At 37.3% G+C, this 144,179-nt stretch overlaps 2 protein-coding genes across 2 annotated transcripts; one reads left to right on the top strand and one right to left on the bottom strand.

The window, feature by feature from the left end:
• Positions 1 to 8,023: 8,023 nt before the first annotated feature.
• Positions 8,024 to 52,813, top strand: LOC145980251 (glycine receptor subunit alpha-2-like). The gene is made up of 8 exons (XM_083113261.1): positions 8,024 to 8,098; positions 8,828 to 8,944; positions 12,998 to 13,098; positions 15,506 to 15,588; positions 18,669 to 18,815; positions 47,791 to 48,050; positions 50,741 to 50,842; positions 52,598 to 52,813. The coding sequence occupies exons 1-8, from the start codon at positions 8,024 to 8,026 to the stop codon at positions 52,811 to 52,813; spliced, it is 1,101 nt and encodes a 366-aa protein (XP_082969387.1).
• Positions 52,814 to 56,207: 3,394 nt separating this feature from the next.
• On the bottom strand, positions 56,208 to 113,818 carry LOC145980252 (glycine receptor subunit alphaZ1-like). Its single transcript, XM_083113262.1, has 10 exons — positions 113,736 to 113,818; positions 103,257 to 103,384; positions 99,564 to 99,631; positions 96,810 to 96,929; positions 89,799 to 89,899; positions 71,126 to 71,208; positions 67,868 to 68,011; positions 65,192 to 65,451; positions 64,223 to 64,321; positions 56,208 to 56,471 (listed from the first exon to the last, which is right to left on the bottom strand). The coding sequence occupies exons 1-10, from the start codon at positions 113,816 to 113,818 to the stop codon at positions 56,208 to 56,210; spliced, it is 1,350 nt and encodes a 449-aa protein (XP_082969388.1).
• Between the last annotated feature and the right edge of the window lie 30,361 nt (positions 113,819 to 144,179).

Below are 144,179 nucleotides of genomic sequence, written 5' to 3' on the forward strand. Positions count from 1 at the left end.
GGTCAAATTAACAGGGACTCGTCCAGTTCTATTAACGCGGGGTCGTCGCGAGGGGCATTCTGAGAAGTTATGTCCCTCCAAATCACACCCACTGCACGTACGTACTTGACCAGAATAAGTTACCCAGTACCTGTCTCCTTGTATGGTAATGTACGAAGGGATTGCTTTCCGCAGGGCCATTTTAAACACAATGCGCCCCGTTCGTGTTCTATAAATATGTTCTTCTGAATACCTCTCTTCCTTTACGTTCAGCACTTCACCGTATTCACTAATTACATTACGAATCGCATCGTGGCTTAATTCGTCTGGCACTACATGCACACTTACAAAAACACTCTGCTGATCTGCCCATTCCACATCTATTTTATGCCGTCCGTCTGCATCATAATAGGGCACTTCGGCTCCATAATCATTTAATAATCGCTCACCCACAACTTTCGTTACAAATTTCACAAATACACAGTTTCGATAGTAATCAATTTCAAAACTTTGAACTTGGTTCGATGTCACACCGTACGTGTTATGAAACCACTTATGTAAATCCAGCGAAGTAGGTCTAGATTTTACACTACGAAAAATAAATTTCAACGTATTTTGTCTCTGTACCGGCATGTTTGTCGTCCTTCTAGTCTTTCTCACTTAGCATGTACGTACTCCAAAACAGAGCTTGCTCAATTCAACTCAAGAGTATTTTGCCTTACCTGCCACACGGAAAACAGCGAACGCGAAAACACGATCTGCACGCGGCCGCGTGTGCAGTTAGACATGGACTCGAACCCAGAACCCCTGGCGTTCTAGCGCGCTTAGCTAACCACTTTTTTTTTAAAAAAAAAAAAAGGAAATACCCCCTACACGGAGGTATCCCCCACCATTCACTCTTTTCCTCACTTTTACACTTTTCAATTCTTACATTTTTCTTTCTTTCTTATCAACTGGACGAACACAAATACCCATGCCTTACCCGGGACTCGAACCCAGAACCCCTGGCGTTGTAGCGCGCTATGCTAACCACTTCGCCACGGAGGTCGACACTCGGCCACAGGGTTGGGCTGAATAAGCTTTGAATACGTACACAATTTAGTGTTAGCTAAACATATGTTGTACATGAAAGTTACACATGTATCTTCGGAATGCATTTATCATTCATTTTCTGCCATTCAAAAATACAGTTTGTGTGCTTGATTTCCATCATTAGCTAATGTGAAATTGACGGTGTTGAAAAAAAATATTTAAAATCGTTTGTGCCTGTAATGCCCGCTTATTTTTATAGACATATGCAGACATTTATATAAATATTGCAAAACGATCACTAACCTGTGTTATAACACGCAAAAGTTCTTCTGTAATTCATCCAAGTTCTGCTCTTATATACACAAATAAATACGCTTTAGAAACGATGTTAAGAGCCACAGATAATAAAATATTTTAATCATAGTTTTGACAGTAACGTCCTGCTTAAGTTTATATCCTTGAAAGAGTTTTGTGCCGATGGGGATCGTTTGGAGGTTTTGAATGTGCAACACTGTATCAAGATTACGCTGTAGAAGAATCCGTTAAAAGTCAATAGTGTTCGTGAGCTTCCTTGCAATCCGAAATCTCCGAGCTGGAGTTTTTTGTTCCTTCGCGACTAGATGAAGACAGAGTTGTAAATATAGTGGCGAGCAATGTAAACCAAGAGCGTGTTAATTTCGTACTGTGCGCAAGAGTGTTATTCTTGGTCACTTGCAGTTACTTGTTTGTGTTATTGTAGGGTGTATGTGTGACGTGTCAGTGAGACGATTGGAATGCCAGCCGCAAGATTCACGTTAGAACAAAGATTTTTTTATGTATGACACGTACCTACGTAAAAACAAACTCGTGTCGAGACGTGTGTAGGTAATTTGTACAGAAATTCCCATGCGTTTCAACTCCACACAGAGATACGGTTAGACATCTTGTCCTTAAATTACGAGAAACTGTATCGTTAAATTTTAAAACACCTAAGCAAAAACGACGGATTCTAACCGAAGCAAAACTCGATGATATTGGTGCAGCGTTAGAACGTTCTCCAAACAAACCTCTACGCCGTGTTTCACAAGAGGTGGGCGTGTCAAAATCATCGGCACATACAGTCACTAAGCTACTAAAATTAAAGCCATACTCTTATAACACAGGTTAGTGCTCGTTTTGCAATATTTATATAAATGTCTGCATATGTCCATAAAAATAAGCGGGCATTTCAGGCCGCAAATGTCGGCATCTCCGTCAGTGCCGCCCGCCACGCTTCTCCCGATCTCTCGGCTGCAGATCGAAATGGACGCACGGTAGTAGTAGTAGTAGTAGTAGTAGTAGTAGTAGTAGTAGTAGTAGTAGTAGTAGTAGTAGTAGTAGTAGTAGTAGTAGTAGTAGTACGTTTATCCTGGTACTTGCTCCCCCAGACAAAGATTCGTGGTTGCACCTCTGGTATTATATTTTTCCGCAAATTTTGTCTGACAAAAATAAATTGAGTCATTAATTCTGCATAAACGGGGGGGGGGTTCTACCTTTTTAGGGGGAGTGCGTCATGGGCCTTTAGGGGGAGTGCGTCATGGGCCTTTAGGGGGATGCGCACCCCTGAGTATCGGTTCTGATATCGGCTCAGCCCTATATATAGATTAACAATAATATTATTATAGTGCTGGTGAAGCAGAGTCAAATACAGGCTGGTACATACATCAAACCACAAGAATAATATCACTCGTGCAGATTAAATGATGCAGTGAGCATAGAAAAACAATCAAATTATACGAAGATAACACACATTAAGACAGGAGTTCATCACTCATTGTATATATAGATAGATAGGGTGTCGCTCTACAATATCAACAAACTTTCACAACGTGTACAGGACCTCGTTTCGAAGTTACGATCCCTCGATAAACGGAATTTTCTACACTGTATGTATGCAACTGTGCTATACAGATTCACAGGGTTGCCACTAATATTTTCTTTTCTGTCTGACAATGAGCCTTAATAAGCAAAACGTTGCTAAGAAAATTAGATCTGTTTGATATCCTCTACACTCTGTGGAAGTATTGGGTCGGTGCATAAGTTCGTAGTGTTTTATAACATACGTTAACAGGAATATAATAGTTCTTTTTATACATAAAATATTTATTGGTTGTGGACAAAATTCATGCACCAGTTAACAATTTATCAATTTGTATTATATACATGTATGCACATAATATTTACTCACAATTATTCCTTTCATAACAAATAATTTCCAAATTTCATTACACTTTTACAGAATTATATTCGACTTATTAAGATATTTTGTAAGAATATAGATTACCGAGGATGAAGGTGAAGTCAGTAAACAAGTTAGTGTCATTGGCGCTTGATGTCCACTCCTGTACAATTCCTGTAAAAATGGTTCTCTGTAAGTTTCATAAAGTTTGCATTGAAATATAATGTGGCTCGGAGTTGCAGTAATATTCATTGCACAAACAAACTGGTGAAGTCATTAAATTCTTCTTGTACAGGTGAGCTACGGCGATAGTGTGATTTAACCTGCAGCGCATTATAGTTGTGAGGGAACTCCGGGAGAGTTGGATCTGTTTAAACCAACATTCCTTTGGAATTCTTTCTTGTATAGAAAAGTAGGCCTTACCGCATTGAGAGCCAGTATTTGTCCACAAGCTCTGCCAGTCAGTAACATGGCAGAGTTCTGGAGGGGGCTGGCTCCCCCAACTCAAAAAGACTAAAAAAATAACACATGATTAAGTTCAGTTACTACATTCTTGTTATTAAGCAAATCTTAACGTTTGGCATGATGGCATGTGCGGTAATTGCGCCGCAATAGCGGGTCTCAGACGATTTGATTGATGTGTAGGGGAGAGCGGGGTCAATTGTAACAATTTTGACAAATGATGCATTTTCTATTAAACTATTTATCTTTGCAGCGTGAAAATCGGCATGGAAACACTACAATATCTTGTTATTGATATTATGGAGTCACAAGCCCGCCATATATAATATGCTAATCATAATTAATGTTTTAAAAATGTGTGACAAATGTTACAATTGACCCTTGCTCGGGGGCAAATGTAACACACTACAGGGGCAAATGTAACATACTAACATTTACCAGAAATACAATTTATTCTTTTCCTGGAAATAACATGTACCCTTACACAATGATTAAGAATTAGCTAACTGTGCTTTTGTTAATAAGTAGGATAATCGAACCATACCAGGTCCCAAACACTGTTTCTAACAAAGATATATCTGATCATTCTGACTGACAGTTATGACAAATGTAAAAGCTGTCTCCTTTGGTGCACTTCTCATGTGACCAGTTGTCACAAGTTAAACACTGCACCCATTGCTCACCAGATGCACTATTGGACCACTTCTCAAGGCAAATTAAACAAAATCGTCGCCTTCAGAGCTGCTTTTCTGACACCTTCTTGCGCTTCTGCTTGCAGAAGCTAAGCACTAACGGCTAAGCACATCGTTACCAAGGTGCCCCTCTCATCTCATGAGAATTAATTCCTCCAAATTGCTTGCTTCCCTTTGGTGCGACTATCTTGTCTGTTTCATCGACATTGCAGATGTCTTGAGGTTCGAATTGATATTGCTCCAAAACCTTCGATAGGTTTTCAAAAAAAAATTTAACATTCTCTTTATTAAAGTTCATAGCACGCGCTAAGGATGTTGACTCTGGTGTCCTTATTGCTAAAGTAGGATTTCTCTTTATAAATGCGGTAAACCAGTCTGCACCAGCCATTTGACGATCTGCCCAGGACTCTGGAAACTTACACTGATTTTGGTTTGCATATTGGTAGGCTAGCTGTCTGACATCTTTTGGGGTGAGTCCATAAAATATATTTGCACATGTCTTTATATACTCAGTTAACTGGGTCTCCATGTAGGCAGAGAACACTTTGTTGTGTGGTTTATAACCCATGACAGGAATCCCTTTTTCTTGTCTCTTCTTAACAAAACGGGTCAATGTCACATGACAAATATTGTTCGCTTTTGCTGCGTGTCGGATTGAAACATTGCTTTCCAAAACTAACTTTGCAGCTTCTTCCATCTTATCTTGTGAAGAGCCTCGTTCGGTAGTTCTTTTTCTGTCTCTCACCATTCTGAAACATACAGAATGTAATAATTCAGGATGATTGAACAATGTTTTACATAAGAAACGCATAAGGGGCAATTGTAACAGTGTTACAACTGTCCCGGTTACATTTGTTACATTTGACCCATCCTGACGCCATATTGTTTGCTGGCTTGCAGCTACTAACCCCGACACCAGAAATTGATCACAACTATCTTAACAAATACATCAAATATTGTGTATTGCGATGATATATACAAACCTTGATCAGACGACATCGCGAAATCACTATTAAACAATAAAAAGGAACCTTATGTTTTTACTTACGTGTTGAAAATTTGAAAAACTCCCAATAATAGCCGGAACAATCGCTACGTAAGCACCACCGCCACATGAGTCACTCCCAACTGACGTCTCCTTTCTACAGGTTTGAATAGTTTTAAAAAATACCTCACGAGAGCAGCACAGTAGCGATTGTTACATTTGCCCCGTGTTACAATTGACCCCGCTCTCCCTTACAGTTTGAAGAAAGAAAAATGTAAAATGAATTTTTGTTCAATCAACAGTTACTGCTGAGGCATCAAAAGAACTTTTCAATTTAATTTTTCTAAAATTTCTGAAGCTTACTTTTGTACTGTAACTTTTTAAAGTGATACGAGTATTGTATGAGTAAAAAAAATAATGAAATGCAATAATCGTACTGTTTTGCTGCTTTTAAAACTGACAACCAATATACTAATTAATATTTGTTTACTTAAGCGAGGAAATTTAACATTTTCAAATCTAAAAGGCTTAAAACGCAGTGTTTATAAGTTTTTCTTTTATTTATTTCCGGGGGAAGGTCTCCGGACTCCTTATAAACTAGAGGATATTCAATACCTGAGGGTTATTGAATGTCCGCTAGTTTATAATATGATATGCTTCTCCCAGAGTCTGCCCCCCTCCCAAAGCAAAAGCTCAAACTACGCCCATGGTCAGTAAATAGTATTTTTTTATTGTGTGATTCCAAAACTACGGCCGTTGGATGAATATAATAGTTAATTAACACAAGTACACAGGTGGTAATATGAAACATTGTTATTGTAGTCTAACAATGTACCGTCACAACAACACTCACTCAGTCAGTATTGCTGTCGCCTTCATTGTGAATGACCGTCTGCCAACGCTGCGGAGGAGTTCGATGCCTTGCTCACCTGTAGAACTGCTGTGTTTTCAGTATATGAATTAGCCCAGTACACAGCACAAATTATTTTTGGGTTGAAGAAATCAGTTAGCCAAGTTTCAAGAGCAACTTCATTAGGATAGACGTCCTACTGCTGCACCTGATCCTCGGTTAAACTCGATGAGCAGAATGTGCCGGAAATGTTCAACTTCGTCTACTTGACACTCCATCTTGTTTCGTCCACAAAATAGACAAAATGTGTTCAGAATTAGAATACAAGTTGTTTTCATGAACACAAAAGTACAAACTAAACAATAACAATGGAATAACTGACAACGAACTCTTGGCAACGCAGTGTTGCCAACGTATAAAAAACGCTACGAACGTATGTACCGACCCAATATGTCAGTGTTGATATTTTGACATACTTAAAATATTCAAAATTTATGCATCCATACTATAAACAAAGAAATTCCGAACTTAATTCAAATCACATATTTATAAATATTCCACAATATTATCTCCACGATTAGTTGTCAGTCACTCACTGTCTGCTGAGGAATTTTAAGGGAAAATAAGGGATTACACAATACAATATAGTTAATATGCACTATTCGTCCAATTATAAAACGAATTCATGAAGTGAAAGTACCGGGTGTCCCAGAAGTCTTTCCCTGATTACAAACTTAATTCATATCCGCTATATGCAAGGTAGAGATGTGTAAGTGGTGCCAAAATGTTGGAAAACTGACCAAGTCTTTTTGTTGCAGGTTTCAGTAATGTGGCTGTAGTGTAGCAGTGTCAGTGCCCAGAAAACCGGAAATGTTCACAAATCAGGAAAAAGCTCAGCATGTCCTCTGGTATCACGAGACCCGGTCACCAATAACAGTGCAGAGGAACTTTCAAATATACAGAATTCTTTCGTCTAAAATATCTGCCATCAATAAGTTGGTATTTAAAAAATGGAATTTATCTTCATTTCCAAATCCTGTCAAGTCCAAGAAACATTGTATGCAAAGATGCCACCCATGTCAAGAGCATTAATTCCTGATTCTTTGGCACTGACACTGCTACACTACAGCCACATTACTGAAACCTGCAACAAATAAACTTGGTTAGTTTTCCAACATTTTGGCACCACTTTCACACATTGCATATAGCGGATATGAATAAAGTTTGTTATCAGGAAAGACTTCTGGGACACCCAGTATTATTTCTTACTAAACAATGTAAATTCACGACAGCGTTAAAATTCAATGAATAATAAACAAGGGAACAGCGACACGTGCATGTGTGATGCATGTGCATGAGTGAGCTTGAGAACGTGTGTCTTATGACAATTTTCAGACGGAAATTTGGGTCAGATTATAAAAATAAAACGTAATATATAGTGATGTATGTAATTCTTACATTTCCACTTCAGGTAAAGCAGTCGTGGTTCATCTGGCAATTTCCATAGGAGCCATACCAGCGGTGCATGAAGACTTAATGGTATGACTTAATATTATACTTAAAATTTCTTAAAGAAGTGGTAAAAGAAAGGCACATATGAAAATTAGTTAGCAGCGACATAGGAGTTACAGAGAGAAAGATTTGGACATTGTTACACTTCAATGAAGACATTTTAATAATAATAATAATAATAATAATGAGTGAACAATTGCTGTTCTTCCAGCTAACATCACCTTTGAATTATTGATGGGGTGAGCATGCTGTATAATACGTCAATATGACAATACATTCTTCAAGATTATTGGGAGACACGTCCCCCGTTAATGATGGTTTTGCAGCTAACCCCTCTTAGGAAGAAGGTTAAATCTGAGTTGACATTTTCAGATAAAGAAATTGACTATGTACTAATGTACTAAAGCTGGGCACATAATAAATATAACATCAAAAAATAGTCATAGTATAAACTATTCGTTCGTTCATGTTCTTGAAGCAATAGGTTCAAAATGTTTAAAAATATCTTTCTTTTAAAAAAAATGTTAAACAAATGCTGTATTTCTTTTAGCTAATACCAACTTTTTAAGGTTATTATGAGCTGAAATTAACTAAGATTCCTTTCGTTTATCGTTAGAAAAGGAAGGGCAGTTGACCGAACCGAATTGCTGATTTAATTGTACAGTGAAATCAAATCAAATCCAGACTTCTGTTCAATAGTCACGCGAAAAATTAATAAAATGGACAATATAGGAATACAGAATAGTGACTTTGCCACTATAAAATCCAAACATTCCTCAATGAGATTTTTTTCCCACAGGACTCTGACCGGCAGAGTTCCTTTGCAAAATGTATTCCGAAATGTCCTTTGTTTAAATGTACTCGCCTGTCAGTATTCACGAACAACTAAAGCACAGTGTGGGATTAAGATTGTGGAACACGCTGTAATCGTATACTGAGTCACGGGCACAGTCCATTTAGTTCAGGGGTGTGATGGGTCTGCTTCGGTAGACGTAGGATTCGTCCACGTGAATTTTCATAGGGAATCATGCAAAATTTAAAATTATTGAGGATTCTTTGGGTTTCTAGCGTGCCCATCATGATTAATTAAATACAATTGTATCTTCCTCATTTTTCAGGATATGGAGGCTGCGTTCATTCTCAAGATAGAGTGGAGAGACCATAGATTGAATGTTGATGGCAACAGTACCGTACGAATTCCTAGGGAAGATTTAGGATATTTCTGGTGTCCTGATGTAAGTTTGAAAGTCACAGTTTTATCATGTTTCGATTTGATAAAGTATTGGATAAGGGAGCAAAGTTTATCTTTTGCGCTGATAGCACGAGCGAAGAAATGGTCAGACTATCTAGTTCACACAACTGCAGGCAGGTGGCGTAAGTTGCTTCACATTGGACTCATAAGCTAGTAGGGCTAAAGCCCCTATCACAAGGAACTAGATTTCTAGTAGGAATGCCCTAGTTGGCGCTGAACTAACTTTCTAGGTAGCAATCATGGCCGGCTGGCTCACTGCTTCGAGGAATAGGACATGTTCTAATTGCTACTTGCTTTCCTCGGCTGGATTCTGTGGAACAGCCAATCAGATCAAAGTTTCGCCATGTGAAGATAATCTGTGAGTGTGCAAGTGAGCGCTTTTGTCTGTGGTTTCCGAGTGTTACTCCAGCAATATATAACGTATACAGCATGAAAGGCGCGTTGAGTGCACGGTGTTTACATTTGAAACAACTAAAATATTCTTCCATACGTGTACAGTAAACGTTGTAAAGTATGTATTTAAGCAGCGCCATTGTTTTGTACCTAATAACTACAACCCGGAAGTTCAGGCATTTATTTTCGTTAAAATAGGCAGGCAAAAAGGCATTTATAAAGTGGAAAATAGGCACTAAAAATGAAAAAAAGGCAAAATAAACCGAAAAAAGGCACATTTGGAAGTCGCTTACTTTTATCTCTAATTTCTGGTAAAATGTTAAAATCTAAATTGGGAAGAGCATTTCAATTTTCTCCGTCTTCATTGCACATAACTACAGGGTGCTTTTTAAAGTTCTCAACATTCATTGATAGTCGTCTGTCAGAGAGAAGGTTTTCATAATAGAAAATGATATTTTTACTTCGACAGAAGTTATTGGAGCATACATAAAACAAGCTACTGTAGCTGGACTCACTTCGGTAACAGCATTTTCACCTTTTAGAATATCACATATTGTTTTCAATTGTTTCAGGTCCTCTCATTTGCACTCACTACCCGTTTGCGCTTTTCCGCAACAGCCGACCCCTTTTCTCCTGGCACTTCCATCATCTGCTGCATAGATTCCTCGAACATTTTCATGGATGCTATAATTGTAATTGTCTCTGACAATGCACCATAATGTGCAAAAATAAATTTGAATAGCACAGGTTTTTTTCTTTCACTTCACGAATTGAAGCCGCTTCATTTTCTGGAAGAGCATCTATCATTTCACTGATTTTTTCAAGGTTGTTAGCATAATATATAGCTGCTGATATCCAGGTTCCCCATCTCGTCAAGACTGGTTGCTGAGGTAAACTAAGCTCAATCGCAACATCCTGAAATTTTCGGGTTCGAAAGGGAGATTTCAGAAATATCTTCTATGTGTTCGAAATCAATCTGTCCACTTCAGCAGTCAATCATGCACAAGAAATGTTAACCGAAAGGCAATATCCTAACTCAGCATGAAATACTTTTTTCTCACACTTTTCTCCTCAGCAATGTTGAAACATGCGTGAGTTCAATATTACTTAAATAAAGCGAAAATTATTCACATAATAAACGGAAGAAAAATAATTGCCAACAACGTTTTTTGGGAGAAAAATAATTTATATACACATTTGTTTTTAAAAAAATGGTCAAATTTCATTGAAAAAGGCAAAAAAAAAGGCATTATAATTAAAAATAGGCAGTGAGGTCCCAAATAGGCAAAATAGGCAAAATGAAAAGGCTTCCAAAACATTCGAAACAACATAAGAAACGTATATCCGGAAAAAAATTATCAATATATGCAGTAGATAAAAAGAGGCATTTTGCCAAACTTCCGGGCTCTACTAATAACGTTTTATACGAAACGTTATTCCTCTCGGTTGAATAGTTATGGGCTTCTAAAAATGTGAAGTGATGCATTGTTTACATCTCACGCAGCCGCCATTACAACTTCCCTCGTATGGGAACAAAAGTCTATCGACAAGTACGCTGATAAGTATCGTGTGAGGCGAAAACTAGCAAATTGGTAGCCAGTCCAGCGCCAACTAGGGCATTCCTACTGGAAATCCAGTTCCTTGTGATGTGGGCTTAAGCCACTGGCATTGCATTTCTTTCAGTATTTTTAAAAAAGAAATGGCTTCTTTCAAGTTAGTCAGAAGATATGGTGAGGTATAAGTGTAGTATTCTCGCGGGTACAGAACAATGAAATATTGTATTCTCTTATAATAGTAATTGGTGAACCAATCAAAAGGGGATTGAGGGGATTACAACTATATTTTAAGATTATTTTTTAAAGTATAGATTATTCTACAGAAGCATATAATTTCATACATAACTATTCTATAACTTAATACTTGTGTGCTGAGAAAAATATTGGAGTTGAAGTGTTGCGATAATAATAATAATAATATATTAGTTCGTAATAATAGTTTATTGTTGATTTTATTTTTATAATAATTATTAGGTAATCAATTTTATATTACCGACTTCACTCCCTACGAAAATTCTTGGCAGCGTCCATGATTCTTCTTCAAGGAGTACAATGCATGTAAAAGGTCATGGGATGCTATGACTGAGCTGAGCAGACGCTCACTTCTAGGGTAATTCTTGTACTGGCACAACACTGATAACATAGCACCAACGAATTGGCAGGTACAGCACCAGTGATAAAAATGGGACGCTTAGATCCTTAAATACTCGCTTCCCTGCCTAACTCTAGTGTGAAGAACTTGTCATTGAAAATTTGCTACAAGGCAGCACACATAACGCCTTGCACGGAAGCGACTATTTAAGGATGTAGATGTTCCATTTTTACGGCACATTGTGTTTCACAGTGCAACATTGTTTTTCTACCATGGATAAAATAGTGAAATATGATGATTGACCCTTCTCAGAAAACTGCAACAAGTATAGAGAGGCGGAAAGGCTGACAACGATCGTCTTTTGTTGAGGAATACTGCCTTACTATTTCTACAAGCATCACACAACGGGACAGGCAACTACCAACTGTCAGCTGTGTAAGGATCGATCGGCTTGGTTTATTTTGCTTTACTTTTCTGCAGTGTTCCCTCCCCCACATTTTTTTATCACCGGTAGAAACAAAATTCCTTCCCTGACAGGAATTTTTTTTACCCCCCCCCCCCCAAATGGAATTGAGTATGGAACAAACAGGACCGAAAACAATTGAGTAAACGGTGAGACAATTTTATCCTGCTTCGCGTCTGAACTTTTCTGTCCATTGTCAAATAAAGTACAAAGTCTACCGACATGGCAAGAAGAGTAGATTTCGTCAGCCTTATTCGTTGGAGGTCCGTAGATCACATTTCTCGCCCCACGCCCTCATTGAGTTGAACGCGCAATAGATATTTGGTGAAGTTTTTTTTATTTATTTATCATTACCTTCCACAGAGCTATATCCTCCAATGACAGAAGGCGTACATAATAATAATAATGAATAGTAATTACAAAATTACAGAATTACAATACACCTATAATTACAATAGATATATAGCCTATGCAATCCAGTCACAAATTGTATTCATTACATAAATATAGACATACAGAACAGTTTATAAATAAAATAAAGAAAAAATAATAATCATATAATCTTGAGTATAAATACAGTTATTATGCATTAACGATCACATATTCGTACTTTCAGAATTGTTTTCTTGTAAGTCAAGAATTGCATTGAAAAAGCTATGGAATGATTATAGCTCTTAAATTTTTGTTTTTTTGGAATTTTAAGGATGAAAATATTTCTACAACGTAAATTATTCTTCCTTATATTAAAGTGAAGTTGTCCAAGAAATAAACTATTATCTAATATGCCGTTTACTGTTTTGTACAGGAACAATTGATCTAACAATTTTCGCCTATTACCAAGTGTTTCAAAATTGAATTCCTGAAGTAAGACCTGGTACTGCGTTGTGATTTGTGGTGGTGTATTATATATTTTTAAAATATAAATATCTTAAAAACCTTTTTTGAAGCGTAAGCGATATTTTTTCCGTACATAAATAAAGGTCTCTTGTACTTGAAATGTTCAATTAAAATTTGGTTGCCTTTCTTTTTCAGCTGTACTTCAAGAATGCCAAAAGCTGGTCTCTGGACGAAAGGTTTCCGATTAAAGGCTATTTTCTCCTTAAACCGTCGAACAGGATCTCAGTAACGGATAGGTAAGAACTCTCAACCCTTTTTGCAAATGACTCAAACACAAGATAACCAGCTTTTTGAAACAACAAAACAGGACGGAAAATAATAGACAAAATTTAATAGAAAAACTGTTTCGTCATATATACTTATGTTGAAAAACTAATAAATACTTGCTTGCTTGATTTGTGTTTTAAGTCCACTTTATCCACAGTAAGCTAATCGCGACTGGACTTACAGTTTAGAGTGGAATCCGAACAACTATGAGCCCCCACCGGGTATCGAGCCTCCGTCCAATCGCTTTGTCCCCTTTTCTACCGTTATGCACGGTCTTGCTCCACAGAATCCCGGCAAGTATGGAGGGCCAACACAATAGTTCACCAATTTCTCGCGGCCTTTATTACACTATTTTGCACTAAATATAATGGTTGAAAATAAGAATACACGTTTTTTTATCAACACTAAAGCGACCGACAAAAAAGTCCTTGGTGGGTCGGATGTTATGCATGGGTTGTAGTTTGAACGGATAAGACAATATCTCGAAACTAAAAATAGTATCGAGACTACTTAATATCTCGGTCTCGTCCAGAGTTGTAATGCCTTTCTGGGTCTCGTATTCTAAATTTATAAACCATTCGCCTCGTTCTCGAGTCTCGAACAGTACCGACCTCCATGGGGGAGTGGTTATCACAGCACGCTACGACGCCGGTAGTTGCAGGTTCGAATCCGGCATGGGCACGGGTGTTCCTCGTGAGTATCCCTTCATCAATTTCAGCGTACCATAACTCATACTTATAGCTGCGATTAGCCAAAACGCTAAATAGCAAAAATCAAATCAAATTGTTAATTCGTAAATTGTTCTACAGGTTTCGACATAACTATCAACGATTTGTTCAAATTGATTTCTCAAAAGCAAAAATATAGTAATATGTGCAGCTTCGTTCCTTTCCATCAACTTATTTTCTTTTTGATAAATTAAAAATATATTGTTAGAACAGCACCCCTCTAAATAAACAAAATAAATTAACTCGTTGTATAAGTTTAAATTAATATAAGAGACAATCAGTCGTAATAATCGTAAGCACCCAAAATTCTAATGTTCAAGTTGTATTATGAAGGAAATACATCTATAACTTTTAGTGTTGGTTTTGTAACGCATAAATTGCTCCGTGCACGTTTCATTGATCATGGCTCAAGTAAGGGGAGGGAAAATTCGTATAAATAAATAAATACTAATTGTGATGCACGTCATTATATCGATAATAGAACTAAACAGCGTGCATTGTTTCAACATATGCCACTAGAATGGCGTAACATTGAGCATTAATCGATGGTATTTCAGACACGAAAGAATTCGTTCCACTCAAGGTGAACTAAGTAAATAGCATTCTCCGCTCACGGATGAAGTGTTCAAACAACACTATATCTCGATCGAGTGTTCCAGTTGACTGAAAAGAGCTTTGCGAACACCCCTTCATCAGCTTAATATAATCCTCATTTTTGGTTAGCCAAAAGTGACACAAAAGGGACTTAGAAACAAATTTATTGTTTTTTCACATCTAGAATGGAAACTAACAACAAATTCCTTTAAACTGTCCCAGGTAGAACGTAAGCTTGCGGCAAGATTACGATAGCTTGCTTATAACTTGCCAACGTAAATTTGATATGGCAAGCTGGATGCAAGTTCGATGTAAGTGGTACTCTGCAAGTGAGCGTTCGAAAGCACTTTTGCTTTGCAGAAAGGCTACTGACGAAAGCTTACATAAGTTACGACAAGCTTGATGCAGGCTTGTCTTTGCAAGTTTCCTACAACTTAGACTTATGGTAACTAGATAGCTGGATGCAAAGTTAGAGCAAGATCACAGCTTGCCATGAAGAGCTTGCCTCAAGTTTCCTCACTTGGCATGGCAAACTTGCTTCTGGCTTGCAGCAAGTTTTCTGTGCTACCTGTGGTAGGTCAAGTCTTGATTAAACTATGAGTATGACTGGACTAAAAATAAACATTGAGTTTTGGTTCTCAAATGCCAAACAGAGTGCAAAAGTCGTCTTATTCATGATTGTAAATGATTTTAAACCGAACAATTTACCTTGCTTTCAGAAATGATTGTAAGGTGAAAAAATGTTGAAGGCATGACTTTTGAAATCAAATCAAGCCTAATACCTTCCTTTCGGTCTAAAGAGAGAAGCGAGTGAGCAAAGTTATAGTTTTAGTTTTCGAAAGAGTAATTTCCTTAATTTACTTACTTTCGGAAAACGAAGTAAATCAAATCGATATCCTTGTTTTCTTTCCAAAAATTAATATTGAATTCACTTGACTTCCCATCTTATGTTGACTAAGAGCTAACACTAAGACTGCACATGCACACATTCTATGATTATGCATCTTTATTTTTTTTTATAACAAAACGTTAATTGCTTGATCTGTTTGAGCAGGTACTTTGTGACTACATTGTGTGATTTTGATCTTCGAAATTACCCATTTGATGTTCAGAGGTGTGTCCTGGAAGTGGAGAGCTGTGAGTATCAATGTTCATTTGTTTATTGCAAATTCTGTTGGAGTGGTGGTTTCAATTTTACTCTGTCCCAAGATAAAATATCAAAATGATCTCAGGAAGAAATCGTAGACCAGTAATTAGAACTAAGTTACTTTGTTCAAGAAATTCTAGCTGTAACTAGCTACTTTAAAAGTGAGTAGCTTTAAATGTAACAGAGTTACTTTCTTGCAATAGAAGTAATGTTATCAACAGTTGCTTTAACAGTTGTTTTGTGCCGCTTAAATGCTATCTTGAAAGCTTGCAACGTGGGGGAAACGTAAATTTGGCAACACTGTTTCCAACTGTGCCGTGTCTAGATGCTAAGATGAAAGTATTTTCGTGTATAAGGAAAGGAAGCTAGACTTCTTTGCATGCAAAATTAAAAACATCCACGCTTTATTGCAAATTGATATTTCTAATTGAGCTTGATGACTTCAATGTTTTGTTCCATTTTATTTTTGTTGTAATAATATTAATATAGCTATGAAGATATCAGTAAGCATCAAAGACATAAGTAACTAAGTATTCATATATTTGTTACATTACAATTAATGATAATTGATTGTGTGCAATTTGTTTGCAATAAAAGATCCAGCAGCAAGTAGACTTATTAGGGGATGATATAAATACAATTAAGAATAATGCTAAAACATTTTTCAAAACTGCTAGAGAGATAGGTTTGGAAGTTAACAAAGAGAAAACTAAATATATGCTTACAGGTCGAAACCAAGTAATATAATAATATAAATATAATTATTGATAACAACTCGTTTGAACCAGTTTCCAAATTCAAATACTTAGGAGTAATACTAACAAATGAAAATGATATTAAGGAGGAACTAAAAAGTAGGCTTAATCCAGGAAATGCATGTTACTTCTCTCTTCATAAACTTTTATCTTCTCGTTTAATATCTAAGAAACTAAAAGTTAAAATATACAAAACAGTAATTTTGCCTGTAGTATTATATGGATGTGAAACTTGGTCCCTTACATTGAAAGAGGAACATAAATTGAGAGTATTTGAAAATAAGATCCTTAGGAAAATCTTTGGACCTAAAAGGGATGAGGAGACAGGTGAGTGGAGAAGGTTACATAATTTAGAACTACATAATTTGTATTCATGTCCAGATATTATTAGAATGATTAAATCAAGAATACTTAGGTGGGCAGGCCATGTGGCACGAATGGGAGAGGAAAGAGGAGTTAACAGGATTCGTGTTGGGAAACCTGATGGTAAGAGACCTGTAGGAAGGCCAAGACGAAGATGGAGGGACAACGTTGAGATGGACCTAAATGAAATCGGTAGGGATGGAAAAGAGTATATAGCTCTTGCTCAAGATAGGGACAGATGGAAGGCCTGTGTTGCTGCAGGCATGCACCTTCGGGTTTAAGAAGCTAGAGAGTGAGTGAGTGAGCAGCAAGTAACTGTGAAAGAAACTTACAATTCCTTTTCAAATACCAGTAACGGTAACTCAATTACTTCTAAAAGTAACTTTCCCAGCACTGCCATAGACACAGTATGGGAGCAACCAATAAATTAACAATTATATTAAGTTTCAGTGTAAAATCTGGGTCAACAAGAATCTAACCCAAAACAGCAGATATACTTGCCAGTGTTATCCTTTGTGAGCTGTGGAGACAACTCTATGTTCACAACTTAGAATCCTTTTCTGATTTATTAATAACATCTAAAACGAATTCAGCTGCCAAAACATTTAATAACTAAATTAACCTTTGATAATCCTAGTTAATAATACTGAAAATACACCTACACTGATTCATATCATATTGCATTTTCTGTATTGCACTGTATTACAGATTATGTAGGGTTATTCAAAAAGAAAGAGCAGATTTCAAATGTTTATTTCTCACGAACTATAAAAGACAGAAACACGAACCATACATCAATGGATAGAGAAAGGTTCAAAGTTTTATAATCCTGCCTATTAGTTTCATTCAATACACATCGAATTGTTGTAGCTATCAATTCAATAACTAGGGGACAGTTAATTCGTGTGTGGCACGAACATGGTGCTCATGTTTCAACTTTCAAATATGAAACTTTAAACCTTTCTATCCATTGATGTATGGCACGTGCTTCTATCTTTTAATTGGAATCTTCAAAACTTTAAAGATTTCCAATCTGACTTTAAGTTTGACATTACACTATGTATAGCTAATATATTTTTGAATTGTATGTTCATATCCAGTGTGGTGACGAAGATTCTTTCTGGGAGGTTAACTTGGCTATGTATTCAGAGCATGGTCTTCAGTTTGGCTTTAAACATTTCATATATTTTTTACAGCTTTTAAACACTCGCACATATAAAGAAAACAGTTTCAAGGGTACTGAAACACTTTTGGACTCTTGAAGGGTGCCAACCCCCAAACCACCCCTTGGGTTGAGCCTGTGTTCATATATGATACATATTTGAACAATATTTCTTCTTATAAACTAGTTTTTCAATATTTATGTACGATTTGTACCTTGTCAATTAGAAAATGGTGTGCAAGAGTTGTGAAATAAGAGTTGAATGTGTTTAGAATTATAGTTTGTGTTGATTTAACTGAAAATTATGTTAAATTTTATTATTATTAATAATAACTTTTTAGCTGTAGTGGAGTTAAATTTAATTTAAAACTCAAATTATGGTTTTACATCCCTTGAAAAGTATTAATATTACAATATTAATAAACAAAAGGTAACAAAATAGCTACATAATCGTATTAAAACATTCAAATGCCTACCAAGGCAAAATTTATTGTAAAAAAATATGCACAAAAAACGTAACGTTTCCAGCCTCTAACAGGGTCTTCTCCAATCAAAGATTCACAATAAAAATCAATTAATAATACTATAAATAATATACAGTATTAATTACATGTATAATAAACTCTCTACATGTACAACTATAAGAAATCGATGATTAATTTTCTGACTTGTCACATTTTTTTTTTTAAATGATAAACCATCACTGTTGCCAATGTCTCACTGATATGAAGAGATATCAATTTAGATTATTAATATGTTTAAATTGTGCCTTCTTTGTGTTCTTCAAAAGTTGGGCATCAAGTCTCATCGCTGGCTTTGGAGTTCGCTGCTGAGGGAGTGAATTTTGATAAATCTCTAGCCCAGCTGCCGCAGTTTCAGATCACCAACATTACTGCTAAAAACTGCTCCGTCTCTTTTACTATGGACACTCTTGAAGGTAAATTTTTCGTTGTATATGCAATTATGTCTTTTGGTTCGTCATGTCTAATGGCCGTGTGCACGAACGAAGATCAAATTTTAAACTCAGATCGGGAAAGGATCACTGGAAAATTCCATTGCACGAAGACGGTTCAACACTTGATCGCGATCTAGGAACATCAAAACGAGTTTATCTTCTGATTGGCCATTCGCGACCGTTTTGGTGTCTGATCCTTGTTCACGATACTGACGCTTCGACTGCAAGCAGTTGTTTTTAATATAAAAAGAGCGGAAAGTGATATCGAGGGCGTGAAAACGTTAGAGATGTTGGATGTACAATGCTGATAATTCGAGAACTATGTAAACTAAAAACTGCTAAAATAATAATAATAATTTGTGGTTCTGTGGTGCAAAGTCGTAATGTTTATAAATACTGTACTTTCTATCCCAGAACACAAAACATGTATAAATGTCATATATTACGTGCAAGGTAAATTATAACACAGCAATGGTACAACACTACATGGTGTTGGAAATATGATTGTATAAATTTACGAAAATACATGTTACTGGCTATTTACACGACACGACAATATAAATATATAAGAATTAAGAAATGAACAAATCAAATACTTACCACAGTACAGTAATAATAGAAATAATAATAATATATCTTTATTTGAGGTTCAGCATACGCTGTTCTCTCAAAATCGAATGCAATTGGTAAGGCATTAAAGTCCCGTAGAAGAAGGTTTCATGCTTTCTCCCTCTCCTTTTGCGTTGTGCCGTCAGTTCTTTTTTAATATTATTATTTTTTTACACTCCACTACATCCTTGTACATATTGACAAGTTTGATTAGTACATCTCTCAAATTCATAGAAGTTTGCAGCCCGAATTATTTTCTTCTCCTACATGTTGATACTTTAACACATCACATTACTCTATGGGATTCTTGGTTGTCATTTGTTTTAGCCAACCAATCAGGTATAGCCTTACAAATTAATCTCGGATCAGTTGAACGGAATCTCCTGAACGTCGTTTTTCGTTGGTGCAATGCAAATCTTTAAACCAAGTTCATTTAGAGTGGATTACAATTGATCTCGTTCATCTGAACTTCGAAATAATCGGCGTTGGTGCAAGCGGCCATAAGTCAGGATTAGGAACTGTGGAGTTAGGCAACTTCAAGGGTGGACGAAATAGGTTCAAGTGGGCTGTGCATCTCTTGTTCTCTGTTCTCTTCCTACTTTGATTTCCCGATCTCTTTTTCTATCTTCATTTGATTTTGTATCTTTTTATACCTATCAGCATTTCTTTCTATCTTTCTCAATCATCATTTCGGCTCTCCAAGTGATGAATTCGGAGCGTGGCCTGTGGGGGAAATTCCCTCAGGAAATATAAAAGAAACTTTTCAAAAACCTGGCAGAGCATTCCATGTTCACTTTGGATTTATTTAATTCACTTTGCTTTAATGCAGAACGTACCTTTTCTGTTTACTTTTCGTAGTAATAAGCGCCTCTTTATAATTAACAGTCAAAATAATGAACGAATTCAAATATCACCCTTTTTGATAAATGCTGACATAGAAACATATAATAAAATTTCATTTCACTGAAACTCAACAATGCACACTTGTAGACAGACATGGTTGGTGTAATGCGACCTTCTATTGTTGCAACGAATCTCAACTTCTTAAAGCTATTTTAACGGTTAGTCAGTCAACAATGTGCTGTGAAAATTGTCAGCTGCTTGCGTAGTGCAGTCTTATCAAAATTTAGACTTTATTTAATTTAATTACATGTTACAGGTAAATATTAGACTTATAATTTGATTATTTTCCTGTAGTTTACGGTTATTACAAGCATAAGAAAACAGTTTTTCGTTGTGACGTTTCAGGAAAACATACGCTGCCTTCATCAGACATTTATTTTCATTTTGACTAAATATACAGTTATAACAATGTTATAACTGTATAACAATGTTATAACCATATATATAACTGTATAACAATGTTATAACCATATATATAACTGTATAACAATGTTATAACCATTGTTATAACTGTATCTTTAGGCAAAATGAAAATAAATGTCGGATGAAGGGAGCGTGTGTTCTCCTGAAACGTCACAACGAAAAACTGTTTTCTTATGCTTGTAATAACCGTAAACTACAGGAAAATAATTCTACAATGCAAGCAATGCGTACATACAAGAAAAACTATTGTAATTTGATGCCTATGATATCCGCCCCCCCATGAAGTTTGACATCCCACAGCCAACCTACGGAAGAAAAGAAAAACATTGCATTTACTTTTTGACTAACCTAATACATACCGGTAATTCTATTCTCGGCTCATGCGCAGATATCTCTAGTTATGCCTTGGCGTAAAGAAAGCCTCGTATTTTCTTTATATACGTGAGAGTTCAGTAACGCACGTAGTTCACAATCTTGCCGTAGATGTCTCTGAAAGTTTCCGTGCCCTAGCGTCCTCTGATGTGATATCTTGGAACTATTTAAAGCTAAGTAAGCATAACTCTACATCTACAGAATAATATTCGTAAGTAAATCGTTACATTACAACTTCATGCTCGTATATTTCCAACACCATACTTTTGCAGAAATTAATATATTATGACGAAATCTAAGCGTGAACTTGTAATAGTTTAATCTATAGGAACGCAACGGACTATTTTTTTCTAGGAGTTCATGACGCATCACAGCTGAAGCACAAGCACATGTAATAAATTCTTACTTAGTAACGAACTGCATTTGTATTTCGAATATTATTATTCCTAAAGTTTACAAAATTATTTTCAATAAATACCGTTTTCTTCAAGTATAGATAAACAATTTGTAATATATTTGAAAGCCGATACTTCCAAAGGTGGCTTTGCTAACCATTTGAATCAAATAAACTTTTTCACAGCACAGAAAATGTTCACTCTAAATAATTGAGCTGTATTAATCACCTCAAAAGCATTTTACTTGCACATTTCTGGAATTTCTGTGTGCGTATTTCGTCATTTTCCTTTCATATTTGAGAACTAAAAATGGTTAAAGTTGTAAGTGCCAAAAGCGAAAGTGTTGGGAAATCGCATCGTTCCGCACATCAGCCCTTAAGAACGTGCGCGCTAGCGACCTGTTTACACACCCTTTGAACTACTTAGAGAGCTACCAGCCACATTTCACGTTTACCACATTATAGAGCATGACACATTTCACAGTTTAACGTTGCAAACGGTGTTAGAATTATTGTGGCACTTACATCGTTTACCATTTTTAATCTTCATTTCTGTTTTTTTTTTAGTTTTGCATGCGAATTTCTGAGATTTTGCGCATATTTTGGCGTTTTGCATGCATATTTCTGGCATTTCGTGCATACTTTGAAGTTTCGTATAGGTATTTGTAGCATCTATGCTTATTCATGTGTTTTGCTTGCATATTTCTGGCATTTTGTATACATTTGATTTGTTTTGATTTCATTTGTCCCATTTGCACTATGAGAATAAGTGATGATATCATGAAATTGATTCCTGGGTTCTGAGACCCTGTGATACACACACTATGGTTACCAGATCGCTACAAGGGAAAAGTAGAACATTATGTCCCAAAATGTAGGACTTTAAGTCAAAATGTAGGACACAAAACATCAACAGTAAATAATACACATTTTCAGAACTTTTAAATTACTTTTTAACATGTTCTCGCAGAACATGTTAAAAAGTAATTTAAAATTTACATTTTTCAGCTCTTAAAAAGTAGGATTTCTTATTGCAAAATTTCCAAACTTGTAATTAATACTCCACGATATACTTCTTACTACTTGCTTTAACGGATATTTCTCAGAGGAGTCAACGTTTATAAGAAAATTCAGGTTTAGTCAAAGTATATTTATGAGAGACTTGACAGTCAAACTCTTTGAAATTAAGCTGAACCCCAGGATCACACTTTTTACAGAGTTTTTGATAAAAGTTATTTCTTTCATCACTCCATTGTACTGATGGTAATGAAAGTACTCTCTCATTGTGACTTGAAATGGCAAACAAATATTCAGCAACTACCGGAACTTGGAATTGTTCCAGAAGCTTTATTTAGCTTTTATTTTCAATAACTGTGTTCTCTGTACACCGTGCTTTACAATCAAGATATCGAATAAGAATGGGAAACACCTAGAAAATCAGCATAAACACAAGGTAAGAAATTCCACTCAAGCGCTGAACTGTGACATCATCGGAATGTAGCCTCAAAACTTTAATTAACTAACTTTCCATTCATTGCTTCCATTTTTGTTCTAGGAGAAACTTTTATTTTATTTTTTGGGCAATGTCTGGATGAAAATGAATTTCACCATTGAGTTTGGTAGTGTATCAGTAGTTGTATTGATACTATTATAAACCCGAGAAATGATGAGCCCCCCTCAGGCAGATTTGGCTACACTTAAAACTAGCTCAAGATGTGCATATGAGCTTATTGCTCAAGTGTGGTACTCTGTCTAATCCAAGATTTTTGTAAAAATGCCCTCGGGAATTTCCCGTGAAATGATGACCCCCCTCAGATTGATTTGCCTACACTTACAAAAGCTACATCTGTGAGATTGTTGTCCATAAGCTTGTCAAAAATATGCCCCTCTTGATATTTTTTTGGCTACACCTAAAACTAGGCCAAAAAGCCACATACACCCACATCCACCCACACCCACACATATTTACTTCCGGTTTAAGTTCAATTGGGCACCAGGCTCAACTCATATATCTAATACTAAGACAATGCAATATGCAGAGGCCTTCTAGAATTGCTCTGTGACTCTCTCATTTCTTACATCATAAATATATGATTTTTCACCTATGAGAATAACACTACATATGGTGTCATCAGGGAGTATATCGTGGAATTCACAGATAATTTTAATGTTTGTCCTGTCATTAACCACAACTTGTTTCCTTTTTGAAGTGTTGATGACAAACATGGGTCTCTGTGCTTTGAATTCATCTGGTGTGTAATACATGTCGGTATTGCCAGTAGTGACCCTTTTGTATGCTGTAAATGAATCATATAATTTAAGGAAATCATCCTTGGACATGTCTAAATTATAATTTTCTCTAGGAAACACCTCATTTCTGCCATTTTTAAGATATATGTTCTTGATGTTGCAGCTATCAAATTTACTTGAATTTTTTTCCTGATTATTGTGTCTTCCAGTCTGAAACAGTACCACCACAAAATCTGGCATGTCATATTGTATACTGGAGAATGAATTTGTAGCATCAAACTCATAATAGGTACCAGTGGCAGGCTTCTGTACACATTGATATGTATAAAATTGTAAAGGCACCTGTGGATTTTTTAGGATATCTGCTTTGTATTTAAGAGCATAACTGGCTTCATATTCAACAACTGGCATTCTTAGCTCCATAGTCTGAATAAGGCACTTGCCCTCATCAGGTAGGGTATTAGGCAGAGCTTCCCCGGTAGAATTTAATGTACTGTACCTCATCAAAGCATTATTATCATTGGCAGCTCTTCTAAATGTGATTCTTAAACCAGCCTTCCACATAATATCTTTGTAATCTGAGAAGAATCCTAGCAACAGGCGCATAGGAAACAGCACTGTGTGGTTCTTAGATAATATCTTATCACCAGCCGCAAATCCACCTATTTTGTTTGATTTGGTTTTTGATTTGGTGTTTTAAGTCCACTTTATGCACAGAAAGGTTAATCGGGACTGGACCTACAGTTTAAAGTGGGATCCGAACCACTATGTGCCTCTCCCGGGTATCGAACCCGGGACCCCTTGAATACAAGGCAACGACGCTACCACTGCGCCATCGGGGAGGCCACCTATTTTGTAGTAAGAAGCCTCGGTTTTGGATAATTTTAGTGTGGCCAAAGCTGTGGAGGTAATACCAGGGTAATCTACTCTGTTTATAACAACACCATGTTTTCTGATCTCAATTTCAGAGAACAGATGTGGCACAAAATTGTCTACCAATCTTATATTTGAATTTGCCGGATAATCTGTACCATCGAGCTTTACAACATTAAATTTGATGTATAGATCTGCTCTGTGGGGGTGTATAAAGTCATCCCCTACATCAAGATCAACCTCAATCTCCGTGTTGGGTTGATTTAAATTTGCAAAGGTCCTCCTGTTTGGGGGGAATGATTGTAGCTCATAACTCTCAATATTTTCCATTTTTTTTGTATGTATTTTTATTTAAATATTAATCTCTATGATAGCAGTTGTTGTGGCTCCAGCAAAATCAACTAATCCTTCTTTTTCATTAGTGACCATCAACTCAATGTAATCTATTCTATTATGGCACACAGGAAAATATAATGTTGGTGATGGAGTGTAGATGGTCGGCTCCATAAATTCAGAGTTAGGTTTGAATGTTGCAATGATGCCAGTTTGTTTGTGAGTGCCTATGCTATTTGATTTGGTGATCATACCCTCGGCCACATTACAGTGAATATTTAGAGTCTCTATGGCTAAGAATTTAGGTATATTAATAGCAGTTTGTAGCAGACACAATCTCTACTCTGTGAGTGACAGAATTTTGAGTTAATACTATACCTCTGGATAACTGAGCATTTAAAGTAGACAGATTATACTGCCCTGGAGTGATGACAATGTTATGATTACCAACTGCAATCTTGTTGTTGTGGTGTGTAATATTGGGGATCAAGTACATGCCATAAAATGCTCTGAGAGCTATTGTTTTGGGATATACTATGTCATCATGTAATCTGAGCTTCAATATTGAATTTTGGCTGGTGAGATGGAATACCCTCATGATGTTTTAAATACCACAGGGCCTTTTGAAAATCTTCAATTGATGGTTTATTTATTTGAGACAGATATCTAAGAACAGATAAACACAGATGTCCACAATTAACATCTTTGAAATTTTGAACACGGGCATTATTGTAATAAAGATTAGTTGATTTTAGATATTTTACTAAATTTTCAGGTGGAATACCTCCAAATGAATCAAACACAAATGCCTCATCTTTTAAATATTTAAGATAACAGATCCAGTGAGTGCCCTGATTTTTGTACTTATCCAAATTAACTATGCCACACTCTTTGTTGAGTGGTTGTTCTGGTAAAGAATCAGACATGTACACACCTCTAAAATTTTTGATGCCCAGTGGCTTGATTAAAGCTTCAATATCTTGGTTTGTAAGCGGCTCTTGTTTTTTTAAAACTTATTCATGGCTCTCTTAACACCTTTGCCTTGTTTCTCCATGGCCAGATTATGGCGCTTCAATTCATGTAATTCTGCCTTATTCTTCTTGGCATCTATTACTGTTTTTGCTATGGCAGCTGATCCCCAGCCAAGCCCCCACAGCACCAAGTGCAGCTAAGATGGCCGGGATAGTAAATATGAAGCCACCTGTATGCAATTTTTTTCTAGATTGCTGTAATTTTTTTAATTGGGGGGTACTAAGTAACAATTTCATACCATGGCCCTTGGCAAGACAAGAATTTTTTTCTTGCGCTGCTTTTTGGTTAAAAGACTATCAATAGTTTTAAGAGATTTAAGACCTGCATAAGGTATCTGATACATAACACCCTTGGCCTTCATCCTAGGTTTATTATATACATATTCACAACCCCCACCCCAGTTTTTGTTTGGTGTTCATAGCTATGGTGGTCCCCAATGCTGCTATTCTCTCACTCAAAGAAGCATCTTTGCTTACAAATCTACCAAATGCAGCCTCTTCTAATTTCTTGTCTGCAACATGTCTCTTGTCAAGATCAGTATGTGTGTTGTATGCTATGTCATGGTCTCTGCAAGCAGCATCTAGGGGATTAACACCAGGGTGCCATCTGTTTAATCTATGGTCCAATTTTGTACCGGGACCACAATACTGATAGCCTGGAATGTGTAGTTCAAATGGCAGCTTGTTTATGATGTCATTAACCATCCCCCGACCCTCAGATATATTCCAAAATTTAGGTGGTAGAGTATTAATAATTTTTATAAGATATCCAATCCCCTTAGTGTCATTCACTATAGAATTAGACAATTTTGTGCTTATCATGTCCATAATTCCAACCTTTTCATTGTAAAAATTGTGGTTGCCAGCATTTTCCTCCCCAGCTATCACCAGCAACCTATCTACAAGTTTCCTGACATCATCAACCCACACAAATTCTTTAGGCAGGGTGTTGTATTGTTTGATTCCACTACCAGTCTTGATCTGTGACCAAATGGGCTTGATTAAGTTGTTCTATTTTGCTCCACTGCTAGACTTGACTCTTTTTTGTGTGGGATCATTGTTCTGGTATAGAGCATCTGATTTTATTAATATTTTTTGTAATGCTCATAATCTTGATCTGTATAGCTGCCAGGCCTTTTCCTAGTCATCAGTTCCCACAATCCAGGTGTGCCAGGATATTTAACAAAACCACCTCTTTCTCCAAGATGAGATTCTGAATATACAATGAGATCATCTCCCATAAATGTTACTCTGAAATTGCCAATTCTATGTATGATGCTACCATCACGCTCTGTGTCAGCATATAAGCCAAAGACCTCATCTTTGTTGTCTTTAGGTGTGCTTAAATATTTCTGAGCAAGGAGACCCAATTCAATAGGATCCTGAGTAGCTTCAATTCTTTGAGGAGCAACAGGACTAGGTGTATGAATACTAGAAAGTGGGGTGATTGGATAATCTAATATGTTCCTTGCAGCTACAGGTACAAGCTCTGTGATCAAATTTTGATTTTGCTCTGTAACAGTTTTGATATTTTTACCTAATTCACTAATAGCATCAATAATAGGTTGTTCTGTTTGCTTGTGTTGTTCATAGATTCCTCGGTTCTCTGATTTCCATCCCTTAAATCTTTTTACAAGATAATTTCTTAATTTAAGATCATCAATAATTGGCCTTTTCATGGTTATTTATATATGTTTCAATGTCTAGAAAATTGTTAATTTTATTTCTGTATTTGCCACTATTGGGTTTCCTTGTATATCAATTGTGACAAACCCATAGCTGTCCTGGTTCCAGCACCTACTGCAAAACTTGGAAAAATCATTGTAGCTCAAGTCCCCACCTACATATTCATCATGTATGTGTTTGAGGTTGGTATGATCTTGATGAAACACACATATAAAATTGCTGTTGTCTCGGATCAGCTGCTTTGGAATTTTAGAAAAAGTCTGTGCCAGGTAGAAGCAATCTATGTTTTTGTGTCGGCCCTGTGTAAAGAAATTTCTAACCTTGTTTTGATTATCCAGTATAATGTCATCAAACACAACAACAGAATTATCGAGACATTCATGAAGTGGCTTAACATCTGATTCAAAAGTGGCAATATCCAGTCCATCATATAGCTTCATCAGCTGCTGATATTTTAATTGTTCCAAGCTCTTAGAGAAGACATACAAGTGCCTGTTTTTCCAGTCTAACCAGTTGGGTGCCAATAAAAAATTATCAATCATTAGTGTAGTTTTACCACAAGCTGATGGCCCAACAATAAGACATCTAATATTATCAGGCAGCAGCATTCCATTTCTCTTATTCTGCTGTTCAGGCTCTGGCAGCCTCTTTATAACATCCCAGGTGCTCATAGTATCACTTTGTTTGCCTCGATCCAGCTGTGTTCTGGGAGTCCTAGCCATTTCACCAGTATCTTGTTGCCTTTTCTGCGGATGATTTTTTCTATGAGATATGTGTCAAGCTGCTTAGTTTTGCTGAGTTCTTCTTCATAAAACCTGCCTTTGAGAATTTCTCCTCGGTGATCTTTTATTATATATGTGTTAAGGGTCCCAGGTTTAATTTGAACCACTGTAAATAATTCAGTGCTCCAGTTTCTGGTAAAGCCTCCTTTGAATAAGTGCTTATATTTGCTGATTCTTACTTGATCACCAACCTTGGATTTGGCTTTTCTTGTTGTTGGCTGGTATCTAGGATAATAAACAGTCCTGATCAATTTTTGCTCATCAGATGAAGTTACCTCAGAGGGTTTCATGTTGATTGTGGAATGGACCGAGTTGTTATATTTATGTAGAAGTTCTGGAAGAATATTAAGCCATTTATATTTACCTTGAAGTGTGAATTCCTTATACATATGATTTTTTAGGGTTTTCTTGAATCTCTCTACAATAGAGGCCTTGAGATCACTGTAACTCGAGTAATGTTGTATTGACTGGCTTTTAATAAATTGTTGGAACACAGAATTATAGAATTCTTTGCCATTATCTGTTTGCAAATAGCGCGGTGATCTTCCACTCTGATTGATAATTGTCCTGAAGGCTTCTGTAACACATTTTCCAGTCTTGGATTTGTGTGGCACAGCCCAGGCAAATTTTGAAAATGTATCTATGACAGTGAGCAGATACTTGTAGCCCTTGTTGATCTTGTCTAAGTTTTTCAGCTGTCCACTTGCCATCTCAACCAAGGCACACTGCCATAAATCATCTATGCCTTTTGTAACCACTGGCAGTCTCTTATAATTATGTCTGGCTTGTCTGTGTAATTCATCAACAATAATTTGTCTAGACATAGTATGTAAACAAGAATATTGCAACTATAGGGTGTTCAGCAGCTGATATTACAGGATTTTCTAAATACAGTTTGTCTCCTATTTGTATATAAAATTCCAGAGAGCCATCATCTTCAGCAAAAGATGTTTCTAATGTATTTGGATCTGTAAAATCCTCTAACTCTACACTGGTGATTTTTGGTTTGTTGTCAGCATTTGTTATTGATAAGGTAGGGTAGTGGTGTGCCTGTGGTTGTAGCCAATATTAGATCTTGATTGATCTCAGTGTGCCCTCAACAAAAAACTGGTAATAAAATTGTGCAGGGGACAGCATATATATTTTGCCACCTGGTGTAAATGGTGAATCATATTCTTTGTTGGGGATACTGTACAATTCAAGAATTACTGTATGTTTAGGATTCTGGATTATGCCAGTTATTTATTTTTCTGCTGTAAGCAATCTACTTGTTACAGATTCAAGGTGCTCATTGATAGTCCTAACAACATCATCATGGCCTGGCTTGATTTTTATGTCCAAAACAAGTTTCTTGTATTGTTGCACAATTTCTTGAAGCTGTGTGGCAAAAACAGACAGAGCATTTGCTTGATTGGATTCCATGGTCCCTAGCTGTTGCTTGATATTAGCTACAATTTGCTGTAAATTTTCAACAACTGCCAATTTTGAATTTTGAGCAGTAAGATCATGGACTTGTCTTTTGATATCCTCAAACAAGGCATGCAATTCATTAATATGTTGATTAGTTGGTAGAGTGGCCACTGTCTGAGTAAGTTGTTTGATCTCTGTCTGGATATTCTTGATATCTTCTGATTTCAATATGCGATTCACAGCTCTCTTAATATTTTTAAGTTCCTGTGATGTAGGCAGATTTGATACAGTATTTTGCAAAGATTCAAGTGTCATTTCACATCATTTAATTCAGAAGCATCAACCACACCACGCATAGCATCTTGGAGCAGGGTTATGTCTGCCTGAGTGGGTGTTGATTGTTGTAAAATTTCAAGCTTTGTTTGGATATCATCGATCAAGTGATGAAAATGAGATAGCTCAGATTCAGTGTTGAGGTTTTCAAGTTTTGTGATCTGTTGCTGGACACTGACAAGGGTGTCTACAATACCAGGCAGGCGGGATTCTAGAGATTCTTGTACACTTGTCAGATCACTTTGTACAGCCGCTATTGTACCCTCAAGATGGGTTATGGTACTTTGAATTTTTCCAAAATCTTCATATGTTTCAAGTTGCAGCTTAATGTTGGCAACACTCCGAGTTATTGCACTCAAAGCATCAGAAGATGGCAAGTTGTTCATAAAATTTTTAAGTGTCTCAATTTTTTCTTTAACCTCGGCTATGGCATTGTTCAGAGGGTCCAGATTAGGTATCTGTAGTGATTGAATCTCTTCCTTTAGAGTGGAAATCACTAGATCAAAATCTTCTTGTGATTTTATGCTTTTGACAATTGTTTGGAGCTGTGCCTGAACATTATTAATCTGCTCTTCCAATTGTTGTTTCAATTGCTCAGAGTTGGTGGCCTGCGTCTTAAATTTGGCTTGAAGAGCTGCTACAGCTTCCTCTAAATTTGAAAATTATCCAATGTGGCCAAGTCAGTATATTTTTGAAGCAGCAATTTGAGTTCTGAATCAATTTTAAGAAGAGGGTCCATTCATTGTGATTGTAAATTTGTAATTTCTAGTTGAAGACTGGCATTGAGTGTGGTTTGTAAAGCTTGCAAATCACTTCTTAATTTTTTGACTCTGACATCAAGCATCAGAATCTCATCAATGTGATCTTCATGTCTTGTATGGCCAAATATATCATTAGGCATTTTGTTTTAATGGTTATTTATTATTGAATATCTAATTCTTAATTCTATAAAAAAAGGTATAAGCTTGTCATAGGATCCCGGGACCTCAATATATAAGCAGTCACCAGCAGAAATAGTATATACAGTGCCAGAAATCATGTTTGAGTGCTTAATTCTATAAATATTTCTCCCCATTGAAATCTTGACATTACCCTCGGGGGTTGTAATAAGTTGTAATTGACCACCTACAGGTAATTGGTAATGATTTAAATTATTGTTAAATATGTACAATGTTTTACCTGTTTCATCATCAACATCTGTAAGTATGCTGTTCAGATGAATAATTAACAAAGCACTTAGTTTAGATATTATATCAGAGAAGGGTGCTGGTGTTGGCAGGTCCATAATAGCCTGTTTTTTGAACCCAAATAAGTTCATAGGCATGTTTATTTATTTCAAATCATGCTCTGTAATTGGGCATTGATTACCATTTTTCAAGTCACAATGACCCCATGGTAGAGTATGTATGCCACATGACAAAATACATCTCTTATCATCATGTGGGTCCAGAGCCACTTTTCTTACATTTGTAGTCAACAAGTGATCCACACTCTGAATTCTGTATTCTGATGTTCTTATTAAACTCTGTGATTTGAGACAATTTTTGTAATCTTCAAATTCAAGCTCTTTGTCAACAGTTACTTTGCCAATGCCCTTGGCTTTTTTTGCAACAGCACCACTACATGTTTCAAAGCTGTTCATCTTGGCCCTTAACCCAGCAAATGCCACAATAACATCACCAAGTGTCTCATCTTTTAACTTGCCAGGCACCTTTTTGTTGTGGGGTTGAATATTCAGATGGGCAGGCAATTCGCTGGTATCAAAATATTCAATGCAGGCTGTGATATATCTTGATAAACATCTTCTGTCTGAATATCAAGGATAAAACTATCTGTGTCCATGTACATCAGTTTTACACAATCACCATAAAAAGGCTTGAGCACATCATAATAGAGCTCCAGCATGTGTAATTTGGCCAATTCCAATATCACAGTCCCTACATAAATAGGCTTATCAAACTTAATCTTTGTTTTTTTCATGTTGAAAAGTGCCATATTTTCATCATAAATTCTTCTATAATTGAAATTAGGCTTTGCAATCAATTTTTTGCTCAGGCTGGGGTCAGTAATTATTTTAACATCAATATGTTTTCTGACATTTTCTATGGTTTTGCCATACACTGAATTGACCATCAATTTAAACAAAGTTGTATCAAATTGGCTCATTGCAGATGTTCGAAGCTCTGTGTTTGTATCAATATATGGTTTCAACCATCTTGAGTGCCTGAACCTTAAGACTTTTCCAACTTTGGTCACTTGAACACCATGATTAATTAGGAACTGGAGGTTTTTGTAATATATGACATAATCCTGTTTTGGCTCTAGAGTCATCATCAATTTCTTCTGTTTAGAGCCAGGTGAGCACTCAACCTCAGGAATTGGGGGCAGATCAGAAAATTTGTTCTGTAAATCATCAGGAATTGTCAGATCAACCTCTAAGAATAGACCATAGTTACTGTCATCAAAATCCTGATGATCTTCAATATTGAAATCTTCAACCCACTCAAGCCCTGCATATGGCAAATTATCCATCATAGCATAACCATACAGGCTGTTGGCATCCACATAAAGTATATAATTTGATGGCAGTGCTGGATCATAATTGTGAATATACTTGTTATTTGCTCTGGCATATCTCTGAGAACATTGCACCATGCCTCCTCTTATACACTGCTCCATAAACAGATACATGTCCTGATCCTGGATCAGATCCAATTGCATTTTAGTGTTTAAAAACATTGCAGACCATGCTAGGCCTGCTGCACTGTAAAAATACATTGGATCCAGCTTATAATTTTGCATGGAAGATTTTCTAAATGCCTGAAGTATATCAGCTAAGAGAGTGACATCAAGTTTTAAATATGCCTTATGATAATCACCAAATGTCTGGCATTTTAAATTGTTCCACATCAACTGGGCATGGTGATAATCATCATCAGTAATTCCAGATGCTCTGAGTTTGCTGTAGAACTCTTGTTGTGGTGGCAGAGAACACTCATCAAATTTAGAAAAATCTGTAACATAGTCATATGGATATACACCCTTCCGCCTAATTAATTTCAGGTCCTGATTTGGAAACAAAGCACATGTGATTTTGAATTGATCATCAGATAATTGACTGGCCAGTGTAGCCAGGCTAGCAGACAGAATTCTGAATTCTGTAGGAATAAAGAAATCTTAAGTGAATAAGAACACCATTAACTTTAATTATCTTGCTAATAGCAATATATTTCTCATTATTTTCTGCTAAAATATTTAAATTCTGCTTGTCAAACCCCTCGTACCTAATCAAATGATGAAAATCATAATTGGATGCACCATGGCAAAATATAGGGACAAATTTTGGTCTCTGGATCTTAATATTACAGCTATTACACAGGGCCATTAAGAATTTACCATCTCTATGAGAATGGTGATGTACCTTGATATTTGTATCTGAAAATTCAGAATCACATACCGGGCATTTTTCTGCATTGTTGAAATCTTCAATCTGATCCTCTGTTAAAGGCAACATAGGTCTTGATTTTAATAAGATATTAGATGCTATGTTATGGCACTCATTTTCTATTCTATGTGCAAATTCTTTGATGGCATCTGCTCCCATGTATAACTATTCTTTATTAACTACACCATCCTGTACAACAACATAATAAAAACTAGAAGGTTCATGTAACTGGTATGATGTAATTGAAGATTCATCAGGATCTGGACTGCAGAATGCAAGAGGTTTGAGGTTTGATTCAAAATCACAGACTATATATGCTGGGTGTTCCAACAAGGCTTCAATTTTTTTGAATTTGGCATTTTCACTTGGATTAGGCATAAGCATATGAACAGGTTTATGGTTGCCACAGTATTTTAAATGTTCAATTAACTTGTTTTTAGCAATTTCTGCATTTTTTTCACGAACCCCATTTACTATTTTTTGACCATCAAATACAGTTAAACATCTTCGGAACAACTAGAATATTGTATTGGATTTGTCTAGTTGTTTTCTGACTAAAGCTTCAAGACTTTGTATCAGAGTGTAATGATATGTGTCATCCCCTTCAATTAAGAGCAGATCAATCGGAACAGCAGAATCATCATCAAGTGTACTGATTCTGAGAGGTGCTATCAAGCAATTGCCACGGCCAGTAGAACAAATAAATACATTAATAGATAATTGTTTACCATTGATATCCCTGGCCTTTTTTTCAAATTTATCAATATTCTGAACTGACATTGGATATTTTAAGCCCTCCATTGCATCATCAAAATCATGTTCATGTTGTTTATAAGTTATTCTCTCAGGAAGCCTTAAAACTGGAAACAAAGCAGCTAAAATACACCACAGAAAGCATTTCTCATCATTATTTTCAATGTTAACCACGGCTCTTTTCTTTTTGATATTGGCAGGTAATGGCAGATATGTAGATCCTTGTAATGGGCTGAATTCAGAAATATTAACGTAGAGCTTGTGTGGAGATCCGCATAGGCTCTATCCTGATTCTTTTGCAGCAAATTCAGAGTGTTTAATATTCAATTGATCTATCAAACTGCTTATTATTTTGTCTGAATTTGTATTTGAATATACAGCTACAGTTTCTGTTATGTGGGGCTGTGTAAATTTGGTGCCATTTGATTTCTTATATTGTGTAAACAATTTGAGGGACAGCTTATAGGAGCCATTTTGTGCATTTAGAATTGCCTGCACATCAGGATTTATACTGTTCAAAAAATTCTTAATGTCACATTTTTGCTCTGATACAAACCGGTAATCCCTAAGTTGGCCATTAAAACTGCTATGGATGGGTTCATAGCGTGGCTGCTTTGCTGCTCTAGCATTAACAGGTGTTTCGTGCTTCCTTTTCAGACCAGATGTAGATGGTTGTGGGGGCAATGTTGATGACTGTGCAGAACAAGTACCCTTATGTTTATATGTGAAATATTCCATGCTATATTTTCTATGGCATTTAGGGCATATTTTAGTGGGAGTTCTGCATTTGTCTGGATCACAATTCCTTTGGTTCCTGGCTGGATATATTCTTTTTGCATTGATTACAATGTTTGTGATTTGGCATTTTTATTATTGGTTTATTATATATATTTCTTGGGATTCAAATCAAAATTCTATGCTTAATAAAAAATATCAGTTGGGTACAGCAGTGTGCTTTGTATATTTAGTGTGTGTGTGTGTGTATGTGTGTATGTGTGTTAATATTTTTGGCTTTGGTATTTATATAAAATTTCTTGGGGTTCAAATCAAAACTCTATACTTAATAAACCTATGACAGGTTGTATAAAGCTGATAGCCTACATGCACAAAGGTAGAATAAGTACAGAAGCAATGCCCTAGCACAAATGCATGTCTACACAGGCATGTCCTAGAAAAACAATGACCTAATACCATGTGTCATGTATAACAAACTGGGGCAGATATAAACCTTTTGTTCAATATGTTTGATATGAATAATAAAAAATTCTATCTATTAAATCAAATAGATTTGTAATTCAATTTATATAAATTTGCAATATTTTTGTGTTTAAAAAAATATGAGGAGCACTGCAACAACACATCTGTACTCTTCAACAGCTCTCACAATACTGGCTGATATGCAATGCAAAATCTCTTTATATAGCCTAAGCACGGACCGCATTGAAAACATCTGAAACAATAAGCCAATCAGAATATAACACATGATCACATTATGTCATAACCAACCAATGAGAAAACAACACATCCCTAATAATTTATTGCATAATATTGGGTAATAATTTGTTGCAAAACATGATGCAATAGAAATAAACCAGAAGGCCACAAGTGGACCGGAAGTGGACCGGAAGTGAACCGGAAGTGGACCGGAAGTGACCCTAAATGGGCCGGAATTGACCGGAAGTGAACCGGAAGGGGACCGGAAGTGACCGGAAATGACCGGAAATGGCCGGAATTGACCGGAATTGACCGGAAGTGGACCGGAAATGGACCGGAAATGGGCCGGAATTGACCGGAAGTGGACCGGAAATGGGCCGGAATTGACCGGAAGTGGACCGGAAGTGGACCGGAAATGGGCCGGAATTGACCGGAAGTGAACCGGAAGTGGACCGGAAGTAAATATGTGTGGGTGTGGGTGGGTGTGGGTGGGTGTGGGTGGGTGTGGGTGGCTCATATGAGCATTTTTGGCTTAGTTTTAAGTGTAGCCAAAAACAATATCAAGAGGGGCATATTTTTAACAAGCTTATGGACAACAATCTCACAGATGTAGCTTTTGTAAGTGTAGGCAAATCAATCTGAGGGGGTCATACTTTCACGGGAAATTCCCGAGGGCATTTTTACAAAAATCTTGGATTAGACAGAGTACCACACTTGAGCAATAAACTCATATGCACAACTTGAGCTAGTTTTAAGTGTAGCCAAATCTGCCTGAGGGGGCTCATACTTTCTCGCCCCAGTAATAGCATCAATTACACTACTTGTATCCCATAGACTGGTAACCTGTGGCGTCGCGTGCGGTTCACATACGACTGTTCACAATAATGTTTTTGTACTGAATGCAGATTTACTCCTCTCCCTTGTTAACTTCATATTCAATTGAAAAAGTGAAATTAACAGTTCAATTTATTTTCAACAATTTTCACCCAAAATCACACTATATTTGAATTAATAAAAGAAGGACCTAGGGGATAGTTTCCCTTTCCCCCTTAAAATCCTCCAGGTTTAGGAAATTCTCGCTAAAGTTTGCAACTATGCAGCACATACCTTTTAGAGTCCCCTAGACATGCCTTGTATATGCTGCACTCTGGTGCCGTCGCTTGCATCAGTGTTCGCACAGCGAAGTGAACATCTTCGGGGTATAGTAGCCAACAGCCCCTTATCTGTCAGCTCTATGCAACACGCACAGCAATTGTGTTCAATGCGCTCCGTGGAACACCGTGGGAGTCAATGTTTCAAATTTCTAGAAAAGTAATCAGACGTGAAAGATGTCTTGTCAGAGTAAATTGTTTGTATATACTCGTATATACACAAAATACTTTTTCGAATAAATATACGTATGTGTGTGTGTGCATTTAATATGTACGTGATTTAAGACATAGTACATGAGTATTCACGTGCTCATGCAAACCGTATCAGGCGACGCCCCTGCTTGTAACTTGCATGATTTCTCCTTGTTTAACTGAAATACATATTTTCCTAATCAATGTAAAGTGACGTTCAAAATGTAGGACATTTATGCTATTTGAAATTCCTCCTGGGTGTCAGAGGCTAAAATGTAGGACAAGTCCTAAAACTACCGGACGTCTAGTAACCTTAACACACACACACACATACACACATGGTATCGTAACATCCCCCATAAAACTGAGAAACTTTATCAGGCATGAAGTTCATAAATCCGATCACCAGCCGTTGCACTCATAGGCATCTAAGGAATGCCATGTCAGAAGTTAACCAACCTTCCTGAATTAGTGGCAGTGCAACAGGTAAATCAGGTGCTGACTCAAAAGGTATTGGAGGATAATGACTCGGCATTATGGAGAAAGACGAGGAAATAAGTATTGAGTGCAACGTGCGGTGAGGGAGGGGTCTTTTGCCATCTGACTGTGGCTTGAAAGCACCAGGAGAGTCTTGGGAGATCAGAGCTATCATCAAAGACAGGTAATTAATTACCTCATCTAACCATGTGTGAGCCAAACTTGAAAGCGTAAAATCCAGATGGTTGTGTTTTGCCATCTCTTGAATGTGTGTTTCACCTCTCGCTCCTTACCCCCGAGCTATCAGATGGAAGCGAGTGGTCTTTGTCATGAGGATGAATGGTGATCGAGCTATGCCACCCATCGGGACAACTAAACGTCCCTGGTTCGATCCCCGTTCATAGAAGAACGTTACGGTATATGACGACTATGCATTGTCACCTTGTGCGAGGGACATTCCGAAAGTAAGTTTCATCATTTTTTTCACAGGGAAGCTGTATTACAAAGTGACAATACACATTGCCATAACAAAAGACAATCTTTCCTGAATTGACGATGGGGGGAGCGACAGCAGAGGAGCGATGGCGCATGCGCAGAGTGCCGAAGAATAGAGATAAGCAGCAGACTGACGTGCCCGAGCTCATTAGAGTGCAAACCAGTATGGCCGAAAGACGTGTAATGGAAACGTGGTCACAAATGGAAGTGTGTGCTGTCGTGTCCTATGAATGGGCACATGGGATTAGTGTTTAAGATATTCATCGATGCCTACAGAGTGTCTATGGAGACGACGTTGAGTGGTTTTGTTCTTGGACGACAATGCAAGACCCCACACAGCAAGGGTCACTGCAGAACAAATTCGTCGTCTGGGATGGGAGAGATTGAATCATCCGGCCTACAGCCCCGATCTTCCGATCTTGCCCCATCAGATTTCCACCTTTTTTCTGCGTTGACGTCATATGACAATAAAAATAATACATTGTCATAACAACATTTCAAAATGGTTAGGCTAAGTAAAGTTCCACATTTGTGCAATATTTATAATAATTTAGTCATAACAGTTATTTTTGACTGGCAATATGAAAAATAAATATCTTCAATCATATGTGTTCTTTCAGACAAGAAAGATATGATAAATTCAAATTTATAATTAAATTTATTGAAATTGTGTACATTTGCATTGGCATCAAGGTTTATATACAAAGGTCAACTCTTTAAAATTGTTCAATGTATAATATGATGTCATACTTGGTATTTTGTATCAACATTCAAAAAATGGTAATTGTAATCACTAGCTAAGTATATTGTGATATACATAGTAAAATAGCTGTAACAGAGCAAATATGTACGTTTACTACACAAACATTCAAGCTGTTAAGCACTTATGGACAAAAATATAAAACAAAAACAATTGAAGATGACACATACTAAAAAATCTGGCTGGAACTAGTTGCTCTAATACTAGTTATCTGTGACTTTAGAGGAATCTCATCAAGGTACCTTTATAAGGTATGCCTTTCCCGAGGTTCCGAGATTTTCTCCCATGATTCTGTGCGCGCTATGACGTCATTAAGCGGACAGAATGGAATTTACTTCGTTATCGTATACGGAAGCTTGAGATAAATGGGTCGATTATTTACTTATACACACTTTTTCTTGAATGCCGGTAGAATGAGAACAAATCAACATGTTTGTGCTCCTGCCACGTGCAATAATAATAGAAGAAAATCGCCTGGAATAAAGTGATCATCGCTTCCCAAAAAGTTGCTGCAGCAGGATTGATTCAATTTGTTCCTCCAAATTTCGGACTTACTCAGTGGTGCAACCACAGGGGAGGGCAGGGGCATTGTCCCCCAACCTTCGACGGAAGTCAATTCTAGGGGGGGGGCAAACATTGATGGCCAAAGGCACCTGCAGGGGGCACAGAGGAGAAATTGCCCCCTTCTATTTCAAATTTTATACAAATAAAAATACATTTCCTAAAATTTTCTTGCTCGCTTTGCTTGCAGTGCCAGCTTTTCTCAGTCTCGTCAAGTTCAGAGACGTAGCTAGGGGGCGTCGGGAGTCGGTCATGGGCGCCAAATAATCTAATTTTTAAAAAATGTGAAAGAGAGAATGCCTTGGCGCCATGTGCTATTATTTGTTCCTTATTAAATCAATATTGTTTTAAATTGCAAAAATTGGATCAAAAAATTTACTTTCTCGCTTCGCTCGCAATATAATTGTTTTTTTTTTAATGTGATGTATTTAAATAATATGTCTTGTATATGTGTAATGAAAAACTTTGAATACGTACATAATTTAGTGTTAGCATCTTGCATATGTATTTTCTTATTTTATGTCGCTCCATGTTGCTTATGTGTAAAACATATGAAAGTTATACATGTTATATGTACCAAAAAAATATCTTCGGCACGCATTTATCATTCATTTTCTGACATTCAAAAATACAGTTTGTGTGCTTGTTTTCAATTATTAGCTAATGTAAAATTTCTGGTGTTGAAAAAATATTTCAAATCGTTTGTTCCAATTAAATGCTTTAGCACAGACATCTACCTACCTTTTGCGTAATTTATGAGGATAATAACGTCTTTGATACTACCACTACTACCACTAGTAATAATAATGACATTATTAATGTTATTATTATTACTATTATTATTATTGGTACGTTTATCCTGGTACTTTCTCCCTCCAGACAAAAATTCGTGGTTGCGCCTCTGTCCTTTTCTTCCACACTCGCCTTCCGTATCATCACGTATGCAACTTTCAAAAACCTTTACACAATCGGAACTCAGTTTCTAAGTATTGCTTCATTGAATATTGAGTGCAAGATAAGATTTATTAGCTTTGAAGTTGAAACATCGTCCGCGACAATAATACTTTGAACATCTCGTAGGTAGCGAACACTAATTAACAATTGCACTATTACTTTACTTTATGTGCGTTTGTTGAGAAATTGTGCTGAAAATATAATGTACGACTTACAGGACAGCCGTTTCTCCCCTGCACATCCTTTCAATCTTCTCGTCAATCAATGAGAAGAGCTGCCATGTAAATAATGACCAAAGAAGCTATTCTATCAGGCCCGTAGCCAGGAAGTTTTTGTAGGGGGGGGCGAAGTCAATCCTAGAGGGGACAATATTTTAATATATTGTGTCGCATTGGCACATGTTATGGTAGAGTACACAGAGGCACTTGCCCCCCTCCCCCAAAAGCTATAAGTAACAGAAAAGGGATGGTATCTTGAAACTGCAACGAACAAAAAAAAAAAAAAAAAAAAAAAACTTCGAGCAACATCAAATAGCAATATTTCGATAATGACCTTTCCAGGTTGCCAAAGAATATAAAGTTTAACATAAATAGGCTAATAGAGACTGTACCTACTTGATATTGTAATTGATTGATTTGGTGTTTAAGGTCCACTTTATGCACACTTAATAAATAAATAAATAAATTTGGACTGGACCTACAGTTTAAAGTGGGATCCGAACCATTATGTGCCTTCACCCTACTTGATATTTACAGGTCGATAATGTTAATTGATGACTAACAACAGCTTTGGGCCTCTCTGCAGAACTGATTAAGGGAGCCCTTTATAAATCATGCTTCATAATGATTCCCTCTAGTTTCCAGTACGCAAGATTTTTTACGCACAAAGGAATCTATCGAGAATCCAACAACACCATTGTGTTGTGTTGTACAAGCAAAATCGGATTAATTACATAATAATGGTTAGGATCTGCACTTTGATGAATTGTGGAAAAAATTGTAATACTTTTTTTGACCTTGCTAAAACATTAAAACATTGGGTCCCTTAGTCCACCACGGACTCTATTTCCTTCAAAGGGGAGACTCTTGTATCACTACATACAATGTTTGCCTACTGGTTACGTTAACCATTTTGCAAAATATTGTGTGAATTGTATTATATTATAGTTGAAATACATGTTTCGACACCTGACAAAAATAGGAATCCCTTGATTGACCAATGACTTCTTGGATTACAGTGTCATCATTAATATTTGATATTAAGTTTCATAGAAAGAAATTGTTTTAATAGGGCGCAAATAATTTTACGGGGGCTCCCAGGGCCGACTCCCGCCGCCCCATATAGCTATGGCTCTGAACTTGGACTATAAGAATAGGAGAAATTGTGAGCGAAGCGAGCAAGATAATTTTACGAAATGTACCTAGTATTACCATAAATACTGTCCCAAAGTTGTAAGTAAATAGACACAAAATGGTGAGAGATATTGTAATATCAGAATAACATGAGGTGCATGGATGCATTATGAACCAAAATCACAAATAATTATTCGAAATGGCCACCTTTAGCACTGACACACTTCTGAAGTCTTCGTGGCCACGCATCAATGGAATTACGCAACACATCGACTGGAAAATGAGCAACTGCCTTCAGAAGAGACCGACCGCTTTAAACTTTCAATATTGGGATGTCTCTTCTTCCAAGCCATCTCCTGAAGCTTGGACCACAATTTGTAGTCCAGAGGGTATAGGTCCGGACTTGCAGAAGGCCAATCTGAAGTAGAAATGAAGTCTGGAACATTTGCTATGAGGGCACGCTCCATTTCTGTGAAAATGGGTAAAAACATCAGCCAAAGTACCAGCAGACAGTGCTTGAGAAACTATGCAAGAATCTTACCGACACCATCTTCCATGGAGAGAATTGGAGCTTCCAGCAGGACTCAGCCCCAGCACACAAAGCACGCACCACCCAGCAGTGGTTGGAGGCGAATGTTCCTGACTTCATTTCCACGTCAGATTGGCCCTCTTCCAGTCCAGACTTAAACCCTTTGGACTACAAATTGTGGTCCAAGCTTCAGGAGATGGCTTGCAAGAAGAGACATCCCAATATTGACAGTTTAAAGCGGTCTGTTCAGAAGGCAGCTGCGGAGTTTCCACTTGATGTGTTGCGTAATTCCATTGATGAGTGGCCATGAATACTTCAGAAGTGTGTCAGTGCTAATGGTGGCCATTTCGAATAATTATTTGTGATTTTGGTTCATAATGCATCCATGCACCTCATGTTATTCTGATATTACAATATCTCTCACCATTTTGTGTCTATTTACTTACAACTTTGGGACAGTATTTATGGTAAGACTAGGTATTTTTATTTGTATAAAATTTTAAATCGAAGGGTGCAATTGCCCCTTTGTGCCCCTTGCAAGTACCCTTGGCCGTCTGGAAGAAAAATGCAAGGAACACGTCCTCCCCGATGGCGCAGTGGTAGCGTCATCGCCTTGAAATCAAGGGGTCCCGGGTTCGATACCCGGTGGAGGCACAAAGTGGTTCGGATCCCACTTTAAACTGTGGGTCCAGTCCCAATTAGCCTTACTGTGCATAAAGTAGACTTAAAAAACCAACTCAAACCAAACCTACCTGTATTATTAGTAAAACACATTTTATGTGTGTGTTGGATATGGTATGAGATTTAATTAGGAAAAGCGATGGATAATGTAATATTTATACAAAGTAAATTAATGTATTATGTCCTTACAACAAATGTAACTATTATAGAATAGGAAGCCAGTGGCGAAATTAGCCGTAAGTTTTTTTTTAATTCCTCGCAGTAGTAAATATTGTTACAAATAAAATCCAAAAAATTAGATCCTCAACTCAGGTGGATAAGAGATCAAATTATAATTCTCAGCTTGCATTTACCTCCGATTATTAGAAGTATCATTCGACCGAAAAGCAATCTCCGACTGTTGGCTGATAAATGCGACGTGCCTAAAATACAGGAAAACGTAACAGCATAATCGTTCCATTATTTTTGTTTTGTATTTGTATTGCTTTTGTTTTATTTCAAGTATAATTTACCCCTTGGCTAATCGCAAAGATGAAAATGAATGGTGAGTAGATGAAATGGATGATCACAAATCCATGTGGATCACAAACAGTACAGAGTACTACACAGATTGTTGGCCAACATGCCAGAACCTAGTAAGCCCGCAAGAATGAAGTTCCTAGGATATATTACCTGAAAGAAATATTGCTATTTGAATGTTTCCCGAAAAGACACCATTTATACAATAACCATCATCTAATTCATTCGCCGGCCCGGTTCAAGTCCCAGCATAGGCATAGGTGTTCTCTGCGAGTCAGGCACGTATCCAGGAATTCCCTTCGTGGGGGGCTGAACACCATATTTTTAAGGTGTATAGATAGAACCTCACAACTGTATGTTTAAGGCCAGTGGTGGCAATTGGGTTCAAAAGGGGAGTGAGGGTGCAAGAAAAGTTTACTTTCTCTTCCCTTGGTATACAAGGGTTAGCATAAAGAGGTCATAGTGTGAAGGCAAAAGAATGGGGAGCAACTATCCCCAAAATCGTCGCCACTGTTCAAGGCTGCCAAATTATTCAGAACGTGAAATCGGAACATTTTTTACCACTCAACTCCTCTGTTTCCATGCATTAACATTGTGTGCCGGAACCATCTCAGTATGTGTGTTTGTCCATTTCTTATCATCAGACATCAAAACATCTATGGCGTCTTCGAGTGTTTTTACGAAGCTGTTACACACGCACGGTATGGACAATCCACTCGACAACGCGAGACTCAAACTGTTGGCTGCGAACTGGACGCAGAAATTTCTCGAATATTTCTCTCTGATTCGAGCCTCAACACCACTACTGTGTCTTGTCCTCCCATGTTTACAGTTCTTATAAAAGCCGAAACCCACCAAATTATTCATATTGAGGCCTAAGCACTCGCAAGTGTTCACAATTTCTGTCACAACTTCCGCAGTCTTGTCATATATTGGCACGAAACAAAGTAAGTCTTCTCGAATACAGTTCGAAACAATTAATTCACAATGAAAACCCTTCCGATCCCAACACATCTAGTGTTTCTTCTCCCAATATGATTAAATGCTTATTCATTTATCTCCAGTGACGTGCCCAGGGGAGGGTTGGTGAGGTCATAACCCAATTTGACAAAGTATTCCTTAAAAACATGAACGTCAAAGAGAGGAAAAGATGGCAAAATGAGGACTGACCACCGAAAATAGTATGCATAACCCTCCTCTTCTAAAATTCTGGGAAAATTTGGTCCGGGCACAACTAACTCATCACTCAAAACTTTGATTTTCAGTTGATCTGTGCAGCTTATTTCTTTTTTAATTAACCGCTCCAATACCCGTTACTGCTTAAATATTCACTTTAGAGAGAGACCTTCGATCTCTTCGCCCCTCGACCCGAACTAGCACTACACTGAGGCTCCGGAAATTCCGCTGTCGTTAATGCCTTCTGCTTTGGACCCGAACTGGAACTAGTAGTAGACTTCGTTACTTTATGGTATTTAGTCCTTTTCATTTTCGAATCACTAGATCTTATAAAGCCACCAATAGACACTGACTGATCACTAATCGACTGTATGAACTATCACACTTATCTTTGAATACTCATTAAGCGATTCTGTTGTACAGATCAACCTGGAAATTGAAGCCGCGTATTTTAACCTCATTATATTCTAGAACGTTCCACAGATAAAACGATTCGTTAATGTTGCCAGTAGTTCGACTCCTTCTCTTATTCAAGAACGTTCCCTCTCGCGCTTTCCAGAGATTAAAAAATTACAATAAATCGTCCTACGTGTGGCGCTACGTTTGCAGCTTCCAAATGCTGACAAGTCTTTGCATAGTGTTGCGACAACACCGAAAGCGCAAGAAAAGTTTTAATGCAATATTATCAACAACAGGGTTATAGAACATTCTCCGTGTTGCCTTGGTAAGTATTTCTCTCCTTATATATTATCGGCACACTATTCAAGAAAACAAAAACCTAATTTTCCCGGACCCTGTGGCTGAGTGGTTAGTACATCGCGCTGCGACCCCAAGGGTCCCGGGTTCGAATCCCGCTCGGCCATGGTTGTGTGTGAATGTCAATTTATCATTTTCATAATTTCATCACTCATTCCCATCTTCGTAAATTAGCTAAGAGAAACAAAACGCGAAGTAAAATGAAATAAATCAAATAAAAAAAACTAATTTTATGTAGTGTAAACTGAAAAAATTAAGGGGGGCTCCAGCCCCCTGATCCCACCTTGGGTGCGCGCTATTAACAATAACAGGGTTATAGAACATTCTGTGTCTTGGCTAGAAAATTATTTATCTGAAATTATCATCACATTATTTAAGAAGCCATGAACCTAATTTTATGTAGCGTAATTTCCTGAAGGGGGTGCTGGAGACCCCTGATTCCCACCTTGGATACGTGCTTGACTCTATAATTATTCCTCTCCTTAAATTATCGTCACATTATTTTATTTCCGACCACAAGAAACCAAATACCTCATTTTATCTATTGTAAACAGAAAACTTTTTGGGGGGTTCGAGCCCCCTAAGCTCCCCCTTGGATACGTGCCTGCTACGAGTGTCCCTTCATCAATTTAAACTAATCATCACTCATCCTGTTCGTCGCGATTAGCCAAAAGTGGAAGAAGACGATAAATAACAAAAACAAATTTATCCTCATCGTGGGGATCAACTGGAGAATGTTAAAAGTAGCGTAAAAATATTAAAGGGAAATTCCAGGACATTCAGTAAAAAGACATATCAGAATATGCCCGGACAAGAACTTTCCTTAGAATGAGACATTTAAAATAAATGCAATAGGTTAGCTGGAAAGAAAAGCCGGCAGTGGACTACAGCCTGCAGGGACAAGATATCACGCAAAAAATAAACTATGCATTGTTTTGGAATAAATGTATTCTTCTATCGCGTATTTGATCTCTTGCTGTCAAATCAAATTAACAGCTTTGGTGTATAATATCAAAAGATGCATGAAAACACAGCGTTTCATGGGCCATCTGCTACATTCTACGCATAGCTTTCAACCGCTCGTGTCCGCTTGGTGACGTCACAAGCTCTAGCCAATAACGTGCAAGTCGCGGAGTGGCCCCCCCTGGAATCTCATAATGGATGGAAGAGAAGTAAAAATGTGGCTATTGGTGAAGGATTGATATTTGTATAAATCTTGACATTTTGAAAGATTATACTTTGCAAGTTAATCTTTAATAGTTTGTTTAAACTATATAGAGACGTTTTGTTCATAACAGAAGCTTGAAAATGCTTTTATAATGGCATAATCTTTAAAAAAGATTTGGAACTTGTGAAAAGTGCCAAGTTTAAAAATTGGAAGCAGGAAATTATTATCTGCTTGCATCTGCATTATCAATATAGTAGATGAATAATGCATTACCTCAAATGAATGAATGAATGGAGAAATAAGACAAAAGTGAGAGAAATATCTTCTGCATTTGGGATGTGAATTAACCATATGTGGAGTTTTAATAATTGAAGAATGGAAGCCATCTTGTAAACCTGGTTGAAGAAATTGACATATTGAGTATACTCAGATGTAGAACTGAGCATGTAAAAATATTAAGAAAAAGACTTACTCTACCTCACAAGGAGATAATATGGAAATGTTTTCTTCATATAAATAACATTTATATGTTATAAATGTTATTTTAAACAAATGCATAATTGATGCTCTTGTAACTTTTGTTATCTCTAGTTTTTTTTATCAATATAATAATTATAAAGGTATTTATTATTGTTTGAACATAAACACTATTCATCAGCATATGTAATTGAAATTTCCTTTTCAATATAGCACCATAGCTACCTATTGTGCTGATACCGAGTTTGAATTATACTGACTAACTTGGTTAAAGTCACCACTATCGAGACGTTACTTCGGAAGCAACGAAGAGGTGCAACAGGCTGTGAAGAACTTCCTTAAATCGCTGGGCACCGATATTTACCAGGAGGGTTTCTTCAAATTGATTTAACGGTACGACAAATGTATCAATGTCTGTGGCGACTATGTGGAAAAATAGCCAAAAGATTGTATTTTGTTTTAACATTTTATTCTTCTATTTGTAATAAAGCTTCCCTGTGAAAAAAAATGACGAAACATACTTTCTGAACGTCCCTCGTAATTACGGGGTCCTGGCACATATCGGTTCATATTCAACTGTAAACTGTAGGTCCAGTCCCTGTTATGCTGTCTGTGCATAAAGGTGGACAAAAATAGAAAAACTGAAACAATTAATGTGACTGGTTCCTTTCCTTACAGGTGTGTGGGACTGTTTGGGCTTCACTGTGACTCTGGAGCGACGCTACGCCTATTACTTGTGGCAGGTCTATTTCCCGTCTGTGATCCTAGTGCTGATCGCCGGCCTCTCCTTCTGGATAGACACGAGTGCGGTTCCCGGGAGAGTCACCCTGGGCATAACCACCCTTCTCACTCTAGCCACCCAGTTCACCAGCATCCAGAAGTCACTGCCTCCCGTGTCCTACCTGAAGGCCATCGATGTTTGGATGTTCTCATGTGTGGTGAGTCATCTAATGTTGTTCAAGCACGATCATTTAGCGTTTAGAAGTTTGAAGGAAAAAAATGGGCTGAAGCTAAAACCTTGTACAGTAAAACCTCATTAATCCGGACTAATGGGGGATAAGTTGGCCGGTTTAACGCAAGTCTGGATTAACTGAAATAACCTAAAAGAACGGTAGAAAGTTATTTATAGCAACAAAACACGTTTAATAGGGTGTATTTAAAGGGCATAGGCCTAAATACACTATATAGTACAGTACAAAGTCTGCGGGAAACAGAATTTCATCAGTGGTTGACTGCCTTTTGTTTGGGAAGTTCTCTTGTTGACTTCTAGCCACATTTAAGACCTTGCATTAACGAGGTTTTACTGTAAATTGATACATATAATTAGAGTGCAATGCTAACACACTGATATTTAACGTAGTTTCCTTGTAATCAAGGGGTCAGTGGTTCGGATCCCACTTTAAGCTGTAGGTCCAGTCCTTATTAGCCTGTATGTGCATAAAGTGGACTTTATATAACAATTCAATCAATCAACTAAGATCAATCAATATTTTGAACAATGTTTAATTGTTACAATTTACAACAATCAGTATCGGTTGAAAGTGGTATCGGCTCAGGCGTAGAAAAAATTCCATTATGTTTACAAAATACATGTCGTTTACAAAATTACACGTAATTGATTGACACACTTCCAAACACCTCAAATTCATTGGCACTCCTAGCGCCCCCTGGATAACCTAGTAGCTACTGACTAACTCTGTTGCTTTGTAATCTATGATAATACATTATTTTGTAAAATAAAATATTGCCTTTCAGCTTCGAACTGCATTAAGATAACAGGAAAATGCCATTTCGTCCCCAACACATTTACATAAATTTATAATTTCATTACATTTATATTCAATATACCTAAATGCGTAACTTGGAATTTATTTTCGTGGAGGGGACAAAGTGATCGATTCCTGTGTACACATAATTTACATATTTGCTAACTGGAATGTTCCAAAACCTGAAAAGTAAGAATATTTGACTCCCAGGAGCGGTCAGTTGCAGGGCCGGATTGGTGAACAATAAACACAACGACGTTATAGTTACGTCACAGCTCAAAGAATAATAGTAACTGTATAATAAGTAACGCTGTGTCTAGGTGTCCGAAATTGGGGCTCCAAATTTCATTATAAGATTTATTTTCAGGTTAATATAGCAAAAGAAAAATGTTCAGCTTTCGGAAAATTCTCGTCTGTTTTCATCTGGGTCTATTTCAGGAATGGGCCTAATGCTGCAGCATCAATAGCACCAACTTTAATCCGGACCTGGTCAGTTGGTAAGTCAAGAGGCTCGGTCGCCCTATCCCCAGTTAAGTTACGCCATGTACTTGCATAACAATTAGTGGCGGCTATTACGGGGAGGGCAGTTGCTGCCCACTATTTACCAACTTTTGTCCCTGCACTGTAACATGTTAATACAAGGCCTTGTCTACCAAGTGGAAGTTAACTTTCCTCCGCCCCCAGTTTTAGCACCCGATCTCCGCTACTGATAGCAATTTATGGAAAACTATAACTAAACACATGGCCGTGAAATTAGGCGGGTGGCAGAAGTTCGCGATGTTGCCACGTCGTAACACAACCCTGCGCATTCGGAGGTTTAAGAGCAGTCCGACGTGTAGACATGGACCCTATTTCTGGGGCCTGTAAGGAACTTTCAATTCACACGATCACCAGCTCTGTATCGAAACGGACTCGAAAGTGTCCCGGAGAAAGGTCGGTCTGATGGTCGAACTAGGCAATGCAGCCCGGTTGACGTTGCCACACAGTGCGCGGGAACCAGCTACTTTGTCCTGCTCTCGCTTTGCTTTTCCCACATGTGGCACCAGCGCAATGGAGTCCATTAGTGGTGACGTCACAATCAGACGACAAGCTGGAACTGAGTCTACACAACGAGAGAACATGTTTTCTCCGTATCCAATTCAATGCTATTTTACTTCAGAAGGGGTAGCTTTAATTATTGTGACAGCAGTTATGAAACAAAATTATGATGCGTATCGTACATCAGTGTAAAGATGAGGTTTCGGAGAATACGACTATATATCACACATACCTTAGAGGAGATAAGGTAAAGAATAACCGGAGTAAGAAAATCATGCATTTTCAAAACATTCCACTTCCGAGCACAGCCGAAGCCGTCCCGAACCTCACCCGATCTCAAGTCGGCCACGCTGCCGCTATGGATGATGGGAAACCAGCAGCCTCAGGCGATTGAACCGACGACGCCCATTGGCTGAGATTTCTTTTGGAGCATTCGCTTCACTCTATTTCCTACTCCATTATTCTTTACATTCTCATCTGTAAGGTGTATGTTTGTATATAGACGTATTCCCCGAAATCTCATCTTTACATTGATATACGATGCACATTACAATTTTGTTTCTTAACTGCTGTTACAATAATTAAAGCTACCCCTTCCGAAGGAAAATAGCATTGAATTGGATACGAAGAAAACACGATCTCTCGTTGTGTAGACTCAGTCCCAGCGCGTCGTCTGCTGTGACGTCACACTATTGGACTCCATTCTGCCCAGGCGTCTATTTTCATGGCCGTGTGTTTAGTTGTTTATGTCGTATTAAATTGTTGAAAAATTACATTATTTCTCTATACTTACGTTTATTACGATAGTAATTAATATATTTCAGGTGTTCGTCTTCTTCAGTCTAGTGGAATTCGTAGTAGCCATGGCTTGGGAAACTGGCAGCTTCCTTAATATTTTTGCTTGTGGATGTCGCCGCAGAACAAAAGTAAGTTCTTATTTCTAAAAATCGAATCACTCCTCTCAGTACTCAAAATGATTAGAAAGAAACAAATACAGTAAACCCTCGTTAACACGAATCCCAAGGGACAGAAAAATCAAGAGTTGGTGTTAAAACAAATCGTGCTAATCGGGGATTTTCAGGGTTTTTTTGCAGATCTATGCCTGTCTGCTTCCTCTTGGCCATGACTCCCGTCTTACTGCTTGCAACTTGATGTTAGAGGGAGATTATTTCCTTAACATCTTTGGCAGTTATGCATTGGAAGCTTCGGAACGAGTCACAACTCTCGAAGCAGCCAATTAACCAAGCGAACCGCTGACGTCATCACAACCCAGAACCTATCGCTAAGACCCTTACTCAGGTTCTATACGCCCACTAGGCTCTCTAGACAGACTCGCGCAGTCCGCTGGAGATGTTCCGAAAGTAATTCGACTCTACTCGTACTGGCTATGTTTTAAAGAATAGAAAAACACATTTGAACACATTGTTGATCTGAATCTGTTTCTTACAATACTGTATAAGTTGATTGTTGACAAGATGATAGAGATTGTTACATATCTAGCAGAAGAACGACAGAGGAACAACAGAAAAAAATTATGAGAAACTTTGAAACTTCGTGTTAAATGAGATCTAATGACGCAACGGACTTAAAAACAGTTCGTAATTCGTGGTAACGGAAATTCACGTTTACCGATGAAACTTTCTATAAGATATAATACATCCCTGCCGGGACCAACATTTTGTTTATGTTAACCGAGTATTCGTCTTAAGCGGGTTTTGTGTTAACGAGAGTTTACTGTACTTTACAACTGTTTACAAACCTTTGGTCATCAAGGTGATCCATATTTTAGACATTCTAAACACAGATATTAAATGCTACTGCGAGGATATGTAGGTTTCATTTAATGTACCATTTGCTTTAATTTACTTTTCTTTTCTGCCACTTTGGTTTATCACGAATAAACGAGAAATAATAAAAATGGTCAATTATTATTATTATTATTATTGCGCCAAACGCAGTTAAGTTGAGATTACAGTACTTCGATATCAAAAACATAATCTGAAATTAGTAAAATAATTTGTTAATTTTTATTGGTGTGACAAATATAAATGTAAAAAAATGATTAGATTTGCTAGCTTGGATTATCAGGGAATTGTGTGCACTGGGGTGCATAATCATTCCTCGGCAAATTGTCCATGACTACTGTCATTATTTTATCACATGCATATTGTTTGTTTTTAATAATTGTATTTATATGTATGATGGTACAGAAGTTGTCAGTAGCGTGTTTGAAGTCTTTTAATTTTTGAAGCTCTCATTGGGTAAAACAAAGAGAAGAAAACATGGAGATGGACAATTTGTTTAGTAATACTTATGCATACCACTGTGCATTCCTCCAATTGTATGGTAATTCTGACACGAATATGTTTGGTCATTACATAATAGTGGCAATTAAAATTCTAGGCAGATTGTTTTAGATAATATTTGTACAGTTATGGACACTTCTGGATTGTAAAGACTCAATTGAACGTTAATGGGATTATTACAACCCAGAAGTGTCCGTGACTGTACATGTTAAGCTTGAAATCGATCTAAAAGTAATGTTCAATAATCATTGTAAAATTTCTGACTTAATTTGAAACTTTACAAAATAGTGAGATTTATGAAGACACTAATTAGCTACCTTAAACTAGCAAAGTATTGTTTTTTATTAAGTATTCATGATGTTGTTTTCATTTTAGATTAAGCAATTTCCCCAAAATTCAAGAACTATTCCAACGTTGGTGATTGGTAGACGCTTGACTGCTGGTCAATTGCAAGGACTACGAATTTTCGATCACGAATGGTCAGAAAACAAAATCAAAAAGAAGGAAAACATGGTGGACAAGCGTTCTCGAGTACTATACCTTGGCGCATTCACCATTTTCAACATTGTTTACTGGGTCGTGTACTTGTAATCAGCGGCGTAGTGTCCACGTAAGGCTTGTAAGTCCACCTTACAAGTTGAAATTTTTGAAGAAAACGTATTTCATTCCCGTATTTATCTCTTCAACACAGATAGCAATATCAGATTGCAAGTAGAACTTTTAACGAAACAATTGAGGACTTGTTTTGATTCGAGTTGTTTCTCTGTAAGGCTTCTTCAGAGGACTTACGTGTAGGTGAATGGAAGAAATGATTTGGACTCGCCCATGGCGGGTGTGTTTGCTTACGTAGTATCTTCTCAACCAATGACAGGGCACCCCGATTCTGGGACGGATGTAAGGCGCATTACGAGTGGGTGCTAACTGGCGAGAATTTCTGTCTCCAGGCAGGCGAAGCTTACGCTGGCATGGTTGCCGCTGCGTATGACTCATATGCTTGCCACGGTCGGAAGAGAACAAAGAAATTCGACTCCCGAGTTGTTTCAACAATGCTTTACGGGAGGTGTAACAAAACGGGTGTCATTTTTAATGTCTAAACTAACTATTAAGTTCACAAACGAGATGGTTTAATGTTGGATATTACCTCCATTAGAAGCAGCGAAGTTAACGATAAAAGAGTAATGTCTGGCAATCCTAGATCTGGCAGCGCCCGCAAAGTTTGGCGCGTGCAAAATATGTACTTAGCTTTATGATTTACAGATATTTTTTTTGAGCTTTTCCTTTCACTAAGTTGTTTGATATGCTTTTCAAAATTTGCGCAAATATCGTAACCATGATAATAAGTATTATTCTCGAATCCATTTACTTGCATTTGCAAATTGTATTCTACGCATTTCCCACAAATGCCTTTTTTAGTGAAAGATAAAGAATGAAAATATGACATGACCTTTCCAGAAGAAGAGTTTGTGTCCTTAACTAAGCTGTACGCAAACTTTTTCAATTGCTACCAGTTGAAAGTTGAGCTACAGGTAATTTAATCTGAAGCCGAATATCGAGTAAAGAGTGTGTTTGAACTTCATGAGTACCTGCGTACTACCCATTTGAATGAAGCTGTTGAACAAGTGTACAAACTAACAGAATTGTTCCTCACTGTTCCTGTCTCAAGCTCGTCGGTGGAAAGTTCGTTTTCTGCACTGAAGAGGATTCATACATTTCAACGCAGCACAAGATTCAGGCAAGGAAATCTGACTTGGGACTGATATCCATTGAAAAGGAGCTGCCAAAGACATTGACCAGAAACTCCCGATTCTACGACGACGTGATTGAGGTGTTCAGACTAAAGGATCGTCGGATCGAGTTATAGTATAAATGAGAATTTTCATTAAGTAATATGCTATTATTGTTAACATAGAGTGTGTGCATTTTGTGTTTGAAATTGAGTGTGCCCATACATGACTTAGATTCAAATAGATTCTATTTAGTTAAAATGTTTTTAGGTTTTCTTTATCCAATATTCAGGTCAGGTTTATCTAAGGAGGCCTTACACCTTTCACAGAATTACGCTACGCCACTGCTTGTAATACAAATCAAATATTTGAAGTGAAATATGAATCAAACTTTATGCGAAGAATCTGAAAATAATCACGAGCGAATCAGAGTTATATTTTATATTGTGTTATATAAAGTTCAAAATTAACATAGGTAAAGTGGGATGCATGAGTATTACCGTGCAAATTGTTCATGACTATTTTTATAATTTTTTCTCTTACATCCTACGTGTTTTTTTAAGAAATGGATTTGTATGTATGCTGGTGCAGAAGTTGTCAACAGCTTGTTTTGAGATTTCTTTTAGTTCTTGAAGCTCTTATTGGGTCAAACAAAGTGCACGAACATAGTGATGGATAATTTGCACGGTAATACTCATGGATCCTACTGTGCACCCTTTACATAACGAGTAATATGATTTCGATCTGGTATTGTTGTTGCTGTGGCCGGAATATTGCAAATTCTATACAAATACAACAAAAATAACAAAATACCAGAAAAATCTGATTTTATTTTCTTCAATATTTTTTTCATTCTTTATTATAACTGGCCCATCTTACGCCGGAATAAAATACTTCCACGCAACAATGGTTATCATTGGAATAAGACATGGAAGTGTTAATCTAATAAATAATGTTTACAGTAACTAAATTTTAACATATGGAATAGTTTTTGTTTGGAAATCATTCAAGTGTTATCAAGAATATAATTTATTGTGAATGTTACGGCGACAATTGGAACTTTTTTAACTACAAATGAATACATATTAGGAAATCACTAGTGTCAATAACATGTCTGAAGGTGTGATTTATGGTGCTTATATTCTCCAAGTTCCGTGTTGCAAATTTTAAGTTGACGTCTACAAAAATAACATAGAGAACAGAAAAAAATCTATAGGTTTTAGATGTAGAAGGCTGTTGTAAACGAAGTTAGTTATCCAGCTCAAAGTGATCTTGTTTAAGAAATATATATATATTTTACTTCTGACGTTATGAAATGAGCAATTGTGAATTCTTTAGAACAAAATATTCACTATGTTCTTAAGAAATCTGAAATATTCGCCTTTATACATTGCGTTTCGTGTTCGCTTAAAACGTGTTTGTGACTACCCAAGAAAGCAACACCCTTCACACTTCTCCTCTGACTCCTTAAAAGAAAACAATTTCTGGATATTTCCCCTCTGCCTCCTCGTGTCCGACGCCCTTAGTTGCGCCATCTTACGTTTCCTCCCTTCAAGGAAGGTACACACACCAGTACACCACATTGAAAATCAGGAACAGTAGGAAGAAGACACACTTGGCAATTTTGTCCACGACATTCTCGTGATTAGTTTGGATTTCCACCGCTGGAAAAGTTGGTGTCTCGACGTGTGTAGCTTGTTCGCTACGTTTACCCAGCGTTCCAACGGCTGACAGTGGACGAATTATCGATGGTCTCCATAATCCTTTACTATCTGCGTCAGGAGTCGGGAACACCCTTCTTACGTTGCGAGGCACCTGCGATAAAGATAAAATATGTGTCATTATTGTTTATATGCATAATCATGGTTTGAATAATCAGGCGTGTTCTATAATTCTGTTGAAACTTTTCAAAAACGTGCATAATCACCTCAAAGATACTTCGTTCATGTCAACCAATTCTCTTTCACTACCAGTGATTGAGCCCGCCTGTATGTATATATATATTTTACTTCTGACGTTATGAAATGAGCAATTGTGAATTCTTTAGAACAAAATATTCACTATGTTCTTAAGAAATCTGAAATATACGCCTTTATACATTGCGTTTCGTGTTCGCTTAAAACGTGTTTGTGACTACCCAAGAAAGCAACACCCTTCACACTTCTCCTCTGACTCCTTAAAAGAAAACAATTTCTGGATATTTCCCCTCTGCCTCCTCGTGTCCGACGCCCTTAGTTGCCTGCATCTTACGTTTCCTCCCTTCAAGGAAGGTACACACACCAGTACACCACATTGAAAATCAGGAACAGTAGGAAGAAGACACACTTGGCAATTTTGTCCACGACATTCTCGTGATTAGTTTGGATTTCCACCGCTGGAAAAGTTGGTGTCTCGACGTGTGTAGCTTGTTCGCTACGTTTACCCAGCGTTCCAACGGCTGACAGTGGACGAATTATCGATGGTCTCCATAATCCTTTACTATCTGCGTCAGGAGTCGGGAACACCCTTCTTACGTTGCGAGGCACCTGCGATAAAGATAAAATATGTGTCATTATTGTTTATATGCATAATCATGGTTTGAATAATCAGGCGTGTTCTATAATTCTGTTGAAACTTTTCAAAAACGTGCATAATCACCTCAAAGATACTTCGTTCATGTCAACCAATTTTCTTTCACTACCAGTGATTGAGCCCGCCTGTATGTATCCACCTTGTGCCTGTGCATGCTGAATCTTGTCTCTCGCGAGAGTTGAGTTTTCATGGTGGTATCGTTTGGATTCTGTGTGAATAGCGTGTTGAATTGTTTGTTTTTCTAGTTTGAGATCTAATTAATTGAATTTTGATTTGAGAATAATAGTTCTAGAGTTACAAGATTAAATCTCTCTATACATTTTACATTTGATATGTGAAAGAGAAAAGCGAAATAAAAACGCTTGTGATTTCCCAAGATGGCTCAGGATGTGAAGATTAATGAAGAAAATTTAAAGCAAGCAATCCAGAGTGATATGAATGTGATTGTACCTGAACAGTTAGCGGAAATGGAAGTTAGTGATAAGACTTCTTTCAAAAGAGGTCGATCTAATGAAGAATGCACGGAACCTGAAGTGGAGAAAAACCCCAAAAATCCGAAAGTAAGTGCAAGTACAAAGGTTGGTGTTGCTAAATATAAAAATGAGGCATATGATATGTCTTTATATTATGAGGGACATCAAGGCCCATATATCGTGTTGGTGGACAGTACATTACCTGGATCACAGAGCCTGAATACGGTAAAATTAGGTTATAATTTGTGTAAGGAGAAGGTTGATGTTGAATTCGTTAAACAAAGTGGTTTGAAACAGGCAAAATTGTCATTTCGCACAGCATATGATGCAAATAAATTTGCTAAAAATGAATTCATCAAGGAAAAATACCATTTAGAAGCCAGAATTCCTAAAGGTCTATTAGTGAGAGAAGGATTAATATATGGTGTACCTACCGACATCCCAGTAGACGAGATAATCGAAGACATTAGAGCTGAAGTTCCAATAATAGATGTAATAAGGATGAAGAAAACTTTTTTCAATGAGGATGGGGAAGTAAGACAAGAACCTACTAAACTCATTAGTGTAACATTCCAATCTCAACAGTTACCAAAGAAGTGAAGTTGTGGAGACAAATATTTGAAGTGAAGCCAAAAGTAAGATCTGTGATTTTATGCAAGAAATGTTTCCGTTTCTCACACTCACAAACACAGTGTAAATCCTCTCCCGTGTGTTATAGATGCGGTCAAGCGGAACATGGAATCTGCAATGCCAGTCCTAAATGTATTAATTGCAAGGGAAACCACTTATCTACCGATAAGTCTTGTGTAAGATGGGAGCAAGAGAGAGAAATACAAAGGCTGATTGCTTATAACAACATCTCCTATCAAGATGCAAAGAAACAAGTACTTTTTGGAATTGATCCACGAAATGAACGGCGAACATATGCGACCTCTGCTAAAGACTTTCCTAAATTGCTGGAGATAAGAAAGGAATCAATAAACAAGGAAAGCCCTTGCACATCAGAAAATTATACTACAAACAGATTTAATTCTGTTACAGATTGGGAAAATAGAAGAAATGACACATATCTAAGTAACCTCTGTTCGAAGAAAGTGCCACCAGAATCTGACCGGTCTTATGAAAGTTTTAAAAAACAACACGGGGAAAATTTTAGACTGCATTCTGCTTCACAATTGAGGAAAACAATTAAACCTGTTTTGATAATGGACAAAAATAAACACAAGGATCCACAAATTGCGTCAACATCATCAGCAGTGGGTAATTCAAGTGAACCTGTGAGCACGACGTGTTCCTCTAAGGAACAGGAGAGAAAATCAGATTCGATTGGACGCAGGACAACAGCAGAGAGTCCTTCTCAGAAAGAATCGCTAGTAAATCTGCTACATCTAATAGCAGAACTAACCACAACAATTTCAGTGAGTGATGATTTATTATATATTAGGAAAATAATATTAAAATGTAACGAAATTTCTGTACAAATTTTAAAACTAATTCAAGACTTACAAGATTTCGGGGACACCCCCTAATTTAAAACAACAATGTGTTGCCAGCAAAGAAAAATCTTGCCATTAATAATACAATGGAATTTAAGATCCTTTTCTGCGAGGAAACTTCAATTAATTAAAATAATAGATGAGTGTCACCCGTTAATTATTTGTGTTAGTGAGGTATGGGGTTTAAAATCAGAAAATATTCATATTGCTCACTATCATACTATATTAAATTATTATAATGTGGGAAATAAGGGTGTGGGAATTTTTGTTCATGAAAGTGTACCATTTCAACAAATTCAGTTTAATTCAACACATGATTTATTTTCCAAATATAATGTAGAAGTGGTCGGTATAAAAATGCAGTTAAACAACTTACTTTATAATATTATTAGTTTGTATATTCCATCTCATTATACTTCTCAACAAATACAGAGCTCTCATCTAAATTCTCTTTTGTCTGGCTTTCAACATCCCTTTATCATAACAGGAGATTTTAATTGTCATAATACATTGTGGGGTGATCATAGAATTGATACTTTGGGAAAGACAGTTGAAGATTGGATGGATTATAATAACTTGACAGTTATAAATGATTGATCTCCAACACATGTACCACCAAATGGAAACAATATGTCCTCAATTGATCTAACTTTAATATCTGATAACCAGTGTTTTGAATTTGTATGGGAAATAGACTTTGATTTACGAACTAGTGATCATTTTCCATGTTTCATCACGCTAACATCATCTCAAAAATTTCCAAAATTAATAAAACAAAAAACAATTCGTAAGTGGAGCGTAAAGAGGGCAGATTGGATGAAATATAATTCAGTTTTAGACTTAAAATTTTCAGCTAAAGAATATCAAAACCAATATACTGTACAATATGAAAAATTTGTGGATATAATAACTCAAGTTATGGATTATGCCTGTCCGCGACTGAAACCGCAATATGATCGAAATTTTCCTAAAATAGATTGGTGGAATGAAGAATGTTTTCAAGCAAAAAGGAAGCGAATACAAGCATTGAAACAATTTGTAAGTGCTCCTTCACCTGCAACTTTGATAAATTTAAAACGAGCTACTGCAAAATCTAGAAAAGTATATATAAAGGCTAAGAGATTTTCATGGCAAAAATATTGCGAAGAAATAAACCCTAAAACAAAATTAGACGTTATATGGCGCAAGAAAAAGCACATGTAAGTCGGACTTTACCTTTGTCCACTGAATGGAAAACTGATTTTATTAATAAAGTAATTCCTACACCCTTTACATCATCCTGCGAACCTCCTAATATATTCTACACGTTCTCATCTACATCAAAATACTCAAAGGGGTTCACATCCTCTATCACTGTAAATGAAATTCATGAAATTCTTCAAGGGTCTAAAGATTCTGATCCTGGCATTGATGGAATTACGTATTCTATGGTACGAAATCTTCCACAGAATGCACTAAGCATTTTATGTAAAATTTACAATCAAATATTCCTATCGGGTAAAATTCCTGTTGCATGGACCTCTCAAATTATTATGCCAATTCTAAAACCAGGAAAAAACCCTTCGTTGGGTCAGTCATATCGCCCAATAGCTCTTAGTTCCGTATTGGCAAAAATTTTTGAGAAGCTTTTATTAAAGAGATTAGAGTGGTTTATGGAAGGTCAAAAGGTATTTTCTCCCAGACAAATGGGATTTCGTAAAGGTTATGGAACCCAGGATGCATTAGTAACATTATCTTCTCATATTTATAGCGTTATTAAAAAAAAAACAATCAGTACTTTCAGCCTTTATTGATATTCAAAGTGCATATGACAACGTAGATATTAATGTTCTATTGAGACAACTACAATTATTAAAAGTGCCTCATTGTATACTCATATTGACATGGAAATTGTTATCTAAAAGACAACTTTATTTTCATTTTGGTTCAGAAATGGTAGGTCCAATATATATTGGACAAGGACTACCACAGGGAAGTCCTCTTAGCTCATTATTATTTAATGTTTATTTATCAGATATTAAAACAATAATAGATTCCCCATTTCAGTTTCTACAATATGCTGATGATGTATGTATATATTTAGACTCAAACAATCACTTGAAAGATTTTTCAATGTTTGAAGATAAATTAATAGAATTTAACCAATGGTTAAAGCAGAAAAAAATATCAATATCTTTAGAAAAGTCCAAAATAGTAGTATTTAAACATAAGGGTCTTCAAAATATTTTCAACATTAAACATAGGAGATTACAAATTCCAATTGTTTCACAAGTAAAATATCTAGGTGTATACTTTGATGCATCATTATCATGGCAGTATCAAATAAATATGATGAAAAATAGATCCGATAAAATATTTCATTTATTTAAAGCTATGGCGAATACCAAATTGGGAGCACATCCTACCAGCATGCTTATGTTTTATAAGAATTATTATCGAGCAGTATTAGATTATGGATTAATGGTCTTGTGTAATCTTCCAGTAACAAAACTTTCTCCAGTAGAAGTCCAGCAACGAAAAATTCTAAAAAGATGTTTGGGATTAATGAACAGTACTCCTAATGTAGTGGTATATATGGAGTCAGTAGAATGTTCGGTTTCTGTGAGGATAAAGTTAATTGCAATAAAAATGTTATTTAAAATACAACATTCACCATGGCATCCATTCAATGATGTTTTATTAAATCTTTTAGAGCTGCATGATTCAGGAATAACCAATGATAAATCAGCTACCCTTTGGGTACAACTATTTAGTAAATATCACCATGAATGTAGTCAAGTACTCATAGCAAGAACATTGCCAGTATACTCGTTAGAATTTCCCACACAAGCAATTCAAAATATATATATCCCGAAATATAATCATTCAGCTGAGTTTAGAGAATCTTGGGAAGACTTTTATCACATATATACAGATGGGTCTAAAACTGAAAGTGGAGTAGGAGCAGCTCTTTATGATACTGAAAGAAATATATCAAAAATGTTTAGGTTACCAGTGGAGGCATCCATATTTACAGCAGAAATATATGCGGTATATCAAGCTTTGATTTATATTGGTACAGTTCCTGAACAGAAATTTCTAATACTGGTTGATTCGCGAAGTGTTTTACAAGCAATACAATCTAATTATAAAAATTTATTTAAAATATCACCATATGTCATCAATTGTATTCGTGCAACTAATAGCTTAATTAGCAATGGAAAGGTAGTTCATTATGTGTGGGTAAAATCACACATTAATATTTACGGAAATGAACAAGCAGACAGATATGCAAAAGAAGCTGCTCAAATGAATGAAACAATCCAGTTACCATTGCATTACACAGATCTTCTTCCGAGGGTTAAGAAGAAAATTTTTGAAGAATGGAACTTATGGTGTAATAATGCATTAAAAAGCGTTGGTGAAAGTTATCGTCCTTATGTTGATTACAATAGAAAAAAACCTTGGTTTTATAATTGTAAAGGATCAAGAAATGCAATTGTTTTAATAAATAGACTAAGAAGTGGTCACGCGAGAACATATCATCATTTATTTAAAATACACATTTTAAAATCTCCGAATTGTGATTGTGGTGATTTAAGGGGTGATGCTCATCATATTATTTTGGAATGTCTAATTCACTCAGAGAGAAGAAAGACTTTATACAAAACATTGTCAAAAATTAATGTTCCTTTCCCTATTAATATGACTTCAATGTTGTATGCTCCAGATATTAGAATTGGATATGTTATACTTGCTTTTTTGAGAAAAGCTGATATAAAATTATAATATACTTCTGTTACTGACTGACTTAATGTAGTTACATAAAATTGTATTTAAGAGCGTTTATGAACTTTGTGTGTAAAATTTATATTAAAAATGTTTATTATGTACTTATAATGTATGCTGGGCATAAACAGCCATCTGTAAAGCTGTAAGTCCAATAAATCTTTGTTGAGTTGAGTTCTTGTCCCTCGCACGGGAGGGGGAGCAACTAGTTTATTCTCAGATAAGTGAAGTGTGTTGAAGCATGTTGTGTTGCAATTTACTGCTTTTGAACTATTTTATTTGTATTGTGGAGTGCATATTAACAAGATTATAAGAAAATATATACTGAAACAGAGTCATATAAAACCAAGAAACGTTCGATTGGAGATGAAACTGTTAATTAAGAGCCAACTGATGGATTTTTGTGAGTTAAGCAAGTAATTAATTGATTATATTCTTTAGACTAAACAGCGTATACCAAGATTCTGCTTAATTAATCGATAACGAGAAACCACTTAACGGTTTTGTTTGTAGAACAAGAAGGTGAAATGTTGATAAGGAAACGTACACAGTTGTGTGTCACGAAGGTCTAGTGAAAAAGTGTTTACAATTCCATCCCCACGAGACACAATATTTCCGCCAAAATTAGATTAGGTACTATTATAGTATAAGGGAAACACCTATAAATCATATTTTTTACATTGCTAACGTACTATTTTGGAATGCGGAACATTCCCTAAGGTGAAATAATGCATTTCTAACTAAGATAATATCTATTTCTTACATTTACGAGTACTTACTGTTACTTGTTATTTCGATTCTGTAACACATAATGGCGGGCGATAGCGTACTGGTTCAGGGTGCGTTGTGCGAGTGTTTTGTCGATTTATGCTGTGTTGCAACCTTGTTCACTGGAAAATACCTACTTTCGTGCCGGGATTTGAAATTATGCTAATACGTCGGAAACCATTGACGTTAGCCTCAAAAACCATTGACGTTAGCCCCACAAACCATTGACGTTAGCCCCAAAAACCATTTTCCGTAAGGTTAGGTTAGGTTAAGTTAGGTTAGGCAAGCATAGTTAAAAGAAATTAAAAAAATTAAAAATACTCGACACGTCATGTTCTAGTGAAAACACGGAGAGATTGAAACACTGACTATGGGGTTGCATCATCTTAACACACGGAACATTGTACTCTCGTGCTGAAAGCAAATGGCGGCAGCAGAAACAGTGTGTCGGACAGAGATTTTCTCAGAAAACGACATGTTTTCGCATTAAAATGGATCAAAACTAAATTCATGAACTTCTACAACGCTACAGAAAATGATTTCCGTAAGTACTTTCTCCTGTAAATTTGAAGAAATCCGTTTCCCTTATACTATAATGTTACCTTAGATTAATTTTCATATTGATACTTCTACAGAATGCATTTACCTTTCAGTTTTTACAAGATTACACAATTGCAAAACTTTTTATGAAGTAAGCAACTTCCCTCCCTGAAATTACAATTGCTCAAGGGCTAACGTGTGTATGTCTGTTTGGAATCCAGTTGCTAAGGGTCCGAGTCTGTAGATGTCGTTCCAGACTTCGGTATGATATTTAAAAATAATTATCTAAAAAAAATTCACTTTATTATTCACTTATTCGGACACTTCAAGCACATATCTATATAGTTTATTTATTGTCAGTATATTTTCTTTATTGTAATTCCAAAGTTATCATATTTCTGTTTGATTGATTTGATTTATTTTACCTCGATTTTCTCCAACTTTTGGCTAATTTCAAAGTTGAGAACGAATTGTGATAAGATGAAATTGATTGATTGCTTATACTAAATATATTTAGAGGTTAGACGAGACCGAAATTAGAACTTAACGTGTGATTATAAATCGAGACGATACTGCTAAGTCTCGTCTTAGTACCACCCCTACTTCCGTATAATTAGTCCTAAATGTAAATGGACATTAGTTCATAAACAATAAATTTACCTTCATCATCGTTTTCGTGGTTAGTTTCTCCACTCTCCCTTGTCTTTTCTCCCAAGTAAGGGCTGAGACGAATTCCACCAAACTTAGGAACACAAATATCTGAAAACAAACATAAAAAATACACATTCTCTAAATGGTACGCCTAAGGATTTAGAAATTGGTTAGATATCCCCACTTAGAGCTCACAGTTCGAAGCATCGGATTTCTGTGAAATTTGGTACAAAGGCTATGCAAACCATAGGGAAGCGAATGCTGACGAAGAACATAGTTCAAATTTTTACCACCAGGTGGAAATGTGGTGCTTAGAATTAAAATGTTCCTACTCAGAACACTCTGAATCCGTTCGAAGCATCGGACTGGGCGAAATTTGGTACAGAGACTATGTAGCCATGGGGAAGCGAATGCTGGCGAAAAATAGTTCAGATTCTCACCACCAGGTGGAAATGTGGCGCTGAATTAACAACAAAAATCGAGCCTGCAAAAGTTTTTTTTTAGTTTATATCACTACAGAAGTGCGCAGATATGCGCCCCGCAAATGTGAATTCCATCTTGGAAGCGTAAGACAACGTGATCAGTGATTCAACAGCATGATGTTGCTAACTGTTTCACCTCATGGTGAAATTTTGAACTTTCTTTTTTTCTTCAGCATTCGCTCTACCCTGGTCCCCACAGCCTCTATACCGAGTTTCACCTAAAAATGTAGTTTCGAATGAGCTTCAGAGGACTCTGAGTAGGGGGTTTAATTCTAAGCGCCACATTTACACCTGGTGGTGAAAATTTGAACTATTTTCCTCGTCAGCATTCGCTTCCCCATGGCCTCTATAGCCTCTATACCAACTTTCAGCGCAATCCGATGCTTTGAAAGGGCTCCAGAGCGCTGTGAGTAGTATGTTGTCCAAGTTCATTAAATTACTCGGCAATGAAAAAGCCTTCGGAACGTAACTGATACATACAATGATAAAGACTCACCACACATGCGAGCATCCATATATCGATAGCCTTGAGGTACGACACAGGCGGCAAAGACTTCTGGATCGCGGAGAACTGCGTGGCTAAGGTGAGGAGGGTGGTTGTGACAAGCGCCACCCTTCCGGGAATAGCATTCACGTCTATCCAGAAGGACAACCAGGAGATGGCGACCAGGATTCCCGAGGGTAAGTACACCTGCCAGATAAAGTAGTGGTAGCGCCTCTGGAACTTCACCACGAACCCCAAACAGCTGTACACACCTGTTGATATAATAATATTATCATTAATTTCCGATTTCTTCAGCTACCCTGGCAACCATGCTTAATTTACATTGACGCTTCAATCCGTAATATGTCTAGATCCATCATACATCGAAACTAGTTTCTAAATCCAAATTGTTCTTGTATGTCCGTATTGCTTGCGTTATAGAAATACTTATCTTGTAGTTTACAATTGTTACAAGCATATAAACACAATTTTTGATGTAACGTTTCGGGAGAATACACGCTCATTTCCTTTGTTAGCACACAGTTATAACAATGGAATAACTAAACTAACTAACTCCCTAGCCTTCTTAAACCCGAAGGTTCATGGCTGCAGCAACACAGGCCTTCCATTTTCCCTATCTTGAGCTAGTTCTATATACTCTTTTCCATCCCTACCGATTTCCCTTAGGTCCATCTCAACGTTGGTCTCAAGGTCCCTCCATCTTCGTCTTGGCCTTCTTACAGGTCTCTTACCATCAGGTTTCCCATCAAGAATCCTGTAAACTCCTCTTTCCTCTCCCATTCGTGCCACATGGCCTGCCCACCTAAGTCTTCTTGATTTAATTATTCTAATAATATCTGGACATGAATACAAATTATGTAGTTCTAAATTATGTAACCTTCTCCACTCACCTGTCTCCTCATCCCTTTTAGGTCCAAAGATTTTCCTAAGGATCTTATTTTCAAATACTCTCAATTTATTTTCCTCTTTCAATGTAAGGGACCAAGTTTCACACCCATATAATACTACAGGCAAAATTACTGTTTTGTATATTTTAACTTTTAGTTTCTTAGGTATTAAACGAGAAGACAAGAGTTTATGAAGAGAGAAGTAACATGCATTTCCTGAATTAAACCTACTTTTTATTTCCTCTTTAATATAATTTTCATTTGTTAATATTTCTCCTAAGTATTTGAATTTGGAAACTGGTTCAAACGAGTTGTTATCAATAATTAGATTTTGATTATTACCTAACACCTGGTTTCGGCCTGTAAGCATATATTTAGTTTTCTCTTTGTTATATAACAATGGAATACATTTAACAAAAAACAAATTAAGTAGTTACGCAATGAATCTTGTCAATAATGTTACATTGTTGGCAGTAGCGGCGATTGGGTTCCAAAACCGGGTGGGGGCAAGATGCCAAAGCTGGGGGGGGGGGGCAAAGACAGTATATTTCCCTATGTGCTATATTTATTTGAGAAATCCTGAATACAGAGAAGAGAAAATAACAAATGAGAAGCACGCACACATACACAAACACACCTATATATATGTAACAATAATAAAACAATAACTAGAGTATAACAAATATTAATTACTCTTCAGCTGCTTGATGCACGCCTTTCTGAAAGCCTGCTTAGTATATGGAAGCCTGGAGGATCATTTTGTGTATTGTACCTTGTTTGTAGCCTTTGGAGAAATGGCTATTGTTCTAAGGATAGCCTTGAGGCTTTTGTGTAAAAGAAGTTGTTGCATTTGCTGTAATTACGTAGGGTCCGCATGTGAAGATGTGGCAAGAGTTTGTTACTGAAAAGTTGTCCATTCATGATTGTGAAAAGAAATGTTAGTTCTGAAACTTGACGGCGAAGGGAAAGATCGTGAATTTGAAGAGTGGATAGAATTTCGTGTTTGGAAAAGTTTGCAAGGGCTGGACATCTATGTTCGACTATTCTGATGAAAAATCTACCACTTTGTTTGTTCTCTTTATGTTGATATCACAGGCCTTTGACCAAATACAGGAACCATATTCACGAATGGATACAACGCACATTGTAAAGTAGGTTTTGAGGGCAGAAACATATGTGATATCTGTAAATCTGTAAATTAGGCCAAGGGTTTTCATGGCTCCAGAAGTTATGTAATCTATATGGTGGCTGAAAGTGAGTTTGCTGTCGAAAATGACTCCAAGATCTTTGTGCTGTTGTACGAACGGGATAATTTTGTTGCATAATCTATAGGATGGTGCTGTAAAATTGGATTTGAGGGTAAACCTCATGCGGGGCAAAAGTGGCGAAAGTGGGGGAGGGCAACTGCCCCCTAATCGCCGCCACTGAGCTGGAATATAACAACTTTACTGTCAAACAAGGAATATGTTATTATTATTATTATTTTAAATGAATATGTTATAAACTTTTAATTATGGATCCCAAATATTATCAGGCAATTAAAAAAACTCCATTCTACAATACTCTTGGCAAGATTAATTGTTTAAATGCTTATTTTTGTTTTTGTTAAATGTATTCCATTGTTATAACTTTAACAATAATCAAACTAAAAAATAATTGATGAAGGGAGCGTGTGTTCCTCTGAAACGTTACATTAAAAATTGTGTTCATATGCTTGTAGTTGACGTAAACTACAGGACAAATAATTCGTAATTGGAAACCACCTCATACTTTGCCTTACCCCTTGCTTCGCCAAAATACACTTCTATGCTGCAGTTGATACCTGACACCGACTTCCTTACAAACTGTGGCATAGGTGGCATTGAATTGTCCATCTGCACATCCGAATCGAATTCCAGCTTTACATCTTCAATTGAATGGGAGTCTGAAAGAAGTTAGAGAAAAAAAATCAAGTCTTGTCAGAATTTTGCGATTTCTGTAACACAATAAAATCCTTCTTTGAACATATGTCTGTAAGTTTTTTTTTGGATCACGGATTGAAAAACTGGCGGACTGTGGTAGTAATGAAATCCAATGACGTTAAAGTCAGATTATTTTCATTACAACTCCAGCTGACCGCGCGAGTCCAGTTAGCGAGCCTACCAACAGTCCAGAGCGCGAGCAACAGGTATAGCGATAGGCGCTGGGTAGAATTGACGCCAGCGGCTCGTTTGTTCATTGGCTGCTCCGGGATTTATGACTCTCTCCAAAACTGCCAATGCAAAACAGCCAGAGATATTACTAAAGTAATCTCACTCTACCAGAGAAATTTGTTCAAGTGGGTTCGCAGGTGAACGAAATATTTCCAGGTTTTAAGGTCTCGATTTTTACTACACTTTCGTTTATCGTTCTGTTCTTGCTCTCACGTTTTCTATCTTTCTTCTCCTCTGTTTCTTTTTCCTCATTTTCTTTATCTACCTCCTTCTTTTGTTATCTTCCTTCATTTTCTCTTCCTCTTTCTCGTTTTCCTCCACTTCCTTTGTTACTTTATTTCTTCTCCCTCAGTGTGTTTCAATCTTCCTGTCTCTTTCTCCATTCTTTCTAACTTTTCCTCTCATTCAACAACTTTCTTTTTTCTCTCTCTCTTTCGTCTCTCTGCCACTACACCTTTCTATTCTTCTTTGTTCTTTTATTTCACTTTCATTCGTTCTCTACTCTCTCTTTCTTTCTTTGTATCTTTCTTGATTTTCTCTCCCCCTTTCTCGTCTTGTATCTCTCATTTTCCTCCTCTTTCTCTGCTCCTTTATTTCTTTTCCCTTCGTTTGTTTTCATCTTTTTGTTTCTTTCTCCATTCCCTTCCTTCTTCCCAACTTTCCCCCTCATTTTCTCTCTTAACTCCTTTCTCTTTTCTCTCTTTCGTCTCTCTATTATTGCACCTAACTTTTCTTCCTCTTTCTTTGTTCTTTAATTTCTTTCTCATTCTCTCTTTATTTATTCATTCATTCTCATAGATTAGTGCTCAGCGGGCAACTGGATGTTCTGTTAAGTCGTTCCAAATGCTCGTCGAAGATCGGAAAGATATGTATGTAACATATTCGTGACAAAACAGTGAATTTGTGCATCCATCAACTGTGTTTATGTAAATATTAGCCAGAAATTACATAGCTCACATATGAAGCAGTCCAGATAGTAAGTACGATAGACCGAAGTGCATGTCACTTCAGTCAACGTTGACTTAGTTCCCGCACTTTGTCGAACCTACGCGAGACACCGATGTTTAACATGATCCTTCGTAAATAGTATGCCATTTTGTTTAGTAAATACATACAGGGTGAAAATATCATGCCAAAGTGTAGTGAACGTCATGCGTCACTTCAAAATGGATACCTTGTAAAATGTTTAAATATACAATTTTAAGAAACTTACAAATGAAATATTAAATTTCAGACCTAAATTTAAAGCTTTTTGAGTTCGAAATATAATTCGTGCTCTGCGGTAAAATATCGAGTAACAACTAGAAAAATACAACTGTGTGAAAGCAGGCAAAATGCACATGTCTTGGGTATGAGAACAACTCTAGTGGTTCGGATTTTAAATTACCTTGTAGATCCAGTCATACATTAAAATCTTGATTGGCGTTGCACGAAAATTACTCATGTAAGATCTTTGGGTGGGCTAAAACTCGATGGTGACGTAAGAATACACCATTTAGAACTCACCGAAAGATGGCAGCAAAATCGATAAAGCATGTATTCGGTACCAATATTTCAGAATTAAATGAAATTGTTAACTGTAGACTGAAAGTAATGATTACAGACAAATTGCTTAACGAAACAGCAAGGAAGTTAAATATGACTGTGGCAGATTCACATTTAGACACTTTTGCGAAAAATCCGGTTGAATGGACGAAACCTCTTGAGAAGTGTTCTTAAAGCTACACTGGATTTGTCACGTACACAAACTCTATTGTTGTTGTTTGAGGTAGAGGATCATAGATGGCAGCATGCAAAAGAAACGACGCATATATTTGATGATCCATAAAGCAGTTTTAGAAAGTGGGCCAGAGATAGCAGCACTCAAGAAGACGTTTGGCGTTGTGAAAGGAGAAGGAACAAAGAGATGATGTGGTGAAATAATGATTGTAGATATTAATACTAATTATAATGAAAGAAATAAATGAACTTAGTACAATAACATTATATAAATAAGGTGGAAAGGGTAATAATAAATAGTCAGTAATAGAATAAGTGATCATTATACAAAAGTAAAGAAGTCGAATTGTAATTACGATTCTGAGTCTATTTCGGTTCCCCCGAACTGAGAGTTTCGTGCGGCTTTTGGGTTGTTTTTCCCAGGTGTAGCGCCATTGCACGGTAGGCACCCAAGCACTTTTGGTAGGCGCATCTATTGCAGCTCCAAGTTAAGGTTAGGGCCGCCCAGGCGACGATCCTTAAGTAACCCCTTTCTCTTTGTTTGTCTGGGAGATCGATTTTCTTAATATTTCCGTCAATTTGGATAAGATCGACAAAGAAGCCCAAAGAAGAAAAAATGCACAATATGTAATAATTACAAGAAGAAGAAGCATTAGTAATTACAAGAAGAAGAATTAGTAATTACAAGAAGAAGAAGCCTTAGTAATTACAAGAAGATGAAGCCTTAAGAAGAAGATGTCTTATTAATTACAAGAAGAAGAAGGCTTAGCAATTATAAGAAGAAGAAGCCTCAGCGATTACAAGAAGAAGAAGCCCAAATAAGAAGATTGGCTACAATTAATAAGAAATAAAAAGAGAAGAAAAATATTGCATGAAAAGATTTCCAAAATTATCTAATATTTGTACATGATTATTCAAGAATATATTACGAATTGTACCCTCCGTAGTGGGTTAAATCTTTGTTTCTTTCCATATATTCGTAGTGTTAGTCACCCTGATCTGTGCCCAGAGGTATATCATTGTTTCTACCCTGTGCTAAGCTGGCAGATGCTCACGTGAGAGGACGTGGCAGATTTTATGTAATGCTTTTGTTTTTCGATCATATGGAATTATTGAAACACACTTACAACTTTCCATATGTAGTCCACACTCCTGAGAATCAAAAGGATAATCCTTGAAGTCAAAATTGCACATGGTCGTCACGAGGTACCTGCAAATAAGCAATAAATAAAATGTCCTTTGCGTACGGGCATTGGACACTTGCGAGAAGAACGGGTCTACCCTTCAATAATCAAGAAACGTATTTTTAATTCCATTGTATGATCAATTCTGGTGCATTTCCATATAAATATCAAAATGAATTAATCTCAAAATTATTAATGCTTTTAATTGCATCGAGGTTTAAATGTTTGTGAATGCATATAATTTGCATATTTCACCAACAAAAATTGAGGACTAAAATTGGTAAAGGATGTAAGTGCCAAAAGCGAAAGTGTTGGGAAATCGCATCGTTCCGCACATCAGCCCGTATGAACGTGCACACGAGTGACCTCTTTACACGTTCTTTGAACTACTTAGAGGGCTACCAGCCACATTTCACAGTTTAACGTGGAAAACGGTGTTTGGATTATTGTGACACTTACAGCGATTACCAACTTTAGTCTTCAATTATTAGTATTTGTAGTCTATATGCTTCGCAGACAAATGAAGTCAAACTTGCCTATATTTTTAAAGCGTGACACACGTAACACATTTTCGTTAATGCTTTCATGCATTCAGGGTATGTCATCATTAGGGCTCGAAAGTTGAAGACCTATAAATTGCCAAAAAAAAAGACGTATGAATAGACCTAAAAATGTAAAAGAAGGACCTAAAAACGGAAAAAAGGACGTAAAAATATGATCCAAATTAATTAATAATTTCAGTTCTAATTACATATTTAATGAATATGCACGGCACCTCCTTATCTGACTTGAGATCTTTTAAGGGCCGTGCTGTCTGGTCGTATACACCGTGCTGAAAGCTTCAAAACAAGAGAAAGTTGACACGGCGCGACCTTCCAGACAAGTTACGGTTAAAGCACCTTCTACCGTACCTGCTTCAGTCGTCCAAAAATGTTGTTTGTCAACTCATGAACTACTAGCAAAGTTTTAGTATCATTTGTCCGTAACTAGATATAGTGTAACTTTATATGCTCAGTAAACACAAATTTTGGAAATGTTGTCTCCTTCTCTGTCGATCCAGACCAAAAAATTCTTAAATGATATTTCTTAACATAACTAACTTTTCCAAAAATAATACTTTGTGCCCAGATAGCTTAGTTGGTATAGCATTAGGCTTTTAACTTCTCTGTCCAGGGTTTGAGTCCCTGTCTGGGCGGTTACCATTTTTTAATTTTGTCATCGGATCTTGTGCAGCCTAAATATAAAATATGTTTACAATCTAAGAGATTATAATTTTTCTTCAAATTTAATTACTCATAAGCAATGTAAGTTAATTTTGGGAGTTGGTCAAATTGGTTCCTCATATAAGGAGCAGAGACCAAATTGGTCCTAGCGCCTATAACCCTACTTGGGTTCATCCGCAAAGACATCTGCTTCGAGTCTCCGATGTCTTTGTGGAGCCCATTCAGGTTCTACCGCCCACAAGTGCGTTCCTTCACCAATCCAGCGAAGGTGAGAATAATAGAGAGCGACCCTCTGTATATAAATTCAGCTCACTGTTGGTCACCCCTTGACCTAGTTATTTTCATGCAATCACCTATAGTATAGAACTGCATTTAGTGATTTTTTTCGTCTTTCTTTTTGATCTGTTAAATAATCCACTCAATATTAATATACTTACATAGAAAAATCTGTTTTTTATATGTTTAACATATAATCCTAATATAGTTGGATTCTCAGAAATATAGTTCCTGCTACATTTATATAAATCGAAGTCTAGTAAGTGTTGGTCTGTAAATATTGGATATGTAAAAGGCAAACTGAATTTTATTTATAATCCAGGAATTGTCGATAATTTGCGTTCCTTTTGTAGCACTAGTTGCATATTTTTTTTAAAATTTTTATTGATACCAAACCAAAACAATGTAAGCATTGCGGTCTGTCAGAGGCACCCGCCAAATGAACAACATAAAACCAGAAACCAGATTCATCATCGATGCCAACATGGATATCATAATTCGAGGTACTTTCACAGACACTGAATTGATTTTGAAACATGAAAAAAAAATTACATTGTCCTAAATAGCGAAGAGTACCCATCATGCGTGTACAAATCAGATGCGATCTTCGACACTTACAAGAACAGATTCCCCACACGAGAAGACAGATTCAGATCTATAAACATTATAGGAGAACTTTACTTCACCTTCGAGGGCATTGGAGAAAACATAAAAGTGGAAATCACCAACATCTCTGGTGGAGTCACCCTCAACTTTAACCAGTGGCGAAAATTTCTCTCTTACTACAAATCCCTCATGGAAGAATTTCAGCATCGGTTAAATCGTAATCCCTATGTGACTTTTGCTCTTTGGTAGAGTACTTTTCATATATGTAAATCTGTTATATTCTATATTTGTATATTAAATAAAAATAAACTTAAAAACTTAACTTGAGTGTTTTATTTGAATCCAAAATATATATGTAATCTAATGAAAATGATTTAAACTTTATAAATATTATTGCTAAACAGTCACAATTCAACATACAAGTTGTTCTTGCAGGCTAATAAGGCTCTGGCGTGTGGGCCTATGCCTCCTACAATCCTCTGTAAGGTTCGTATTGTCCTGTGTTCAATCAATATACATAGTAAGCCTAAGCTTTAAGCTTCAATCAGTGGATTTTAGTCCTCATAGACATATAGTGATTGTAGCCTCGTATAATAAACCAAATGGAAATAACCCAAGTGTTGATGCAGCCAAAAAACCAGTAATACTTGAAAATACCTTGAATAAAGGCTTTAAGACTAAATAACAACATAGAAAACATTTCTTCTTCACAAATCTTTATTATTTGCACTAAAATACATTACACATTAATATTTTTATTATTGTACCAACATACAAGTCTTTGAACATTTCTGAATGTGCAACCTTGTTCAGCTGGGGGGGAAGTATCAGAATGATACTTGCACAATCGTCCTTGACACATATTCAAATTCTTAAGGGATGGACAGTTTACAGTTTGTAAATCAACAATGTTATCAATATTAAACAAATCTTTGATAATTTGGGATTTTCCTTTGCAGAAAAATGTACCACCTTGACAGTTCAAGTTCCTAACTGCCCTCAGGACATAGTATATTTCACATCCACAAGGAATATCATACATTAATGCATGGAGATTGTCTTTAACCCAGCGCGATTCTTTGTTCTCTTTGAAATAATCGGGAACACTCACAAGCGCATAATACACAGTGTCCAAATTTGTAGAACTCACACAAATCTCACGCAATATAAATTTTCTCTTATAAATAAATCCTTGTACATCAATAATGAGTAGTACAGTATTTGTACCTTCTAGCACTACCCTGATTTTTCGACCCCTCAGAAAATCGCACCGAAACCTCAAAAACTCACTTTCTCTCCACGTTCCGCGCCTCATTTATTGCGCTGACGATGTTTCACAGCGCGAAAAGCCGGTACGAGTAAATGCACTTTCTCGTACTTCAAGTACGAATGCACCTTATCGTAATTTTCTAAGTAAGGCCATGTTTATATATCGTGACCTTTGTAAACCTCTCGGGAACGATGTGATATTTCTGCCACACACATGCGTGCCTCTCATTATTTCTGTATTGTGACGTGTTTTTCTTTTTTTCAAGCAAACAAACAAATAATATATATATATTTTTTTTAGGATTCCTGGCCCCTAACCCCGCCAGGGTGCGTGGTGCCCCAACCAAAAAAAAAGTTCTAACGGCTGCGGTTAGATAACCACATACCTCTGTAGAGTTTCACGTGTTTTTTTTTCTCAAAAATCCTATGGGACACCTCTGTTTATCAAAAATTCGAGATATTTGCAATTTAACGCAGGACCTGGAAATTTTTCGATTGATGAAAAAAATTGGTTCCATGACGACCTATGTTTATTTTGGTATGGGAGGACAGAGGACACCGAGACTCGACCGACGCACTAAACCCGACCTCTCTACGACTATTCGTTCAAAAGTTACGAGTGATCAAAGTTTTTGGGAGGGGGTGGGCTAACTTCTTACCCCTTGACCCCAGGACCACCAAAACTTGGTACACGTATTCTACACCTCCAAAATCGACAGGGGGCATCTAACGATGCCGTATGGGGGTGTTTTTCGATATATTTTTTCGATAACTCTTACCATTTTCGAGATATTTGCAATTTAAGATTTTTTTAACGCTGGACTTAAAAAATTTTCGGAATATTTTTTTTTTGTTCCATGACGACCTATGTTTATTTTGGTATGGGAGGACAGAGGACACCTAGACGATGCTAACGCAAGAAATCCCAGCTCTCTATGATCATCCTTTCGAAAGTTACGAGCGATGAAAAAAATATTTTAGCAATTGGCCCACCCTTGACCCAGGACCTCTAAAAACTTTGTACACGTACTCTGCATGACCAATATCGACAAAAGGGTCAACGGGGAGGATTTTTGCACTATCTCTCTCTCTCACTGTTTTTCGAGACATTTGCAATTTAACGCTGGACTTGGTAAATTTTTCGACAGAGGGGTCAAATTTGGTTCCATGACGACCTATGTTTTTCTTGTTAGAAGATCAAAAAGAACACCGAGACTCGACCGACGCACTAAACCCGACCTTTCTACGACTATTCGTTCAAAAGTTACGAGTGATCAAAGTTTTTGGGGGGTGGGCTAACTTCTTAACCCTTGACCCCAGGACCACCAAAACTTGGTACACGTATTCTACACCTCCAAAATCGACAGGGGGGGTATCTAACGATACCAGGATGGGGGTGTTTTTCAATATATTTTTTCGATAACTCCTACCATTTTCGAGATATTTGCAATTTAACGCTGTGGGCTTAGAAAATTTTCGATTGATGAAAAAAATTGGTTCCATGACGACCTATGTTTATTTTGGTATGGGAGGACAGAGGACACCGAGACTCGACCGACACACTAAACCCGACAGGTGGGATGCTTCGTTTTTGGCGCAGCCCTTTGACCTACTTTTGAAATGACTTACGACATTTTCCTATAAGGCTGTCTCCCCTTACGATGTTTTCCTGTAAGGCAGAGATCGTCTGTCAATGGGCCCTCAGTGTAATCTACTACGACCTAATACTAATTTTCTTTTTATGTTTCGCAGCTGTTTTATTGCAGTGACGAACTAAAAGAGCGGGAAAAAAGGCTCTGAAAGGTGAGTGTAAAAAAAAACAAAAAAAACGTACTTTCAAGTATGCATGCTCCAGTAATGTAACTTTCTAAAAACATGTGCCGTCCATGTTTCTATATCGTGAGGCGTTTCTGCGATGATGGCTTTTATATGCGGCTGTGAATGAAGTTCTACTCTTAGAAGCAATAATGCTGTAACGCGGAGGAAAGGATATAGGATTCTTGCAGTGATATGGCTGCATCAAAACAACTGCTTTTTTTATTCACCAGTTCCATCTGTTTCTGCGGTGATGTGATTGTTAAGTCATCCAACAACAGCTCTTAATAATGGTCGCGGATTGCTGTATCCAGATTGTCGTTGCATCTGCGGAAATATATAGATACTCAATCTCTCGTAAACATTCTGTACAACTAAAATTATGTTCAATTCGTCCTCTTTATTTCTCAAAAATTAAATTTCTCTATGCATCTCGTAAGGAAATGTGAGTCCATATAAAATGTTCAATTTGATCCATCCATCTAATTGGTAAATAACCTCTGGATATTTATTCTTCTTCTTCTATTTCTTGGAGAATGGATTCCCAGGACCAGTTTCAAAACGACTTGCTACATGCTCAAAGTATTGTAAAATCTGATGACAGCAAACTGTCTAGAATCTTTCTTGAATACACAATTCATTTCAAATCGTTCGTCAGTTCTTTCAAACGTCTAATAGATTCGTAGCATTCGCAACCAGCACCACCTTTTCGAAGGCACCGATTTTTTTGGTCTGATGCCTTTATTGTCCATGATTCAACACCGTGAATGAGAGGGCATCCCCGATTGCCTTGTAATCAAGGGGTCCTGGGTTCGATACCCGGTGGAGGCACTTAGTTGTTCGGATCCTACTTTAAATTGTAGTCCCGATTAGCCTTTCTGTACCAGTCGACCTCGTGACGTAGTGGTTAGCACCAATTAATTGATTTTGTTTATTTTATTTTTTTTCCGCCACTTTTGGCTAAACGCGAAGATGAGTATGTGATGATGATGAAATTAATGAAGGGACACCACAAATAACACCCATGCCCAGGCCAGGATTTTGAACCTGGGACCCCTGCCTCAACGCTGTTGATTTCCGGTTCAGTGGTTAGCACATGATAACTTATTTGAACCAGTTTAAAAATTCAAATACTTAGGAGTAATATTAACAAATGAAAATTATATTAAAGAGGATATAAAATAAAAAAGTAGGCTTAAAATTTAGGAAATGTATGTTACTTCTCTCTAAGAAACTTGTCTAATTACGTAACTTGTCATTTGACCTCCCTAGCAAAGCATGTTCTAAAAAATAAAAAAATCATCGGAAGTTTCATTTCGCAAGCCACGATGAACTTAGGAGGCACAGGCTTGTATACTTTCCATCTTTCGTTCGGAGGGACAACGTAACCAACCATTCAATGATGGGGCCTCCCCATGGCGCAGTGGTAGCGTTGTCGCCTTGTAATCAAAGGGTCCCAGGTTTAATACCTGTTGGAGGCACATCGTGGTTCGGATCCCACTTTAAACTGTAGGTCCAGTCTCGATTAGCCATACTGTGCATAAAGTGGACTTAAAACACCAACTCAAACTCATCAACAACAACAACATTCAATGATGATAATGTTTATGAATTTGTTCAGATTGAGAAAGTAAAAATTATCATGGAAGAGCCACCTTCTTTTGAATATCCCCTTTCCTCTGTTCATATTTTCCGTCCTTGATTTCTATTATGTTTCCCGCTCGTCAGAGTCAAGCGTTTTTTTTTATCACAGCTCTTCGTTTTCATTTTTCTTTCAACGTACAAATTCATGTTATCATGTCATGGAAATTCTTCTCCTTTTTTGCATTGCATAATTGAAGATTTGAAATAACACAGGATGATGAAAATACTATTGGCAAACTTACGAAGAGAATGAATTTGTAAGAATTCCCTTGTCAATATGAATACCTTATTACTAACTTTGTTTTTGTTTAATACGTGAAACCATATTACATTGAATATTAACTAATTAATTAATTCTCTACCCTTCTTGAACCCGAAAGTTCGATTTGTCCTTATCCTGAGCAAGATCTATCTATATATATATATATATATATATATATATATATATATATATATGTATTTAATTTTTTAGTTCCTTAGATATGAAACGAGGAGACAAAAGTTTTATGAAGAGAAAAGTAACATGAATTAAGCCTTCTTTTCATTTCCTCTTTAATATCATTTTCATTTGTTAGTATTACTCCTAAGTATTTGGATTTGGAAAACTGGTTCAAACAAGTTGTTATCACTTGGTTTCGGCCTGTAAGCACATATCTTTAGATTTCACATTGCTAACTTCTAAAACCTATCTCTTTAGCTGCTTTTGAAAAATATTTTAGCATTATTCTTAATTTGTATTTACATCATTCCCCAGTAAGTCTACATCATCTGCATATGCTAACACTACTTCGTTAGTTTCTTTTAGCTTCCTAAAAGCATATTGTAAGGCAAAATTAAAAAGAGCACCTTTTTTTTTTTAATCCATCATGAATTGTACATTTGTCAGACATATTAACAAGTTTCTTCTCGACTAATTTATCTCTTATCTCAATCAAGTTAAGTTCTGCTGTGCGTACTTAATTTATTTCTGATTTATCTCCTACATGAACATTTAAAACATCATTAAAGTAGTTCTTCCATCTATTTAAAATAGTCAGCCATTTTTTTTTATCAAGTTTACTTTAGGTTGCCACCCCTTTCTCAATTCATTTGCACCTCTGATACTTTTATTTCAATTTCGTTAATTTTACTTTTCAAGTAATCTTCTAAAACTTGCTGTTCTTTAACCGCCAAAGTCTATTTCTATTAGTGCCTCCCCGATGGCGCAGTGGTAGCGTCGTCGCCTTGTAATCAAGGTATCCCCGGGTTCGATCCCTGGTGGAGGCATGTAGTGGTTGGGATCCCACTTTAAACTACAGGTCCAGGCCCGATTAGCCTTACTGTGCATCAATCAATCTATTTCTATTAGGTTATGCGAACCATGGCTTCCTTTTTCTTGATTTATACTTTATTTAACTGCTGATTCTATTGCATTACGTACGTGTTCCCTATTCCTATTTACGTCTGTTTCATTTAAATCCTGCAAAATTAAAAAAAAAATGTTCAATTGTATAGGTTGAAGTTCATTATATGGAAATAAATTTCATTTTTTTTAAATTCATTTTTTTGTCAGGGATTGTATTTTTTTTATAGTGGCATGTGCTTTCATAACTAACTAACTAACTCTCTAGCCTTCTCAAACCCAAAGGTTCATGGTTGCATCAACACAGACCTTCCATCTGCCCCTAACTTGAGAAAAATCTATATACTCTTTTCCATCTCTACCCAAATTTCCGTTAGGTCCATCCCAAATATTGTCCTTCCATCTTCGTCTTAGTTTTCCTACAGGTCTCTTACCATCAGGTCTCCCAACAAGAATCCTGTAAACTCCTTTTTCCTCTCCCATTCATGCCACATGGCCTGTCCACCTAAGTCTTCTTGATTTAATTAATCTAATAATATCTGGACATGAATATAAATTTATGTAGTTCTAAATTATGTAACCTTCTCCACTCACCTATCTTCTCACCCCTTTTAGATCCAAATATTTTCCAAACGATCTTATTTTCAAATACTCTCAATTTATGTTCCTCTTTCAATATGACAGACCAAGTTTCACATCCATATAATACAACAGGCAAAAAATTACTGTTTTGTATATTTTAACTATAAGTTTCTTAGAGAGAAGTAACATACATTTCCTAAATTTTAAGCCTACTTTTTTATTTTATATCCTCTTTAATATAATTTTCATTTGTTAATATTACTCCTAAGTATTTGAATTTTTAAACTGGTTCAAATAAGTTATCATGTGCTAACCACTGAACCGGAAATCAACAGCGTTGAGGCAGGGGTCCCAGGTTCAAAATCCTGGCCTGGGCATGGGTGTTATTTGTGGTGTCCCTTCATTAATTTCATCATCATCACATACTCATCTTCGCGTTTAGCCAAAAGTGGCGGAAAAAAAATAAAATAAACAAAATCAATTAATTGGTGCTAACCACTACGTCACGAGGTCGACTGGTACAGAAAGGCTAATCGGGACTACAATTTAAAGTAGGATCCGAACAACTAAGTGCCTCCACCGGGTATCGAACCCAGGACCCCTTGATTACAAGGCAATCGGGGATGCCCTCTCATTCACGGTGTTGAATCATGGACAATAAAGGCATCAGACCAAAAAAATCGGTGCCTTCGAAAAGGTGGTGCTGGTTGCGATTGCTACGAATCTATTAGACGTTTGAAAGAACTGACGAACGATTTGAAATGAATTGTGTATTCAAGAAAGATTCTAGACAGTTTGCTGTCATCAGATTTTACAATACTTTGAGCATGTAGCAAGTCGTTTTGAAACTGGTCCTGGGAATCCATTCTCCAAGAAATAGAAGAAGAAGAATAAATATCCAGAGGTTATTTACCAATTAGATGGATGGATCAAATTGAACATTTTATATGGACTCACATTTCCTTACGAGATGCATAGAGAAATTTAATTTTTGAGAAATAAAGAGGACGAATTGAACATAATTTTAGTTGTACAGAATGTTTACGAGAGATTGAGTATCTATATATTTCCGCAGATGCAACGACAATCTGGATACAGCAATCCGCGACCATTATTAAGAGCTGTTGTTGGATGACTTAACAATCACATCACCGCAGAAACAGATGGAACTGGTGAATAAAAAAAGCAGTTGTTTTGATGCAGCCATATCACTGCAAGAATCCTATATCCTTTCCTCCGCGTTACAGCATTATTGCTTCTAAGAGTAGAACTTCATTCACAGCCGCATATAAAAGCCATCATCGCAGAAACGCCTCACGATATAGAAACATGGACGGCACATGTTTTTAGAAAGTTACATTACTGGAGCATGCATACTTGAAAGTACGTTTTTTTTGTTTTTTTTTACACTCACCTTTCAGAGCCTTTTTTCCCGCTCTTTTAGTTCGTCACTGCAATAAAACAGCTGCGAAACATAAAAAGAAAATTAGTATTAGGTCGTAGTAGATTACACTGAGGGCCCATTGACAGACGATCTCTGCCTTACAGGAAAACATCGTAAGGGGAGACAGCCTTATAGGAAAATGTCGTAAGTCATTTCAAAAGTAGGTCAAAGGGCTGCGCCAAAAACGAAGCATCCCACCTGTCGGGTTTAGTGTGTCGGTCGAGTCTCGGTGTCCTCTGTCCTCCCATACCAAAATAAACATAGGTCGTCATGGAACCAATTTTTTTCATCAATCGAAAATTTTCTAAGCCCACAGCGTTAAATTGCAAATATCTCGAAAATGGTAGGAGTTATCGAAAAAATATATTGAAAAACACCCCCATCCTGGTTTAGTTAGATAACCCCCCCTGTCGATTTTGGAGGTGTAGAATACGTGTACCAAGTTTTGGTGGTCCTGAGGTCAAGAGGTAAGAAGTTAGCCCACCCTCCAAACTTTTGATCATTCGTAACTTTTGAACAAATAGTCGTAGAAAGGTCGGGTTTAGTGCGTCGGTCGAGTCTCGGTGTCCTTTTTGATCTTCTAACAAGAAAAACATAGGTTGTCATGGAACCAAATTTGACCCCTCTGTCGAAAAATTTACCAAGTCCAGCGTTAAATTGCAAATGTCTCGAAAAACAGTGAGAGAGAGAGATAGTACAAAAATCCTCCCCGTTGACCCTTTTGTCGATATTGGTGATGCAGAGTACGTGTACAAAGTTTTTAGAGGTCCTGGGTCAAGGGTGGGCCGATTGCCAAAATATTTTTTTCATCGCTCGTAACTTTCGAAAGGATGATCATAGAGAGCTGGGATTTCTTGCGTTAGCATCGTCTAGGTGTCCTCTGTCCTCCCATACCAAAATAGACATAGGTCGTCATGGAACAAAAAAAAATATTCCGAAAATTTTTTAAGTCCAGCGTTAAAAAAATCTTAAATTGCAAATATCTCGAAAATGGTAAGAGTTATCGAAAAAATATATCGAAAAACACCCCCATACGGCATCGTTAGATGCCCCCTGTCGATTTTGGAGGTGTAGAATACGTATACCAAGTTTTGGTGGTCCTGGGGTCAAGGGGGTCAAGGGGGTCAAAATTTCCAAGTCCTGCGTTAAATTGCAAATATCTCGAATTTTTGATAAACAGAGGTGTCCCATAGGATTTTTGAGAAAAAAAAACACGTGAAACTCTACAGAGGTATGTGGTTATCTAACCGCAGCCGTTAGAACTTTTTTTTGGTTGGGGCACCACGCACCCTGGCGGGGTTAGGGGCCAGGAATCCTAAAAAAAATATATATATATTATTTGTTTGTTTGCTTGAAAAAAAGAAAAACACGTCACAATACAGAAATAATGAGAGGCACGCATGTGTGTGGCAGAAATATCACATCGTTCCCGAGAGGTTTACAAAGGTCACGATATATAAACATGGCCTTACTTAGAAAATTACGATAAGGTGCATTCGTACTTGAAGTACGAGAAAGTACGAGAAAGTGCATTTACTCGTACCGGCTTTTCTGCGCTCTGAAACATCGTCAGCGCAATAAATGAGGCGCGGAACGTGGAGAGAAAGTGAGTTTTTGAGGTTTCGGTGCGATTTTCTGAGGGGTCGAAAAATCAGGGTAGTGCTAGAAGGTACAAATACTGTACTACTATAATGTATTGCACCATTTTCGCTGTTATTAGTCAGTCTCTATTCAACTCTCACAAGAATCCTGTGCTACCATAAGTAAGCTCTGCTGAGCGTATAGGATCTATAAAAGTTTTCACTAGTTCGATATTGTTTGAAATTTCACATAACACACTATAAAAAGCTTTGTATTCCGTCTGTACCTCGTGTGCCGTCAAAGCATCCGCAACATCCTCATGGTTAGTAATATAAAAATCAAAAATATGTTTTGTGTTATTCAAGTCCTGTAAATAATACTGGATTCTCTCGCACATCCACTTAACACATCGTTGGCATTTATTCAGACCGCGTTCTCCTTGGCAAATAAAATAACGTTCAGAGAGTAAATCTTCATCTTTACAGCATACGCACTCACACTCGTAGAAATGGTTAACAACACAATCGTGGGCTAGTTGGTTGCCTTGATTAGAATAACATCCCCAGCATATAATATACTTGCCAGGTGTATACCTCTTCAAAATCTCCAACACACAATCCTTATAGATATAATTGGAAAAACATGGACATGATGCAATTATTTGAATCATGTCCTAGTCGGTTACTTTGTTGGCGTTATTTCCAGTAACAGATCCTTCCACTCACAGATACACAAATAAGAGCACCTGAAAAATAGAAACATAGTTGTAGTACTTGTTTACATTACGCATATTCATTTCTGTATTTACTTTTTTCGTTTCTTTGTTTTCTGGATTTATATATTATTTCAAAAACTAGTGAAGAAATATACATTCCAATGGTAAAATCTCTTGCGAGGTACTCACCGCAGTGTGGTTAGCCTTGTTAGTGGAGCTTGAAGACGCCATCTTTCACTAATGGTCCCTTTCAGTCACATATACAAAATTAGAAGCACCTGAAAAATAGAAAAATAGTTGAAGTGCTTGTTCACATTACGCATATTCTTTTTGGTTTGCATTGACGTTTTCTTCGTTTCATTATTTGCATTTACATATTATTTAAAAACACACTACATAATAAAAATAATTTTACCTTAATTATAGCTTCTCTTGAGTTATTTGTCTGAAACTCTCGGCCAATAATCACAACTTGATGTCTTCTCTGACACAATGCTTCACAAATACTTCTCAAAATAGCTTCTGCTTGCTTTTGCGCAGTTTTTATACCTCATAAGCAAAACTGACGCCTTCTCTGATTGGTTGAAATTGAACCAACGCGTTTTCTAATTGGTTGAAATAAAACCGACGCGTTTTCTGATTGCTTGAACTATTTTTAACATTAGTTCATTCAAAAACCTAATAGTTATCATCCAAATGCATTAACAAATACACCCTGAAAATACTTTGAAATATTATACACACCTTAAAACTTTGTAATATCCTAATATAGAAATACAGAACCAAAAATAGCATAGTTGAAATCTGAAAACCGAAAACTATAAAATAACTTTTAGTTAAAAATACTTTTCTTCTTTAGTTTTAGAAAAATAAAAAATTAACATCTAAATTAAAAATTAGTGAATGTGAAACACAAAACGCAATAAATAGAAAGTTTAATTTATTTTTGTTTATTTATTTTCAATAATGAACTCAACAGGCTGGCGCCCAGTTAGAGAGTTCAGAGATACAGGTTTTCATACATGCTTCAGTGACTGTTATTTAATATTGTTTTCATTACACAGTTTTTAAATTGTATATATGGCATAGAGAACAAATCAATATTTTTGTTACGCTTTTCTAAGGCATTGTAGAGAATACTCATTCTCCAGATAGGGGATTTCTTGACAATGTTTGTTCGTGCTCTTTTCACAAAAAAGGTTTGATGATTGGGTCGCGTCTTATTGTTAGGAACGCGTAATTTAAATTGTGAGATCCAATGAGGAGAGCGAAGTTTTCCATTATATATTTTCCAGAGCAGCAGCAGGTCGCGCACTGTCCTTCGATCGTCAAGCCTGTGCATTCGGAGCTCCTCTATTAGATTACTGTACGAATCAAATTTGGGATAAATACCTTCAAGTTTATACTTCATATGACGTAACATCTTTGATTGTACTCGCTCTATTTTTGTAGTCTGTACTATACTGTCAGTGTTCGATACAACAGACCCGAATTCAAGTTTTGAACGCACTAATGAGTAATATAATACCTTAAGTGTTTGGGTGTCTCGAAAGTCTCTGCCCATTCTAATAATGAACCCGATAAGTTTGTAAGCGTTGCCTATTACTTTGTTAATATGGTGAGTGAAAGTTAGCTTAGAGTCAAAATATATTCCTAGGTTCTTTGCTGTTTCAGATTTTTTTAGATTGGTATTATTAAGTTTATATTGAAAATTTAAGATCGTTCTTTGTTTGGAATAAGTAACGGAATAGCATTTTGCTGCATTAAGAGAAAGACCGTCGCGCAAGCACCACGCACTCAACCTATTTATGTCTTGTTGTAGACACACACAGTCTTCAATATTTTTTATTCTTTGAAAGAATTTCAGGTCGTCGGCAAATAACAGTTTTCTAGAATTAATCAAATGTTTTGGTAAGTCGTTGATTAATAGAAGAAAGAGAAGAGGCCCTATGTTGGACCCTTGAGGTACTCCGGAACGTACTAGAAATTCGCTGGATGTGTGGCCTTTATACGAGACATATTGTTTTCTATTCATTAAATATGACGCCATAAGTTTCCTGAGGGGAAGGGAAAAGTTGAAAGTGCCCAATTTACTTAGTAGTACATCATGATTTACAGTGTCAAAGGCTTTGGAAAAATCAGTGTATATTACATCCACCTGCCCCCCATCATCTAACACCGTGCTTATATAATGCAGTTTCTCGCCAAGGTTTGTTTCTATTGAGCAGTTGGGCAGAAAGCAATGCTGGTATTCAGAAAAAGTTTCTTTGACATGGTTATATATGTGGCAATATAAGATTTGCTCAAATATTTTAGCAGGGGCAGATAAAAGAGCTATAGGACGATGGTTTTGTATGTTTCTGTTCTCCGAGGATTTTGGTACTGGACATACAGCAGTAAGTTTCCACCGTTCGGGAAACTGCGTGGAAGATAATATCGCATTGTAGATAATAAAGAGTGGAATTTTTAAAATGTCTACACATCCTTTGAAGATGTAGGGTGGGATTTTGTCTGGCCCCGCCGACTTCTTTGGCTTTAATTTTTTTACAGCTGCTTCAATTTCAGACATACTGATCATCTGAATGTTGAGTGAATCTAGCGTTTTGCACTCTGTGTACAAAGATTTAAAAAATATCTTTGAAAGTTCAAATTGCAATAAAAATGTTGCCTGAATAGTTAAAATTGTGTTATTAGAATAAAAAATTACATAAAATTGTGAAATAAATAGACAAAACTTGACAAGACACACTTTTTGTGTCAAAATATCAAATATTGGCTGTGTAACTGGTAAAGCACTCAAAAAATTAACTTTGTTTCCACGTAATACTCCTTGTAAGTTCTTTTTGCAGTCTAATAAAGCTCTGGCATGTGTTCCTATGGCTCCTACAAGCCTCTGTAAGGTTCATATTGTCCTATGAATTGTCACTATACATGTTAAATGGCCCCTTTAGAGCCTAAGCTTTAATCTTCAGTCAGTAGAATTTAGTCATAATTGTAGTAAAAATAAAACTCGCATAATATAACAGATACAAATAACCCCTGATATTAAGTCTATCACTCAAAAAATCAGTAATACTTGAAAATTACCCTGAATAAAAACTATAAGGCTAAATAGCATGGTAAAAAAATTGGCAGGTGGACTTAAGAGCCACATAGCCATCTGCTAGCATCGTCTTGTCCTGTGATTTGTCATTATATTGTTATATTTAAGGGGGAAAATAAACCTCCAGTTATAGTCCCCTTGGTAAAATTAGAGAATAATCCTGTAAACTTGGAAAAAATCTCTCTCTCTCTCTCTCTCTCTCTCTCTGTGTGTGTGTGTGTGTGTATAGGTGTATGTGTGTGTGTGTATCTTTGCTAGTCCAAAATGTAATAAAACATTTTGCCTGAATAGTATAAATAGTGTTATTTTGGTAAAAAAAATAACGAAGTTGTAAAGTAATAAATTACAAATAAAAAAAATGTCTGCTAGTCCAAAATTTAATAAAAAATGTTGCCTGAATAGATAAAATTGTGTTATTAGAGTAACAATAAGCCTGAACTTGTAAATAATAAGTTAAAAGTTGAAAATCTCTCTTTGTAAATGCACAATGAAATAAACACTTTTGTCTGAATAGCTTAAATTGTGTTATTTGAGTAAAAAACATTGAAATAAACTTTTAAAATAATAAGTTCAAAGTTGAAAAAATGTCTTTGTGAGTCCAAAATTTAATAAAAAATGGTGCCTGAATAATATAAATAGTGATATTTTGGTAAAAATAGGTATAAAATTGTAAAATAATAAGTTAAAAAGTTGTAAAAATATCTTTGTGAGTCTAAAATGTAATAAAAAAACATATTCAAATCGTGTTATTTGAGTAAATATTAGGCTAAACTTGTGAAATATACAAATAAAAATTGAGAACACACACTTTGTGTGTCGAAAATATAACTAAAAGTCTTTCCTGAATACTATAAATAGTGTAATTTTGGTAAAAAAATAGGTATAAATTTGTGAAATAAACAGATAAAAGTTGAGAACACACACTTTGTGTGTCGAAAATGTAACTAAAAATCTTTCCTGAACAGATTAAATTGTGTTGTTTGAGTAATAATAAGCCTAAACTTGTGAAATAAACAAATAGAAGTTGAGAACACACACTTTGTGTGTCGAAAATGTAACTAAAAGTCTTTCCTGAACAGATTGAATTGTGTTACTTTGATAAAAATAAAAATAAGCTGGGAAAATGTTTGACGTAAAGTCAAAGTTTGGTAAAAAATAAACTCAATATTATATTAAATAGCACACAGTAACATAAATTTACTACTTAAATCAATAATGAAAGGGTCCTAGGTTCGTTACCCCGTGATAAAAGCAAATAGTGAAAACTGTAGGCCCAGTCCCTGATAGCTCTCCCTTCTTCCTAGTACAGATATAAAACCCTTACGCTTCGTTCTCCTTGTTCAGAGTAAAATTCTCGATCCAATCTAATTGGCTATCCCAAAATCCTTTTTTCGTGTGTTCTCGGTAACCTTGGGCTACTTTGACAGAAAACTGTTCTAACATGCAATTGTTCTACCCTAAAACCCGCGCTAAAGCGTCCTGTGCCTTAGAGGCAAATCTGAGCGGAATATTAATTGGCGGCGGAAACCGGTTCTACAAGCGACGCATAGCTTCAAAGATTTGACCTAGATCGCGCAGTCCCTGACATCCTTTGTTCTAGTGTTCTAGAAAACCTTGGCCTACTTAGACAGAAACATGTTCTAGCATGCAAGCGACGCACAGTTTCAAAAATTTGACCCTTGCTGCGCATTCCCAGACATCCTTTGTTGTCTGGTTCAATCCCTCCCCTGCCCTACAGTATTGCATACCTTTCCCCTGGTATTGCGTACTGGTTAACCTTGGAAAAAAAGGTTCTGAAAACCTACCGACGCGATCTCTGATTGGTCAACCGCGTTCTTTCTTTGTTCTGGCGTTCTGACGTCATTTGACCTTGACCGCTCATCTCCCAAATTCCTTTCTCGTCTACCCTCAGAGCGGAGTTCACCGCCTCCTGTTTTAAACCATCGTCTTTCATAACATAATAACATACATTATTACATACATTGTACACTATAGGCCTAACCATTCATTAGGTTCATTTCATTTCTTTGTGAAACGTCACAAAGAAAAAACTGTTTTCTTATGCTTGTAATAACCGTAAACTACAGGAAAATAAATCATTCATTACCGTTGCATATTGCGGGTTCGAGTACCGGGACCGTCTTCTTTCGTACCATTAACACCGTTCATAGCGGTTCATAAACCATAAACTCTTATTTTCAATATTATAAACATTAATATTATCAATTCATACATTACATACTTTGCAGTAATGAATATAAAACCATATGCATAGCGTTTAGTACCTCTAATTACCTTTTATATACATATTTTTCATAAAATAAATAATTGTGCAAATACATAAATGTAAAGTATTCTAAGTACGTGCAAATTAGATATAAGTACGTGCAAATTAATTAACACCCGTGCAAATTAGTTATAAGTACGTGCAAATTAATTGCGAATATTAATTAGCGACCGTCCTTATCTAATTCCTCAACTACTAACCTGATGGTAAGAGACCTGTTGGAAGGCCAAGACGAAGATGGATGGAAAAGAAAATTGAGATGGACCTGAAGGAAATCTGTAGGGATGGAAAAGAGTATATAGATCTTGCTCAGGGTATGGACAGATGAAAGGCCTGTGTTGCTGCAGCCATGAACCTTTGGGTTTAAGAAGGCTAGAGAGTTAGTTAGTTAGTAGCAAATATCTCCTTTCAACGTCCCATTTGCAAATATGTACATGCAAACAATAATATTAACAAAAGCTACTATTGTTATTAAATGATGTATACACAAATGTAAAATTAATATTATAAACATGGAAATTACTGAAACTTGAAGAATGTTCAACATTTCTTATTTGAATCAGCCATGACACTCAGTTTTGTAACTATATCATTTCATTGCCTACTGAGAAACATTAGTAAGTCATGGTTATATTACCTAGCAACGCGAGTAGCTCAATACCATTAAAAATAAACAATACAATTAGCGATACGTAGACTGCTACAGAGCTCTAAAATATTTATGCTTGCCTGTCTGACATCAAAAAATGATTAGTCTTGTAGAAGTAAGCATAGTTTCTATTTTCAATATGGCGATCACGTGACCATCTCTTGACATTCCTAAAGTACAGCTGCAACGAAATAACAACATCAATTATTATTTTCTAGCTCTATTAAAATAATGACAATAGTTAGGTATATTAATGAGACAGTGGTTTTACTCGGAGGAAACGATACATTACACATATGTAGATTTAAGTATGATATGTGACGATGCCAGGACGGGAACAGGGAGGGTGAATGCTATAGATCGGCCTACTAACCGATTACTCCAGAAAATAATTAAAATTAGATAAATAAAGGCTGTCTTTGGCCCAAATACCCATTCGGGTCTCTCCTAACAGGAAAAAGCCCCCCATCCTGTCTGCGCATACTTTCTTTCTAGCTTCGTCATTGATATTTTCTGTATAGATGACGCGTTTACTTGTTTAACGTCCAAGAACTGAAGAAATCCGCCGCCACGAACGTGGGTGGGGATAAACAGCGGGCGAGTTGTTTTCTTCCAATCACACTTAACCTTCAGCTGTCATTCTGCTCGTCTACTCCACGTGGCGTCTCAGTCACATGACTGCGGATACGCTGTTATCGTACTTTGCAACTTCAATGTGGAGACCGTGGGAAGGCAGAGGGACAAAGTGGCGTAGAGTAGATGTGTGGCAACACTATGCGTTGAATGTGATTGTTGCAGCTGATGGACGCACTCCGTGGACTTCAAAGCCAGCCGGTCGTTAACGTAGCTAGGGCGTCAACTATACTTCTATAAAGTGCCCCCTCTTAGGTCTAAAAAAATGCCAAATAGTAGATATCTGAAGGATATGAAAGGAAAGTTTGATTTCATATTCTTCCAAAGTTAAGATTCTACAATTAATGTCTTCGCAATTGTACTCCATACTATCATATTATTAGGATTATTATAATTATTACTTACTAAATAATATGTAAAATTAATAAAATTTCAGAGCTGGAGAAAATGTCAAGTAATTTTGAGAATCTAAGTTTTGAATTTCACTCACATTTATCCAGCACGGATCTTGTGAATTTCCCAACAAAGCGACACTTCATTTCAGCTTTCATTATGATTCCTATTACACAGGGTGATTCAAAAACAATGCACTGGGTTTTTAGATGTTTCCTTATCGGTGCAAATACAGTTCACGTTCTTCGCGTTTATTCCCCTTGCGTGGCGCAATAAATACGGCTCAACCAAGGTAAGAATGCCCCGGGAAGCTCGCGAACTGGAGTGCACAGTCATTTGTTTTCTCCATTTCTCTCGTGCCTTTTCACAGTGCTGCACAGTTTGTCAACGCAGGAATACGGAAACAATGCATGCAGCTGATTGCATCGCTCCCGTCGCTTACGGTTGAAAATTCGACTACAGCGCCACAGGGGTAACTCTGGGCTTGTGGACAACTGGTCTTCCCAAAATTTATGGACCGTAGTGCGGAGCCGTCATTTTGTTATATTTCTGTTCCATTTGTGCCAGATTGATGGAATCATTATAAATTTTCCCACCAGAGGTCAATAGAATCGGTTACGCAATGACGTAATAAGGAATCCTCGGTGCAACCTCGCAGGCCTTCAGGCAGCGCATTCTGGATTCTGACCCCGAGAGAGGAAGTTGTTTTCCTCAAGGTAGACACTTTCTGAAGGTGTCCGAGGAACCACGATATGGAGGAGAAGGATAAGTACTTTCCGTAATGTTTTAAGTTCCGATCTTGCACTCACTCACTCAATTATATTTTGTTCATCATCTTTCTCGTCTATACTACGTGAAGAAGTGACTTGACAGTCAAAAGACAGTTTTAGTTCATTATTATTAATTAGTTAAACTAATATCCATCAAACTGGCCCAAGTGATAAGACAATGTTTATTTCAGCGAGATTATCATCGAACAATCTTTCTTTATGTAGTCTAATTGTGCTTGTACATTATGTCAATAAACTCGCATAATTTGGAACAGTGTTGTATCTGTACATTGGAATAGCATAGCTGCTTCATAGCAAATAAGCGGACCTTTAAGGCGGAAATCTTCCACTGCGCGCTTACTTCAAGGTCCGTGTGCATTAAACAAGTCAGTTTAAGGTGCATACAGATGCAGAGCATGGTTCTCTGTCGAATTGTATGGGGCAGTTAAAACTTCGGTCTTGGCAACACTGACCATGGCGTGATGTTAACGGGTTGTAATTGTGCTCCGCCTTTGGATAAACTTTTCTGTGTTTATTAATAATGTGGAACTGAAGATTATAGTGATTTCTTTCACGTAAGTACCATGTTTATGTAATTGTGAAGTTGGACAGTGGAAGAATGAACTGTATGAATCGAATTAGTTAATTTAAAGTTGAACTGCTCAATGTAAACAAACCGAGTCACAGAATAGAACCGAGTCTCATGCTTGGCAAGATTGCCAGCTCTTATATTGGAACTATATGGCGGAGCACAGTCACACAATCGTTCGATTATTTTTCTCGATTATTTTTTCCTGATTTTTTTCTTCTTCGATTATATTTTCAATTATTAACAGACATTAAACTGAACTTGTTTTTATTGTTTTCTTGGTAGTAGTGTATATTAGTACAAACATGGGACTTTGTGAGAAATGTTCTAAGCCAATTACTCGGCAAGATCAAAATTTAAAAGTGAAGTGTGGATCTTGTGCTGGTGTTTTCCATGGAGCATGCGCTGACTTTACTGAAAAGGATATCGAATTCTTACATGATTCAAACCAAATTTGGCGCTGCAAACGGTGTGATAAAGCTCGAAGATCAAGTTTAACAACTGAAACACCGGTTTCGTTGTCAAATGATTGTCCAACTATACAGGAAGTGTATCATTTATTGTTAGCAATTCAGAAAGAAATAGAAACATTAAAGCTATCTCAAAAAACTATTGAAGAAGATCTTCGAAAATCGTTGAATCTTGCTCATGAGAAACTAGATGAGAATACTAAGCTTTTGAAGAGTCATGGAGAATCTTTGCAAAAGTGTTATGATACAATTGACAATATAAAGTCTGAGAACTTAAGATTACGAAAGCAAGTACAATCTTTGGAATTGCAGATTGATGAATTAGATCAGTACGAACGAAGGGACACATTGGAACTTCATGGTATTCCTTGTCAGGCTAATGAGAATACAATGCAAATAGTGAAGGATGTTGGTCGAGCATTAGATTATCAAATAGACACGAACATGATCAGCTGCTGTCACAGACTGAAGTCTCTCTCACCTCAACAACCACCAGGAATCATCGTGAAATTTGTTAAACGCGTAGATAGGGATAATTTGCTGCGAAAAAAGAAAACTAAAAAGACATTACGGAATTGTGATTTGGGTTATAGTACTGGTAGTTTGATTTATATTAACCAAAATTTAACAAAACGTCGTAAACAAATATTTAATGAAGCCAGGAAAGTAAAGAGAGATAAGAACTTTGCTTATGTTTGGATTGACATGACGGGGACTATTAAGCTTAGAAAGACCCCTAATGACCCCCAGGTGTACATTTTAAACAGTGTGGATGATGTGCATGCCCTAATTAGCAATGCCGCCAATGGAGAACAATAACTTATTATGCTATTATCAAAATGTAAGGGGCATGAATACCAAATTAACTGAGTTGCACTTGGGTGTCTTAGCAACTGATTATGATATCATTGTTCTTACGGAAACTTGGCTGACAAGTGATGTTCAAAATTCAGAACTATTAGACAATAGGTATCAGATATTTAGACAACATCGAACAAAAAGTAGAGGGGGAGGTGTGTTGGTCGCCGTCAGGGAAACTATTTGTGTAAAATGTATTGAGATGTCAGTTGATTGTATAGAAATTGTATTTTTGCGTATAAGTGGTGACGTCAAAAGTTATTTATTTATATCATTGTATATTCCTCCTGATACTAAATTGGATAAATATTTGAACCTATATTCTCTGTTAGAAGAAGTGTATATCTCTTATAATGGTAATATATTTATTATTGGAAATTTTAATATCCCAACAATATTGGATTCACATACTGATCTTACGCGGTGTGGAAATGTCGCAAATGCACTTAACGATTTTATGAATTTATTGGATTTAAGTAGTATTAATGACATAAAAAATAATAACAATAAAACTTTGGATCTAGTGTTAACCAATGTTAAAGACCGTATTAATGTTTTAAAAAGTACGTTTCCGCTCCTACCAGTTGACGGTCACCACCCTCCCCTTATATTTAATTTACCTTTTAATTTAAAGGGCTCTCGAAATAAATTGTACTCAGCTATGGGTTTTAACTTTAAGCAAGCTAATTTTTTGAAGTTGTATCAGGATCTTGCTGGTGGTGGTTGGGAAGAAGTGCTTCAATGTAAACACCCAAATAATGCTGTTGATAAGTTTTATCAGACCTTTTATGATATACTTAATAAACATGTTCCAAAGAAAAGAATTCATAAAACAAACTCGTATCCTTGTTGGTTTAATGGTGAAATAATAAGAATATTGAAACGCAAGGAATTACATAGGCGTAAAAGACATATTTCTAATTATCATAATGAATGGTTTATTCAGTTACGAAGAGAATCTAAGAAGTTAATAAACTTAGCCTACAAAAACTATGTAAACAATGTGCAAAATGAAATTCGAAATGATTCAAAACAATTCTGGCAATATATCAGAAATAAGAAGCAACCTCAATTAAAACCGTCTAGTATGACATATCAACAGGCTACACTAACGTCTAATCAGGATATTGCAGATGGATTTGCAAGGTTCTTTAGCAGTGTTTATGCTAAGGTAACTCCAACATATGATATTCCTAGAGGCGAAACTTTGGATGTTTCTCACTGTTTAAATATAAATACTATAACTTCAAGGGATTATATGAAAGCATTGAAAAAACTGAAATCTAAGAAATCAAGTGGTCCAGATGAAATACCCTCATATATTTATAAAGGTTGTGCCGACCCTCTTCGACTTCCACTATGTTTTATCTATAATCTAATTTTATCGACACAAACCTTTCCTGATCAATGGAAAATTAGTAAAATTACGCCTATTTTTAAGAAAGGAAATATTAATAACATTGAAAATTATAGACCTATTGCGCTAATCTCAACCCCAGCGAAGATATTTGAACAGATCCTGTATAGTAAAATTTTATTTCATGTTCAGCCTTATATCTCTGATGTTCAACATGGTTTTTATCCAAAAAGATCCACTTTCACTAATTTAATGTATTTTACTCAATATATTTCGGATTCTTTTAATGAGAACATTCAGGTAGACGTTATATACACTGATTTTATTAAAGCGTTTGATAAGATTGATCATACGTTATTATTAAATAAACTTTCTTCATTTGGTTTATCTGATGTTTTATTAAAAATAATTATCTCTTATTTGAAAAACAGAAAATACAAAGTGGTTTATAACTATGCTACATCGACAGTATATACAGCATATTCAGGTGTCCCTCAGGGATCAAATCTTGGTCCCCTTCTTTTTGCGTTATATATAAATGATCTTCCATCTGTTATAAAGTTTTCACGCTGCTTATTGTATGCAGATGATTTAAAGATTTTTAAAGGCATTATACTTCCAGAAGATGCTATCTTATTACAAAAAGATATAGATGCTTGTTATCAATGGAGCGTTCAGAATAAATTATATTTTAATATTAGTAAATGCTCAACAATAACGTTTACAAATAAAACAAAAGTCGTACTTCCTAATTATATTCTTAATGGAAGTGTACTTACACGCGTAGATGTAATCAATGATTTAGGATTAATATTGGATAAGAATTTAAACTATAAACATCATTATTCTTACATCTGCTCGGATTCATATAAACGTCTTGGATTTATAATTAGGTCAACTAAAGATTTTAAGAATACGCAAGTTTTAATGAACCTATATAATGCAATCGTTCGTTCAAGACTTGAATACTTAAGTGAAATTTGGGATCCATTTTATCAAGTACATTCAGATAATATTGAACGAATTCAGTTTAAATTTTTACGATATTTGTATTTTAAAAAGTATAATCGTTCAGCAGTATTAAATAGAATTTCTTATAATTTTTTACTTGTAGATTTTCAGGTGCCACCTTTGAAATCTAGAAGATTCATAGCTCAATATTTTATACTTTATAAGATTATGAATTACTTAATAGATTCTCCTGAACTGTTGCAATATTTTAAACTTAATTTTAAGCCAATAAATTTTAGGTGTTTGCTTCCTTTTTTTATTGATAAATCGAGAAACAATATACATAAATCTTCAGTTGTTATCAGACTATGCACAAATTATAACAACCTTGTTCAAAAGGGAATTAAAATAGACTTCGCGCTTCCTTTTATAACGTATAGCTCAATAATAAAAAGACATATATTGTCATTGCCTAATCTTTTAAATTCACAGTAAATTTGATTGAAGCTGTGTTTATATTATATTATTTTTATTGATACTATGTATTTAAAGTCATACCTTATTTATTATTATATGGGTTTGATATTTGTACAAATTGTATAATTAATCTTAGTGTTCATCGTCTATTGTGCGATGCATAATATGTTTGTATCTGAAAGTATTTAGCAGTACTCTGTTGTGATTGTACTATATTGTGTTTGTATTTTGTTCTGTTACTTTGTGTAACATACCTACTGCCATTTTTATCTTTTTGTCTTTTTTTATCTTTTGCTTTGTATTTTGTAATATTGTAATTCTGTTGTTTTGTATTTTTGTAATTTTTAAAATGTATATTTAATCTTTATTGTAAATATTTTTAATAAGATTCTTTGTAATTGGAACTATTGGTTCTGTTAAGCATCTTTTGCTAAATAAATAAATAAATAATGGCGCACTACCAGTTAACGGGTGTACTAGATACTCCACAGGGAATTCCCTTCGTCGGAATGTCTTCAACCATAAGATCAGAGTTACATAATGAACTAAATCCTTATAGATTATAATAACATGTAACATTTTGGAAAACTTACATCTGGTATCCAAACCTCGTCAAAGTTTTCCCGAGGAACAAGAACTCTTTCAGTGGTGAAATTGTAGACCAATCGGCAGTCATACCAAGAAATAACAATGAAGGCCACAAAATCCACATCCTGTAAAAGAACTTAGTTTCAAATTTATTCTATCAAAAACAATGTGCAGTCTTTCATCAGCTCTTCACAAATGCCCATGGCAAGTAACGTGAGGGAAGAAGGATATAAATAGAGAACCGAACTTTATGTGCTAATAAACTCAGAAATATTTATTTCTTATGTGTCATAATTGTTGAAAATATGTGACAAAAACAGGAAAATATGTGACAAAAATAAGAAAAACATTTGGTAACAAAACCAAAATATTACATGCATTTCAAACACCTCAAATCAGTTTCTAAATATACCTCTTAGCGAGCTATTTTTTGGAAGAGTTGCAGTGGAATACCATAGTTTTTTCCAAATTCTCCATTCTAAATCTGTGACGATTATCTCTAAAAAGCATCTTATATTGTGAGAAAGATCGCTCCACGTCACCAGAAACAATTCTTGCATATTTGAAGCACGAAATGTCACTAACGCTGAAGTTTTCCAAATCTTCCTCTACTTCACCTTCTAAAACACGTGCAATTCGGCACAAAGTTTCAAAGCCTTGTTTTTTTTTTCAAACATTTCTGTACATTTAGACATTAGCACTTGTGCGTTAGATCCAGTGAGTTCTTTCAGTTTCGTTTCTACTATACGGACTTCACCCACGGAAGCTGCCAAACTATTCGCGGACGATTCAAGCTTTCGTATGGAATTAGAGAGAAAGGACAGGTTTGTTGAGATGTATGCCAATTCGAATTCTACTTGTAAAGAGGGATTCTTCAACAGTTCTTGCAGAATTTCTATGTCGAGATAATTTACGACAGATACAAATTTTTCAAAGTTCTGGGCATAATATGCAGCTGCATCCAACCAAGTGCCCCACCGCGTAACTGTTATGAATAAATATTGACTTTGCTTGTCCCGGGGTTTCTCTGGAGCAGAGACTGAGAGCTGCTGAGAAAGGAAGAGGGGATCAATAGGCCAGAGCTCAGCTGTACACGCTGCTCAAAGGCTGGTCGCTTCCCCACTCCATGTAATCCCATTCCCTCTCGCCTGTTCATTGGTGGAGCCGTCTCGCTTCACTACTTGCGCAGAAACTTGTTTTCGTTCGCCTGCTACAGAGATAACCCGGACAGGGTATAGTATGTCCTTGTCTTATATATTTGGACCATTATGTCTGGCATTTGATAGTCTCAATCGCTGACCACTTTGTGAATTAACGAATTCGCTATCGACGGTCCTGGTTTGAGTGTCGGTTGTTCTTAGTCAATATCCTTTAATCTAATCATCATCAACGTCGCAATTAGCTTAAAGATAAAAACCTCAATATGCTGACCAAGGCGGAAATTTGATTTATTATAAAACATAAACTAAACATAACGTTTCAACCTTCTAGCAGGGTCTTCTTCAGACTCAGCACCAAGTACAAATGTAACAAGGTACAAAACAGGACGATATATATATATATATATATATATACACACACACAAACATTACTCCCCTCCAGACTATTGGAAAGTTGTTCTGAAACATTCTAGCAGGTGACTTTCCCTTGTGAACTGTACTTTCACCTAAAAGGCTAAACATATTTTCTTCCATCTAGAATGTGGTTGGACTCTTTTTCTCACGCTCTTCTTCCTTCTTCTCTCCTCTTTCTCTCTTGCCCTTTAAACTCTTTCTAACACCTTCTTCCATTATTTGTTTATCTTCAGTCCCCCATTCCAGTTCATTGTGTCTTCTTCTCCTTTCTTCTCTATTTCCTTGGCCTCCTTCCATTTTCTCACTAGTATTCTCTTCTCCCTTCCTATCTGCTTAGCCTCATCCCACTCTATGTCATGTTCTGTTTATCTCGTGTGTTTAAATATCGCATTTCTCACTCTCTTAAGTTGTACATCATCCCTATGTTGTTTCAACCTGTCTTTTAGCCTCTATTTCGTTTCTCCTATGTACACACTCTGACATTCTTTACATTTCACTTCGTAGATAATCCCTTCCTCTTCCTCTTCTCTGTTTTCCCTTTTCTTGTTTGCATTCTTCGCTATTCTTAAGATGCTTCTTCCTCCCTTCCCTCCTTAAAGATGTAGGAAAACTATTCGAAATAACAACAAATCCAAAATTCTTGACTCTTTTTTTTCTTTTTCTTAACATTTATTTAATCGCCCTTTACTTAGGTATAGTTGGAAATTAAGAAAATATATATTTTTATTCAATGAAAAATCCTTAGATGAAAATTAAAGCTGTACTTTAACAACAGATTTAGACTTGATTATTAATGAATGTAAAAATTAATGCTTCACATTTCATCCTGGATGGGAAATGGTCACATTATTTAATATGTTTACAAAACTTCACACATTCAAGAATGTAATTCTCAAGAAACAAGGTGAACAAATTTTAACCAGAATTCAATGTAATTTTCAATTTCCAAATATTCAATTTTATAAAGTCCCAGTGCAGGCATATAACAATGTAAATTCACTATGCTGTAAAAAATAGCAAAAATTGACCGCAAGCATAATTTCATGACCTTTTCTTGACTTTCTTGACCAACCTGTTGATTTCTTAACTTTTTCTGTATTTTCTTGACATTCTTGACTAGTAGACATCTTGAATACAATATACATGTTTGTATTATTTGTACTAACATTGCAATTTGACACTCACCAGAGTATGCTGCCTAACTTCCGTTATTGCTGCCACTGATATTCCGATATCTACTTGTGCAGGATTACCTAAAAGAAAATAGATACATGTAATATACATGCACAAGAATCAGTCGAAGAAAACAATGGTATATTTGATGAGGGGTACCGAGCTTGAGCTCCCGAGAAAATATCCTCGAAAAATCAAAATTATGGTTTAATTCTGAATATTAGTGACCATCAGTGGCGACGATTGGGTTCCAAAACCAGGGGGGGGGGGCAAGGTGCCAAAACTGGGGGGCAAAGAGATTATATTTCGCTTTGTAGATAAGGTTTAGCATAGTCCGTGGGCAAAAGTGGGGGGCGGGGGCAACTGCCCCCTCACCGCCCGATCGCTGCGACTGGTGACAATGGTTCATTAGAATATACTTGGACTCTATCCATTGCTTAGCTCGTACACTTTTAAATGAATGAATGAATTGTTGTTGTAAGTCCAGTTTATGTACAGAATCGGGACTGGACCTACAGTTTAAAGTGGGATCCGAACCATTATGTACCTCCACCGGGTATCGAATCCGGAACCCCTTGATTACAAGGCGACGACTCTCTATTTTTAAATATAGTATTTCTTATAATACAGTAGAACCATGTTAACTCGAACTTGAGGGGAAAAAGAAAAAAATCGAGGTATCAAGGATTTCGAGTTACCAAGGTTCGAGTTATTGAGGGCCAAAATCGTCGACTTCGAGTTATATAGGTCTAAAGTTTCACCGACATCATAACCTGCAACTTTTATGCACGTTATGTAACAACACTTCTAAAGTGTAAATCACCAACCCTGAGACCCTTCTGTAAACAAACGGTCTCACCGATTCGATGTATCACTCCGCGTCAGCTGATTCATGACCGCAATCATCTGCTGTTACACTCATAGTTCGCCGCATCTAATCATTTTATATAAGAGCCTCTGAATGTGAGAACCCGCTCTCAAAACATCAGACGAATATGCAGCCGCATACATTGTTACTCTCCCGGTCATTCTCTCTTTCATAACCCTTAAAACTGCAGACACTGACACACCACTGCACTGGGATACCAACTTAACCACTTCATTTACTGGTTTCTCAGGATACCACTGACAGAACGTTACATAAGTATTGAGTAGAATCTGTTGCTTGCCCCTTTTCAAAGGCTCTCCTTGCTGGTGCTTTGAAAACTAGCTCGGAGAACACGGAGACCTTCCCCCACGCATAGAACTCGGCATGTTATTTTTCTAAGGCTAAGTCAGGCAATATTACTAAGTTGCACTACTTCCTTGCTGTTCACATGATTATTTTTAGAAAATAACCAATGTTATAAAATATCATTATGTACACAAATCTCTAAGCTCATTGAAAGTTACAATGCATATTACTACAAAATGTTTGCACTTATATTGCCTTGCCATGTCACCAAGTTATAAGTGCACTATATTTGGCGGAACAAAAATTGTTATTAGGATGCTTGTCAAAGTTTCCAACCGCAATAAATTTACGAACTTTCTTTGTCTTGTTTTGATCATCATCATCAATATATTTATTGGACTTCCAGCATTGCATATGGCTGTTTATGCCCATTATATATTTTATTTACATAATATACAATTTACATAAAATCTACAAACAAATTTCAAATACACTCCTATCTATATCATCCTTAGAAATGTACATTACCATGTTATATCAATTTGTCTAAAAAAATGCAAGTAAAATATATTCAATTCGCATGCAAGAAAGAAGCCAAATTTATGGGAAATGATAACTGGTGCAAAGAGTTAACCATGAAGGTGAAGCAATAAGTAAAAAAAGAAAGAGCATTGGGTTTAAAGTGAGACTTCATTTGCGGCAGCGTAATGAATCCTGTAACAAAGCTGGATTTTCGTGTGGATTATTTTACTTCTATGAGTTTGCAATGCTTTCGGCATGCAGGTGGTTTTGTTTACAGAAGGTCTCAGGGTTTGTGATTTGAACTTTACAACTCACACTTAGTACGTTAACAATGATGGTTATCAAGGAATTCGAGATGTTGAGGTACCAGTTATCAAAGTTCCACTGTATTACCAACACATTGTGCAACGTCTAAGTAGGCATGTACAGTTACGGACAATAAAACAGAGTCATCTAGATCCTGAAATACACGCTTCTCTGCAATGCGTTAGTTGGTATTGCGAGGATCTCAGGATCTAGGTGCCCCATCATTACTGCTGAAGACTGTACAAACATGCAAGTCTAGCCTTATGAAAGTATATGATTAAATTATTTTTAAATATTTCATCCTGCTAATGTCTTACATTGTTCCTGGTGTTGCTTGCAAATTCCGCGACCCAACAGAGTAAAAATGAGTCGATCCCAAAATTAACCGACGTTCTTCACACAGGGTTCCGGGTTCGAATCACTGCCTGGGCATGGGTATTGTGAGTTTCCCTTCACCAATTTCATCACGCATCAACTTCTTCGCGATTAGGCAAAAGTAGTAGAAAAGAGAACTAAAATAAACCAAATCAATCAATCAATCAGTCAGACACCAAAGTTAACTGTAGGCTTTAATAGAGGAAAAGGTCTAAATATGGGCCGCCTTTTTATCTTGTCATTTTCGGAGGGAAAGAATGAATATATCAAGCACCTACCTTTAAAATGCATATCTATGAAGTATATACTTAAATGTAATAGCATGCTAAATTATAGAAGGTCTCAATTTTTTTAAAAAAAGCAATTTCCAAAAAAAATAGTAAAATGATGTATTTCAAAATTGTGGTCTAAATATGGGCTACTAATGGCAATATCACAAAAAGCAATTAAAATAAAAAAAACAGTCATTTATCGCTAAAACATTATAAAATTCATATTTATGAATAATCTGTTGTTGTGAAAATCACGCGGAATGGGAAAAATCGAAATTAAGAGAAACATCCAAATATTTGTTGAAAATGTGATCTCAACATTAGACCTCATGTCATAGCCCATATTAGAGCATCACGCTATTTTTCTTCTTCAATTGATTTCGCTCTCTGTGGTACATATTTCACAAACAAATCATGGCATTATGAAAGCCCACATTTGTTTTATGTACCGCTAATATCATAACCTATACAAAGCAGATGAGAATTCAGAAAACGCTGAGTTAAAACATGCCTGCAAAAATTTTTGGGAGGTCGCAATTCTATAACAGCGTCCAAGGCCGAAACTAACCACCACTTTCTCTTGCGAATTGGCGCCGCAACCTTTGTCCTTGACAGATAACCAGTCCTAATAGCTGATAACTCCAAATCCAGTATTTAAACCTTCGCCCATATTTAGACCTTCTCCTCTAAGCATTTTGAAATTTAAATCGGTCATATTTTCACCCATATTGGATTTATGGAGCCTCCAGGATATCCATGTTTTCTTGATTTAGGGACATGTACACGAAATAGTGTTTTCTGCTTGTAGTAAAGCTAATCTTTACGGAATAATAACTCCTGACTAATTTTTAGAATCTTACCAGTGGCGGCGATTGGGCCCCAAAACTGGGTGGGGGGGCAGGGGCAGTTTATTTTCGCTTGGTAGATAAGGTTTGGCATAGTGAAGGAGCAAAAGTGGCCAACAGTAGGGGGCAACTGCCCCCCTCGCTCACCCCTTAATCGCCGTAACTGAATCTTATCATTAGTTTTGAGGCGAAAATAATTAAGTTTGCTTACCATTGATTTTAGGAGGCTCGTGCTTTTCATAATCAGGTGGAATAATAATATCGATGACTCTTCTTTTTCCTCTGGAAGCTTGGTCTCCATTTTGAGCCCTAGGGCCCTCACTTGAAATTGTTGTCTTTCTGTAAATAAATAGGTGTCTTGCAGGTAACACAAAACAGATTTTTCCCACTCTGAGACTAGAATTTCCCTATTCCATGTGATTAATTTCCCTTTTCCATGTGAATAATTTCCCTTCCTGCCAAAAAGTTTCCCTCTCAGCTAAGAAAATATGAAACACCCAATCAGATAATTTCAACGTCAGTTATTGTTGTTTGTCAAAGCTTGTTTTAAGCCCACTTAGGGCAGGACCCAACTAGGCACCGGTCTCGACTAATGCATGTCCCCATAGCAGAGTTGAGTCCTCCCGACGGCGCAGTGATAACGTCGCCGCCTTGTAATCAAGGGGTTCCGGGTTCGATACTCGGTGGAAGTACATGGTGGTTCGAATTTCACCTTAAACAGTAGGTCCAGTCGCGATTAGCCTTGATGTGCATAAAGAGTACTTAACCCTTAACTGTTATGGATGTTGATAATCACGCAACTACTATGGAGGTGTCTGTCAGAACGCTTTTTTGATTTTGAACTGTGAACTAGCTGTTTTGCTATTTTCAATTTCTGACTCGTTTCAAGTGACTAGACATGGTTATACAAGAATATTGTGAATCAGTTTTCTATTATTATTGTTTAGTTGAAGAAACGTAATGTAATTTATATAAAGAGGAAGAAAATCACTCAAAAATTTCAACAATGGCTCCTTAATTTTCTTGAAATTCCAAATTCTTAAAATTTCTTTAGTTACATGTTGTCAGAAGATTTGATTTGATTTTGATTTGTTGCTTTAAGTCCACAGTAAGGCTAATCGGGACTGGACCTACAGTTTAAAGTGGGTTCCGAACCACTTGTGCCTCCACCGGGTATCGACCCTGGGACTCCTTGATTACAAAGCGACGACGTGTTGTCAGAAGAAAGATATTTCAAAGTAATATGTAATAATTTGCTGAAATTGAAAGAAAGTTATGAGCCATTTGAAACACATGTGACTACGATGGCACGTCTGTCATATCGCTAGCCGAAAATGGTGCCTTTTATTGTCGAGGCGTCCGTGAAGACGCGTCAGTGCTCAGCATTCAGATAACTGGTGTCCAGTTTGGACGTGTTTGTGAAGTGTTAAGGTGTTAGCAAGTGTTTTAGATTCTTTTGTTTTAGATTACGTATTACTGGTGCTTTTGTGGAGTCCAATAATGCCACGCTATCCGTACAATTCGAAACAAAGCATTTTTATGTACGACTCTTAAGTCATTACGAATTCTTGTAAGGAAGTTGGAATACGTTTTGCAACAGAATTCCCAGATGTTCCTGTTTCACGCAGAGACAGTGTTCGGATACTTGTGAACAAATTTAGATAATCAGGGTCTGTTCTTGATAAGAAGCGAAGGGTAAAGCGGCGTGTGCTTAATGAGGAGAAACTAGACAACGTTGAAGTAATGACAGAAATTCCTCCGCCGCCTTGCACAAGAAACAGACATTTTCACGACGTCTGCGTGGCGAGCTACCAAGCTTTTAAACCTGAAACCATACATTAGAATAATTGGAAGAAAATATCAGAAGAGAATTGAAGCAATTTCTGAAGAGGAACTGATACCTAATTTTCTATAAATATGCCGTAAATGTGTGGATGCAGGAGGACATCATTTCCAACACCTCTTGCAATAAGGTACGTACTCATTTTAATTGCAATTGCATCAATCTAGCCGGTAGACGCAATCCCCCTTCCCGCCGAGTAATGATGTGCCGTAGACTATAAGTTTACGTCTACATGCGTTGTCTACACGTAATCTACGCGTAGATTACATTGGGTTGTAGTTTACATAGACTACGTAGACAATCTAAAGTACATTAAAATTAATTTTCAAGGGTTTCATGAAAGGAAAGTGACATTTTCAACTATATTGGTTCCTAACAAAATGAAAAGAATCCTATTTACAACAAAATTTCTCTTCTCTTGTATTACCAACTAAGGACGAAGATAAATAGTATGCAGAAAACAACAACAGATGGCAGTCGTGAGGCAAGAGTGGTCTTTTTCCCATAAAACACTAGAATATTTCCTGTATTAGGTTTCTTCCTAGGTGAGAAATTGTTCGAATTTGGAAGAAAGAGTACGAAAAGTTCTCTTCACACATCAGCAACTGATACGCAGTATAATTTTGTTTTACTTCCGCGGCGCCCTTTGCTAAGTTACCACCTTTCGCCATGTTGTTTACATAGATTACGTAATCTACGTATACCGCGTGAGGCACCTAAAAGTACCACCTGAAATAGCGAAGAAACCAGAAACAGTAGCGATGTGAGGTTTGCGGCAAACAATAACGTAACGAACCTTAAAGTTCGTGGGATCTTACAAGTACCTAGAATGTTAACCAATTAATCAATGGGTGATGTATGTTACTCATCATTCATCCTCTGATGAGAGCACTCGTCGTTGGCACGACGAGTTAACGCTTGGCAATGCGAAAGGTACAAAATCACACTAAGGAACTAAACTACAGAAAAGACAATGGTCACTCGTTGGGGTTTGTGAACCGTTGAACCTGAATCATGGCTGGATGTTAGGATAATTACCTGTCTATCTGAAGTATTAAGCTGAATAGAATATGCGAAGTCCTCTGTTAGCTTCTCCAATTCGTCGACCAAAGCGTCGTTCCACTTCTGACCTACTGCTCTGCTAACCACCTCTTCTCTCTCAACTCAATCCCAAAAGTCAGTCCCCTCTCAGCTTGTCTCACCTCTATATCACTAGGCCATCGAGATCTTCCTCCATGCCGAATCGTGTTATTAATTGCCACTATGCAAACCGCTGACTCCATAAACAGAAGGAACTACCTGTTTTCCTGAATGCTCAGGAGGTTTGCATAGCGCAACACTGTGCATTATAAACATGCCTCAGAGGCTTGAGACAACTGAGAAAAGCAAGTGAATGCCCTGGTCAACGTGAAGCGTTCAGAGAGACTTAATAAAATAAACATATAATCTTAGGGATTGATACGATAATATCAAATGGGGCTCGTAAATCGGAGGTATGGGGTGGGTCGAAAAATATCGACAAATGGGGCATCTGGAGCAAAGTCATATTTTTTTTAATGGAACGATATACAATAACATGCATAATATAAAAGAGCACACGCAGAGAAACACAACGCCGTTGGTCTCATGCATCTACTGCACATAGGAACGAAGATATGGCCATGTGAAAATATGTAAACAAACTAACAAGTGGCCCACTTGACCGTCAGTACCACGGCATGTACAAGTATGAGATGTCGGAAGCCATTGGACAAGATGAAGACAGAACGTGTTAAAGGAAGAAAAATCCTGTAGACATCGTCAGCACCATGTATTTCACAGTGTTACAGCATAATGAAAATGACCATGACAGTATGTCGAAGAACCACTGCGTAAGATGCGAAAACCTGTCAAAGTGTGTGTTCAAAGTGGTGGCCGTCAGCTGCGATACAGGCAACGAGGCGCCCACGCAAAGATCGTTGCACAGAATGTAGCATCTCGTAGGGAATGTCCCTACAGGCCGCAGTAATGCGGTGTTGCATATCCTCTGGAGTTGTTGGCACATCCCGGTAGACAATGTCCTTCAGCTTTCCCCACGGGAAAAAGTCTAACGGTGTTAAATCTTGGGAACGAGCCGGCCATTTGATAGGCCCTCCACGTCCAATCCAACGATTTGGAAATGTATTTTCCACATATGCTGTAGCGCGTCTTGCACTGTGAGTTGGGCACCCGTCATGTTGGTACCACATGTCCCTCCTTGTCTGAAGTGGTATGTCCTCCAATAGTACAGGCAGTTCATGTTGTAAAAACTGTATGTATCGGTCAGCATTCAGTGTCCCTTGTATAAAAAAAGGGCCAATGAGATGTTCACCCACTATACCACACCACACGTTCACACTCCATGGGCGCTGGCGTTCCACTTGGCGAAGCCAATGTGGATTTTTCACCGACCAATAGTGCATGTTCCTTAGGTTGACATTTCCATGATTGGTAAAAGTTGCCTCGTCAGTGAAGAGGGTACGTGACAAATCGGGTGTGTCGTGTCGTAACAACCATGTGCAAAACCGAACACGGCCCACAAAATCATTCCCGTGAAGTTCCTGATGGAGGGAGATATGATATGGGTGAAACTTGTGTGTGTGCAGAATGCGCAATACACTTCGCTGACTCATCCCAGCATCCCTGGCAATTTCACGGGAGCTAACGTGCGGATTCACAGCAACAGCGGCGAGAACATTTGTTGCACCTGCCTCACCTGTAGTTGGCTTGTTCCGCACACGTGCTCGTGGTGTTACACGTCCGGTGTCTCTTAATTTAATAAATAACTTACCAAACAGACGTCGAGATGGCTGTCGTCTGTCCGGATATCTCTCTGCGTACACACGGTAGGCTTCTGAGGCATTATTTCGGCATTCCCCATAAATCAGGATCATGTCCGCTTTTTCTATGTTTGTGAACACCATAATCTTAGCTCTTACCACTACGACTGCTTGCTATGAACTAACACGATCTCGTGGACCTGCTATCGAAACTTGCTCTGCGTAAAGGCAGTTCTGTCAGGCACCTGAGAAGTCTTACATGCCGTGGTACTGACGGTCAAGTGGGCCACTTGTTAGTTTGTTTACATATTTTCACATGGTCATATCTTCGTTCCTATGTGCAGTAGATGCATGAGACCAACGGCGTTGTGTTTCTCTGCGTGTGCTCTTTTATATTATGCATGTTATTGTATGTCGTTCCATTTAAAAAAATATGACTTTGCTCCAGATGCCCCATTTGTCGATATTTTTCGACCCACCCCCATACCTCCGATTTACGAGCCCCATTTGATATTATTGTTTGCCGCAAACCTCACATCGCTACTGTTTCTGGTTTCTTCGCTATTTCAGGTGGTACTTTTAGGTGCCTCACGCGGTATAAAATAGACTACGTGTAGAATGTAGACTATCGTTGTTTGCGTAGACGCACATTACTGCCGCCGAGCTAGGTGGCGCTTCACGGACGGCACGACACACTGTATAATTCAATAAGTTTAGAAAACAACAAAGGCAAAGGCTTTGACCCTGCTTTGAAACTACACTGACTTCATGCCAAATGCTAAGCCCTCTCTCTCCCCCGTATCACATGCCGCCACGATACCTACCTTCACGATACTATATAGACATCAGGGCCTTGGTCGCTGGAATTCGGGCCTCACTCATCGCACACCGTATTAAACACCTCCGTCCACTGATACCACGATGAAAAGTCTCACTGTTGCAACGTACCACCACTCGTAACTCCAGGGTATGGATATCCGAATTGGCAACACACCGCTCCTTGCTCCGGCTGGTCAGTTGGAAGTACCAGTTCTCACCCAGGGATCGGGATTAAGACATTCCACATTCCTCCAGGAAGGAAACCACCGAATTGCGACACGTGATAGTAAATAAAATTCAAATACTTTATAATTAAAATGTCCAAAATCTTTAATCACGAATCGCGCGCGTACATACTGATTCGCACAAGTTAAAATTATAATTTGTTGGGTCATGCACGCTCATAGGCAGTGATAAGCAACTTATTTAACACGAGAGTCCGCGCACCGCCTTCACAGTTAATAGCAAGACCTCAACTGCCTACCTCAAGCGCGAGGCGCAGCATAACAGATTGTTCTATCTTACAATAATACAAACTCATAACACAAGAAAAACTGATAATTTATATAACACATCAATGTTAATTAGCGATAGTAAGCTTAAGTTCAGGTTGGCAACAATTAAAAATGCCAACGTGGAAGATTTTACATCGCCAAAAACACGAAGCGTGGTTCCCCCACTCCTAACATAAACAGCCAATAGGAAAACGATATTTTATTGAAAGCGAGGGAGAAATACCTTGCTATAATATCACAATATTAAACTATATAGAAATAACTAAACTGGTTTTATCAAATAATTCATATTTGCCCTTGCACATAAATAAAGATTTAGTTTATAACGAAGACAAATTACTTCAATCTTGTACATTGTTGAACAAAAGTCGGTATTAGTAAGAAATGTATTTAACTTGTGCTTAAACAACAAAATTTGCGTGAAAGATAGTAATAGTCCTGGCCATTTTGGATTTGAAGAACAATGAAAACGTTGCATATATTATTTGGGATAATTATTAGCCTATAAATTCTGAATAAATGTTGCAAAAATACGCGAATAATATTATAACATAAGATAAAACGTAAATATATACATGAATTATGAAAACAATTAAGTATAAATAATTTAATCCAAGTTAACTTGAAATTATACGAATAAAATAAATGCCAATATACCACTGAAATCTGACTAACATGGCGGTCGTTACAGTGTTATGTTCGCATTAGCGTACTACATGGAACCACTTTAGCTCGTTCGTACTCGTTCGAGTCTCCCACGCTCGAGCGCATACAATCATCCAGGAGGGGTGGCAGAGAGAGAGAGAGAGAGAGATAGAAAGAAATAGAGAAGTATTTTTCTTCCTCTTTCTCTCCTTTGAATCTCCCTCCCTCCCACTTTTGTACCACTTTTGGCTAATTTGCGAAGATGGGGATGAGTGATGAAGGCATGAAATTGATGAATGGACACTCACAAACATCCATGCCCAAGCCGGGATTCGAACCCAAGACCCCTGGCTTATTTTAGAAAACAGTGGCAACCTATAAATTTTACCGACAACTGATATGCATGTAAAAAATGATGTGTTTTAATAGTGGGTTTCAAGAAAATTCCAACGATTATTTGCAATACTAGGAACATGCGAATTAAAAACTCTCACTCAGTTAAAAACTCAAACTGGTTCATCTTGAATGCTCTATTAAAGAAGTTGTAGGAAGAAATTAATATTTCATTGAAAGGAATTACATTGAGTTCGGTGCCTACTGCCTGTGCTAGTTTGTTCCGCACTTCACTATATCGTTTGATATTTGTACATCAAGAGAAATCCTCGTAATTTACACTCTTTTCATGTGTGGGAATTAGTTTTCTCATTTTGTGCCTTTGCTTCGCATTCTGATCATTGAACGTGAAAGAAAAATAATAAAAAGGAAACCATTGAGTACACGTCATAAGTTGCACATATTTATCATTCATTGTAGCAACTTGATATCATAATTGAAATGTAAGAGTAACATTTTCGCGGTGGCTCAGTCGGTAACGCGTCTGACTACCATGCTAAAGGTCCCGGGTTCGATCCCCGGCCGGTTCAAATCCGGGAACTTTTCTAACGGTGGAAGCGGCCCCGGCGCCTACCCAGCGTCGAATAACATGGGTACCTGGGGGAAACCCTGGGGGGTAAAGGCGGTCAGGGGCGTGATGCTGATCACATCACCCCCACTCACGACCGGATCAAGAAAGTGTGGGGCGTTACCCCCACACCCCCTATACGCCTTCATGGCGTGGTGCTATGCACAGGGGAACACTTTACTTTAAGAGTAACATTTTCATAAGTCACCAAAATGTCAACTTTTAGTTCACCCTGGAAACAACGTTTTGTAGCAAATGAGCGAGATTCTGACATCTAGATGAATTTCCGGGATAATTCTTGTGAATTTCTAGCCTTCTCATTGTACGTCATTTTTCTGAACTTTCAGGCAAATAGTAAATATGAGGACGAAAGATCCAGTGACACCTTTGTCCAGGTCGGAACTCGTGTCCGGAACATTCGGTAGAGAGATCATGTGTTTGATCACTAAACGTACTCAGTCACCGAAGTGTCTCAAGAATATTCATCTGCCGGAGATTTTTGTTTCCTTTCAGTATAGAGGTTTGCCTGCTTTTTATAACGAACTCGATTTGCAATAGCGCTAGTTCACAATTTTCTAATAAATAAATTGTTATAACATAACAGTCTGCGTGTTCGAAACGAGGCAGCAAACACATCATGTTTACATTAGTTCGTTCGTGGATTTCCCCTATCTCACGTGTCGCTTGCAATTGTTGATATTGCATGATACACGAAACACTCCGCGGTGATGTGGTTAGCACACCTCGCTACGGCGCCAGGTGTCTCGGGTTAAAATCCTGGCATAGACATTGGTGTCATTCGTTATTTCATCATATCATCCTCATCTTCGCGATTAGCCAAAGGTGGCAGAAAAGCGAATTAAAATAAACCAAATCAATCAATCAATTATGGAGATATTTTAGAATGACTAGCTAATCTTGAATATCAGTCTGCCTATTATTTGTCTTGGTCAGTTTATAAATACTGTGAATGCTTCTTACAACATCGCAAGTATCATTAATGTTGTGGATTTTGCTCAGGCAAGATTCCCAAGTTGTTGTTTTCAAGTCGTCTCTCTTAACGAGGAACGCTAGTGGCAACCCTGCCACGCGCCCCTGGTAGTTATGTCAGAGCAAGTGTTTGCTGTGTTGGGTTGCATACGTACAGGATAGATTTTAAGCGCGTATAGCACAGAAAGTAAGCGCTTTCGAGGTAAACTTTATAGGGAAAAGTTACTTGTTTTTATGTCTACCAGCACCTATGGATTTCAATCTTATTAGTATACATATACTTTCACTGTTGCAATTTTTATAAATTTTCAAAGTGGAATTCATCCAGAAAACTGTTTTGAAACTGACCCCTAAATTTTTGAAAAGTGTTATTTTAGACTCAGGCAGAATTTTGAGGGCTTAAAATTTCAAAACTAGTTCACTTATTTCTTAAGACAAATGCAAATTTTTAAGGGTACTTGAGTATATACGGACTATCTCTAATTAGTACGCTATACGTACTTAACCTAACTCAACCTAACCTAACCTTCCCATGTAATTAGTACGCCATAAGAACCTAAACTAACTAATTAGATATGAAGGTTAGGGTAGATTAGGCACGTATAGCGTACTAATTGGAGATAGTCCGTATAATACTAAAGTATATTTTTAAGAAATTCTAACTATTGAGTGAATAGCAAATTGGTCTTGAAGTAATGAATGCACGATCCCAATCTTTTGTTATTTCCCAAGCCAAATGTTCAAAAATATTAAAATATTTCATTGTAAGGACCACCTGAGGCACAAATCTAATACAAATTTGAAGAATATCTAAGATTGTGGGTTACATTATTTACTACTTCTGTATCATTTGAATGACTCTCAGTTGTCTCTTGCATGATGCATGTGGCCCTTTTACAGTTCAACACGAAAGCCATGACATGCCCCCAGTGGCATATGCTGAGTACAAGTTCTAGCCTGCGTTAGAGCCGCGTGTAAATGATTGGACACACCCATTTCGCTCATTATCGGCGTCTTCAAGGAGGCCCCGCTGCCATGCCTACGGCAGCGAGGTTGCAAACTCCTGAGAAATCAGGTTGCCAACTCCATAAGCACCATAACCTTTTATTGAAATAAACAATTTCATTGACAATTTCGAATCACTTTTTTATTCTGCATTTCAGGCTTCTCAGATAGTCTATAATATACGCTCGTGTAACCACCTCCCCCCACAACGAAATGCACTAAGAAAACTTTCTTTTGGGAGTCCTCCTCGATGGCGGAGTGGTAACGTTGTCGCCTTGTAATAAAAGGGTCCTGGGTTCAACACCTGGGGTAGGCACATTACATAGTGGTTCTGATCCTACTTTAAACTGTAGGTCCAGCCCCGATTAGCCTATATGTGCATGAAAGTAGACTTGAAACAAAAAAACTCAAATTAAAACAACAATTCAAACAAATTCGTTCTGCTATGAGAATTGAAACCAGGTCAGTGTAGTTTAAATTATGCATGAAGAGATGGAAGTCTTATGTACACTTATGTAAATTTTACCGTTGTGTGGGCTTCCCTGATGGCGAAGTGGTAGCGTCTTCGGCTTGTAATCAAGGGGTGCTGGGTTTGATACCCGGTGGAGGCACATAGTGGTTCGGTTCCCACTTTAAACTGTAGGTACAGTCCCGATTAGCCTTACCGTGCATAAAGTGGACTTCAAACACCAACCAACCAACCAATTTATCATTTCGTTCCATAAACCGGGGTGTAAGGGTGCTCCTTCCACGTAGTGCACCCAATAGTCAACCTCACTTCCACGTAGTACACCCTGGACTGCAGACTAACGAGGCTCTGGCGACTGGCCCCATAGCCAGTATAATTTTGTTTGTGTTGTCCTGTGTTTTGTCCTTATTCGTGCCGAGTGCTCCTTTACAGCCTCAGCTTTTAACGACAGTCAGAAGACTTTAATATTTTATGATTTTAGTTCTGCAACGTTAGAGTTGTTATGCGTAACGATAAGGGGCTGGACCCCGTATAATGTGACGGGTGCAAAATAGCCGTAGTGCTGACGCACCCAAAATTTTAGATTCAAATTCAAATTCAAAATTCCAAAAAACCAAAAACCCACAGCCCTGCCCTTGTACTTACTTAATTACGTCACACGGTCCCTCGCTATTCCCAATCGCCACGTAAGCCATGTGCACCATCGCTATGACAATCGTCCCTCGCATGACGGTACTTCAAATCAAATGACAAATACAGCAGACGTTCAAGAAATCCTTCGTTTCAGCCAGATCGATGGCAAATGCGCGTACATGAATGTTTAAGTACATGCAATCATGTCCATTGTGCTTCTGTCCCTCGTTATTTCACTGGTATTGTGTACCCTTATCACTTGATAAGGGTACACAATACACTTGATAAGCCCACCCCCAATTTTTACCTATTATTATATACAGTATTTCGAGAAAACATATTTGAACAATTGTTAATGCAGGAACATACCTCTAGATACATATTCTGGGAAAGAATCGTTTCGTTGTGGCAATTTTTTTTTTAAAACCACGATCTTACATCTGACACGTCATATCTTTAGCTGGCAACAGTGCCATCGATCGCCGTCATTTGTTCTATTTTTGCAACGGTTGCTACGCGGGGAAACGGTAGTGGTGCGTTTTGTGTTACGGAGTTTGTGATATTGTGTGTTTGGTATCAAAGCTTTTTGTGACATTTACCGTTGTTTCGATGAAGATAAGCTACCTGCTTCAACTGCACCAGCAGAATCGGAAACATGTCCTCCCACTCCAAGTTCATCGAAAAGAAGTCGAGAGTTTCATCACTTCAGATTTAGGCAGTAAAAGCGAAGGGCCCAAACAACCGTTTCTTCCCAGATTTCCAGGTAGTGTTTTCGGTAACTAGAATAAGTGTTTAAATGAAGTATGGTACAAAAGTTTCCGGTGGATTGAGTACAGTGTTAATCACGATGCACCCTTTTGTTTTCCCTGTAGACATTTCGTAGGCCAGACAGGTAAGGCAGATCCTGCATTTGCCAGTATTGGTGTTCGTAACTGGAAAAAGGCTATAGACAAATTTAAAGATCACGAGAAATGTGCTTCTCATGTAATAGCAACTGAAAAATGGCTGACGTTCCAAAGTACAGAAAAATTGGGGACAGTAGTTAATCGTTTGACAAATGCCAGTGTGAAAGAAATAAAAAAAACGCCGTTCTTATCTTCATCGCGTTGTTGAAGTGTTATTGCTCACAGGTAGGCAATATGTGTTGGTCAGGGGTATGATGGTGGCGCTGTCATGAGTGGCCAAAATAGTGGTGTTCAACGGCTATTTATGGAAGAACATCCCTTTGCACTATACGTTCATTTCTATGCTCACAGGTTAAATTTGGTTCTACTTAACATTTGTACAGATATTCCTGAAGTTGGAATTATTTTTTTTGATATCCTCAAGTGCTTGTATATACCTACTTTTCTACGCCCGGAATAGCTCATACACGGTTTGTAGAAATACAGACAGAGTTAAATGTTTGTGCAGAACTAAAAAATCTAAGTAGCACTAGATGGGCTTGCCAAATAAGGTCTCTACTTGCGGTGAGAAAACTTATGATGCTCTTTTGAAATATCTGAGGAAACCATCAGATTCAGAAGATAAATGTACAGCCCTAGGCCTTGATGAATTTTTGAGAAAATTCTCAACCATGACGTCTCTGTTTATTTTCATTGAGCTTCTGTCCATAACAGAAATTCTCAATAACAAGTTGCAGTCACCAAGCCTTGATATTGCGGAGGCAATTGCAGGTGTTAATGCAGTGCTTGACAGTTTACGCGGTATGCGAAATGAAGAATATTTTACCAAGAGGAAGAGTCATTTGTGAAACAGAAGGTAACACGTGTTGAATATTATTCAAAAGTTCACAAACGTGTTCACACATTACTATCATCACTGAAAGACCACGTTGTAAATGAAACCCTTGGGCACAAAACTGATACCGATAAACCTGCATTCTGCGGACTTTTTTACACTATCGAATGATAAATGAGCTGGAAAGTCGTTTCAAAGATAAAGCAACTTCCAGTGTTCTGGTTGGAATTCAGCATTTGTCACCTTCTTTACTTAGGCCTACAACAAATGTTGACTTGTTTTTGAACCCTCAATTCTTGAGTGGTTTTTGTGACTATTTTCAATTACAAGTGCCGATCGCTGAAATCATGGTTGCAAACAATTACCTGAAGAACTTGACATACACCATCACATCCATAGTACATTTAATGATCGCCATTCCAAAAGACATGTTTCCGAACTTATGCAGAATGTTGCAAATTGCAGAGACAATTCCTGTGACATCAGCATCGTGTGAGAGGAGTTTTAGCTGTTTGAAGAGAATCAAGACATTTTTGCGTAATAGTATGGGCCAAGACAGACTTTCCTCACTTGCAATACTGGCCATAGAAAACGAAGAGTGTCATGAATTGCGTGTGGATTGTGTTATTGATAATTTTGCAAGAAATTCGAACCGCAGAGAACAGCTGATACATAAAGACATAGTTCATCAGCATTAGAAAAACAGGACAAGAATATCCATCTGTTTTTATAAAAATTAATGCAGTAAGTCTATGTTAGTTTTTATTCCTTATGCTTGTTATATATTATTATCTTATTAATCACTTTGCTATTTTCAAACATTAAAAATATTTACAATAGTAGTAAGTCATGTATCTGGTTGCAGCCCCCCAAAGCAGATGGCCTAGCGACGCCACAGTTGATAAGCATACAATCCCTCCCCTTGTCATCACAGTGCACGACGCTGACTTTCAATATAAGCAGTTATGGCCGGTGGAGGGGGCCAATTGTTTATTTGTACTCACTTCCGGCTACCAGTGTCTCTTTTCAGTGTTTCTTACTAACGCCGACCTTCGTGTAGCTTCATTGATTGATTGAATTGATGTGCGTCGGGACATCAGGCCATTTTGCACCCTTCAAGGAATACAGGGAAGATCCCCTTATCAAAAACCCTTACCTAAAATTAACCCTCAACTACAGTTGTGACCACACCAGAGTATTCCTTTTGCTTGTTACCCCGCCATTAATTTTGACCTTGAGGCTACCTATCTTTCAGTACCTTCCTCAACTTCAGTGTGCTGTGAAAGCGTGAAGGGAAAGGTTGCATTATCTGCTTCTGTGGTGTTCTATTTATATACTGTGGTCCCGCGGACGTCACGACTGTGTTTCAGGGTTAAAATCACCGATGATTTATTACGATCAATAGACAAGAGAATTGCAGATTTTTTATTTGTGGCATATATTGAATACAGGGACCCGCGGTTTTGAAGAATGAATGTTAAACAATAAGTAAGGACTAAATTCACGTTGATCAGCTGTGTGTAAATACTCAGTTAAGAGATATTTTGGATTGGTGTGTTTGTTTTGCTTAAACTCACAATATAAACAAAATATTTTTTGAGGGAAGTTAAAAAATAATGTTTCCCTCTCAAAACTACGTAATTGTGTTCAGTGAATAACAAAGCATAAGACGTGATTAAATTCACGTCATTTAGAATATGTCTTGATATATTTATATTACCTTTTTTCATAGAGGTCCTGTGGACTGTGTTAGTGCCCAAAATGTTCACGCCTGTGGTTAAGGGTTAAAAAGATAAAAAGGGGGTGTAATAGCCCCTCAAAGAAGGTTAAGAAATGCAGGGTGTAAACAGACCGGCACTGGACAAATTCAACACATTAAAAACGTAAGGAAAGTTTAAAACTACCTCAGAAACAGTGAAAGAGACCGACTCTTCTCAAAAACCTTAAAAAACGTTGCTTAAAACACTGACATCGTCATCCAACATGGATGACAAGTCCTTGGAAAGGTTAAAACTCTGTCTGAGGTTGTTAAAATCGGCACATTCTACAGAGCATTCCCTGACATTCGCTACGAGACTCGGCGGCAAGCGGCCCGGCATCAGCGCTTGTCTTTCCCGGTGAACGGGTCCGCGACAGTTGCACGCTACAGTCTGTTTTTTTTTCGCTCTCCCTGCCTTCTCTCTCTTTCCCTTTCTGTTGACGTTGCAGACTGACGCCAGTATAATCCTCCCTCGGAAGTTGTGTTGTGTCGTGTGTTGAAGATTGTGGCTTAATATGGCACCACAAAAGTTTACATTACAACAAAGGATTTATCTTGTCGAGTGTTACTTCGGAAAGAGGAATTGTGGAGAAGTGCGACGACGTTTTGCAACGAAATTTCCTGGTGTTTCTGTTCCACATAGGACATCTATATTAAACCTCGTAAAAAAGTTTAAAGTAACAGGGTCAGTTCTGAATAAAAGTGTAAAGAATATTGGGGAAATGTAAAAAATAAAGTATACAAAGACAATCCGCACACCATCCGTGAGTTGAAAGAGAGTAGTACAAGAAATCGGGAGAATTACAGTAGACGAACTTGCACGTGTAAATGCCAATTTCTTCGGAGATGCCAGGAATGTGTTGCAGCAGAGAGACATCATTTTCAACACCTTCTGTAGTCAAGGTTAGTACACAATATGAAAACTGCAATTTTAATAGCCGAACTCTAGCGACTGTCGCGGACCCGTTCACCGGGAAAGACAAGCGCTGATGCCGGGCCTCTTGCCGCCGAGTCTCGTAGCGAATGTCAGGGAATGCTCTGCAGAAGAATGTGTCGAACACTTAAAACAACGTCACAACGGACGGTGCAGTCCTTGTAGCAAGTGGCAATGCGTTAAACGGCTGTGTCCTAGCCTATACGCCGGGTAAGAATAACCACCTCTTGCCGACAGGGACGGGACGAGGAACGTCAAGCACCTATGGTGGGCTTAATAGCACCGTTTCTGTATCCCACTCGGCCTGCCAAGTGTCAAGAACGGAACACATTCTGCAGGTCGCTAGCTGGCAAAGGGTGGACGAGGGCGTTGCCATCTGCATCAGCAGACTTGGCGGCAGCATCAGCTGCTACGTTCTCCTGAATGCCCACGTGGCTAGGGACCCAACAGATGTGTGTACGAGTGGTTAGCACAGGGGTAGGTTAGGTTCGATTGATTTGGTTTACTTTACGTCGCTTTTCTGCCACTTTTGGCTAATCGCGACGATGAGGATGAGTGATGATATGATGAAATTGATGAAGGAGCACTCACTGCGTCACGGAATTCGGTCCCCTGGTTCGAATCCCTGCCTGTGCAGGGCTGTTATCTCTTCATCAGTTCCATCACATCACTGATAGTCATCGTCGCGATTAGCTAAAAGTGACAGAAAAACGTCGCTAAAGAAGAAATGAAATCAGTGTTTCTCAAGACTCGGTATCGTCTGGCTTGTTCTCACACTTGTCTGGAGTTGGAAATATATTTTTTGTTCTCGGTCTCGTCTCGATTTCTAAATACCCTTCTCGGATGGCAAATCTCGTTATCGGAGCCATCCGAGAGTTTAGCTGAAGAGAACACAAATTTGGACGAAAGAGGGAAATTTTTAACCACTTTTTGTTCAATATTTAAGCTCATTGGTGTAAAGTACAAGTTTATTTCAACCAAATGTATGGTTTTTTAACACCATTGCGGTCATACGTTCACCAAAATTTGGTGTGGACCTCCTGGGCCCTGAGTTACCAAAACCAGAAAGTATAATTACCCCTCTTAAAGGTGCAAAATTTCCATTTTAAAGGTGCAAAATTTCCATTTTGAAGGTGCAAAATTTCCATCTTAAAGGTACAAAATTTCCATTTTAAAGGTACAAAATTTCAATTTTAAAGGCAAAATTTCCCTTTTTTAGGTGCAAAATTTCCATTTTAAAGGTGCAAAATTTCCATTTTGAAGGTGCAAAATCTCCATTTTAAAGTACAAAATTTCAATTTTAAAACCAAAATTTCCCTTTTAAAGGTGCAAAATTTTCCTTATAAAAGTGCAAAATTTGCCTTTTAAAGGCAAAATTTCTCTTTCAAAGGTTCAAAATTTTCCTTTTAGATCTGCAAAATTTCTGTTTTAATGGTGCAAAAATTCCCCTTTTAACGGTGAAAAATCCCCTCTCTTCTCCAAAATATTCACATTATCTAAGATATCTTAAAATCACGATCATAAAACTTTATCAACTATTATTATTGTCAATAGTAGAGTAATATTTCCACTGAATCAGGAATATTACAACTTACTGAATGGTTGGAAAATCATGGAATATTGAAAATTATTGATACCAAATTGCGAAAAATATACGAAATACCAAAATTTTCACAAACAATAGATTTTTGCTCACTGAAATATTCCAATAATTTTAAAAGTTGATAGGGAAAGATATTAATATTCTGAAACCCCAAAATTAAAATATTTTATAACCTGCATATTTCGTGTAAAATTTGCAAGAGAAAGGGAATTATATTTCACATTTTACTTAACATGAATTTTATATGAGGGTCAGGAATCTCCGTGCAATTTCGATATTTTTCGTGAAATTTCCCTTTTCACCTAACATTCTGTCTGACTTTCTCTCACTGAGGGAAATCTCTGTTCATGTGACAACACTGCCTCGAACCACTCTCAATGTCGCTCAACAATTTGTTTTACAGTTCACAAGATGAGTGATTGGTGATTGCACCCCCCCCCCCCCTTTTGGATGTCTGAAAGGTTTTCCCGTCTTGACGTCTAAAATTAAGTAACGTATCGGTCACTGCAGAGTTTTCTTAATAACATTTCACAAAAGTAAACTAAGATTGCTTTATTATCATAACAATAGTAACAATGTGTAATGTTCCAGCCATAGGTTAGAAAAAAAACTCCAGTGTATTTAAAAAAAATAGACATGTGTATCCATTGTCGAGGTTTATATTGTTTCGTGACAATATTCATTTAACTTGAAAACCTAATCCAGATCCAATACTACAAATTCTTGAAGTTTTGCTGATGCGAAGTGGGAGAAAGAATGATAAAATACGTACAGGGTGTTTAAAAAGTCGCGTAACCAAAATTCTGATCGTTAATAACTTGAACACTGTAGGAGACATTCCCTCCGTTATGAAACCTCGTTCGTTGAAATATTTCTAATATGTATATTAGACAATTTACTCCGTGTAGAATGTTTTAGAAATTAACTAGTAGCTCAGATCAACGTGAAATTGCCGTTCTGAAAAAAGTGACTTGACCATTAAATAATTTCTGAAATTTCCTGTCCTTCATGCAACACTACAGTTTTCTTTTGGTTTCCAATCTTGTATTTGCTTTCTCAGATTTTGAACTTTTCTTTTCCTTAGATCTTCTTGCACACTTATTTTCCAAGGAGGCGCCATATTTAAAATGACAAATATGGCTCTTTGAAGCTTACTTGCTCAGTGTTGCAGCCTTGAGGTCGTTGATACCTCTTTTACATGTGAGCTGTATATCGTCTGTTGGATTTTGAACTACAACAAAAGCAAGCCACATGCAGATTCACTCGAACACTCTGTAACAGTGGTTATCAACCTTTAAGAGACGACGGCCCGGTAAATGCTTAAAAGAAAAGAAAGTCGGTACCAGAATTCCAACAATTTTACTCGAAGAAACCTTTTAAATTTTGGTATGACTTAAGATGACCGGACCCCTCTCCGATTTTCTTCATATTTGGCATACTTACTAATTGAGGCCTGCTAATCATGAATCTGAAGTTAAAATTTGTCGGAAGCGTCTAGAAATTGCAAAATAATTGCAAACCATTGGCGCTAGCCCCACAAACCATTGCCGCTAGCCCCACGAACCATTGACATGTGGTTAGGTTAGTTTCGGTTAGGTTAGGCAAACATAGTTAAAATTTCGTGTCGTGGTAGTATCAGGAATATATTTCCTTGTGAAACAAAAAAAATCGCGAAAATCGACGGTTTTCATTCCGAAAACTAACGCCTTATTTTCGCTTATTTTGCAATTTCCAGACGTTTCCGACAACTTTTAACTTCAGATTCGTGATTAGGAGGCCTCAATTAGTGAGTATGCCAAATATGAAGAAAATCTGAGAGGGATCCAGTCATCTCAAGTCGTCCCTAAATTTTCATGCACCCTTCAAATAAATACATTGGCATAACATAATGAGAACGAAAAATTTCTAGTTCCATTATGTCTAATCTTTTTCATTCATTAGCCTCCCGATGACCCAGTGGTAGCGTCGTCGCCTTGTAATCAAGGGGTTCTGGGTTCGATACCCGATGGAGGCACATAGTGGTTCGGATCCCACTTCAAACTGTAGGTCCAGTCCCGATAAGCCATACTGTGTATAAAGTGGACTTAAAACAACAACTGAATCAATCAATCAATTTTGATTGATTTTGATTGGTTTATTTTACTTCGCTTTTCTGCCAATTTTGGCTAAACGCGAAGATGAGTATGATATGATGAGGCTACACTCACAAAGAACACCCGGCACCCCTGAGGTCGTAGAGGGCGATGCTAACCACTCTGCTACTGAGGTCGGCTCTACGATTTTGACAGTGTAAAATTAGGTTTAAATTACTTATCAACCACTGGCTCTAATGTACGAGGGCTTGCTGAAAAGTAATGCCTTCTATTTTTTTGTGACGGTGTCTTATCATTCTACAAAATGATAAGATCGAAACCAGTTACCCGTAATGGGTAATGTAGTTTATTCATCATTCATCCTCAATGATGAGAGCACTCGTTATTGACATGACAAGTTAAATGCTTGGCAGTGCGAAAGGCACAACTAAAACTAAACCCCTAGCAACTAAAACTAACCACTAGAAAAGACAATGGTCACTCATTGGGTTTTATGAACCTTCGAACCTGAATCATGGCTGGATAATTACCTGTCTATGTGAAGAGTGATGATAAATTCGAATAATAAAATAAACTAAGTCCTCTTATAGGCTTCGTTGCAGGTTGACCAGGACTCTCCTCACTTTCCCTCAACTCCTTTCTCCAAGCTCCTCTCTCTCCTCAATCCAAAGCCAAAGTCAGTCCCTTCTCAGTCTTTCTCACCTCTATATCATCCAGGCCATGGAGACCTTCCTCCATGCCGAATCTTGATTTCTACTACCTCTATTGCAAACAGCTGACTCCATAAACCTGATTGAACTTCCTATATCCTGAATACATCAGGAAGTTTGCATAGCACAACACTGTGCATTATTCACATACCACAGAGGTTGAGACAACTGGAGTAAACAAGTGAATGCCCTGGTCAACATGAAGCATCCAGAGAGAGAGTTTAAATAAAATATAATCTTATAGATTAATACGGTCTGAAGACATTTTGGATTTTGACCAACCATGCATTGTACTCTTCAGACATTCCCCCTTTCTCCATGTGTGGGACAAGGAACTTCTTGAGAGTTGAGAGTTCCTCGGCAGCGGTTTTCATTGTGAGCATGAACAGCCCAACATCATACAGCACTCGTGTTACATTGCCATAAAAATCCTTCATTCTCTGATGAATGTCAATTGGGGGACACATTTTCTGCAGTTAGAAACGCGGTCACCACACGATTCAGGTGCACCGACATAGTATGATTACATGCTGCCATTTTCCTCGCTCTACTTCAGCAACCCCTGGTAATAGAAGTTTGAAACTTGGAATGGAGAAGGGGGGAAGTCTGAAGAGTACATTGCGTGGTCGCTCAAAATCCAAAATGTCTTTACACCGTCACAACAAAATAGAAGGCATTACTTTTAAGCACGCCCTCGTAGTTTCCTCACGTCAACGTCTTTAAATTAATGTGCTAAATACACATTGGTGTTTTGCATTTTGAACACCGAAATACAGTATTCTGGTTACTTGGGAAATTGATCGCATATTATTATACTAGGAAACTATCAGTTTTGATAATTGGAGATAAACTGTTTCAGCAGAACCGGTATAACACATGTTTCATTTTTGTACGCTTTTACTGAATCACCCTGTATATAGGACAAGTAGATGAAACGTTTCTAAATTTTGAAAGTCTTTCGGGAAGAAAGAAATGCTGAAACTGGTCGAAGATTCAGGAGCACCCGAAGAACGCAGTAGTACAAGTTGAAGTCAACAGGAAAGGAATCCTTCACGAAATGAAGATGCACCAGTAGATGGCATTAAAGACGAAGAAGAGAAGAAAGAAAACGCCCTTCGCGATCTTGTCCACTGCATTCTCGTGCTTTCTGCGTATCTCCACCCCCGGAAGTGCTGTCGCATCTTTGTGTAAGGCTTTCTCGTTTTTCCCGCTTCTTTTTCTCAGCGTTTCTACAGTTGACAGAGGGCGAATCAGCGACGGGCTCCACGCAGCGTTGCCACCCATGTTGTATTTCGGGAACACTCTCCTTACGTTGGCAGGCATCTGCGAGAACAAAACTTCATGTCGTTATTCATATAAGCATGATATTTATAAAAAATACACATTTTTTTCCTTTGTAGCCAAGCAAATTGCAGCAAAAGTGCGGATACTTATCGATCGTTCCTCATATATTAGAATATATATTTTTACATAAAATGTGAAAATATTTGCACCATTCTCTAGTTTTCATCAAGTAGCAAACTTTTAAAATATTATTTTTCAATTGATTAATTAATTTGCATTCTTACGTTAATTGAAATGAAAGAAATTCTTACTTTCATCATTTTCCCGTTGACATGCTTCAGAACTTTCTTAGGCCTCTTCTCCAACGTAAGGGCAGCCACGAACTCCACCAAGCTCAGGAACACAAATATCTGAAAGCATAGGAATATTTATAGATTGGTTGGCTCATTGACTGATTGGTTGGTTGTTTTAGTTCATTGGTTGAGTGATTGGTTGCTTGATTGCTTGATTGATTGGTTATTTCATTGATTGGTTGCTTGCTTGACTGATTGGTTAATTGATTGTTAATTAATTGATTGGTTTATTGGTTGATTGTATAACCATATGCAAGGTGGACGAGTGAAAAGAAAGAAATGTTTAGTTCGTTTGCCACCAGATGGCTTTAATTTGAAAAAAGGGGCGTGGCTGAAATGTCGGAGGAAAGCAAACCTCGTGTGGGAACTTTACTTCCCATTCTAAAGCCATGCTAAAGCATAGACCCAAATTTCTAAGGGTAACCGTACAACTAATATAGATTCGGTAAGGAAGAAATTTTCCGATATAAAAGATTGTTTTATTCACTAGAACATGTGAACCTTATAATTTTGTTACGATTAAAGGGATTTAAGTAAATAACAGAAAATATAAGGTCTCCGTCATGTTCAAACTGCTGCGTACAGATGGCGCTGAAGTCGTAGTTTTGTTAATACCGGTGCATTTTCTTTCTTTTATGACTAGTATGGAAGATTTCGTGGTGAAACAAAGATCACATGTTCTTCCCGCAAGCATCTTAAATACTATGTGAAAAAATGAAAACATTTCGTACCTTCAGAGAGTAGTGCCTATCATTAAAACTTTTGAAGTGGCGTTTCGTCGCAATATACTCCGTGGTGCAGATTTAGCATACACTGTTGACAATATTTCATTCCGTGTTGTCTAACGATATGATCAATGCAAGTTCTTGAAAGAGTGAAAATCAAACCAAGCTACCAGAGGATATCGAATTCCGTACAGATACGAGAACAAGGGAACAAATATTCCACGGAGGATGTTAAAAAGCTGAACAAGCTCGAAGGTAAGTTTTAATATTTAATTACTTGTTGCTTTATATTATCCATCAAAGGCAAAATGTTTGAAATATAGGCAAAATGTATTTACATGTTGAAGAAATATCTTCTGATGTAATATCGGTGAGAATATCGCTTGACACTGCATGACTTTTTTAACTTCCAAACGAAGTTGATAATTCTTTGTAAATGTAAAATCAGAATAGAATGTTATATTTTACGTTAGGCATAATCCTAATAACTACCGTTTTGAGATCATTACTATAGCATAAAATATACGTAACTTAATATGGATTATATCTGATATATTTAAATCAATATTGCATAAAATGGTCTATTTTCATTCCTGTAAGTTAATTTCCAAACCTACGAAACTCGTGCTATTCACATGTACAACCTCGGAATGTTTATTACAAATCAGTAGTTTGTTGAAATGTTTTTTACTTTGTCCTTGTACATGGTTGAAACGAGTACTTGCTGACATATTTTCTACAAGAGTTTGTCTCTTTTTATTTTTGAAGCAGCTCGCAAATATTCATATGTATTAAGTAGGTCAAGCTAAGTTAGGTTTGATTCGAATAGATGTAATGTGAGATCCCTGAATGTTGCAAGTTTCGGACACAGTTCTGTTATCTTCCTTTACAGAAACACGTCAGAAAACCGGTTTTGTAAACTGTATGAAGCTCTTCTGTTTTTTTGTCCTTTTATAATTTAGGACGGCTCATAATGAGAGTGCATTTCGTCCAATAACTTGATGCTGTATATATTTAAAGTGTAAAAGTAAACCCTAACAGTTATGAGACTAAAATCTTACCGTCTATCGAATACAAGTCTGTATGTTTACTGAGAATTTCAAAATGAGTACCGGTATAGATAAATGTTCCCATACTTGCAAGTACAAGGGCAATAATTTAATTGTGGATGACACAGAGCTTCATAGAAATCATAATTTGTCCTGATTATGCTACGTATATTTGGTTCAATATTAGATTGGATTTCAGTAGCCGTTTGTACTAAATAGTTTACTTCAAATACCAGTGAGTTTGAAGATTGACTAGTTTTTCTCTTAGACCTATGACTGATTGATTTTGCATGGATGCCTATTATTAACATTCCATGCAGATAAATGTTTTTTTAAGCTTTTTTTGCTTCTTGGCTGGTCTACTATAATAATTCAATAAAAATATAGTAGGAACTGAATTTGCATTTCATAATGTATTTCTGTTATTTTACCTCCAACTTCTGCTCCTTGGAACAATGATGATGAATAATGATTTGATAAAATGGATGATTGGAACAAAGATAATGATTAAATACATAAATGAAACCATGATTCGAACCTGGAGGAACCTCACTCCATATAGCGTTGCAATCATCACTCTACTATGAAAATATTTCTAACAATTATTTTGCCAATTTCTGTTTTAGGCTCATCATATTTAACATTCATTATAAAGTTAGATCATTGAAGTGAGCTCATATCGTGAACCAAACTGCCCTTTAATAACAGGACGATATCGTTAAGCATTATAGTGCAAATTGGATCCATTATTTTCAAATCCATTTACTCAACATCTGTAAGTTCCATTATTAACTCAACTTGTCTAAGGTTGTAACAATGTAATATCAATATTTTTTAAACATGTTTTGTAAGTTCATAGTCTCATATACGATGTTAAAACTATTTTTATTTGTTCCTTTTGCAGATGAGCATTTGAGAAACTAATCGAAGTGTCTTCTACCAATAGTGAAGAGCACTATTGAAATTTGTACAAAAGGACAATAGGTTTGACCGACAATGGCAGTTGCGTACCATGGCAGTTGGTGTATAAGCTTCTACGGAATATACTGTAAATCAACAAAGTGGACTGTTTGAACTTTACATGGAAGAGTACATACATTTTTGCTTGCTAGCGTAGACACTTGATTGAATGGTGATGATTTACTAGAAATCAAGAGTCCAAAATATGCACAAGAAATTATGTTTCAAGCCTTAATAATATCTGATAGCAAGTGGTCATCAATTGTAAATTGTATATTAGGGGAAACAGGAGGGAAAAAAAACAGTGCCAGGGGTGTGACTTACTTGTCTTGTCTGTCAAGCATTGGTACTCATTCATTGATATTCTTGCAAGTTTAAATTTTTAGAGGTATTTTCAAAAATCCTAAGGAAATAAATTTCTTCCTGAATACGATGATGATTTGAAAAAGCATATCTCTCAGACAGTGGCGGCAATTAGGGGGAGGGGCAGATTGCCCCCACTTTTACCCCAATACTATACAAAACCTCATCTACCAATGGAAATTAATGTGTCCCTGCCCTCTCCCAGTTTTGGAACCCAATCGCCAACACTGCTCTCAGAGAACGCAATAATGCTTTGCAGGGTACGATAAAGAAAAATAATAAATATGCATTGAAACAACAACGTAAATGTGATTTGATATATCCCGAAAATCTAGTTTTAGTAGTCCCTGTAAACAATTATTTTGTAAGCTATTGAACTTCTATTCTAATGGTATTTATTACTGTATTGTATCTTCCCTCGAAATACGTTTTTTAAATCTTCTTTATACACAGAAAGGCTAATTGAGACTGGACCTACAGTTTAAAGTGAGATCCAAACCACTATATACAGTCACCGACAATAAAAATGGGACACCTATATTCTGAAATACCTGCATCCCTGCAATGCGTTATGTGTGTTGCCTAACTCAACGGCAGTGACAGAACTTGCCATTACATCACTCATCGCCGTAGATTTAGACAACACACAAGACGCATTGCAGAGAAGGGAGACTTTCAGGATCTAGTTGTCCCATTTTTATTTGACGATCACTGTACACTCACCGTCTATCGAACCTGGGACTCCTGTATTACAAGGCGATTACGTTACCACTTTGCCAAGGGGGAGGCTCAACTTCCCTCGCAATTCATACTAATATGTTGCTGAACTCGATGATATATCAGCAGTGTTTGAATAGTTACTCTTTAAAAGTAACTCCGAGTTAATCACTTGAGAAAGTAATTCGCATATAATTACTGTTATTACTGTTCTTTAGAAAGTACTTGACATAGTTATTATTACAGTTACTTTACTCTAAATTTGTTTCATCTCGTAAGACGTTGTTCGGATCATGAGTTGTAAGCGCGATGTCCTTTTCGCCACCGATGATCACTAAATGCTAAGCATTAAGTTTCATGAAATTATAACTTATTTCTTACATTTCATGTACAAACATTGAGGCAATAAAATTCACAGTAAACTTCTGTTACAAAGCAATGACGGACGATTAACATTTCATTTCATTTTGTTGAGCAAACCAAATATTTTTTAGAATTCTTGTTGAACTATAAAATTACTGTCCATGAGGATTGTTGGAGATTATGTATGTAGTCTTAGAGTCCAGCGCAGATAATTCTGCCGTGCAATGCGCGACAGAACTAAAGAAGCAGTGTTGCTAATGGAGCAGATAGAAAAATCGCTGCGGTGCGCCGATGCACAGCTGTTACGTACAACAATAAAATTAGAGAATTCAGGTCTATCTAACGTTGAGTTTTAAACGTCATGCATTATACCAGGACTAGGATTAATATGTACTAACAAGTGACTATGTATGTAGCTACATACATATGGACTAAAAATTCGCAAAATATGAACTAACACATAAGTAAAATTACCAAAAATGCTGCAAAGAAGACTTCTTCATACGATTCCTTATTTGAGTGATTTCAAACAAAATAAAAAAATATATATATTATTTTTCATTGCATTAATGCACTGGTGGCGTTCTAACTTTTCACTCCCAAAACCCGTATACACTGGTATGGAACTGCAACGGCAGATAATAACATGCCAACGTGTTAAACCGCTACAATTGCACCATAACACTCCTCCTGAAGCAGTATTATTATTTCCTCTCTGAGATCGGCGACAGTCGGTTGCCTTTGTTGTACATTTACAAAGGATGCCGGCTTCCACAACAATAACAAGTACATATACTGCCACTAGACGATAAGCTGCGCGGCTTTTTCTTTTGTTATGAACCAGGGCCGGCGCTAGTCATTTTGCCTCCCTGGGAGGTGGCGGCAGATGCCGCTCTATTTCGACCCCCCCGGTCATTACGCAGCAACGGAAAATTGAAAATCAATATATTCCTAACTAAAACATCAAAATATAAAATAAATAATGAGACTTCTTATGCTATTTCAATACTATTCAGCGCAAAAGAATATCTCGCTCGATCACAGTTTTCAATAGGCTTATTTTTTTCTTCTCTTCAAATTTTGCCGCTCTGGGCGATGGGACGGTTCGCCCTCCCCTTCCGCCGGCCCTGCTATGAACTTGGTCACCCATCAAAGCATGGCAATTTTAACACAGAAAACAATATGTATCGCATTAAGCAGCAAAAATGACAGCCTCCTCTATGCAATTTCTACAAGAACACGTGCCGGAGCCAGAGTTGAAATGATGTTGGAGCCACATAATTTATTTATTTTGAATAATTCCAAAATTATGAAATATGAACAATTTGTTGCTGCTATTCGCTGCTCTCTTGCCAAAATGCTTTATTGGGATGCTAACACCATGACTGGCTTCCTCCTTCATGAACTCGTGCACGTTGCTTAGAATTTCCCGAGCTTGGCTATGCAAGGTTTTTGATTTCAACTTCGACAGAACTGGAGGCATTATGAAATTTAACGTTCATTAGCAAACACACACTTTTACATAAACACACGCAATACACGCACACAACGTCAAACCGGTCAAATACTTAGTATAAAATAAAAATATGGTGCTTCCAATCCAACAAAACTCACCGCCACTTTACCTGCTTTCCCCTTCCGTGACAGAAATAGTGCTTCATTATTACAGTTGGCAACACTAGTTACTAGCTAGCCAATGAACATGCACTGCATAAAAGAAGCAACGACTACGCCCTGCTATATTGCCACATTGCCGTCCCTGCTGACCGGTGGGAACCGCGAGCTGGAGCGCTGTTCAATTGTTTTCATTGAAGTTTGCGCGAGTGTGTCCAGGAATGGAATGACAATATGGCAACAATAGCGAAGGTTTTCGAGCAGGGTAGAACACGTGATGCTAAGAGAGAGGGAGACGAAACGAAAATACGTTTCTACGCAACGGCAAATTTACGTGTGTGGCACTCTATATGGTAAGTGTTCTAATAAAAATAAACTTGGGATACATCCTGGCTCTTGACGAAAAAAATACAAAATTGTCCTCATGATTTTAATAATCATCAATTGTTTGATTGATTGAGTTGCTTTATTTTACTTCGCTTTTTGTGTCACTTTTGGCAAGTTTACGATGATAGAGATGAGTGGATATGATGAAATTGATGAATGGACACTCACAAACATCCATGCCCAGGCCAGGATTCGAAACCGGGACCCCTGGCGTCGTTGCGCGATGTGCTAACCACTCCGCCACGGGGGCCGGCTTTAATAATCGTCAATTTACCCATTCTTTGAGGAGAACATTTGGTTCAATTTAATATTTCTTTCCATGCAGTAAAGTAATTGTACAACTTACTAGTTAGGTGGAAAAGTAACTGAGTTACAATTACTAATTTCATAACGTAAGTAGTTTACAGTTACTGTTACTTGAAAATGTTACTGATACTTCCAAAGATTCTACATCAGCTGCAGAACTGAAAACCAGAATAGACCAAATCCGTAAAGAACTATGAAACAGGACATTGTGTGGTGACATGTCATGCAAATAAATTAGATGCGCTAGAAAACTGTATTTAATATTGAACTATTATAAAAATAACAAATATGTCTTCTATTGTGTATCCAGGATTCTTCTGACATTTTTCTTTCAAAATCGCGATATTAAAACTCAGTAAAAATAAGGGTGCAGAATTACATGTTTATTCACTTGAAGGATAAAAGATTGAGGATCGTTAGAGAGCGCTAATATTTTTAAATATTTACAAGATGTTCACTGAAATGCTGCAAATTTATGAAGAAAATCTGCTAACGTCACCGATAAAAGATATAAATATGTTGAAGTACTGTCATATAAAGTGAATTCTACAGTCAATGCAGCATTCGCTTCAAACGTATTTGCAAAATGTTTTCAATTATTTCAATTTCTCTTCTTATTTTATGCATTTCGTGTTTGAATTAACTACAGCTATCTTTGTATGTTCTCTTCTGCTTTCGAAATATTAAAAGAAATACATAATACAATACAAGGGATTTTATATTACTATTACGACTATTACTATCTTGCATTGCTGATAAATTGTTGTATTTTTTTCAATAAGAACATACAACTAAAATCTCATGATAAACAATTACGTTGCTCCACATCTAGTTAGATTTTTCAATAAAATCTGCTAACCAACGTGACGTCATATCCCATCAAGGAGTACCCTAATGGACCAACCTGTATGTATCTACCATGATTACGCGGAGATCTGGCAACATGCCCTCGGTTGCCATGGCAAACTGTGCTGCCATCTGTTAGCGAAAAATTACCACAAAATTGCCTTTAGTACGGCCTTAAACGACTTCAACACAACGTATCCTACTTAGAGTACTTCCTGGAAATCCCACCAGATGGCATATCGGTTAATTTTAATCGCGAATAGTGGAACCACAAGGAAAGAAACCTGCGCAGAACCTCATCGCGCTGGCGGGTGGGGAAAAGGACAGGGAGAAGGAGCCTTCGGCGCGACCAACATCAGTGCTTCCAGACCTATTGCTTTCTCGGGAGAATTCCATAATAAACTATTGCTATGGCACCTCCAACGGCCTGCTCATCTTACTTAACCCTTTCACCCCCCAGACAGAGAAACGTGAAAACCCTCTACATGCCAGGTTCTAATGTAAAATCTTCAATAATAAAATCATTTAATATTCCATGACAAATATTGCCTGAATCTTCATTCCAATTAATATTGTATTTCTTTGAACTTTTTAGGAAGTTCAGTGATAGCCAAAATATGTTTTTGTTTTTATATACTGTGTTATGTAATAGTACATAAAGAAATAACAATACATAATAAACATTATATATTGTATTATATATTGCGTCGTTATTCACTCGAAGCTACACATTTTGTAAATATTACATTGTTATATATATATGCATAACATAATACATATAATACATAAACAAATACATATTAGTATACATAAACGAAGTACAGAGTAGTACAGCAAGTCCACATGAAAACTTCCTACTTATTCTTGTCCATTTTCTAATTATCTGTTGTTTTTTGAACTTTTTGAAGTGATAACGATAATATGATTTTTGGTATTTATTTTTTATATTTATATACTGCGTTATATAATAGTACATAATGTAATAATAATATGTAATAAAATTATTTATATAACACATAAAGGAAATACATTGTATTACATATTGTGTCTTTACTCACTTGTAGCTACAAATTTTGTAAATTTTACATTGTTATATGGATAACATAATAAATATAGTACATAAAACAAGTACATAGTAGTACAGCAGGTTCAAATGGAAACTTTCTACTTCTTCTTGTCCTTATGGTACTTAGCAGAGTGTTCCGGAGAGCATGAACCAGGTTCATCTGGCAAAACTTTCCACCCATCATATGATAATGGTGTGTCTTCTTCATCTTCCGAAATGGATTCCGAAGATACGTCAGATTTTGTAGAGGCTCCAGAATTCTCCGGAATATAGTCTGAATCACTAAAAGAATTGATTTTCGGAATGAAAGAAATCAACCGTCCTTCTTCGTCAACTATCAACAAATAGGCAAAACAAACGCTCGTTGCTTCTTTCCATATATGGTCATAAGGGGCGCTACTATTTCACACACCTGCTGGTTATTACGGAAGGCAACAATGGAACCTTCACGGTAGAGCGTCCCAGAAAGAATTTCCCTTTTCCCTGCCTCAAACCAGATACCCACGTTTACAAAGAAAACAATACACTACGAACACATCATACGTGATGTGCTTGGTCTGCACGACCATTCTGTCAACACATCATACGTGATGTGCCTGGGGGTGAAAGGGTTAAACATAGAGGGGAGATATAGAGTGGAACTCCACTCACCCATGAAAAGTGCTGTTTGAACTGTAAAATTATGCCAAACGATACTTAATTGTGCTAGGACATTATTATTATTTTATTAGCCTCCTACTATCACTACGTTACTATTTTTAGATGTTTGTATTTTATCCCACTCGAAAATCTATTTCTATTTTAGTTATTTTACGTCGTTTTTGTGTCTCTACGGGTAAGTACGACAATATGGATGAATGAAAAACTGATGAAATGGATGAAGTGACACAAACACAGTAGAAACACTGACTTCCTAGCGTGGGCAAATTAATTTATACATGTATGTGTGTGTGTGTGTGTGTGTGTGTGTGTGTGTAAATATATAAATGTCAGGGGCGGCGCGTGCCTTTTCAGGCAGGCAGGGCACATTTTTCTTTTTGGGTGGGGAGGGGGAGGGGCAGTTAACCTCTATATTCCTCTTTAAGGTTTTTGAGAGAAGTTCCTTGACATGGAGTAAGTAAATTGTTCGAACAATGGGTCACTATTTGGAATAAAATGTAACATTCTGATCAAGATATCTCTCCAAAGAGCATTAAATACTCACTACGTAGGATTACGAAATATCAGCAACATATGGAACAAATTACATGAATAAAAAAAACTCGAATACTGACGTCGGAACCCTATACTCTTGCAGTAACTAAAGTTTGGGTAGATACTGGAATGATTAGGAAAATGTTACACTGTTAACTCTGCTATAAAGTGCATGAGAAAGGAAGCAATGCCAAACGTACTTTCAACAACGACGGTGAAATCTGTGAAATGGTCAGCACCCCTCACTGCTGAGCAATAACAAAATAAAATGAAGAAGTGAAGATACTAATTACAGAAATAAGATTAAATAAAATACCTTTCTTTCCATTTATAATGATAGAAGAGCTTCTCCAGTTTCTGCGATGAATATTTTCCTTCGTACGATGAACTGTGAATGAAGCCTATATGCATCATCTATCTCCAGGCGAGCGGCTGCTCCTCGTCTTTTAATAGAGGGAGGGGGCATGGACTTGGATTCCACACAAAGTTATATAGTGCAGAGTAGTTGATTCACTACAATATGTCAAAATTTCACAAATTCGCACTTTTAACACTGGGGGGAGGGAATCTTGCTCCTCATCCTTTCTGCACCTCACCATGCCAATAATGTAAACTAATATTAATGTGTTATGTCTTTGTATAAGAAGTCCATTCTGCGGTTCTTCAAACATGCAAACTTCTCCATTACTCTTTTGTTGAAGTCAGGAATTTCACGAACAAGTTCTTTTTCGATAGATAGCATGGCCAATGCATTTAATCTCTTCTCTTTCATGGGGTTACGCATAAAAGTTTTAATGCGCTTTAGCGTAGAGAAGAACTTTTATGATTCCGCAGTGTTCATGGGAGTGGTTACAATAACACGTAACAGCTTCACAATTTCAGAGTATACTCCTTCTAAGTTGTTATGAAGGAAAAACTGAAGGAGGGAGGTTGCTCCACCACTGATTCTGAAATCTTTTCTCGTGTACAACGTAGTTAGTTCAGTTTTCAACCGTGGCTTATTTAGAAAGGGGTATGCATCAACAGCAGCGTTTACCTCACGTTCAGGAAATTTTAGAGCATATGTCTCAAACTTATTTGAGCTAAAAAGTGTTGAAGCCACAAGATGCCCTGTGAATGAGAAGCGCTCCCGGGCTTGCGTTGTTATGGTATCGCAAACTTCTAGAGATGCCGCTAGCTTCCCTGTTGCCGAGTTCGATTCACGCCGACGTTTTGGATCGCTTCCTTCCTCGGATGAACGTTCTCTTCCGGATATGCCATTTCTCACGTCCGTGACTGCATTTTCGAATTTCTTTATAGCAGCATGCACTTGTACTGGGTCTGTGTTCTGTTTTCTGAACTTCGGCGTACAAGTGGTCAACATGCGGCATGATTTTGTGAAAGAGTGACAGCCAATACATAAGGTGTTGTTTTTCAATTGATGACATAAACCAGCTGCCTCTCGAATTGTCACACCGTCGAATTCGGCACTCTGTTCTATGTTTTCAAGACATTCAATAATTTCCGTCCTGTATTCAAATATTGTGTTCACCAGTCTGCTATTGAAATTCCACCGCGTAGGAATTGCCCTGGGCAACCGCTTTGATGCAACTGATTCTAAAGCAGCAATTCTCTGAGGTGACCTCGAAAAGAATGATGCAAAGCCAGCAAGATGCATGAAAAATGTCCTGACCCCACTTATATGCAGAGTAGCCTGTTGCATGGTGAGATTTAATTGATGGGCATAGCAATGAATAAAATATGCACATTCATAATGCTTCCTAATAAGTGTTTGAACACCTGCATGTTGCCCGCTCATTACAGCTGCCCCATCGAAGCACTGAGCAATTAATTTATATGGCGTATCTTTTAAGAACTGACCTATTTCGGATAACAATATATCTGCAATATCGTTTGCTCTGGCACGAGCAGGATTAAAAAATCCCCAGAATCGTTCGTAAACTTTTCCAGATCTCTCGTAGCGGAAAATGAGAACAAGTTGTAGCTGTGAAGAAGAATCTGTAGTTTCGTCAGCCTGAATTGCAACAAAATGAGCATTTTCTATCTGAATGCTTATTTCTTCTCTGCATACTTCCAAAATGCAGTCCAAAATTTCATTTTGAACCGTGCTTGAGGTTCCCTTAAATACACTAGCAGACTCAAGATGTTCTTTCAATGATGAATCAAGTTCTGCCGCAAAATTTACAAGGCCAAGAAATATTCCTCTGTTAAGTGAATCTGCAGATTCATCATGACCTCTCAATGCACATTCAAATACACCGCAAAATTTAATGCAGTCTATAATAGTTGATAGAATTTTCCTGTTCTTGTCAACCATATCATTGTGCCTTTTCACTGCTATTCGATATGAGGAGTCCAGTTGTTTAGCAATACTTACACGACCCAGTAATGCAAGATCCGTACATGCATTAATGTGCAATTTGGAAGATTCGTGGCTTTTTATCTTTTCTGACAAATGTTTCATGTCCTTTATACCCGTACGTGTCCAAGCAAAGTCGCCCCCAAACAAAATACAAGGAAAGCAAAATAAAGCGATGCGTTTATCGCAACCACAAAGCCACAGTTTTCGTTGATACCAGTCTATGTTAAAATTCCGATTTACTTGCTTTCCCTTACATGTTGTTGAATGCTGAATTGAAATATTTGGTCCTAGTAGCTTTATCTGCAGTTTCTCTTCCATTGTCAATGAATTGAAAGGCGTAGATATTAAAGTTTCTACATGATTCGATGTCATTTTAGCGTCGCAAAACGTCTTCCAAAATAATGAAAAGAAATATTCTATATTCACCAAGTATCCACTAATATCAAGGACTAACTTGGAAGATGATGCAGCGTTAAGTTCAGTAACAACACTTTACATTGGCCATGTACCCCCAAAATTTTCGTTTATACTTACGACGATATTCTGCATGTCAAGTTTCTGGAACACAGACACAATCACACAAATAAATAAACGCGTACAGTAACTATAAACTCGCGAAAAACGAATTATTTCATAAGCGACCAATACGCACAGACGGAACGCAACGCAAACTCACACACTAACTCAAATCCAAATCCGTATTACAATGGGAAGAAAGGAGGATCTTTTTGAAAATACGAGGGACTAGTTTGAGCAATAAAAAGTGTTGTCAAATTTTCAGGTCGCCGGAACAAGCGCGAAAAAAAGCATTCGAGGGATTTTTTTCTATCTTATTGCTGCATGCTGGAAGAACGAATGAACTGCCTGCCAAGCGTTGGAAACACTGAACGGTGAACGAGGCAAACATGAATGGGCAGGGTACCTCGTCCACTGCCCAAAGACGGCTACGAATTTTGCGCTTTTCCATTGTGAGGGGACCGTCCCTTGGGTCCCTTGCCTATGCTGTAAATGTTTGGATCAGTCAGTGACGTCACGTCTCCGGGGCAGAGCCGAGATTGGACTCTCTCCAACAGGACGGAGAAATATATTAACCTCGCACAGGGTGCATACCCTGTAAGACTGGTTGCAGCAACGTAGGGGTTAAGGGAAAAAAACAAAAAAAAATATTTACGCGTATATACCGATCGTCTCTTCAGATGAACTTTTTATGTTAAAATTGTTGTGGGGCAGTGCCCTAGTTGCCCTTTATGTAGCATCGCCACTGATAAATGTAATGTATATATTTTGAATGCAGCAATATAGAGGCAGCATAACTGACGAATAAAGAATGTGAGTGTTAATAACAAGAAATTTGCTAAAGAAACTTTCATCGGCTTGAAAATACTTAATTTTCTATCCTTAAGGCGAGCAGGGACAATTTCCCCTAGGTCTTTCTCGCTGGGGCAGCTGCTGATCACTGTTGCCAACTTCGCTCTTTTGGAGTCAGATCTGGCTCTTTCGTTCACTCGTTTGACTGTGAACTGTGGTACCCGCCCTCTGCCCCACCATGATGCCACCACTACTGGAATCCTGCCCATAAATACCAACTTTTGCCATGAGTGTACATTTTGGACGTGACGTGATATTCGTATAGCTATAGGCTGCGTCACCCACCTCTTCTTTCCTCCCCATGTATTTTTATATATAGCGCTGTGGCTAAGATGAAGATGACAATTTTGTTATCCGGGAACCCTTTATTTTCGATTTTATATTAACATCATTGGATTATTGATGGGTGATGCCGTCAAATCTAGGCGGTAAAAACTAAGAATAAATTGCCATCACTTTAAAGCTAACGGTAATAGCAGCACCCCCACCCCTCCGACAACTAAAATTACCCTAGTAGGCACTTTATGCAGCCTTCGTTAATCTAGCTCCTTGAAAGTCCTCTTTAGCTATATTAATGGTGAAATTTAGCTCTATTATGCACATCAGGTTTGGCAACACTGCCAGGATGGCCGTAGGAGGCAAGGAGAAATGCACTAGGCTTATGGGACCATTATTTTATTCGTTCTCTTGGGAATATCAAACATCCGATGACGTAGAAAAGTACATGGACGAAAAAGGACACGTTGAACTATGTCATAGTAGTAGGAAAAGTCGAAACTCCCATTTGATGAGCCGTAACTTAAAGGTGAAGTTGATGTCCCATAAGGAGTACATGGGATTCGGTAAATACTAATTCATCATATTTTCAAAAATCGTATAAGGCTTAATAATCAACTTAGGAAACCGCTTCCACTTGCCACATGGGGAGAAATTCATACTCTTCATTTCTGCCGGAGATCTTTTTAGTAGCATTGCTCATTCCGACGATATTGGAATAAATGCATGCCTGGTGCGTAATTTTCCCTCTTCGCCTTAATATACTATTCTTAAATACTTAATTTTCTACAAAATTATATAGACCGTGTTAAAAATGTAAACATAAACATTGGTGAGGTCTTGCCCAGTCCCCCCGGAACTTCCGGTTTAGGCCAGTCCCCGTTGTTGCCAGTGCAGATTCACCGTCATACGAAGTAAGAAATGAGCGCTTGTTTTCATCAGTTGTGCGACGATAGTCAAGAAAGGTATTTGTTAAAGTTCTACTATGAAGGAGTGGACGTCAAAAATCCGTCGGATGATCAACTGCAGAGCAGATTATTAAAATATGACGTGTCTTTGTGGCCGCCAGTTGTATAGCATAATAGTATCTCATGTACATACACGCACGCGAACTTAAAAAGTATGAAAGTTTAGATATATTCAATTATTTTGTAAATGGAAAAGTGAGGGAAAGATAATTCTATGATATGGCATGCCACTTTCACTTGCACGAATTTACTTCAAACAACAAGGGAGTTTTCAGACTGAAGCGACAAGCGATATCGGGATTTCGTACAGAAGCATTCGATCTAAAGCAAACCATTCACCAGTCACGCCTGCGCAAATAACAGGCCGGGGCAACACAATGCACGGTATTGATAAAACGGCCCATTCCGAGCGACAAGCGACTCCTGAAATTTGTCGTGTCTCTTTAATTCGGAAGGTGTTGTTTATTTTTGAATGTTGGTTTCCAAGAGACACGTATCGCTGCAGTCTGAAAGCTTCCTTTCGAACCAATGCACGTGTCGCTTGAACTGGACTGTTGTTTTCTCAGTACCATACATCGTGTCGCCTCGGTCGGATGTACTCGTATGCAATATTAATTGTTTCCTTTAGAGTAAAGGGGCTGTTGCTTGTCGCTTCGGTGTGTAATCTCCGTGATCAATGAAATTTTTCGAACCGAAGCGACACGACAAGCTGCACGTGTCGCTCAGATTTCCAATGGCGTGTATTGTGCCACCTGAGACTTGATCTCCCATGAACGGTAAATGCTTATTTATAGACGCAGATAAATGATCAACATGTTTGTAAAAAAATGCAAGTCGTACAAATCCTTTCTTCGTTCTGCTTGTATCAACAGGTTTCGTCTCTCTACGTCCTTCGGAAACCTACGAAGTAATACTTGACTCAATAAATTTGTTCCCGATAGAACTGTGCAACCATATGCTACACAGCTGACACCCTATTTCATTGTAAAAGTACCTATTATTTCAGATGTATGAGTTGATTTCAGTCACAGTAACGTAGGAACGTGATAATTTCAAACTCAAGTGGCGTTTTCTGAGAGGGCAACATTATTACGGGGTAATATGCCTCGTTTAACCGCCTGATAAAAATACATTGTTTCCCCCTCGCTGGAATAAATCTTCGGACGTCCCCTTGCACCCATGCGCAAGCCTATGCCCCCCCCCCCCCCGAGAACGTCGTTCATCCGCTACTATTAGATCATCGGATTTTGTAGCAGATCTTCTGGTTTCTCAAGAAACATTCCCCCGATTTTTTCTGGCAACACTGCCTCGAGCACCTATAACAGCAGGGAACGCTTTTGACTGAAGGTCGAGCTATAGCCAACGTTTTTCGTTTGCTACGCATGACCAGTTACGACGTATGCAGGATAGATGTGATGTAAGCAGTGTGTTGACCAATGACAAACAAGGTGGTATAACTCTGGAAATGACGAAAGATAATAGAAATTACAGGTTCAGTTTCACTGCCTATTTTGATGCTTTTTTAATCTTAAAATACCTATTTTACCGGTTGCACCACCCATTCCAGTTTACCGGTATTGGAAGTATTTGGAAGTTCCGCTTTGTTAGAGGGTTAAACACAGACAAGGGTGGAACGTAGTATAATCTGTGGGTGGAACTTTCTCCCGGGTGCTGTACGACCTGGCAACAGAAACTGGTGAAGGTTGTATCAAGATTGTATTTTCTTCCACAGTGCAAATTACAAGTGAAAGTGAAAGTGCATCGCATAAGTGCCATGAGGAATACCGAGGCTGAAGACAAGAAGACACAGGCCGAGTCGGGATTGGCAAGCGCTCCTTCCCGTTCTCTCATGTGCCGTCGAGGCATAGCGTCGAAGTGACGTGCAAGTCGTCCGAATCTACATGTCAGTAGTGCAGGTGCCCGGGTTCAAACGCATCAATTGAGGTTCAAAAATATCTCAAAAACTCACTTTCTCTCCACGTTCCGCGCCTCATTTATTGCGCTGACGATGTTTTACAGCGAAGAAAACAGCACCAAAATCTCAAAAACTCACTTTACTCATTTGAGGTTCACCAAAACCTCAAAAAAAACTCACCTTCTCTCCACGTTCCGCGCCTCATTTATTGCGCTGACGATGTTTCACAGCGATGAAAACCGCACCAAAACCTCAAAAACTCACTTTCTCTCCACGTTCCGCGCCTCATTTATTGCGCTGACACAGCGTGATGAGTAAATGCACTCTCTCATCCTTGAAGGATGAATGCACCTTATCGTAATTTTCCAACTCCGGCAATGTTTATATATCGTGACTTTTGTAAACCTCTCTCGGAACGATGTGCCACACACACGCGCGCCGCGCGCGCCTCTCATTATTTCTGTATTGTGACGTGTTTTTTTTTTATTTCAAGCAAACAAACAAATAATAATTGTTGTTTTTTAGGATTCCTGGCCCCTATAACATCGCCAGGGTGCGTGGTGCCCAACCAAAAAAGTTAAAGGTTCTAACGGCTGCGGTTATAGATAACCACACCTCTATAGAGTTTCACGTGTTTTTTTTTCTCTCAAACTTCCATGAAACTCTACAGAGGACCTCCGTAATGCATGCAACGTGTACTAACGACTCTAGTGTTATTTGATGTTGTAATTTTTGGATATAGAGTTTTATTGTGAGATAGATAAAAATATTATGTTTATTATAATATTTTCTTGATGAAGATGGAGAATATGTGTGTTACAAATAAAAAAGTTGCATGCTTTTTTTTTTCTAGTGTGTGTATGTGTATGTGTTTTTGATGTTTCGACAGCATCTGAAACGATAAAAAAAAAAAAGAATTTTATTGTTAACTTTCTCATGTAAAAAAAACAACAACAAATTTTGTGCAAATTCTGATTGTCTCGTGCTATAGTGCAAAAAAAAACTGATGAAAAAAAAAAGATATTGTAACTGATAACTGATGAAATTGACATTGTAACTGATCTGAACTAGTGAAATTCGTATTGTGCCATTGTAACTGATTGTGCTAGTACAAAATTCTTATTGTAACTGATTGTGCAAGAAAAGATGTTAAACCTGTTAAAACTGCTCTGTGACCCTCTCGTTCTTCACGTCGTGGACGAAGGACTTCTCTGCGACCAGGATGACGCTGCATAGAGTATCCTCGGGCAACGGACTGTTGAACTCGCAGACGACCTTGATGTTGGTGCGATCGTTGACCACCACCTGCTTCCTCTTCGTGGTGTTGATGACGGACATGGGTCTGTGGGTTTTGAATTCGCTGGGCGTGTAGTACATGTCCACGCTTCCCTCGGTCACGCGTTTGTAAGAGGTGTAAGCTTCGTAAAGTTTTAGGTAATCGTCTTTGGTCATGTCGAGGTTGTAATTTTCGCGCGGGAACACTTCGTTCCTACCGTTCTTGAGATAAACATTTTTGATCTTGCAGTCGTCGAACTTGCTGGAATCTTTCTCCTGGTTGTTATCGCGTCCGGTCTGAAAGAGCACTACGACAAAATCTGGCATGTCGAACTGTATGTTGTTGAACTGCGTCGTCACGTCGAATTCCATGTGACTTCCCGACGCTATCTTCTGCACGCACTGGTAACCGTGAAAGTGAATCGGTACCTGCGGACTTTTCAAGATCTCGGCTTTGTACTTGAGGGCGTAGTTCGTCTCGTATTCCACCACCGGCATTCTCAACTCCATGCTCCGGATGACGCACTTGGCTGCTTCGGGTAATGTGTTGGGCAGCGGCGTGGTGCCGTCCGGGTCCAAAGTAGCGTATCGCATCAGTGCGTCGTTGTCGTTGGCCGCTCTTCGAAACGTGACGCGCAATCCTCCCTTCCACATGATCTCCTTGTAGTCCGAGAAGAATCCCGGAAGCAGACGCATGGGAAAGAGCACCGTGTGACTTCTCGTCGATATTTTGGTCCCCGCTTCGAATCCTCCCGCCTGATAATACGCCGCGTCCGTTTTGGATAATTTCAATGTTCCCACTGCCGTCGACGTGATGCCTGGGTAATCGATTCTGTCGATGACGGTGTTGTGTTTCCTCACCTCCACCTGCGAGAACAGGTGAGGCACGAAGTTGTCCACGAGTTTCAAATTGGCATTGGGCGGAAACGCTTCTCCACTTTTCTTCTTCACCACGTCGAATTGAAGGTAGAGGTCAGCTCTGTGAGGATGAACGAACCCGTCGCCTACGTCCACGTCGTATTCGATCTCCCGGTTCGCTTAGTTCAAATTTCCGAACATAGGTTCTATTCATACTTTTTCTCACGTATAGGTGTACATGATGAATCCGCAAACAGATTTTTGCTAAGTCTTACCGTTTCCAAGATAACCCTACTTCCGGTCGCCATTTTCGATTTCCGAACATAGGTTCTATTCATACTTTTACTCACGTATAGGTGTACATGATGAATCCCCAAACAGATTTTTCCCAAGTCTTACCGTTTCCAAGATAACCCTACTTCCGGTCGCCATTTTGGATTTCCGAACATAGGTTTTATTCATATTTTACTTACGTATAGGTGTACATGATGAATCCCCAAACAGATTTTTCCTAAGTCTTACCGTTTCCAAGATAACCCTACTTCCGGTCGCCATTTTCGATTTCCGAACATAGGTTCTATACATACTTTTTCTCACGTATAGGTGTACGTGACGAATCCCCAAACACATTTTTCCTAAGTCTTACCGTTTCCAAGATAACCCCACTTCCGGTCGCCATTTTCGATTTCCGAGCATAGGTTCTATTCATACTTTTACGCACGTATAGGCGTACGTGATGAATCCACAAACAGATTTTTCCTAAGTCTTACCGTTTCCAAGATAACCCCACTTCCGGTCACCATTTTCGATTTCCGAACATAGGTTCCATTCATACTTTTTCTCACGTATAGGTGTACATGATGAATCCGCAAACAGATTTTTTGCTAAGTCATGAATTGGAGGATTCTATGACAACCTATATTAATTCTCGTAAGAGAACAGAAAAAACACAAAAAAAAAAAACAAAAAAAAAACAATACTGTGGTCACTACAACAAATAGTCTTCTTCAACCCCTATCCAACAAACTAAAAATCAACATCCTAACTAGAACCATGTAACTATCTACCATCTGTTAGATGTTTTGTGAACTAAGTGGTGTTTTGTTTGTGTGTACAATGCTTTTTGCACTTGGTTATCATCACCTAACATGTTATTAATTGTTTTTTTAAAATTAATTACAACTGAAAACTAATAATTAATATTATCTAAAGTTACTAATTAATATTATACAAGTAATTGATATAATTTTTTTGTTCTTGTTGCTAGTGTTGGGTAATTATAGCTGATGCAAAATATAGCTCTCGCGTATGACAGTTTCTGAGTTTTGTTGGGTATATATAGACGAATCGAAATTTTACTTGTTATGT

This window comes from Lepisma saccharinum, chromosome 27 (assembly GCF_977018435.1).
Source record: "Lepisma saccharinum chromosome 27, izLepSacc3.1, whole genome shotgun sequence".
Taxonomy (NCBI): Eukaryota; Metazoa; Arthropoda; class Insecta; order Zygentoma; family Lepismatidae; genus Lepisma; species Lepisma saccharinum.

Excerpts from the sequence above, each read along its gene's own strand:
- LOC145980251 (XM_083113261.1), top strand. The coding sequence starts at position 8,024 with ATGGTTTTGCAGCTAACCCCTCTTAGGAAGAAGGTTAAATCTGAGTTG. Across the intron at positions 8,945-12,997 it reads GATATTTCTGGTGTCCTGAT|CTGTACTTCAAGAATGCCAA; the intron begins GTAAGTTTGAAA and ends TTTCTTTTTCAG. Across the intron at positions 15,589-18,668 it reads TGTCCTGGAAGTGGAGAGCT|TTGGGCATCAAGTCTCATCG; the intron begins GTGAGTATCAAT and ends GTTCTTCAAAAG.
- LOC145980252 (XM_083113262.1), bottom strand. The coding sequence starts at position 113,818 with ATGCGAGGGACGATTGTCATAGCGATGGTGCACATGGCTTACGTGGCG. Across the intron at positions 99,632-103,256 it reads CGAGCCTCCTAAAATCAATG|GTAATCCTGCACAAGTAGAT; the intron begins GTAAGCAAACTT and ends ATTTTCTTTTAG. Across the intron at positions 68,012-71,125 it reads TGGACTACATATGGAAAGTT|ACTCCCATTCAATTGAAGAT; the intron begins GTAAGTGTGTTT and ends AACTTCTTTCAG.